This window comes from Pseudorca crassidens, chromosome 10 (assembly GCF_039906515.1).
Source record: "Pseudorca crassidens isolate mPseCra1 chromosome 10, mPseCra1.hap1, whole genome shotgun sequence".
Classification (NCBI taxonomy): domain Eukaryota; kingdom Metazoa; phylum Chordata; class Mammalia; order Artiodactyla; family Delphinidae; genus Pseudorca; species Pseudorca crassidens.
The window spans coordinates 96,171,101-96,315,279 of NC_090305.1; the positions used below are offsets into that span (position 1 = coordinate 96,171,101).

Below are 144,179 nucleotides of genomic sequence, written 5' to 3' on the forward strand. Positions count from 1 at the left end.
ATTTAATGGTTATGATGCAATAATAATTGCTGCTGGGGATCGCACCTCTACCAAGGCGACTTTTTCGAGTCCAGCACGGTCTAATGGGTTTGCCATATCCTGTCCAATTGCCTCTGAAAGCAACATTCCATGATTAGTTTCTACATCCTTCCTGGACTTCCTCTCATTGGGTGTGTTTGTGCGTGAATGAATATTGGTGTTCCTTAGTCAAGCGCTCTTATGAAAAAAAAAAAAATTCCATGGGAAAAGAAGTGGGAAATGACCCGGTTGAGTGAGCGTTTCTGCCTGTCCCCTTCTCCGTCTCAGAGGTGTCCTGATGTTTCCTGATGGCCAGCGCCTGGCTCGCCACGCTCCAGATCCCAAAGCACTTTCCAGAACCCTCTGGCTGTCTGGAGCCCATGCAGGGAAACTGCCCCCAGGGAGTTCTCAGCCAGGCAGAGACACCACCTGCCCTTCGTGTCTGTTTGCTTCAAATGTCACCTTCCCTCTCTGCTGATGAGCCAGCAGGCGACAGTGAGCATCGCCTGGCTTGTGTGAGGTGCCCGCAGGCAGCCTGGTGTCCTGGGAGGAGCCCTGGACCAGGAGTCAGGAGATGAGCTGGTGGTCTTATCAGTGGACTGGTAGTCTGGCATCGCCCCCTCCACACCTATTTGTGGTTCAATAAGAAAGGATTCTGAGCCCTCCTCCCATGTCCTACAGCAGGCAGACAGCCATGGGTAAGGCCGTCTTTCTCCCAGCAGCTTAGGGCCTGGCCCTCAGGGTCTCCTGCCTGTTAAGCTGCTGAATTCCTCCGTGAATTGCTAAGCTTTTCTGGCTAGACTTTATGGGTAAAAAACCTAAACAAGTCAAGTGTATCCTGGGGATGGAGCACTGGGTTGGAATCAAGGCCAGGCTCTTTTGGCCTGCCCCCCCTCTCCTCCCTGGGCCGTGACTCAAGGAGTAGCTGTGGAGACAGAGGGAAGTGGTACCGCACCCTGAACTGAAAAGGGTTTGGGGGTTCCACACAGCCTCAGCCCAGAATCCCACGACTGGAGCCTGTGGAGCACCCCTCAAAGCAGCAGCCCTCCCTCTGCCTCCTCTTCTGCTTCCAGTTTGCCCTTGATCTTCTTTCTAGGTCGGTTCCAGCAGGTTCCAAGTGGTTCGGAGGGAGATGTGGAGGAGGGGTTCGCACCCCGGTCTCTGGCCCCTTGGGGACAAATAGGACCTCTGTTAACCAAGGGGTGTGTGTGAGTGGGAGGGGCTGAAGCGCTGGCTTTGGGGCCGAGGAGAGGTGGCCCGAGGTAGGGGGAGCGGACACTTGGCGATCCAGCCGCCTTCAGACAGGGCGTGAGCCTCCGGCCAGCCGGGATGGTCTCACCCAGCGCTGACCTGCCTCGCCTGTTGACACAACGTCACGTTTCCGACTGCAGCCCTTTCATGTGCGGCCCGCGGCTAAATGCGGCTGCCGGTTCCTGGAAGCAGACGTGCCTGGCACCGCGTCAGCAGAAACCTGATCCCCGGGGAAGCTTGGCACGGCCGCGGGCTCGCTCGGCCCCCAGAATAGGACCTGGCATCGGGCGCCGGGCAGCCCCCCTTCGCGCCCCGCGGGAGGGAATCCGAGCGCTCTCCCGGGGTTGGGGGGGAGGGAAGGCTTGCTGGGGGGGGTGGGGTGGAGCTGGATTTAGGCAGGGCATTGGAAAAAGAGCCTAATTAACTAGAAGCTAGAAGCTTCCCACGGGTCATGGCTCATTAATGAAGCCTAACAACCTAGAAGGACCATTACGGGTACTAGTATAATTTACATTTTGGAGATAGATAAAGGCAAGCTCAGAGAGGGGAGTTAACTGGCCCAAGGTCACACAGCTTCTGAGTCACTAAACCATTAGTGGAAAGGTGAATATGTTGGTTTCTGCCTCTTCTTAATTGGATCCAAGGGGAAGGCTTTCAGAATCTGGTTGTGCATAGTAGTAGTAATACCAATACTACTATTACTAGCAGCAGTTTGTAGCACTTATTATTTGCCAGGCACTCTTCAAAGCACTCCATATACAAAAACTTCATTTTCACAGCAACTCCATGAGGTAGGTTTAATTATTATTCTCCTTATATGGTTAACAAAATGTAGGCAAGGAGAGGCTAAGTAACTTGCTAAAGCCACACAGCTCCGGTGGTGAATTGGAATTTAAACTTTGGCAATTTGGCTCCAGAGTCTACGCGCTTAACTACAAAACCCCATTGCCCTTCCCGTTAAATAATAGTAATGGTAATCATAAAAATAATAATAGTAAAAGTATAATAATTGCCTCAGTTACTACCATATTTTGAGTACTCTCCCTATGCCAGGCACCATATGAAGCAGTTTATGTGACTTATCTCTACTTCTTATAGCAACGGAGAAGGGTAGGTATTTAATAAGAGGTGAAAAAACTGGAGCTCAGAGAGGAGAAATCTGAGCCTCATCAGAGGTTACACATCGTGTGAAGGACAGAGCTAGGCCCTTTCTCTGGTACAGAACTGCTTCTAAACTGAGCTGCTGTGACGTTGGGCTTGGACATGCATTATCTCATTTAATCCTCAAAATAGCCCCATGGAATAAGTACTATGATCCCCAGTGGGCAGAGGAGATAACTGAAGCTCAGGGTAAAGTTATTCGCCCGACTCTTTATTTGCTTCCTGACAAATGTCCCCACATACCATCCTGCAGCCCAAAATGGGCCCATTCTCTAATTAAAGAACTAACCCTGACGGACTACTGGAGCTTGGGGCGGGCTGGGCACTTAGGTTGACTACGCTGAGAACCAGAATCTGGGTTTGAGGAAATTCTATGTCAAATGTTCTGGGGTGGGAGGAGGGGCCACTCCTTCCCTCACATCTCTCTTAAGGTTAGGAGAGGGGCAGGTAGAGGGGCCTGGGACAGTAGTTCCCTATGGACCACTTGGGACGAGGCACTTCTGCTGGACGGAGGGAGGGAGGCTGGGACCGAGTTCCCAGCTCTCTTGCTGGAATGGAGGCTGGAAGGCTTGGAGACCAGGTCACTGCAGCCCTTTCTGTCCCTTGCATGTTCCTGCAGCCCACGCACACCCTGGCCCATCTCTACGGCCCTTGGTCAGCTCCCCAGTACGTGGCTGGTGAGCGGTAAGCAAGAGGTCTCTTCTCTGTGTGGAAGGGGGGTCAGAATCTCAGGCTGGAGCTTGCCGGCCTGCCAGGTTTCTCCTCAGGCCTCTGGAGCCCCTTCCAGGCTCCAAGAGACAGACCGCGCTGCGTTCCCAAGTGGTTGCATATAAAGACTCTGTGTTAACGGGACCGGCATGTTCCCCAGAGACCCAGAACTCCCCAGAGTGCACATGGCATGGAGGGAGGGCAGGCTCTGGGCTTCTCACCCCCTCTTTAGCTGCAGCAGCTTCCTGTTTCTCTGTCCTAAATATCGTAAAGGTTTGTTTAAGCAAGAATTCCATTGCTAAAAAACATCACAGAATGTTTGGAAGGCACCAAACTACAGCCCGTTCCTCAGGCACGGCCTTCACCTCACCTACCTCTTCCTCCGGGTTCCAGAGGGAGGCTGAGGCCACTCAAAGCCAAATCCCCCCTTCGGCAACACCCCCCCCCCCCATTTATCCCAAGCCATCTGTCTGGCCCGACTGCCACAGCAGAACATGAGCTGGGTGAAGCCTCTCCCATTGGCTATGCAAGCCACCGACACGCTGGTCCATCCAGTCTTGTGATGTGGCTGGATTGGGGCCCAGGAGGTTTCTTCCGCTCTACACGGGGCCCTCAGGGAATGAGTCACCAGCCTGCTAGGTAGGTGGGGGCTTGGCCTCAGGCTGTGGCCAAAGTGATGGGGACAGCCAGCCTCGGCTACTCCTGAGAGCCCTGCTGTTCCACCCTGCACCTACCTGTAAGAGAGTGAAAGGGAAGACACCTGTGCTTATTTACTTGTTTGAAGAGCAAATACGGTTTTTTTGGAAACCACATTATGGTATATGGAGGTAGGGATCTCTGGGGAATTCAACTGGGGGAAAAAGGAGGGAAAACTACTACTTTTCCCGGAGGGGGGGCGGGGGCGAGGGGGGATGTGTGTTTCTTAAAGTTTTTAATAAAATGTCTAATATTTTTGTACCTTTTGGTTTTTTTTACTGTGGAGAATTTAAGACATATAAGAAAGTAGACAGAAACAACAGAAAGACAAATGACCAAATTTTAAAATGGGCAGAGGACTTGAACAGACATTTCTCCAAAGAAGATGTACAAACGGCCAAGAAGCACATGAGAAGATGCTCAACATCATTAGTCATCAGGGAAATGCAAATCACAACCACAATGAGATGCCACTTCACACCCACCACGATGGCTACAATAAAGAAAAAACATGTTAACGAGGATGTGGAGAAATTGGAGCCTTCCTACATTGCTGGTGGGAACGTAAGATGGTTCGGCTGCTGGGGAGGACAGCTGAGTGACGCGTCAAAGAGTTAAACATAGAATGACCATATAACTGCAGCTGTGCTCCTAGGTATACGCTCCAGAAAACTGAAAACAGGTACTCTGACAAGGACACGCACAAGCACGCTCCTCACAGCACTATTCACAACAGCCCAAAAGTGGAAACAGCCCAAACGTTCGTCAACGGATGAACAAATAAACATGATGCGGTATATACACGCAAAGGACTAAAAAGAAATGCAGTACTACACGCTCTACACTACAGTGTGTATACGTAGCATGACACAAACTACGACATGGACGAACCTCAAAAACATGATGCTCAGTAAAAGAAGCCAGACAAAAAAGTCACAAATACTATGAGTCCATTTATAGGAGATATCAAGAATAGATAAGTCCACAATAGATAAGTGACAGGACACAGACAGATGGCTGCCAGGAGCTGGAAGGACGGAGAAATGGGGGGGAAACTGCTTAATGGTACAGGGTTTTAATTTGAAGCGATGGAAATGTTTTGGAACTAGACAGAGGTGGTGGTTGCACAATGCTGTGAATGTAGTAAATGCCGCTGAACTGTTCACTTTAAGGTGCTTGATTTTATGTGAATTTCACCTCAATAAATTCTTTCTTTAAGTAAACAGAAGAGCATAATGAATCCTCTAGGTATCAGCTTTTCAGCTTGAACAGTCATCAATTCATGTCCAATCACTTTCATCTGTAATATATATACTATCCTGCTTCCTCCATTCAAATATTATTTTGAAGGAAATCGGGACATTATATAATTTCATTTGTAAATATTTCACTATCTCTCAAAAGCAAGTATGCCATTAAAAAATTACTACAATAGCGTTATCATACCTAAAAAAAATTTAACAATACCGGAAGGGAAATTTTAAGAGCTAGAATTTTCTGAATAGACGTACAGCATAGTTTCAGAATCTGAAAGCACAAAAAGTGATCAGTGAAAAAAACTGTTCTCCTGTCTTGTTTCGTTCTCTTTAATCTTGATCTCTCTGGCCCAGCCAAAATCACCGTAAATAGGCAGGTAGGTACTGTTTTAACTTATGTTAGAGCTTATCAGTGTTTATACATGCAACTACAAATGAGGGCTATCACTTGCCTCCTTTTTTCATACAAAAATAGCATGCTATTTACATCATTCTGCACACATTTTTTAAATTGAAGCATAGTTGATTTATAATATTATATTATTTTCAGGTGTACAGCATAGTGATTCAGCATTTTTGCAGATTATACTCCATTATAAGTTATTATAGGATAATAGCTATAATTCCCTGTGCTATACAAAATATCCTTGTTGCTTATCTATTTTATACATAGTAGTTTGTATCTGATAGACCCATACCTTTAATTTGTCTCTCCCTGCACTTTTTTTTCTAACATCTTTACTGGAGTATAATTGCTTTACATTGTTTTGTTAGTTGCTGCTGTATAAGAAAGTGAATCAGCTATACGTATACATATATCCCCATATCTCCTCCCTCTTGTGTCTCCCTCCCACCCTCCCTATCCCACCCCTCTAGGTGATCACAAAGCACTGAGCTGATCTCCCTGTGCTATGCGGCTGCTTCCCACTAGCTATTTTACATTTGGTAGTGTATGTATGTCAATGCCACTCTCTCACTTCGTCCCAGCTTACCCTTCCCCCTCCCCATGTCCTCACGTCCATTCTCTACGTCTGTGTCTTTATTCCTGTCCTGCCCCTAGGTTCTTCAGAACATTTTTTTTTTTAAAGATTCCATATATATGTGTTAGCATATGGTATTTGTTTTTCTCTTTCTGACCTACTTCATTCTGTATGACAGACTCTAGGTCCATCCACCTCACTACAAATAACTCAATTTCGTTTCTTTTTATGGCTGAGTAATATTCCATTGTATATATGTGCCCCATCTTCTTTATCCATTCATCTGTCCACGGACACTTAGGTTGCTTCCATGTCCTGGCTATTGTAAGTAGCCTGCACTTATTTTTAACCTATGATATCTTGGGGAGCTATTCCCATGAATACATAGAAGGGCTTGGAATTCTTTTTACAACTGCATATGATTTCACTGTATAGATATACTGTCATTTACTTGATCAGTTCCTTATTACGGACATTTGGGTTACTTCTGACCCTTCACTATTACCAACAGGGCTGCAATGACTAATTGTAACATATGGATGTCACTTTGTATGTGTATAATGATATTTATGGGATAAACTCCCAGAAGTGGGACTGCTGGGTCATAGCATGAGCATCTGTCATTCTGATGGGTATCACCAAAGCTGTCCTCCATGGGGCTGTGACGGTTCACATCCCTTTAGCCTCCCAGGAGTCTTACTGCTCTGGGAGAAAACTTGCAAGGGGCGCCAGAAGCCTTGGAACAGGTATGTCTCGAGACGAGGTGATTCCACTTCCAGGAGTTATCACAGGGAGGGATTCATCAAGTTTTCAAAGATTAAGCTACATGGCTTCCCTGGTGGCACAGTGGTTGAGAGTCCGCCTGCCAAGGCAGGGGACGCGGGTTCGTGCCCCGGTCCGGGAGGATCCCACATGCCGCGGAGCGGCTGGGCCCGTGATCCATGGCCTCTGGGCCTGCATGTCCAGAGCCTGTTCTCCGCAACAGGAGAGGCCGCAACAGTGAGAGGCCCATGTACCGCAAAAAAAAAAAAAGATTAAGCTACAAAGATGGACATCTCTGTGTCATTCATAGTTTTAAAAAAACCTTGAAAATCAGAAAAGTGGCCTACAGGACACTGGTTGAATAATTCATGGTGTGCATGAAGGTTGGAATGCTAAAGAGTCATGAAAAAGTACAATTGAGAAGGTAAATTTCTAATTGTTAAGGGGAGAAAAGTAGGTCACAAAACAGTGCTTTCAGAATGCTCCCATTTTAAAACAAGAGAGTAACATGTACACTTTTAAATGTTCTCTCTCTCTGCCTCAATTTCCACACCTGTAAAATGAGGGCAGTAATAATCAGCTCACTGAGCTATTGTGAGGAATAAATGAGTTAAAATTTTTAAGGTGCTTAGAACGGTATCTGGTACAGAGGAAGCTTCAAGTCAGGGTTAGTTAAAATTAGTGTTATCATTATTATCATTATCACTATTAATTATATTCTAATTGCATAAGAGAAAGGTCTGGCAGACAATACAACAAAATTTTAACCGTCTCAGCAAGACTTGGAGTTACTGTTACTTTGAAAATTTTTGCTTTATTTTATTTTCTTCTGTCTCTCTCTCTCTTTTACAATGAACATGTGTTATTTCTGTAATATATATTATTTCGTGAAGTGCAAAAGAAGGGAGAAGAACGGAATTCTGAGGTAGTCTTGGAAATCTACTCAATGGAGCCCCAGAAAATGATGTGGAAAGAAAAGGCAGGAGGCTTTCTTGATCTGGCAACTCAGCCTTGGGCAGGGCCAGTCCTACACAGTAGGAAGAAGGCAACTCCCTGTGACAGGCAATTGGAGGGAAGGGGAAGGCGCTCCCTGACCACATGCACAAGGTTTTTAGGGACTTTAACAATTAGAGTGATGACAGAAATGTGCAAATACAGCCAGTAGCCCATGAGGGTCTTAAGATGGGGGCGTGACTCACTGCCTGCTGTGCCCCTAGTCCCCATTCTGAGACAGGGCAGAAATTCAGTCAATGTTTCCTGAATGAACAAGGCTCTGCTGTCTGAGCTTGGGAACGTTCTTTCACCTCCCTGAGTCTCAGTTTCCTCCACCACCAAATGGGGATATTAGTGATCTTGCAGAGACTGTTGTGAGGATAAAAAGAAAAATCTGTACATAGAGTAGTAGCCCCTCGCTCAAATGAGGTACCAGGCAGGTACCTGGCATTTGTTGAGTAAATAAATGAAAAGAAGGAATGACACTGACAGGAGCTTATTCACACTAAAGTGTGAATGACTGACACCATTTTTTCCTAAAAAGCAGCTTGGTAGGGCATAAACGGAGAAGCTGGAAGAGATCTTGTATATAAGCCAGACTCCATGCTATGTGCCATGCTAGGCACTATGCATGCATTTATCCTGTGTACTTTCCATTTGACACGTACAGAAATTTAGTCCCTTGAGATCAAGTGACTTACCCACGGTCACACAGCAAGCAGACGGCACAGCCAGGATTTAAACCAACGCATGGCTCAAAAGTCCTTGCCGAAAAGCCCTGGATATCAACATGGACAGTGGCATGAGGAGGGAAGAGGGTCTGGGGGGCCCATCGGAGGCAAACTCCGCACTCTGCATCACGCCAAACCACCCCAAGGGCAGACTGAGCGTGTGCTCAGGGCACTAGGAAAGCAGCCCAGTTCCCTTCCATCTTCCCCCTTGCTGGAAAATAATTCTACTTTGATATTTCAAAGGAAAGCCTGGGGATGAATGCTCATGAAGCAAACCAAGACCTTATTCGTTTTCTCTACATTTAAGTTTAGTGTTGTTTTCTGTTTGCATGTCCTATGGGCAGGAAACACCATAACACGTATGTCTTAGGACATTAGGACTTAATTCCCCTGGGGTCTTAGGGCCCCTCCAGACCTTACCCAGCTCCTGCTGTGCTATGCCAGGCCCCCAAGAGTCTGAGGGGGAGGGAAAATAGGGACCCCCCACCCCCTGCTTCCCTCGGGCTCCCAGGCTGCGTGCGGGTGCTCCCCAGGGCCGCGGCCTCAGCTCCCCTGACCCGCAGCTTCTCACCACCCAGCCTTTAGACAAGGCGTTCACTGCCCAGGCATGTTCCAAGCCACCGGCTCGAGTCCCAGCCAGTCCAGGCCTGTTGCAATGAGTCAGCCTTTCACTGGGGAAAAACGTGGTGACTGGCCTGCAAGTCACTTTTTCCAGCTTGGCCCTCGTCCTGAGCTAGGTTTAGGGAGGCCTTCCTTTTTCCCTTTGGGATTCTACTGCCTACGAGGTGTTCCCCAGGGGTCCTGGGAAGCCCGGGGGCTAATTCCTTTATGGGTCAGTAGTTCGAGTTGCTTCAATTGAGCCAGATGAAGGTCTCTCGACGTATCCACCTGGTCTCTCCACCCACACAAGGGAGAGTAGAGGCCACAAAGGTTAAAGCTGCATCTCCTACACAGGTGAGTGCAGGAGAGCCCCACGGGCAGGGCTGGACCCAACAACATCCACGCTGTCAGGCAGTGGTGGGAGAGCAACCCCGGGTACCTGGAGCTTGGGCCACACTTGGCCCCTTACCAACTAGAGTGCTTTTCTGCAAGATGATGCTCCCTCGGGCCCCTTGAATTTTAAAGCAAGCGCTGTTACCTTCTGCGAACCCGCCTCCCCCAAGCTCCCTGCCAAGGGTCAGGTTTCAGAGCTGTTCACTTAACCAGCCTTTCTGACTCACCTCCAGCTTCCCCGAGGTTCCTGAGGCCTTCCCTGCAAAGCTATGCTGAGTGGATTCTCCCAGGATGGTGGGGTAGGAGGGAGAGGCCATGACCATTAGTCAAGAGGTGAGGGCAGGGTTTTGGCCCTTGGTGGATTCTGGAGCAAATTCTTTCTCTCCAGAGGAAATACTAATCTCTCTGACTCTGAGGGCCTTGCTTAGAAACTTTTCTTTGCCTTTGTGATTAGTGAAGCTTAACCTATCGTTCATTCATTCAGGCCATGGGCGTTTACTGATACCCTTTACTGACAGTCAGGTTCTGGGCTTTGGGGCTGCAGTGGTGCACAGCACAGTCATGCTCCTGCCCCCACGAAGAGGAGCATCTGAGGGAGACACAAGTACTGACCAGATCACAACACAAGCAGATACCAGCCATCCACAACAAATAGGAAGGAAGAATACACGAGGGCAGACAGCAGGGCCGGGTGAGGTCTGCGGTGTTCAGAGAAGGCTCGCCTGAGATGGGACGGATAAGGAGGATGTCTTGTTGTGTGGGAAGGGGGTGAAAAATGGTGTTTGTTATGGGTTATACTGTGTCCCCCCCAAAGAGAGGTTCGGGTTCTAACATCCCAACACCTCAGAATGTGACCTAATTTGGAAACAGGGGTCTTCACAGAAGTAATCAAGTTAACATGAGGTCATGAGGGTGGGCCCTCATCCGATGTGACTGATGTCCTTATCAAAAGGGGACATTTGGACATGGAGACAGATATGACACAGGGAGGATGCCATGTGAAGATAACGGCAGAGATCAGAGGGAGGAATCTACAGGCCAAGGAATAAAAGATGGCCAGCAAGTCACCCGAAGCTGGGGGAGAGGACTGGAACAGAAGGGACCAACCCTGCTGACACCTTGATCTCAGACTTCCAGCATCCAGAACTAGAGACCATACATTTCTGTTGTCTAAGTCACCCAGTTTGTGGTCCTTTGTTACAGCAGCCCTAGCAAGGTGTGTTCCAGGCAGAGGAAATTCCAAGTGCAAAAGCTCTGAAGGTAGGGGGTGGTGAGGCAGATTTGAGAAAGAAGTTACCCCTGGCTGGAATGCAGAGTCAGAAATTCCTTTATCTCTAATGAGAGGGAAGTGGATCAGTGTGGGTGCCTCTGGCGACGATAGGGATAGCAATAAAAATAATAACCACCTTGAAGATCTATCGAGTGTATGAGATAAGCCTGGAGAGGGAGGAAGTGACTGAGCTTGTAAGAATGAGGATTGGAGCCTTTAACCCTGAGAGAGAGAGAAAGCTATCAGAAATCGCAGGGCAGGTGACCTGGCATCTACTTTGAGCTGTGTTACCTTGGGCAAATTGCTTTCTGTCTCTGTGCCTTAGTTCTGTGATCTCTTATCTGGGACATTCCATGACCATGTGATTAGCAGTGTGCTTAAGGTTGCCATCCTATGTGTGAGAGGGAAGAGAGAAAAAGGAGTATCCAATATCATTTTTGTTCTTGTGGAGCTTATAATCTACTGGGGGAAATGACATGCATTCAGGTCAGGGCACAGTCAAAGTGCTAAGTGTGGTAAGAGGACAGCCTCAGACATTCTCAGGGGCTGAAGTGGAGGCTCCCCGACTGGGGTCCTGATAGCTGGGGAGGCCCCTAGTGTCTGTGTCTGTGCTGTGCAACTCCGTCTCCCCTTGCTGCCCTCCACCCCCTATAGCTGATTGATCCCGGGAAGAAACACATGACCCGAGGTGAGCCAATCAGAATCTTTCCATGAGATTTTTTTTTTTTTTTCATTTTTGGTTTGGATCTAGGGAAGAAAATTCAGTTTCTCTCTAAGGAAACAGGATGTTCTTGATGGCCATGTTTCCTGCCACATAGAGGGAGGTGGTTTGAGGGAACAGAGCTGACAGGCAGAGAGAGAGAAGAGATAAGATGGTAGAGACAGCCAGCAAGAGAACACATGAGTGAACCCCTTAGCTGTCCTGAGGCCTTGCCTGCACTTCTGCTTTTCCTGTGCACACACCAGTTACCCCCAGAGTCATCACCCCACGTTTCTATTTTTGCCTAAGCTGTTGGAGAGGAGCTTCTGCGGCTTACAATCATGATAGTTCTGACTCTCACTGGGTCTGCTGTGTGAACTGTTTGTTAATGAAGTGACAGAGACCCTGCACTTGGCCCTAGTGTGTGTTATCCTGTCAGGGACCAAGAAGCTGGCCCTGCCCTCCTAGGAAACTCTCACTGGGGCTGTGAGAGGCTGCCCTCACTGTTATCCTATGCAAGGCATCTGGGGCTCCGGGATGCCTCCATGAGCTTTGCCTCATTTGTTTTTGCTCTGCAAACCCTAAAAGGCAGAAGTTACCACCCACTTCCCATCTTACTGTTGAGGAAACTGAGCCTCAGGGGAGGAGAAATAACTTTGTATGTGAGTGGTAGAGCTCTTTGTAAACCCTCTGGTCCTTAAGACAGTGCACACAAGTCAAAAGTAACCCTGGGCAGTTCCAGCTCTGATCAGAGAAGGAATAATTGTCCTTCTTTCATGAATTTATCGGTAAACATTTTCCTGCCGATAAAGAAGAGAAATTACCAAAGGTTGGTGTGGAGTCTAAAGTGAGAGTTCAGGAAGGCAGGCATTATCTTTTATCTCCACGAGCCCAGTAATAGTTATACACACAGCATTGCGAGATGCTTAATAAATGTTTGCTGAAAAAGGATAAGAACGATATCTTATTTATTGAGTACTTACTATGTGCCAGACACTGTTCTGAATGCTTTGTAGGTAGTCATTTAGCTAACCATCACCCAGCCTGATGAGGTCGGTACTATTATGCCCACTTTAGAGATGAGAAGACTGAGGCAGAGAGAAAAAGTGGGTAACTTGCTGAACTCACACAGGTAGTAACTGTCAGAGCGACCTCCAGCTACCCGGTTCCCACGTGCACTCTTAACCATTGGACTATACTGCCTGTTTCTGAATGAATGAACAAAAGCACACAAGCTAGTTACAGACACACACATATACATGTGTTTAAGGAGAGCTTGCAGTGGAGCAGAGCAGAAGGGGACGAGAGCCATGTAGTAGTGAGGCTGGGAGAAATTTAAGCTCCACAAAATTCTCCAAATAAGTGGGTTGTGAATGAGCCTTAAAGATGGGTAGGAATTTTGAACGTCAAAAGAAAGATATGGACACTTCGGCCTGGAACCTCCTTCTTCTCAAACTCGCGTAATAATTGTTTTCAGGACTTGAGAGCTTTCTCTGTGCCCAGCACCCTACCTACTTCATCTTCTGCATCTTCCCACCCCCTTGGTGCCAGAGGCCTCCCTATTCACTCTTCTGAACTACTCCCTCACCCTTGCCGTCCAGAGGAAGGTCAGCCTCATTGGTCATTCTTTTCGAAGCCACAGAATCTTCCCTTGATCATGACTGAAGTTGCTAAACCAAAAATTGACCTACACTTATGGCGTCTACAGGCCCAAAGAATTAAGACCAGAAAGACCGAGAACTCTGGCCTGTGAGTGGGCCAAGACCCAGACTTGGACTGGATCCGTCGATGAGGGTTGAAGGGCTTCCGTGGGGATGGCAGAGCCCGGGGTGGTCACTTTATCTGCAGCTGTCTTTGCTGGAGGACTAGATTTCACTCCCTATCTCTGCTGGAGATCTCTCGAGCACCCATTGCACCCTGGTGCGGAACGGCCTGCTTGTGAGCTTTGAGGCCCAGCCAACCACGAGACAAGAAAAGACACAGCCCAACTTCAAAGGGCTGCAGAAGACCAGGGCAGTCGAGCAGAGCCTGGTGACCCCACGGTGAATCTGGCTGCGTCAGGATCAAGCCAGCGTAAGGCAGGATGGGGCCCTGCCCCGCGGGCTTGAGGAGCACCTAAAATGTCAATGGAGATTGATAGGAATTTATTTTCCATGCAGCCTCATCTTTCAGGAGAACAACCTCTGGGGTCTGTGGGAGGAGTCCAAGGGTTAAAAGTCCTTTTGGAGAAAAACAACCCTTAAAAAGTGCACCCTCAAAACAGACTCATGCGCTTAGCTGTGCACCTGAAACTATCACAACATTGTTAATTGGCTATACTCCAATATAAAATAAAAAGTTAAAAAAAAACCAGGCCCATAGATGCAGAGAACAAACAGGTGGTTGCCAGAAGGGAGGGGTTCAGGGGTGGGGGAAATAGGTGAAGGGGATTCAATGATAAAAACCTCCAGTTATATAATGAATAAGTCATGGGGATATAATATACAGCATAAGAAATATGGTCAATCATATTGTAATAACTTTGTATGAGGACAGATGGTTACTAGACCCCTCGTGGTGATCATTTCATGAAGTATGCAAATATCAAATCATTATGTAAAATACCTGGAACTAACAAGCTATTGTACGTCAACTACATTTCAATTTTTAAAAACTGTTTTAAATATTTTTTAAAAATGCACCCTCACTCTTAGACACGCGAGAACTTTATAACTTTGCAGCATTTTCTTTGCTCCTTAAGCTATGCTCAGAACTTTATTGGCACAACCTCACTTAATCCTCAGGACACCTGGATGTAGAGACGATGACACTCCTTAGTGTAAGCAATGGGGAAACTGAGGTTCACAGGCATCTTCCAGGTCATATAGCTAGTGAGTGGCAGAGCCAGGAGTCAAACTCAGCTCTGACTTCAAATTCCTTGCTCTTAACCCCGGTGCCACACATTCACCGAAACCTGGATATTTCACTCTCACCTGTTCACCCAGCAAATATTTCTTAAGCACCTACTACGCGACAGGCACTGTTTTAGATGCTGCGGACACAGCAGTGTGGAAGTGAAACAGACAAAATCCCCTGCCCTCATTAGCATACAATACATCAACAAAATCAAAACAGCATTAAAAGGCAGAGACTTGTCTCCATTTTACTGATAAGGCAACAGAGTCAGGTGTTCCTCATGGTCTGTTTATTCCCCAAATCCATTCTGTCCGTGTTCTGTTGTTTGACAAATAGTCCTTGAAAACTTACTAGGGGTCAGGTGCTGTTCTAGGCATGGGGGCCCTCGGGGTAAACCAAACGGATGTGGCCCCTGCCCTCGTGGAAGTGACATTCTGGTCTGATTTCTCTTTCTGTCTTTCTAAGCTGTAGCTGCTGCTCAGGGAACACGAGCTGTGCTGACTTACGCCCCTAGGAAGCTGAGGCAGAAGTTATGGGAAATAACCAAATCAGCACAAGTGTTGGGGATCACAGATGCCCTTTGCCCTCTCCCCTCCCCATGGTGACCCCTGACCCACAGTGTGTTAGAAGGAGCTCGAGGACAGAAGTTAGTAGCTGTGAGTCTTAACTAGCTGTGTGACTGAGCTAGTCATTTAAGCTCTCCCAGCTTCACCTTCCTCATCGCAAAATGAACATAGAAGCACCTGACTTGTTGGCAGATTTGCAAGATGATGATGAATTCAAATGAAATTATGGCTGTATGAGAACTTGCTGGATTTATCTCCTAAGTCCTATATTCTAATTTAACGTCTTTCGGTTCTTCACTTCCTATAACCACAATGCTTCAGAAAGGAGCTCAGAAACTCATTCACGTGAAGGTGTAAATAACAGATGAGCTTTTAAGTCCTGCCCCTCCCAGGCCTAGAGGCTTTCTCATAAGGAAAGACTTCTGATTCTGGCAAAAATGGAGTAACAGGAGCCGGATTGACTCTCCTACCTGAAACAAAAAGTACCCTAACTGTGTCCTAGACAAAACTTGATAATATTTGTAAGCGTGAAAAAATACCCAGTGCCCAAGAAGGGAAAATTCCCCAAGTCTGCCATCCAATCCAAAGAAGGCCCCGTTGGCAATATCCTGGACTAGAATATAAGCTCCCTGAGGGCAGGCATTTCTGTCTGCTTTATTCTCTGCTGTACCCCCAGTTCCTAGAAGAGTACCCGACGCATAGCAGGTACTCAGTAACTACTTGCTGAGGAATGAATGAATGACAGAGCATGTCACACACCAGTGAGGAGAGTGGGGAGTCTGGGCAGAGCCCCAGAAATCACCCAGGGCTTCAGGTCTGCCAGACTGATCAGGTCCTCAAATCAGCCTAAGCGTGGGAGACAAGACCCTCCAAACAGTGACAGCCTCGAGGGGAGGGCACCCCTAGGACAAACCCTGTCATCACGGAGGGAGGAAAAGGAAAGCTTGTACTGAGCGATAACCATCGCTGTGAACCACTGCTCCCCGCAGCGCCCCCTCCCTTCAGCCCGGCCTGTTTCCTGGAAGGTGAGACCCTGTTTTCTACATCCTGAACATGGAGAGGTTTCATCACTGGCTGAAGGCAAGGCAATGAAGGTTGGATGTCAAGGACCCGGTGATAAATCATGTCAGAGTTGGGGTCAGGGGGAGGCGGGCAGCTGTCGACGTTACCCCCATCGTTGGAAGGGATCTGCTCATCCATTTGTTAATCCCCTCAATATGGGTCACTTTGGGTGGGATCACTCCTCGTGGCTGCGTGGAGTCTCCGGAAACAAAAACAAAAATGGTGGTGACTAAAAGAGTTACAAAAAGCCACCATTTCCTGAGTGATGACTTCGAAAGGCAGTGTGCTGGAGGGGCTAGGAGCGTGGCCCTGAGACAGTCTGCTTGAGCTCCCCTTCTCAGCTCTACTCCTTACCAGCAGTGTGACGCTGGACCAGTTACCCATCCTCTCTGACCTCCATTTCCTTGTCTCTAAAATAGGCCGTTGCAATGAGTTAACACATCTAAAGCGCTTAGAACTCTGTGGCTATTTCCTTGCCTGATGTGCTGTTAAACACTTTCCAGCCTTAGGCTGGAGGGGAAATGGTACTGTGGTTAAGAGCTCTGAGTTGTAACTTGGGCACCCCCTTTTCACTGGGTGACCTTGGGCAAATAACTTACCCTCTCTGATCCAAGTAATGCAAAGTAAACTCCATGGAGGTGGGGAATTCTGTTTTGTTCACTCCTCTCTCTCCAGGGCCTTTAAGCCATGCCTGGCTCCATAAATATCTCTTGAATGTATAAATGAATACATAACAGTCAGAACTAGCTACATAATTTGCAGGGCCCAGTGCAAAATGAAAATGCAGGGTTCCTTGTCAAAAAATTGTTAAAAATTTCAAGACAGCAATGGCTGAGTTTAAAACCCACTGTAGGGCCCTTGGAAGCGTATCGTGGCCCTGCATGACCGCACGGGCCGTGTGCCCACAGAGCCGGCTCCCATAACAATCCCTACCCCATGTCGTGCACATGACAATAAGGTAAACACCGCACGCAGAGCAATGAGCACAAGCTTGGCCCAGAGCAGGCTCTCCGTGTTTGCTAATAGCACTCTCATCAGATTTAATGTCCTCCCACAGCCCTAGAGAGCAGGCAGGTGTGAGCCCATTTCACAGGTGAGGGAAGTGAGGCTCAGGGGGGCAACGAAATGACTCCTTCACTGTCCCACTGGCTCTGATGGTAGGATTTGAACCCAGGTGGGGCCGATGCCAACTCGATGGTGAGGGAACAGCAAGTGCAGGAAGGCAGAAGGCCCAGCGGTCTGGGGGCAGCCGGCAAGGCAGGGTCCTGGGTTGGAACAGCGGCTCCTTCCTTAGGGCTGATTGTCCGATGCCCCCCAGATTTGTTCCTGTTGTTCAATGGGGAACCCACAGCCCCGACAGGCTCCAAAGCTGGGAAACGGGGAGTGGCTCTGCCTGTCCTATGACACACCATGAGCAGAGGTGGGGTCCCAGGCAGCCTCCCCTCTCCCCCTCCTCCAAGCCTAGCTCAGAGTCAAGGCTGAGGCCTGGGCTAATGGGGCAGAGCCCAGGCTGGCCACGGAGGCTTGGATTTATGGGTTAAAATCCATCCTCTGCCCCTGACAGCCCCCGATGCCTCCATCCCTTCCCTGGGGTCTGGAAGGGCGCCATGACCCAGGCCCACCTGCTTTCCCACCTCCCCTCCTCCCACGTTCCCCCCTGTTCACATGAGTCCCTCCCCGGAGCTCCCGTTAACCCACCAGGCCTTTCCCACCCCAGGGCCTTTGCTCTCACTGTTGGTCCTGCTGAGATCAACCTTCCCTGGGCTCTTTCTCACCCATCCAAAGCTAGCTCAAATGTCACCTGTGAAGAAAACCTTCCCCCAGCATCCTTTCTAAAACACCACTATAGGGAATTTCCCATCAGTCCAGTGGTTAGAACTCGGCACTTTCACTGTGGGAACCCAAGTTCGATCCCTGGTTGCAGAACTAAGATCCAGCGAGCCGTGCAGCGCGGCCAAAATCAACAACAAAAAAGCACAAGTAGGGGCTTCCCTGGTGGCGCAGTGGTTGGGAGTCCGCCTGCCGACGCAGGGGACACGGGTTCGTGCCCCGGTCCGGGAAGATCCCACATGCCGCAGAGCGGCTGGGCCCGTGAGCCGTGGCCGCTGAGCCTGCGCGTCCGGAGCCTGTGCTCCGCAACGGGAGAGGCCACAGCAGTGAGAGGCCCGCGTACCGCAAAACAGAAAACAAAACAAAAAAACCCACGACTATACCCCCACTGACGGTCCACCTCCTCGCGCTGCGTGCTCCTGATACCAATCTGCAGGTACATTCCTTGTTGACGGGCTTATTTGCTCATGGCTGGAATCCTCCATTAGAATATATACGCGTACACTTGAGGCAGGGACTGTACTCTGGGCTCCCTCTGCCTCACCCAGGACAGTGGGCACAATATGGTGGGGACTCAGTAAGTAACTGATGAGTCAGTGGATGAATGAGTAGGTGTACAACACTGTGCTCAGTTTCCCCATCTGTAAAACGGGATTAATACCTGCTCCTCAAGGAGGATGTGTGGATTAAAATAAAGTTGCCATTGGTGGGGAGGGATAGATTGGGAGTGTGGGACTGACATGTACACTGCTCTATTTAAAATAGAGGGGCTGGACCCTGGGGCTTGAGATGTTCCCCAAGAGGCTCCATGAAGATCCAACGCAGGGAGACAGTCCTGGGGGCTGGAAGCAGAGGCCACTTGGGGAAGGAAAACTGGCCGGAAATTCTCTGAGGGGTTCCTCGTTTTGGGATTTCGCTGTTCTCTCCTGACCATCCCATGCCACTCCACCCCCATGCAGCCCCGCCCTTCCCAACCACACACCAAGAATAAACCTCATACCCCGCGAGCCTCACTGTCACAGTTTCCTGCCGCTACGGTCACGGTCACGGGCTGCCTGGGCGGGCTCTGAGGGATTTTCCAGCTCAGACAAATGCTTAGTGGGATCTGAAGCAATGTGACATAAGAGGGGCTGTGATGCAGACCCAGAAGCAGGAAAACCCCGAGCGGGCAGCGGCTGGGAACTGGAATGGGGCCCTCAGAGGGCACCTGGGCTGGAGGCGCTGGGAAGAGGAACCAGGCCTTCTCTCTGACCTTGCCCAGCGCCTTAAGAGCAGCCGTCTGCAGCCTGCTGACAGCAAAGTCTTTCCTGGCCATTGGCCCAGAACAAGAAATCAACTTTTTGTCTGAAAAGCCTATGGCCGGTAGGTTCTCGTGAGTTATCTATTTCACATATAATAGTGTATATACGTCCATCCCAATCTCCCAATCATCCCACCCACCCCCATAACCGATCCACTTTGTGGACAGCAGAAACTAACACAACACTGGAAAGCAGCTATACTCCAAAAAAAAAAAAAAATTTAAAAATGAAAAATTTTAAAATAGAGTCTAAAGCCAGGCTGGACCCAAATGGATTCCAGTTTAGAGACCTGCTCAGACCTTGAGGAAGTTCTCTTGTCTCTGCCTGCTCTTCCCCTTCACACCGTCACCCAGGACTCTGTTGTCCTGAGCTAACCCCGGGCCACCTCACTGATACCCATCACGGTTAGATACCATCCCTAGAGGGCGATCCCTCCCTTGGTCTTTCTCTTCTAATCTCTACTCCTGATATCTATCTTTTTCTTCCCAACCTGTCAAGGGACCTGGTTCCTGGTCCTGCTCTGGCTCTAACTTAACTCAGTGACATTGAACCATTTCCAGCCCTTCTCTGAGCCTTGGTGGCCCGTCTGTAAAATGAGGCCCCAGATGATCCCTTTCAACACTGACATTCTAAGATTCAAGGTTTAGAGACTCAACCTCAAGGATCCTTACCAGAAGGTATGCCGCCGCCTTGCTCCCCACCTTCACCCTGCCCCAAGAACTTGACAGAGTCACACACAGCATGACCTGCCTGTTAAGGATTTAGAAAGGTCCCTGTCCACCTTCCTAGTTGTGTGACCCTGGCCTAGTCTCTGTCGAATGGACAGAGGAGAAGATATTTGGAGGACTAAAGAGGCAAAGTGCCTGACACAGTGCCTCCTAACACCTAACAGGTGTGTGTGAACAGGAAGCCACTACGACTTTAGAAGAAGAGAATAACACGACAGAAAGTCAAAGGAAGAAAAAAAAATGGCCAAAGAAAAATCTACTTAGCAAACATTTGGAGCATCTCCTACCTGCACTGGAGCTGCAAACATGAATGTGGAGCTCAAGAACTCAGAAGTCAAGGTGTTTACAGTGGACTAGGCAGACTTGTCAACAAATGTTCTACAGTCTTCTGATTTCTCTGTTCCCCAATATCCATGGCTGTTATGTACAGTTGTACAGGTTGTTCACTGCACAAGGGTACTGGCTCAGAGTTAGTAGGCACTGAAAAGCAGGCCAGGCTCCATTCTGTAAGCATGGGTCTACAGAACTATGTCTTCCTTGGGGGTGGAGTGCTTTCTCCTAATTCTCACAAATGTGTCCTGCTCTGATCCACTCAGCCCCACAGTAACCAAAGTGATCATCTTAGGTTCAAAAGGATAACATCACCTCCCCCGCCCAAACACACACTCTCATGAGTACTCCATCATCCTTAACTTGGCCTTCAAGTTCCTTCCTAATCTGCCACCACCTCCTTCCCCCTTGTACTCCACACTACACAGACCACACACCGTTCCTCCACTTCCTTCAACAAGCCGTGCCTCCCTGCCCTTTGTTCCCTCTGTCTGGAACAGCCCCTTTTCCCTGTTTGGACATCGAATACCTCCACTCTCCAGATCTCAGTTTAGACATTATTCTCTCAAAAAAGCCCACACCCTAACAGACCAGGTTCTCCTTTATATGCCCTCACAGCTCCTAGGCTTCTCCAAAACACTTGTCAGAATTGTAATTAAATAATTAGTAGTATTCATAGTGGATGATTGCCTTTCTCCCCTATGAAATTAGAAGCTCCTGGAGCGTGGGGACCATGTTTCTTATTGCTGTACATGCTATCTATCTACTGACTCTATGCTGTAACCCCAGTACATATGGTTGGTGTTTAATAAATAATTATTGAATAAATGAATGTTGTTCAATATAATGAAGGCCAGTGGAGAGCTGATTCCACTTGTCTGAGGAAGGAGCAGGTGCAGACAGGAAAGGCTGTCGATAGGGGGGTCTCCTTGTTTCTAGGGGGCCTGGAAGGACAAGTGGAGCTCCCAGGGCACAGTGGGAAAAGGCACGAGGACTGAGCACGGGGCCCCCGGCAGCCTGCAGAGAGGGGTCACTTCTGGACCCGTGACCAACACACAGACATCAGAGGTCCCATCTTTTCCAATTTTCCGGGTGTCACAGAGCACAGGCAGCCACTGTGCCTTTGCTGGTAACATTTATAAGAGATTCCTCAGATCTCCTGACTGGCTGAACATGAACCACTTATGGTTCCAAATTCCATCATAAAACCGCAGTGTGGTTGCAGGAACCCTGACATGCTGTCTTCACGTGGCTGCCAATCTGGGGGCAGACTGTTCTCTCGGAGGCAAAGAGGGCCCTCGTGGTCCGGGGAGAGCAGACCCAGGAGGCCGCAATGAATGCCTTCTCAAGGCAACCTTAAAATGCTTTCAGCTGTGGGGCGGGCGACACGCCCCCCTCTCCCCCCGCCCCCATGGCACACAGCTTGTCCCAGTAGTGAATGTATCCCCAATTCACTACTTTACACATGTTAAATTTAAACGACATTTTTACATGATCATGGACATTTTCAAACCTCTTCACAGTGGGAGAGAACAGTCTAGAGAATCTCAACCCAATACCCCAGCTTCAAGAACGATCAGTTCATGGACAGTTTTGCTTGATTTATATCCCTCCCCAAACTGGATTCGTTTAAATCAAATTCCAGATGACACAGCCTGTTATCTGTAAATGCTTCCATTGGTTACCGCCTTGCTCCCTTGGTTAACGCAAGTCACTAGAGGGGGAAAATGTTTTTAATAAAAAAGAAAGAAAATGACGCATAATCCAGTCACTTGGTGTTGATGTAAATGGAACGGCTCTGTCTGAAGGAGTCACCCAGGCTGGGTCTGAATCTCTGCTTTTGCGTGACCCTGGGCAAGGTGCCTCTCTGAGCCTCAGCTTCCGTGGGTGCAAAATGGGTATGGTAAGTGTGGGTTTGCCTCACTGAGGGTTGCTGCATAGGGAGAGACGTGGTTACTGTTGGCCGGTGCCTGGCCCATGGAAGGTGCTCGTTCCAAGCTGGGACAGTAATCCCTGCTGGAGGATCCTGCCTGGTCCAAGACCTGCGATGAGCCTGGCATTGGAGCTCTGCAGAAGGCACAGCTGCTTCACCCACAGAATCAGAGCAGAATTGCTCAGGAAGGGAGGCTGCCCTATGTGGGAGGGAACACTTCTGCTTGCCTGTGGGAGTGTGGAATCTCAGATCCCTGGGCCATCTTAAATTGCTTCCAGAGGCTGACCTCAGGGCTGGGTTGTTGGCTAATCCACACCACTTGATCAGGTGACCTTCACCTTAGAATTCCACACCCTTTGCTCTGGAGGGAAGGGAAGAGGAAGGATGGAAGGGAAGACGGGGCCTGAACACCTCTGCTTTAGGAATGGGAAAACAGGCCTGGCTGGTGAACCACTAGGACCCAAGAGCTAGTAATGGCAGAGCTAGGGCCCGAGGCCTCGTTTGAACCTCAGTTTTCTCATCTGTAAAATGGGGAGGCTGAACGTGTAGAGAATGACAGCTCTCATCAGAGGCTGAAGGTACCCCGGGCAGAAGGCCAACCCCTGGGTGCTGGTTGGAAAGTCAAAAAGCTGCTGAGTTGTTTATTGTCTTGGGATGAGGGCAGTTTCTAAGAATCGGGGCCATGAGTTTTCTCCCAGGAGAGTTTTGAAAGCAAATCTTGCAGGGACCCGTCTCCTTAGAGACAGGAGGTCACAGCTGAGGTATCTAGCCAGATGCGAACAACTTCCCTCTCTGTTCTTGTCACACTATCCTCCCACCACCTCCACCCTCTCACCGACCTGGACTTGACCTTGCCCTAGACGGTCCTTCTGACAGGATTCGGGGCCACTTGCCTCTCCTCACCTCAGCTGCTTCCTTCTCCTCTTTCTTACCCTGGTGGGTTCGTGTTTCACTTCTCCCCGGGGACAGCGGGTGGAGGCAGAGCTGGCCATACGTCACCTTATTTCTGGCAGCTGTGGTGGGCCTCGGGGACAGGGGCGTCTACTTAGGGTTCCACCGTCAGGCCCGCCTCCCCACCTGGCCGGCTCTGGTTTCCTCTTTTGCACCCTGGGGGGAGTCGTGTCTGCTTCACGGGGTTGGGGGGTGGAAACTAGTGATCATGGTTTACACATGTTGGAACATCTACTCTGTGCCAGGGTCAGTCTGGGATGGATCTCCTTGAAATCTCACGACGACGCAATTTTACACACAGGAAAACAAGCTCAGAGAGACCAAGTGACTTGCCCGGGATCACACAGGAAGCGAGGGGTGGAAGCAGGATTTGAACCCAGGTATTGGGCCTCCAGAACATGAGGCCTCAACCACATCACCACACCGCCTTCCTAAAAAGTAGCATCTGTACAACGCACCTGGAACTACCACCACAGAAGCTGCAGACTTTCCGAACATGAAAGCGTCTCGTCCATCGCACCTCCCCCCATATCTGAGAGACACCTACAGAGTGGATGCCCCCAGCACCCCACTCCCGTGCCGCTATCTTATTTCACAGCAGGAGGGGGACGATGCCCCTAGTCTGTACTTTTATTGGCTGTATCCCATTATACTGATGATGGAAGTGGCACCTCAGGGAGGCTAAGGGACTTGGGCAGAGTCCCACGGCTAGTCAGGGGCAGCAGGAAGGTTTCAATGCATGCTAAGTCATTCAGTTGTTGAGCACCTCCTGTATACCAACCTTCATGTCAAGCGCTGGGTACGCAGTGGGGTCCACAACAGGACTCCTGCCCTCTCAGGGCTTACGACCGAAGGGAGGTGAGTTATAAACTGTTTGGTGACAGTCCTTTACAGCTAGGCTGATCGTGCCCTGCAAGCCTGTCTCCCTTGCACTGCTGACCTTGAAATCGCAAACACTCAGAAGATGGCCAGATCGAATGGAAGCAGCAGAGCCACAGGGCTCTGGAGCTGGACCCCGTGGCCGTGGGTCATCTGGAGGGAATCTGCATGGCCTGCCAGGCCCCTGCGGCCTTGTGGCTCCTGATAACACCCAGCAGCTGCTGCCAGGCGTGTGGGCAAGAGGCTCCCCCCCGCCCCGGGGCTGGCAAGGGCCTGGCTGGGCCCCTGACTCACCGCCACCAGACGAGCTCTGTCTGAACACTTCCCCTCCTGTGGCTGGAACACCCACTTGGAAACCAAGGTGAAAAGTAGGGGGGGCCCAGGCTGGGATTTGAGCCTGGCATCTGCATCTCTGTGGTCTCTCTTTCTCAGGGTCTCCTCTCCTTCTCCCTTCCCCAATGAGGGCACGTTCTTTTGAGCACAGCTAACCAGGTGGCTGCCTCAGCCTGAAGCTGCTGAGGTCTCGCCGTGAATTTTTAAAAATCTGCCACCTCTTGCCTTCTTGGTCTCTCCCTCAGCAGCTCCTCCTCGGGCCTCTGGGGGCCCCTGTTCCGTTTCCCTTCTCCTGTCTCTCCCCCTCTGCTGTGCCTGCCCTGTAATTCTTCACTCACTTTGCTGGGGAGCAGAATCCCTTTCTCCCACCCTCTTACTTTTCTCCTCTTTTTTTTAAGAAACAGTTGCCTTTTTCCTGGACTTCAAAAGGATATTCCCAGACTATCTCTCCCTTCAAAAAAACATTCGTTTCGTGTGCTGTGATCATATATACTGGAGGAATCGTATACTCATGGGGAAAGGAGTATCAAGAATTATAAAAGTCAAGTACAGAGGCCGTGGGCAAGGCTCCAAGGATAGGTCAGGTCTCATCAAGCACCCGAGGACACATACAAGGGAGAAGCCCTGTGTTTGCAGGGAGTGTGGGCGAGACTTCAGTTATAAGTCATGTCTCATCAGACACCCGAGTGACAGATGTGCCCTAGTTAGCCTCCTCTTGCCAAATGCAAAGACGCACCATTAACCCTACGTACTGTCCATCTTCTGTAAAGGAAGGCTGAGCCCAGAGCAGCTTCTCTTTTGCAGGCATGTCCACTGATTTAGCCAACACATAGGCTTCTAGACTCAGACCGCCTGGGTTCCCCCTTCCCACCTGTACGGTTGAGACAGGTTACTAACATATCCTGCCTCAGTGTCCCCACCTCATAGGGCTCTCGGGAGGACTGGATGAGTGAACGTGTTAAACAACGGCTCCAGATATGCTAGTTGTTGTTCTTGGCACTCACTGAGCGTTCATTTGGCAGGAAATGTGTGCTGTGAAACGCAAAGGTGCCCAGGATCCGTGCCCTAGAGTTAGGGGGAGTGCACGGCTCGTTTCCCCTGGGCTGTCTGGCTCATCTGTGGTTATAAACAACACCCCTCCTTCACTCCCCAGGGTTTCCTGATTTAGGTCATAGGCTTGTATCACCTCCTTATTTCCGGAGCAGAGGCTGAGAGTGGATCGAGGTGGGTGGCTCGAGCCTGCAGGACACTCCAAGCAGGTGCCTGCCTGAAGGCGACACTCCTGCAGGTGCAGACGATGCCCGTGGCCGTGTTAGCAGAGTTTCTGATTGTCCAATGGCAATCCCGGTTTTTATGTGAAATCATCGTATTTTTTAAAGGGGCTTTTTTCATAGGCTTAATTTTTTAGAGAATCATCCTATTTCCAAAGTTCAGCATCCTATGAAAATGTTTCCAAACTCCCCTCTAGTCCAGCTAAGGCACACCTGTGTTTTGGGCCAGCAGGTGATCCGTTTCCAACCTTTCGACTAGAGGAAATGCCATTCTATTGAGGGGAGCAGGCCAAGTAAACAGGAGTTACCACACAGGCGACAGGGTGGTGACAGAGGTGAGTCGGGTGACTCAGAAGCCCGAAGAGGGGCAGCTACCTCAGCTGGCAGGTGGGAAATCAGGGAAGGCTCCCTGAAGAGGGTGACAGCTCAGCTGATTCCAGAGACACGAGTGAGAACACGTTCCAGACATGATAAAAACAACGGCAGGGACCTTTTTCCTCGTGGCTTTCTAGGTTTGGGGCACCGTTGTTAACAACTCAACAAGCACCAGCTCATTCAATGGGCACAGTGACCGTAAATCAGGTACCACTGTTATGCTCATTGGCCAGAAGAGGCGACGGAGGCACAGAGAGGGTAAGCAACTTGTCCAAGGGCACACAGCCAGCCTGTGCCGTGGGATCCACCGGTCATGCTTTTAAGCCCGACTCTAGAACACTCCGCGGAAGGGCAGAACAGCGGGTCACAAGACCGGAACGCAAGAGAGAGACCAAGGCACACTAACAAAACTGAAGGCAGGTCACCAAGGCTGAAGCTTGGAGGCAGGAAGGTGACAGAAGTAAAGCCGGGCTGGGCTAAGGAGTTTGGGCTTTTTCTTGCAGACTAGAGGGAGACACTGAACGATCTGGAGACCAACACAACTCCTACTCCTCTTTCCCCTCCCCCCGTTTTAGAGACGGCACAACTGAGGCCCAGAGCACTTCCCTCACTTCCCCAAGGTCACACAGCCCAGCCCTGAGGCCAAGCCCAGACTCCCGACTTCCACCAGGACAGAGCCCACCCCAGGGAGTGATGAATGGGAAAGGGAGAAGGGCCAGAAGTGGCTATCAAGACTTTACCCCGAAGATTAAAGAGATATCTGAACAAGAGAAAGTAATCTGTCCCAGTCCTGTTACCTCGCATGCCCGGGGTGGACCTGAGCTTCTCCTCCGGCCTCGCCCCGCCCCCCACCCACAGGCCTCGTGCGAAGGGAGATGGCTGGGAGATGACTCTTCCTTAGAAATCCTGGGTCTGGGCTTCCGTGGGCCCAGCAACTAAGACAAGACAGCCAATCCGACGGCCTGAGTCAGGCCTTTGACACCACCACCGAGTGGTAAATAAAGTCACTGGAAACCAAAGCAGCCTGGTCTGTGAAAGGCCTTTCAGGGCGGGGCCGGGCCGCCCTGCTGAGTCAATTCCTACACCCGCCATCAATGGACTGGTGAACGTACGGGGTTGCCCCGCAAACCCGCCAAGATGTTTAGAACGTGTCCTAGCTTGATTTCAGGGCAGAGTGGTCTCACGGCCTCTGAGGCCCGGGGCCGGTGGGCCTGTGCGAATTTACACGGGTGAATTCAAACCACTTGTTCGGCTCAGGCAGCTAGAGACGCTGAACGCATGTTACGGAATGCCATACCTACCTCATGCCAGGCGCTGTTCCAGGAGCTGCGAGCAGGCGATGTCCCTGATCTCATGACACTCATACTCTAGGAGGGGGACAAAAGCAATGGATACGTCATAAAATAAATAATCTCAGAGACAGTGGGGATGATTCTAGACCAGAATTTCTCAATCTTGGCACAATGGACATTTGGGGCTGCATAAATCTTGGTTGTAAGGGGATGTGCTGCAGGGTGTGGAGCAGCGTCCCTGGCCTCTGGCCAGAGACACCAACGGCAACCCCTCCCCCTGAGGTATGACAACTAAAAATGTCTCCAGACATTGGCAAACATCCCCTGGAGGGCAACATCGCCCCTGCCTGGTGGAGAGCTCTAGACCAGAGCTCTTCACTGAAAGCAGAACACAGTCCACGTGCATAATGTAAAATTTTACCCAGAATAGCTAAAACAGTATCATTTCAACATGTAAGGAATAGAAAAAGGTATTAAAGAGATGTCTTACATCATTTTATTCTAAGTCTTCAAAACCTGGTGGATAGTTTAAACTCACAGCACAGCTCAATCCGGAGAGCCCAGCGCTAGACCTCCCACCCCTGCTGCCGGAGCGCTGTTGAAATGCACTGGGCTCCGAGCTCATCACAAAGACAGCCTAGCAACTGGCGCCTCGTTCTTCACGTGGCCCTAGACAAGCAGCAGCAGCAACACCTGGGAACAGGTCAGAACTGAGAATCTCAGAGGCTGGGTCTGAATCTGCATCTTAACGAGCCGCCCCAGGTGACGCGTGAGCGCACTGAAGTGTGAGAAGTCCGGGGCGAGGAAATCACGGCACCCAGGTGCCAGGCCCCTTGGAGGTGGGTAATGCCCAGGAAATGAAACCGCTCAGTTAGCAGGCAATGCGTCTTCCTTCTGGGAGTCCCCGTTTCCCCATCTACAACACGGGGTTCATTAGTGCTCTTCCTCTGGGGCTGGGCTGGTACTTAAGGAGCCTGAGCTTCACCACACCCTCCCCCTTTCCTCTGCCCACCGCGCCCCTCTACTCACGAGTGCCTTCCTTCCAGGTGAAATAGGAGGCAGTTTTGGCTGCCGGGATGCTGCCCCCAGAGGGAGACCCTGAACCCAACTGCAGGGCCCGCCTCGGTGGGCGCAGCCGCGGGGAGTGGCCGGAGGGCCTTGGGCAGGCTGTGAGGCCCTCACGCCAAGCGGCGCACGTGGCTATGCGCAAGGCGACTTACACGCTGTCGCACACACGCAGCGAGCTGTCAGGAGGGAGTGTGAGTGCTGGGGATGGCGGCTGCGCTTGTCAGCTCTGTCACCTCTGTGGACGTCCTGTTCCCAAGGCCAGAACATTACATGCCATGCTCATTGAGGAGCTAGAGGTTCACTGTTTTCCAAGTCCCCCCACACCCCCAGTCCCTGTCCTTCCTCAGGAAGGTGACATTCCAGCTCTCAGCTCTGCATCTGCCCCGGGGACCTGGCTCCCACCCCTGCCCAGGATCTGGGTAAAGCCCAGCTCCCTGCTCTGAATGTCAATCCCTCCTGATTTCTAGTCGGGACACGTCCAAATTAAAGGAGCTTATCTCAAAGCCCTAAGGCTGATCTAGCGTGGTGCTTACTTCCTGTCCCTGTCATCAGGCCTCTGGGCGGGCTCCCCGGGCAGGCAGGCAGCAGGGGGTGACGACGAGGTCAGGCCAGGGCCCCAGTGAGAGAGGATGCCCTGCACCTGTGCCACCTTGGTCGGGGGGGGGGATTCAGATCAAACAAATGAGTAAGACTTTCAAGCAGAGATCAGTGAGCACAGAGGCTTGAGCGGGGCGAGGGAAGGAATCCCATTTGCCTAGATTTTTGCCTCCCAAGTAAATTAGAACCTGATCTTGGGCAGGCCCGGGTGCTGCACTGGGGTTCACAGCTGTGGGTTCCTCTAGGGGCGACATAGGGAAGAGAGTGACTGCTGCAACAATGAAGAAAGGCCCAGTGTTTACCCTGCCCCTGTTGTGATTCAGAAATATCACCCTGGACCATGTGAGGACTTTAAAAAGAGGCAAAAAGGAAGGAAGAGAGAGAGAAAGAAAGAAAGAAAGAGAGAGAGAGAGAGAGAGGGAGGGAGGAAAGGAAAATCCATGACCGTAAGAAGTGACCAGAAAAAGAAAAAGAGAAAGGAAGTAAGGAAACAATAGACGGGGAGAACAGGTGCAGAGAACGAGGCTCGCTGCATACTTAATGTGATGGGCATTTTACTCTTCCTATTACTTTTCCTCTTCTTCTTACTCCTCCATCTCAGGCCAGGAGAGTGAGGCCCAAAGAGGCCACTTGGAGTCAGAGTGCCCCAGGCTGCAGCGCCCACCACTAGCTTAGTGACCACCGGTAGGAAATGGCCTCTGGTCCTCAACTTCCTCATTTCTAAGCCGGGGCAATATTAACTGCTCTGCAGAGCTGTTGAGTCGATGAGCTAATAGACCTAATGCCTACCACATGTCTCACCTTCAAAACATGGTAGTTATTAGCATGATTACTGCTAAGTGAGTTGCTGGAGACCACACAGTGAGTGAAGAGCCAGTTTCGACTCTGGTCCACTGAGTCCAGAGCACACACGTTTCACCACACAGGACTGACTCACAGACAAACCCAGGAAGGTAACACCTGAACTGTAAACCCTCTCTCCCATAGGCAGACATCTGCACACAGGGAGTGGACACCCACAGTTTTTGCCTGCCCGGCAACCATTCCATTTCATTCTAGAAATGGCTTCCACCTCTTTCGCAGACTGTGAGGTTCTCAGTCTGTGAGATATTCACGATGGGAGAGATTTCTTTCTAATGATGTTGTTATGCCGGGCGAATGTAAGCCCAGAGCTACTGGGAAGATTCTTGGGCACCTCGTGGGCCCATGAAGGCGAAGTTGAGAGATACAGAATAACATTATCATTTGGGCACCTGGATACAGCTGTGCCTGAAGCCATCCCCTGAATTTCTCCCCCTCTAGCTGACTTGAACCCAGTTCAACCAAGAGTCCCTGACTGACTAATGCAAGGCTTGTCTGATGCTAAGGCCCATGTACCTTCAACCATACCAGATTGACTCAACAGTGTACAGATGAAAGAGGAAAAAGGCAACTCAGATAAATCAAAAACTTTCTCTTTCATCTTATGTACATACATGGCACCTCTGCTAATGGTTGCTAGATGAGTGTACAAACGTGTCCAAGAAAGTCCCTTCATATTACCACTTATTAATAACTTAGTTACCTGCATAAACATCATGATTCTTTGTGTCAATACCATAGTCGTCTGCATGAAACCTGTGTCAATTCCAGGAAAATATATCAAGCCCCCTTTCCGGGCCCCCTGTGAGAAAATAGGTTGGTGGAAGCTAAGTAAGAATATATATTTTTCTGCTCGCAGTTTGGGATTGTCCTTGCAGTTGAACACCTCCAAAGTAGCATCGTTCAGCAAATATTTACTGTCCCCTTCCGTGTGCCACTCTCCTAAGTTGTCTTAATCAGGATAATCAAGATAAGTAGAACCATTCCACCATTTCTTAGATAGTTAGCATTCCACCAAACAGAAAACAAGCTCTCTCTGCTCCCTTCCCAAGGATATACGTCTTCCCTCTTTTACTTATAGACCATGACTTGGCAGTCGGGGTCTTGACCTTGGAGCTGGCTTTAATTACCAGAGGCTTTATGTGCCCATCCACTGGGGTGTTGAAGGACTGAGTCATAAAGAGGAATGTCTCCCACTGCACAGCACACGGGAGCAGCTCGACTTCCAGCCAAGCTGGCTGCTGACCTGGCCACCCATGAGGGGAGAAGATCAGAGATGTGGGAGGTGAGGGGCCCTCTTGACGCAGACCGTCACCCCATGATGACCTCACCTGCCAAGCCAGTGACTCACCCCTGCTTCTGTCCCGACCCGGCCAGACCTTGCTCATTTGGAATACCTGAGGGGAATACCAGTCTCCTGTATTTAGCGAAAACACACAATAGTGAGCTATTTTTAAAGGTGTGACGTTTTCTTACTTTCAAGCGGAGGTAGCAACCCCTGCAAAGCTAAATGGGCCTGGGTTTAAGCCACTCCTGCTTTAATAAACACGTGAGAATTCTCTTTTGAAAAGAAAAAAATCACATAAGAATGGGGAGTGCTAAGGAGGTTTCCTTTTTTTAAACAATTTTTTTCCTTGTGATAAAAAATACATAACGTGAAATTTATCATTTGAATCATTTTTAAGCATACAATTCAGGGGCATTAAGTACATTCACAATGTTGTGCAACTATCATCCATTTCTAGAACTTGTTCGCCGTCCCAAATAAAAGCTCTATACCCATGAAGCAGTAACTCCCCACTGCCTCCTCCCCTCGGCCCCTGATAACCTCCGTATCTTTGTATCTCTACTAATTTGTCTACCGTACCTCATATAAGTGGAATCATGCAAAATTTGTCCTTTGTGACTGCATTATTTCACTTAGCATAATGTCCTCAGGGTTCACCCATGTTGCCACCTGCGTCAGACGTTCATTCCTCCTTAAGGTTGAATAACAGTCCATTGTATGTATACACTACGTTTTATTTATCCATCTGTTAATGGACGTTTGGATTGCTTCCACTTTTTGTCTCTCGGGAGTGGTTTACTTTCGTGTCCTAAATTTAAAGACTACTTGTTTTCTTTAGTAGTTAAAAAGTCTTCTCAGCAAAGCCCCTCAGAGTTCACCTGTAAATTGGAGCTAAGGTAACCGGTTCTGACTACTTCTCAGAAGTGTCGTGAAGATGCAGTTTGATCCTGGGTACGCAAGTGCTTCCTAAATTCTAACATTTCCTACAAAAAGCAGCAGCCACATAGCACAGGGAGATCAGCTCGGTGCTTTGTGACCACCTAGAGGGGTGGGGTAGGGAGGGTGGGAGGGAGGGAGACTCAAGAGGGAGGGGATCTGGGGATATATGTATACCTACAGCTGATTCACTTTGTGATACAGCAGCAACTAACACAACGTTGTAAAGCAATTATCCTCCAATAAAGATGTTAAACAAAAATGTCCTCACCTTGTTTATGTTATTTGCTTAGCAATGTTCACCCCGCCCACAGGGATAAAAGGAACCCTACTCTGGCCTGCTTTCAAATTTTAATATATCTTAGATGGAAATGGTCCAAATGAATGAGGTTCTCTTGAGGTGTTTGTATATCCTGTCCTCTCTCCATTCTCTCCTAAGCAGAGTGCGATTATACTGAATGCCTACAATGGATCAGCACACGATTCTGTTAATTACTATGTGTTAATCTACCAGCTGTGGGATATGGACAAGTTACTTCACCTCTTTGTGTCTCAGTTTCCTTGACTGCAAAGTGGGGACCAAAGTAATAGAACTGACTTCGGAGAGTTGTTGTATCAAATGTGGTAACGATTGTAGAGGGGGCCTGGCATATGGCGGGTATTCAGTTTACATTATTATTATATAATTCTTATTCCTTCTTTAGGATTATTTTTGTCGTGACCTTCTCAATTATTATTTACACATAAAGATTAAATACATGGCCTCAGTGCAGTAAAAATGCATCGGTTCCAGAGACTAAAGGTCATAGCCACCATTTTAACTGATGTTTTGAGAGGCTGCTCGGTGATGGTTAAGATCTCTGGTTTAGGGCTCAGATCTGATTTCACTTCCAAGCTGGTTTCAGATTGACTGGATAATCTGAGTTCGTTTTTCTAGAATGGGACAAGACCTACCTACCCCCTAAGGGTGTAGGGAAGATTGAGTTCACCTGTGTGCACGGTTGAACGTGTTAAAGGCACGCTGGCTAGCATTATTATTACAATCACCCCCCCCCCACTCTCTTTGCCTGGCACGTTCTAAGTGCTCAATACAAACTTGCCGAGGCGAATTAAAACAAACATTCCTTCACTGAAAGTGGCTAAGGCCAGAGAATCTTTTGAAGACAATCATAAGAAAATGCTCCATGGAAAGAAAGGTAAGAAAAAAAGCAAAACCTTAGAGGATTGAAAGTCAGTTCTGCCTGGTACGTCCTGTCTTAGGGCTCTTCTTTGGGCTTCGATTCCCGCCCCCTCCCCCCTTCCCCCCCCCCCGCAAGGTTGTTTCTAAGACCCTTGGCGAGAGTTCTTTGAGATCTTGATAATCCTGCAGAATGAGGAAGGTGGCCCAACTAGGGCTCCCCCAGGGGAGAATCCGGGACACGGGGCCCCGTCTCCTCGGGCAGGCATCCTAGAGCCAGTGGTTTCCTGAGTGGGCCGAGCTCCGGGTCACTTCTCGAGGGCTGGTTGGCCTCACCAAGGCTGCCAGGATGCTGTCGTCTCCATGACAACAGAGTGCGTGCGAGGAGACGCAGCGAGCGAGTGGTGTCATCCTCGGAAACCAAAAGCCCCCGCCCCCACACGGGCCGGGCCCCTGGCCGCAGGCGGTGGAATTCTTCTGGGAAGGCAGTTGACGTCGCGGGCGGCCCCTGCCCCGGCCCTGGCAGCGCTGATGCAAGCGCTGCCCCGCGCCCGCAGGCAGGCAGCCCCGGGGGAGAGCTGGCGCAGCGCTCCGTCTTGTTCCCTTCCGGCCGCCCCGCCCGGTTTTCCCAGTGAGGAGTCAACAGCTCCTGGGTGGTTCCTCACCGACAGGCCCAGTGGGGGAAAAAAATGTGTCTTTGCCCAAACCAGTTCCTCCCCTCTGCTCTTCCCAGACTTCTCGGGAGAATCCGAGCATCCTGACCTGGGCACGTTTGGAGCGATGTGAAGGGCTCTCGCGGCTCGCAGCCCCTCCCCGGGGACGGCCCAGGTTGCCCGAGATACCTGGTGCCAGCTGGTGCCAAGGAAACCGCCCGGATCACGAGGGAACCTTATGTCTGTGTGGCGAGGCGCCGAAGGGCCTCCGGGGTGGAGGTGGTCCAGCCGGGGCTGGTCTCCATCGCCCTCTGCTGGGCAAACTAGAGGGTTGCTCTAAAGTTCACGCTGGGACCTCCCGGTTACTGGGGCGGGGCGCGGGGGCTGCAATGTTAGAGACCACCCTCCTCACGCAACACAGAGGACAAGGGACCTGTCGTTAGTTTTGCAGCTAGTCTAGGGCCAAGTCGGGACCAGAAGTCGCACTGACACCTTCACTGCACAATCTCTATGCTGTTTAAAGTGAGAAGTCTTCCTGTAAGGACTCCTTATCATTGAGATCACGCTTATACACGCCACCCCACTGGGAGGCCTTCCTCCGTCGCTAGATCACATCACATCACCAGTTCTACGTGTGGTCCGGGACCGACCCTCTGTGTGTGTGTGGGGGAGGGGTACCCCAAGTCAAAAGTATTTTTATGACAGTACTAAGGGGGTATCTGCCTTTTTCACTATTTCTCTCCCATAAGTGTGGTGGAGTTTTCCAAAGTCCCCATGACATACGATGCTGCAAAAGACTGAATGCAGGAGCCAATGTGAGAATCCAGACGTCTTCTATTAAGGCAGACATTTAAAGAGATTGGCAAACGCGTGTAACTATGTCTTCTCATTAATTCGTTTGGTTTTAGAAAATATAGCTACTTTCATAAAATATATGTTAATAGGTAACGTTTATCACTTTAAAGTGAATTAACAATATTTTTAAAATTATTAGTTTTAGTTTCTAATATGGCAAATACTGATAGATATAACCCACATAAACAAAGCTCATTAGGGTCCTCAACACTCTTTAAGGGTATATTTGGGTCCTGAGACCAAAAGTTTCGAGAACAGCTGCTCTGTGTTAAGGAGCCCCTTCGCAGTCACTGTCATGTCACCCTCTCTTTTATTTACTTCACAGTTCTTTTCACTAAAGAAATTATCTTGTTTTCTTTATTGATGAATCAGCTGGAGATCTTGTTCAAATGCAGACCTGGATTCCGAAGTTCTGGGGTGGGGCTCAGAGTGTGCGTTTCTAACAAGCTCCCAAATGCTGCTGATGCTACTGGCCCAGGGACCACACTTTGAGAAGCACTTCTCTAGGGTTTGCTCTGTCCTTTCAGGTGGTGCTTACTGGGGACTCCTTCAGTGAAAACAAGTCAGGTGGCTGTTCAATGTCAGCAGTGAGAGAGAAAGTTTACACAGTTACGACCATGTCCTCTCTGCTCGGGCCTAAAGGCGCTTGGAAGAAATTGAGGGTCAGCTAATTTGCAAATTGGGAGAGGCACAAGAAAATGGTGTCAGAGCTTAAAAGGAACTTGAGCTGCCTTTGCAAATATGCATTGAACTTCAAACAGTAAACTAAAGAGCAATTCAGTTAATGAGCATTAAATCAGATTATGCTAGGGACTTACACTGCGGAAAGCTACTCATAAAACAGAAATTACGCGTCTTCAGCTCCAGTTCTGGAATCAGCTAGAATCATCTCCAAATCTCAAAGCACATGGTAGATAGTTGAATAATGGGAATTTCAGTTGTCATGAAAAAAACCTTTACTGTGAGAGGGGGAAATATTCTAAATATGCCATGTAACATTTTTGCATTGGGGTGGAAAATATGCTGAAAACCAAACTGCATGTAACTGTTTCTGCTATCTAATTTAGGGTGGTAGTATAATTTACATCAGTGGAAAAATGAATGTCTGTAACTGGGTCTTTCCACTCAGAGAAGGGAAGAAAGAGGACTGACGTAAAACCTCTGCCAGTTGGGTGACACGGCCAGCGCAGGGATTACAGCCTCAAATTCTTCCAGAGGCCAGACGAGTCACGCAAACGTGGATTCCGGCACAGACTAACCGTCTGGCCTGGCTACAGGGGCTGCCATGACTCTACTTTGGCTTGTTGCTGCTGTGTTATCCAATCTTCTCATTTTTTTAGAGAGAACCCAGAAACCAGGGTTTTATGTGAAATGTATCTTTTTTTTTTAACGTCAGGAAGAAAATAAAATTAAGCATACCATCGAGCAAGTTTTTGTGCTAGGCAAACAGAGCAAATCTTCCCAGCAAATCTTTGCCAGAAGCAAATCTTCTCATTTATCTTCCCTGCTCTGAGATACATGAGGCAGGGGCCAGGTTTAGGGGGGCCTTTCTATGGCTGAGCACTGGTCTTTAGGTCGTACCTGACCGGGGGTGGAGGGTAAAGTGCTTTGCTTAATCAAATGAGATTTCAGTGTCATTGTGGGAAAGGAGCAGCTCAGAGAGAGGGGAGTCTTGGGAAACAGAGGAGCAGAAAATGTGAGGGGGGAGAAAAAAGGGAGAAGTTGTGTGTGTGAGCTGGGGCAGGGACAAGGGGAGGGGGGAGGGTTGTACCTCTGTTGGGTGAGGGAGTTTTTGGAGGGGCAGAGATGGGGACTTGAGGAAAGGAGGCTGGGTTCTACCTGGCAGGGACTTTCAGTCACTTTCATGTCTAAGGAGCAGGCAAGACCCCAGCAAGTACCCTTTTTACGGGGCTGAACCATTTTGGGATTGGCCCCTGGTGCCACTGTTTGCCTTATGTGCAATTTGGGTAAAATCATTTCGCTTCTCTGGGCCTCGGCTTCCTTTTTTTTTTTTTTAACATCTTTATTGGAGTATAATTGCTTTCCATTGTTGTGTTACTTTCTGCTGTATAACAAAGTGATCAGCTTTACGTATACATACGTCCCCATATCCCCTCCCTCTTGAGCCTCCCTCCCACCCTCCCTATCCCAGCCCTCTAGGTGGTCAATGGTTCTGATGAACCTAGTGGCAGGATAGGAATAAAGATGCAGACGTAGAGAGGACACGGGGTGGGGGGGTGGGCAGGGGAGGCGGAAGGGGAAGCTGGGAAGAAGTCAGCTTCCTTTAAAACGGGTAATAATAACATCTGTGTCTCTCCTCGCTGGGTTCCAGCAAGGGGCAACTAATGCTATGTGAGCAACGCTTGGTAAAAAGAAGAGAGCCGGATAAATGTGAGGTTTTGGCTGACGGTTGATACCCAACTGATCTGAATGACAATACCAGCGCAATAATCATCATCATAATGATAATAATAGTAATAGCACACCTACTGTGTGCTGGTTCCCTACTGAGCACACCCCGGGCATTACCTGATTGAAACTACCTAACAATGACCGAGTATCACTACCTCCATTACACAGAGAAGAAAGTAGAGGTTCAGAGAGAGAACGTAACCTGCTCAAGATAACTTAGCTGGCAACTGGTAGAACCGCTTCTGAATGACTCTAAATCTTATATTCTTAACCACTTCGTGACATGCTGTTTCAGTCGTCGCTCTTAACATTACGCTGGCCTGCATACTGGAGAACATTAATCGTGTGGTTTATTTCTTAATAATATGTTAGTATACAGAAGTAGTGCCTGTTTACTAGGGTTTGAAAAAATCATTCTGGTCCTTCATCCAAACACATATCTAGTGAATACCTACCGTGTACCAGGCTTGGTGCTCTGTATTAGGAACACCTCCAGGAACAGAATACAGACAGCCTCTCGCCTTCATGGAACTTACAAGGTAAGAGTAGAGAAAAAGTATTAAACGATTACAGTACCAGGTGCCAAAGGGAAGTGCTTTGGTCTGAGGAAGGAGGGGAATCTTAGGTGAGACCTGAAGGATGAAGAGGAGTCAGCCAAGGAAAGATGGGGGAGGGTGAGACAGTTTTCCACCCGGCGGAGGGAGCACAGAGCAGGTGAGAAAGACAGTGGGGTAAGAGACTGAATGAGGCCAGGGAGGAAATGAGAGTGCTACTCTTTGCCCAGGGTGGAGGGTTAAGGGTGGGTGGTGAGAAATGATGCTGAGGAAAGGGTCATGGGTCAGATCACACAGGACCTTTTGAGTCACGCTATCATATATAAATATATCTGTATACCTATGTACATAGGTATATATGTTTTATTTTTTTTTCCTCAAAAACCAAATGAGAACCATGCCCAATACTGCTTTTTAAGCTTTACTGAGATATAATTGAGGCACAGTAGACCACACACACTTAAAGTATACAGCCTGATGACTTTTGACGTTCCTATACACCTAGGGAAACATCACCACAATCGAGAGAATGAATTCCATCATCCTCCAAGGTTACTCACGCCTTTACAATCCCTCCCTCCTGCCTCACTGCCCCCGCCACCAGCCACTGGCAACCAGTGACCTGCTTCCTGTTACTGTCAGTTTGTATTTTCTAGAATTTCATCAATTCCATGTATCATGTCGGTGAAATCATACAGTGTGTACATGCTTATCTGGCTTCTTTTACTTGGCATAATTACTGTGAGGTTCGTCCATTTAACTATGCTTTGTTCCTTTTCATGGTATCCTACACTGTTTTCATATCTGCTTTTATCACTTAATATATCAGTATAGCTGGGCTCTAGGTCAGATTGCCAGAGTTCAAGTATCAACCATGCCATTTACAAATGGGTGACTTGGAGCAAGAATCCTCAGTATGTTACCCAGTTTCCTCAGACCCCAGTGACCATGTCTGTTAAACGAGGATCACAGAAGTACCTGCCTGGGAGGCACGCTGTGGGTATTGTGCAAGATGCCGTGTGCGCCTGTGCCTATAGCAACTGCTCGGTGAAAGTCGTCAGGAATATTATTACTGTTACCGTTCACAGTTGGCACATTTTGAGAAAATATCAGACGCAGCCGTGGAACACCGACCCTAAAGCTAGAAAGCAGGAAAGAGAGGCCAAGTTCCCTTTCTGGTGACACCACAGGCTCCAAGGTGGACAGATCTGGTTCTCGCACCTCTTTGCTCCCCAGACCCTCTTCCTCCAGCACAGTGACACCCAGAAGTGGGGTTCTGTTGGGAAAGAGCTTAATTAAAGAGACTTGACGGGCAAGAGAAAAGGGAAGCTGGGTTAACTGTAATCAATTTGGTCACGCAGACAGTCATGCTTCATCATCCCAGCCCCAGAGACCCACGTCTTCCTTGATTGCTCGCTCAAATAACAGATTAACTCATCTCTAACACGCAATGACTGTGCTGTGTTTAAAAAGAAGCTTCTCCGAGGCTTACCTACAAAGAGGTGTCTGCCTTGTGTCCTGACCACAGTGATATAAAGTCTACAAAAAAGTATCTGCATCGATGTCACCCTTCCTTTGCTGTATCTTATCTTCCAGGGCTAGATGGTCAGTAGCATAGAGGGCTATGCCTTCTAATAGAAATATACCTCAAGGCCCAGCTTTGGAGTCAGGTGAGATCTGAGTTCAAATCCCAGTCCCACCAAATATTAGCTCTTGACTTTGAGCCGGTTACTTTAATTCCTCTGGTCCTCTTTTTTTTTTTGGCTGTGCCACGCAGCCTGTAGAATCTTAGTTCCCCGACCAGGAGGGATCAAACCCGCACCCCCTGCAGTGGAAGCTCAGAGTCTTAACCACTGGACCTCCAGGGAAGTCCCTGGGCCTCGTATTTTAAATGGGGATAAAAATCATCCCTAAATTTATGGGTTGGTTGTGAGGGCTAAAAGAGAAAGGAGAAGAGGTGTGTATGGGCCCAAGCACAGTCCCCCAGCCTGGGCAAAATGGTACCCATAGGAAGTAGGGGGCTGTCAGAAACCTCTACGTATTTGTCTCTCTTTTTTTCTTTCTTTCTTTCTTTTTTTATTTTTTAATAAACACTTTCTCTAACTGTAAGCGTCTGTCTTTCTGTCCCTCCTTAAATCACACCTTGTACAGCAGTGTGCCTATTTTAGGCATCTCACCAGCTGGACGTGAGTTCCCATGAGGAGGAAACAGAGTGTGTAAGCTGGGAACTAAGTGGGACAGGAAAATTGTCTTCAGGAAGGGGACCCATCAGAAAGGTGTATTTATTTAGCTCCTTTTCACCCCCAAGGACTCAGACCCGTGGGTCGGGGGTGGGTGTTACCACAAGGCAGATGAGGAACTCTGTTGCTATCAGAAAAGTCTGCAAAGGAAGTGGGCCGCCTCGTGGCTTGGTCAGCTGCCTGTTGTGAATGCGTCCAACTGAGGCTTGATGACCAAGTGTCAGAGTTGTGGTCAAGGTGATTCCTGATGTAGGAAGTTGGACCAGACATTGCCTTTGAGGTGGATGCAGGGGAAGTGGACAGCATCAGGAGGTGGTGGGCAGGGCTGAGGGTTTCCCACGCTCTCACAGCCACGACGGCGCTGCCTCTTTTATCTGTGTTATGCGTTTGGGTTTCTGAAGATTTAAAAAGAAGATTTTGCTACTTCCAACCAAAGTGTGTTGTTGTATTTTTTTTTTTTTTAAGCCATTGTCCTGGATGACCTTTGAGGCCACTTTGAACTTTAGGGCTCTAAGTCGATGATTCAGAATTGCCTGTGACCCCGACAACTGCACAGTTTGTCAGAGCTCTTTTGGTTGCAAGTGTCCAAACTCCTCTCAACTTGGCTAAAGCAAGACAGGGAATGAGTGACTCGAGAAACTTGCAGGGCTATGCAGGTAGTTCGCAGAACTCTAAAAGAGAGCTGTGACAACGGTGGCCTCAGGGTCTAGGACCTGGAACTCCTTGCTGCCCAAGTGCTGGCTCTGTTCATCTGGCTCTGGGCTCTCATTCCCACCTGTCTGTTGGCCTCCATGAGCATGGCTGGCAGCAGCCTCAGCCATGGGAAAGAGAGAACGCCTTGTTCACAGCGTCTGTGTATTTGATCTCAGGCAAGGATTATAATTGACCCCTTTAAATCAATAGCCCAGGGACTTCCTTTGTGGCGCAGTGATTAAGACTCAAATGCAGGGGGCCCGGATAGGATCCCTGGTCAGGCAACTAGATCCCACATGCATGCCACAACTAAGAGTTCTCATGCCACAGCTAAGGAGTCTGTGGGCCGCAACTAAGGAGCCCACCTGCCACAACTAAGACCCAGCGCAACCAAATAAATAAATAGCCCACCCCTTGATGGAGATGGAGTGCTGGGATTGGCCAGGCCTGGGTTACGTGGTCCTCCCTATAGCCAGGGCAGGTATGAGCTTTACCAGACTAAAGGTAACAAAAAGAGGTGGCCCCTTCCGGCTTGGAAGACCTTGAGAAAATGTGTATGAAAAAAAAAAAAGAAAGAAAAGAAAACGTGCACTGACTGAAAATTTTAGCAAAAGTCTTTGGATTCCCCCATGGAGAAGGGAGTTCCAGTGAAGAGTTCCTATTTACTGGGTATTGATTTGAGGTCATAGGTCATACACAATGCATTGCATGCATTATAATGCATTACATGCATTATCTTTTAAAATGGTCACCACAGGGACTTCGCTGGCAGTCCAGTGGTTAAGACTCCGTGCTTCCAATTCAAGGGGCTCGGGTTTGATCCCAGGTCGGGGAACTAAGATCCCACGTGCCATGCAGCACGGCCAAAAAAAACAAAATCGTCACAATGATCTGAGGTGGACTTTTATTGTCATTTTGCAGATGAGAAACTTGAGGCCCAAAGATGTTCATTAACTTTCCCAAGAGCACACAGCTAGAAATAAGAGCTGGGTCTGACTCAGCATCTGTGTAGGCCTACATTGTTTTTTTTAAAAAAAAATTGACTATTTATTTATTTATTTTTTGGCTGCGTTGCGTCTTCGTTGCTGTGTGTAGGCTTTCTCTAGTTGCGGTGGGCGGGGGCTACTCTGGTTGCGGAGCATGGGCTCTAGGCATATGGGCTCAGTAGTTGGGGCATGCGGGCTCTAGAGCGCAGGCTCAGTAGTTGTGGCTCGTGGGCTCTAGGGCGCAGGCTCAGTAGTTGTGGCACACGGGCTTAGTTGCCCCGTGGCATGCGGGATCTTCCCGGACCAGGGCTCGAACCCGTGTCCCCTGCATTGGCAGGCAGATTCTTAACCACTGCACCACTGGGGAAGTCCAGGCCTGGGTTTTGAGCTCTCCTTCACCTCGGATGATGCAGAAGTTGAGGAAGTGGGTGACAGAGTTTGGATACAAATGGAACAGGGTTCTTCCAACACAAATGCTGAGAGCAGGGCTCATGTTCTGAGGCTGGTGAAAAAGAACACAGGACAGGGAGACAAGGGACCTGAATTGGAGGCCCAGCTCTGCCTCTGCTACTGATTAGCTGGAGCCAGAAGTCTTTTATTCCTTTTGTTCCCCCCTTAACAATTTAGAAGTCTTTCCAATTCAAATGGTTCATTTATTTATTTATTTTGGCCACACCGCGTGGCTTGCGGGATCTTTGTTCCCCAACCAGGAATCGAACCCGTGCCCCCTGCAGTGGAAGTCCAGAGTCCTAAACAGTGGACCGCCAGAGAACTCCACAGAAGAGTCTTTTAAAAGTGCAGATCCGACCGCGTCATTCTCCTGTTCCCTATTCTCTGGAGAACACCCAAATCTCTCACTGTGATCAACAAACTCTGGCGTGTCTGCCTTCCCCCCTGGTGCTGCTCTGTGCCTCTGGCCCCTCATGACTCTGACAGTTTCTTATAGGTTTCAGGTTTTCTTGCAAATGCATCCCCTGAATTTGTAATACCTGCTCCCTGACCCGGTTTTGAACCAGCGCCTTCTTTTTCCTTCCGGTTGCGGGTTTACCCATCACCTCTTGGATGGAGGTCTCCCTGATGGCCAATAGGTCAGAGTCCTCTGATAAACATCCTCACTTACAGCTTACACTTACTTCTTTTTTTAAAAAAATTTTAAAATTTTTTATTAAAGTATAGTTGATTTACAATGTTGTGTTTATTTACTGCTGTATGGCAAAGTGATTCAGTTATTCGTATATACATCCTTTTTTTAAAATGTTCTTTTCCGTCATGGTTTATCATAGGGTATTGAATACGGTTCTCTGTGCCATACAGTAGGATCTTGCTTCTTACCCATTCCATATATAAAAGCCTACATCTGCTAACCCCAACCTCCCACTCCATCCCTCCCCCAAGCCCCTCCCCTTTGGCAACCACCAGACTGTTCTCTATGTCTGTGATTCTGTTTCTGTTTCATAGATAAATTCATATGTGTCATATTTTAGATTCCACATGTAAGTGATATCATATGGTATTTGTCTTTCCCTTTGTGACTTACTTCACTTAGTATGAGAATCTCTAGTTGCATGTTTACCTTAACTTCTAAACACTTACACTTATCTCTCCGTCAGGGCACCTCTCTCAATGACAATGAACGATATTCCTCTGGCTGGCCCCGGGCTGTAAGCTCCACGAAGGGGCGGCCACCATCGCTGCCTCGTTCATCTGTATCCACAAACCTGGCGCGATGCTTGGTACACAGTGATAGCCCACTCAGGGTTTATTGAACGGCTCAGTGAAAGTCGGAGCACCCACTCCAGGCCTCCTCTTCCCAGTCGTAAATGTCAGATTGTGGAGGTGTCAAATTCCAAGACTTCCAGAACACCTGGGTAAAGAGGGGGCTCATGTCAGTGGGTGGAATTTGGTTGAATCTCAGAGGGTGTTGCATTCTATTTGAAGCCTGTGAAAGAAAAGGCTAGCTGGGGCCATCTGGCCTGGTAACAGGTGGACTCAGAAATGAAGAGAAGTTCGCTGAGAAAGCAGCCCTGCCTGTAAAAAACTCACACTCCTTCCCGGAAGAAAGGCTGTCACTTGGTTCCTCTCTCTGTCTCTGACATATGCTTCCAGCCCTCGCTCCTAAATGTGGTTGATATTCAGAGTTTGCTGCCATGGGAGGAGAGCTGCTGTGAGAACTGAAAACGGCTTCTAGGAGAGCAATTAGCAGAAGGGAGGATTCAGTGTTGCCTGAAGCCTGTGCACGTGTGGCAGTGGTTCGACTCTGGACCCTGGGGGCTCAGAGCAAGACAGTGGTGCCAGTTGTATGCAGAGGAATGGGGTCTCCCGAGGTTTTGACCTTAACAAAGAGCCTGGGTCTGCTGGACGGGAGTGTTTGTCTTGGCTTGCCAGGCACATGCGCTCTGGAGCTGAGCTGCGTGCGAACCCCGCCTCTGGTCCTCACTAGCTATGCCATCTTGGGCAAGTTTCTCAACCTCTTTGGGCCTCAGTTTCCTCGTCTGTGAAATGGGGATAGTGAGAGCATCTGCTTCTTAGCCTTGCAGTGAGGATTAAACGAGTTACTTTGTGTAAAGTTCTCATGGCTCCTGGCCCATAAATGTTTCTAGTATTATGTTTTGAAAAAATCTCCTCAGTGCTTAGTCTGGTATCAGGTGATGGAACTAGTGTTTCTTACAGAGTGGTCCATGGACTGCCTGCATCAGAATCACTTGGGCCAGAGATGATGTTCAAAATATTTACCCCCAGAAAAGGTGAGGACCTCCGCAAGTCAGAACTGACAGCACTTACAATTGGAGAGGCCCATCCTATGGCAGGCATCAACCCAGCGACCCTGTGGTTTCTGAACCATGCGGATCTGGGAAAGATCGGGGTAACTGAGGTGGCAGGGGACACTCAGATGTGGTCAGTGACCAGCCTGCTTTTCCCAGGATGTGGAATTTTCATTGTTGAAACTGGGACATTCCTAGGCAAACCTAGGACAGTTGGTCACCTACCCTCAGGTCCTTTGGGGGTGTTGTCTGCTTACCAAGTGGTTCAGAAATGTGTCAGTGTTTTAACAACCCGTGGGGCCACACCAGTGCCTACTTGGTGGAATGTCAGCCCTGCCTGGGGCCTTATGAAAATGCAGATTCTGGGCCCAACTCCAGACTGGTTGAACAGAATCTCCAGAGCCCAGAAATCTGCATTCTCAGTGTGCCCTCCAGGTGGGTCTGATGCTTGTGTGTGTGTTGCGTTATGTCCAGGGCTAGCACAGGTAAGTGCTCAGTAAATATTTCTTTGAAGAATGGATACGTGTCCTAGGGTCGTGAGAAGACTCCAGGGTGATAGTGCTTGGACTTCGTACCTGGACTAAACTCAAACCCTAGTTCTTTTCTTTATCAGTTGGCCGATCTTGGGTGAGTTAATTGAGCTCTCGGAGACCCAGTTTCCTTACCCAGAAAAGGACATAATGATACCTTGTACAGATGTGTGTAACCAAAATAATATACACAAGGTAATTAGCCACAGTGCCTGGAATAGAGTAGATGCTGAGCAGAAAGTGGCTATCACTCTTGCTGTTGTTACTGCTAATAATTCTCTTTTCTTTAATTCAGCAAACAATTGCTGAGCTAGGTCTCAGGCACAGTGCCGGACACTGCGGTTTCCAAGATGAATAAGGAATGGGAATTCCCTGGCAGTCCAGTAGTTAGGATTCTATGCGCTCACTGGCGAGGGCCTGGGTTCGATCCCTGATCAGGGAACTAAAACCCCATACGCTGCATGGCGCGGCCAAAAAGGAAAAGAATAGAAAAGAAAAGAAAAATGCCGTGCACCTTAGAAACACATATAAGCAAATGTGCCAGACATAGCAGTGACGTGGCACCTTGCCATACATACTGTTGACGCCCCAAGTGGCTAGCCACCCAGCCAGGAATCAGGAAAAGGGACAGATGACATTTAAGAATTGGGAATGCCTGGAATTGGAAAAATGTAAGCACTTGAAGAGAAGCTGTAGCCATGGGAAAGGGCATGCCTTATCAGGAAAGGGCTTGCAGTTCAGGATGCCTAGAAACTACAACTCATGGTGTAGGGGCAGGCGGGTGGCATGATGTTCATGGAAACGGCCAAGCCAATCCTGGACTATGGGTACCATGCTGTGGGAAAATGAAAACCAGACTACATGTCTACATGAGCATTTGGTTGTGTGACTTGGAGTCCACCCATGTCTTAGAATGCACTGCAGTTCTTAAAAATAAACCAGGGCTTCCCTGGTGGCTCAGTAGTTGAGAGTCCGACTGCCGATGCAGAGGACACGGGTTCGTGCCCCGGTCCGGGAAGATCCCACATGCCGCGGAGCGGCTGGGCCTGTGAGCCATGGCCGCTGAGTCTGCGCGTCCGGAGCCTGTGCTCCGCAACGGGAGAGGCCACAACAGTGAGAGGCCCGCGTACCGCAAAAAAAAAAAAAAAAAAGAAATGATAGGTTTATGACGGGGAAAGACCTTCAAGATATATTTTGAGCAAACAAAGCAAGATGCAAAAGAGTATGATCCTGTTTTTTTCAGTTTTAAAATAATAAAAATGACTACCTTCATTCAGTTCCAGCCCCATCATTTATTAGCTGCGTAATCGTGAGCAAGATTCTTAATTTTGATGTGTCTCAGTTTCCCAAACTAGAAAATCAGGATAATGAAAGTCACTTCTCCATTGAGTTATTGTGAGGATAAAAGAAATAATGACCTACATAGAGCATTGAGCCTAATTCTTAGCATGAATGATGCTCTCAATAGATAATAGCTGCTGTTATTATATGTGCAGAGAAAAGAGTCTGCGTCCGTATACATCAAAATGGTAATAACAGCTCTCTCTAGGTGATTGAATTATAAATGATTTTAGTTTACTTCCTGCCTGCCTGTATATTCTAAATTGCCATAGTGAACATAAATTACTTGCATAAAAAGAAGAAAGAAAATGGGCTTTGATGGTTGCCCTGTGCATAAGGTAAGCGCATATGAATGTGGACATTCATATGCCCAGGTCATACAGTTTAGGAGACTTTATTCACATCAGAATATAGTTCTTTACTTTTCAAATACTTCAAAGAGGTGGGAAAAAATGTAGGCCATAGAAGCAACAAGTTTGGCCAAATGCTGATACTTTCTGAAGCTGAGTATTGGGTACATGAGTGTTCATTTTACCATTCTGTTTTTGTGTATATTTGAAATTTTTTCATAATTCAAAATTAGAGAAAAAATATATAGTTTTTTAATTTACCAAGGTTTACCACACTTCAAGTTTTAAAAATAAACGGTTCCCTAAATCTTTTGGTATTGTTTCATAAATCACTTACTAAGAACTGAAACTTTCAAATTTATAAGCCATTTTCTATTAAAGATTCAAAGATAAAGGTCAGGCTTTACATCGTTACCAGTTGTATTGGTGAGGACTCTTAGATACAAGTTGCAGATATTCAAATGAAACTGGTTTAAGAAAAAAAAGATATATTTTGGCTCTTATAAATAAGGGTCTTTTGGCTTTTTGAGGGGCCCAGATGATTTAATCATGCTTCTCTCTTTCTATACAATAAACGAGATGGCTGCCAATGGCCCCAAGATTGCAATCTGAAAGAAAGAGATCTTTTCCAATGGTTCTGGCAAGAATCCCAGGGAAGCTTCTGATTGGTCAAGCCTGGACCATGGCGCCACCCTTGGGAGGAGGGTGCAGGCAATGGACTGAGTATGTTTACCATGGAATAGAATGAAGAGTGGAACCCAAAGGAAAAATGGCCAATCAGACCAAAAAACAAATGGTCATTATTCATGAACAGTCAGGTCCCTTATTCATAGAGGAAGGTTCTGTGTAAGATTCTTTGACTTCACATGGAGAACAGTGCTACAAAAATGCAAGAAATTATGATTTTGCTGACAGATCTGGACCGCCATCCAGGTTCCCGTCTTCCTGGATTATGCAGAGAAAAGAAGCAGAAGATAACTACTGAAATAGTGCTTAGTGATGAAACACTAAGTTTGTGTGTCATACAGTAAATCTAGCTGTTAGTTCTTGTTCTACCACTTATAATCTTCAGGTCCCAGTTAACTTTTTGGTAAAATTAGAGAGTTGGCTTTGATGATTTATAGCATCTCTTTCTCCTCAAAGATGCAATGATCCAGGACACCTCTACACCTAAACAAATTCTGCCAGAATTTTAAAGTAACTCTCATTTGCAGAGACCCATAGTTTTGCAAATAATATTGACCTACAATAAGGAGTTTCATAGAATGAGTTCTTAGGAAGCAAAGAACATTGTCTCTTTATTTTTAAGTACTTTATTTTTCTATTTTAGGGTTTTTTTTTTTTCTGAGTATACAGGTGTATGTTAAGTGGACGAAGGTTTTTTGTTTTTGGCCACACCGTGCGGCACTCGGGATCTTAGTTCTCCGACCAGGGATTGAACCCACGCCCCCTGCAGTGGAAGCGTGAAGTCTTAACCACTCGGACACCAGGGAAGTCCCGAACATTGTTTATTGATTACCCACTGTGCCAAACCCTTTACATAGATTATTTCATTTGGCTTTCACAATAATTCTGAGAGGTAGGGAAAATAATGTGCTCCCAATGATGTCCATGTCCTACTCCCTGGAACCTGTGTATATGTTGGGTTACATGAAAAAGAGGCATTAAGGTTGCAGATGGAATTAAGGTTGCTAATCAGGTGATCTCGTGATGGGAGTTTATCCTGAATTATCCCATGGTAATCACAAAGGTCTTTATATGTCAAAGAGTGAGATGGAAGAGTCAGAATCAGAGAACATGTGATAAAAGAAGCAGAGGTCAGAGTGATGCAATCGCCAGGTTGAAAGACAGAGAAGGGTCATAAACCAAGGAACGCAGGTGGCCTCTAGAAGTAAGGAATGGATTCTTCCGCAAAGCCCCTAGTAGGAGCACAGCCCTGCAGACATGCTGATTTTAGCCCAGTGAGACTGATTTTGGACTTCCGGCCTCTACCACTGTAAGATAATAACATGTGTGTTGTTTTAAGCCACTCATGTGTGGTCATTTGTTGCAGCAGTCCTGGGAAACGATTATAAGTAGGCACAATAAACCTAATACACGGAGGAGGACACAGTCCTAGAACATTTCGGTGACTTGCCCAAGGTTACCCAGCCATGAAAGAGCAGAGTCAGAATTTGAGCTTGAGCCTCTTTGTCTTTAAAGCTCACACTCTTAACCACTGCCATGTAATCTTTGAGTATCATGTTTATGATGCAACGTTGGGCTGTGCAAGCCACAAAGAAGCATAAGAACATAGGGCTTTAATCATTCCTCGGGGAATTTATGAACCTGCAAAGGGCAAAGCAACCCAACAGAATTAATAATTACCTTTTATTGGAATGACTGAGTGCCAGTCACTTCACCTATGTACTCTTTGCCCTGTTACCTTTATTGTGAAAAGGAAGGATGTCACCATCTCTTATGGGCTAAATTCTGTCGCCCCTTCCCCGCCCCCCAAATTCATATAATGAAGTCCCAAGCCCCAGTACCTGAGAATGTGTCTGCATTTGGACAAGGGCCTTGAAAGAGGTGATGAAGGGAAAATGAGGTCATATGGGTGGGCCCGAATGCAAAATGACTGATGTCTTTAGAAGATGAGGAGATGAGGGTACAGACACACACACAGAGGGAAGACCACATCCCCACAGGGAGAAGGTGGCCACTTACAAGGCAAGGAGATAGACCTCAGAAGAAATCAACCCTGCTGGCACGTTGATCTTGGACTTCCAGCCTCCAGCACCCTGAGAAAAGAAAAGTTTGTTGTTTAAGTCACCAGCCCCAGCAAACCAACACACGATTCATAAGTAAATGGGCTTACTGTACATATCATACTAGAAGGCTTGTTTACTTGGGGTTTGAGGGGCTAGTTCTAAACCAGGACAGTGGAATCCAGGAGTGACTTCTCTACTCTAGCCAATCAATTTCCAGCTACTTGAGCAGATGCAAGGTCTGAGTCTCAACACTCCAGGAGGGTACTGTGACCTTCCTTCCTGTCACCTGAACTTCTCTTTACCCCTCTCCATCTTCCAGACTCCCTGGTCCATTCAGTCTCTTTACTCCCTTCCTTTCACCAAAAGTCTGGCCTTTTCTTTCAGTGAATCTCTATTGTGGCTTCTCTGTTTAGTTCTAATGATGGATGGGGTGTGAATCTTAAAGACAGTGTGGGGAGGGGATAAGAATTCTGTACAGTAGTCTGGCCTTAGAGTGAATTATCTAGAAAGAAATCAGGCTTTTCACATCACAAGGATTAAACTTCCATTAGTATATCTCTTATACCTCCCCTTGCCTTCTCTGCCAGAGCCTCTATTCTATTATTTGAATGTATCAGTTAGATGTGTATCAGTAAGGAAAGACCAGATTGTGCTGCAGTAACAAACATCACCCCTCAATGTCATTGATTTAACACAACCAAATTTATTTCTTATGCTACGTGTATAATGTTGGCTGTAGCAACCTCTCTTTATCATAATCACTGGGGAATTCGAGTGGATGGTGGCCTTGTCTATTTCCCTGATGGCTCAGACAGGTAAAGAGGATGTGGAAAATCATACTGGCACATACAAGCCTTTGCCTGGAAATGACATACAGCACTTCTGCTCACATCTCACCAAAGCAAGCCAGATATTTACATCTTATGTCAAAGGAGGTAAAGAAGTGTGATCTTATCATGGGCCCAGAAAGAGAGAATACAAATAATTGCAAACAACCCTGATGAGGTTATCAGGGGGTCCGCATGGGGGTACTTTTGACTGCAAATAACCAAACATCTGCCAGAAAGGTCTAAAACAAGGAGGAGATTTATTATCTTATATAGCAAGGGGCCCAAATAGCCCGGAGTTGCTGGCTTGCTTCATTCACTGGCCCAACACCATCACGCAGCGCCCGGGTTCCTTCTGCTTTCTGCCCTGCCGTTCTCAGCTTATTGCCCTAACCTCATAGTCTGGCTCTCTTCATGGTCCAAAGATGGCTGCCTTCTCTCAGCTATTGCACACAGATGACAACACTCAGAGATAGAAAAGGAAATATATCTGTCTCGTATCCTTTTTCTCAAAACAGTGCAAACCTCCCCAGAGGCTCCCCAGCAGATTTTCCCCATCTCATCATCCGGAATTGTATCATGTGCTCTTGTCTAAACTACCCACTTGGCAGGAGGCCTGAGAAAGCCAGGGCTGGCTTAAATGAAGCAAGATTTATTTCCTAGGACTGCCTAGGGGGGCCAGTACTCCTTTTTTTTTTTTTTTTTTTTTTCGGCCGCACCATGTGACACACAGGATCTTAGCTTCCCGAACAGGGATCAAACCCGTCCCCCCTGCAATGGAAGCGCAGGGTCTTAACCACTGGACTGCCAGGGAAATCCAGGGGTTCAGTACTCCCGTCCCCTAAAATAAAGGGCATGGCCACTCAAAGGAGAATGAATCCAGCTGGGATCCTGTTTCTAAGACAGAGGGGGTGTGGAATCATAGTTGGGTAGAAAACTAACAGTGTCTGCTGCCCAAGGCTCCAGGAAGGCAGAGGTGAGTGCGATAAGGTGAGAGGGAAAACCATTCTGCCTTAAGTGTCTGATCTCACTGAACATTCACATCAAATTTATAACCTAGATTTTCTTGTCCTGTCTCACAGCTAAGAAATGCGGCATTAGAGAAACATAGGTTTCTCTGATTCCAAAGTCCTACTTATTCCTACTTACTTGGCCTGGCTGTTTATCCATCAAGTACAATTACAGAGTGGAAGGTCAGGATTAATTTGTTTTAAAAGTCCTTTGGGGAAAGCAGAGGAGGATGCAGTGAATCCCCACTTTCAGTTAATCAAAGATGAGCCCTGTACAAATAAGCTAACCGTAATCAAACTGGCTAATGGCCGAACTCTCTTACTGACGTCAACCCAAGATCCCTTTTTAACCCAAGGGACAAATTTTTTATTAGCTTCAGGGCCCTTAAAGTAAAAATTGACATCAGTTTAAAATTCAGCCCTGCCCTCAGCCTTTGCTGATAGACCCACTCATGAATGTCCTAAAAGCCCAAACTTAAGAATCCAGTTGGCCAGGTAGAGAAACAGGGTAGGCAGCTCTTAGGAGGCTCTGGGGAAGAACCCACCAGTGTGCTGGGCTTGCTTCCGTGTTGGACCCCCTAGCCGGCCCTGAGTTTGTTTTCTCCCTGAGTTAAGCCTGGACATTTGACTTCAAACCTCCGGCCAGATCATAAAGAAGCCCAGGCTCTGGTCCTGCCCATACCTAACAGATAACACTACTCTTTATGGAGGCCCTCCTAAATGCCAGACGCTGAGTTAAGCATACTGCTTGTACCACTGCGCGTAATTCTTACTCCGAACCCTCCAAGGTGGGTGGCTTTTCCAGGGATGCATAAATGGAAGCTCAGGGAAATTAAAAGTGATCTGTCCAAGGTTGCAAAGAGGTGGCCAAGCTGGGCTTTTATCTCAGGTCTGGTTGCAAACTTAATGCTCTGAACTGCTGCGTCCTGCTTCCTCTGCTTACCTGAGGAGGTTGATTTTATTTTAAAATCCTCCTGAGAAGTTTACCAGGTGGGTGTGGCTATGACTATCCCATAGCAGTTTGGAGAAGTTACACAAAACGTGTCCCAAGTTGCACAGATAGCTAAATGGCGGAGCCAGAATTTGAACCCAGGGCTGAATGCGTCTCCCCACCCAGGGGTCCCTCCACCCGTGAGTCGCCTGCCCCCCGTACATGAGCGGCTGATCTCAGCATCACCCACTCCGGAGTGACCTTCCACCCGCTTCTTTGTAAGAGAGCAATGGACATATTTTAAAAATCATGAGAAAAAGGATTATGCTTGACCTCGCAAGCGGCTTTTGAGCTATATACATGCATACATCGCCCCCTCTTTGAAACAGCTGCAAGTTTTCTAAAGGAGTCTTCTGCTGTTAAAAATGCCGCATCCATTTTCCCAAGGCCTCTTCAGGTTGGCATATTTAAAGAAGACGTGAACTTGTCACTCAGCCCTCACTTTGCATGAATCATAAGAGGACCCTATGTGGGGAAACAGCTTAGTTCTAGGAGCCGGTAATAGAAGCCGGGGTTTGTCACCTTCATGGGTGCATCTCAAATCCCACTTGGGTGCTTGTCTGGGGCCCATGTGATGGGGCACCCTTGACCCAGGGGGATCCGAGCAATTGGGCAACGGCCACCTCAGCTGACAGATGCCCGAGTCACACACACAGCTGCTTCTGTGACCAGACCCCGGGCAGAGGCCAAAGAGTGTGGAATCTTCAGAGGGATGGCCTCTCCTCTGCTTCAAGACAATATTTCTAAATCAGGTATCATAACATAATGACAGTAATAAAAATACCTGAACACTTACCTATGATTATTCTCATTGGTGCTGGTGCTACTGTTGTTTCATTAACTAGCTGATTGAACAATCAAAGTACCTTGTAAGTTGCAAGGATTCTTTTTTTTTAAAACATCTTTATTGGAGTATAATTGCTTTACAATGGTGTGTTAGTTTCTGCTGTATAACAAAGTGAGTCAGCTATACATATACATATATCCCCATACCTCTTCCCGCTTGCGTCTCCCTCCCTCCCACCCTCCCTATCCCACCCCTCTAGGTGGTCACAAAACACCGAGCTGATCTCCGTGTGCTTTGCGGCTGCTTCCCACAAGCTATCTATTTTACGTTTAGTAGTGTATATATGTCCATGCCACTCTCTCACTTCGTCCCAGCTTACCCTTCCCCCTCCCCGAGTTGCAAGCATTCTTGCAATAAAGTGCAGCGCTTAAGAGCTCAAGCTCTGAGGGCAAAGCGACCTGGATCTGACGCCACTGTCACCTCTTGCTGGTCCTGTGAGTCGGGAGGTTACTTCAACTTTCTAGGCCTCAGTTTTCCTCATCTGGAAAATGGAGAGGGTAATATCAATAGCACGTGTTCCATAGAGGGGCTGGAAGGATTAAGTAGGATCATTTATGTAAAGCAGTTGAGAGCATGCTGGTTGGTTCAGAATGAGGGCTCGGCAATTGGAGGTGATAATTAACTATCAGAAGAGAGATGCTGGGAAATTGCCATTTCTCTGCCTTCAGAGAAAGCTGGGCTTCTAGGACCAACTGTTCTCTGCCTGTACTCTGTAAGCCCCTAAAAGGATTTGAGCTTCCCATTAGTGATGATACAGAAAGGAAAACAAAGAATGAAGCATGAAGTGATCTCTAGAAATGAACTACAGTTTCTCGCCCACGGGCCAGAAAAGGTGCTCAGGTATCTTGTTCGGCAGATTTTAGCTGGCAGAGATCTGCACGGTGGTGGCGGGATGGTAGAGGACACAAGGAAAGAATCTGTTTTCTCAGCTTTTCTTTTTCAATTTATTTTTTATTGAAGTATATTTGAATTACAATGTGTTAATTACTGCTGTACAACAAAGTGACTCTGTTATACATACATATATATATACATTCTTTTTCATATACTTTTCCATTATGGTTTATCACAGGTTATTGAATATCGTTCCAGCTTTCATTTCTGCCTGGGACATAGTCCTGAACGTATTTTCTCACCAGCAAGATCAAAGGGATGGTACACCCGACATCACTCAGGGTGCCCTGCTGGACAGCAGGGAGAAGGGGACACAAACCCAAGTATTTTCTGCCACAGCCACTTGTGTTTGAGAGGAGAGGACGCCATTCATCTTTGCTGTGCGCTAGGCCTCGACATAGGGTGACAAGTTGCTGCAAGATGAATATTCAATCGGAAATGCCAGTGGCCTGGCTTTCTTAAGAGTTGAGTTTCTCTATGGATCTGATTATCTTTCAGGACAAACCCAGTAACCCCGCTCTGAGTTTCAGGGTCTCCTCTCTTTTCTCCTGACATCTACTGAGTACTAACCATGCACCAGGAGTAGGCTGCATACCACAGGATGTGGGGTAATGGACTTGACGTGGTGTCTGCTCTCAGGAGGGTCCAGTCCAGTGGGAGAGATGAACACTGAGAAGATTCTTGCACCCACAATAACTGTCATTGCAATAGATACTAAGAAGGAAAAGGCCAGAAGGGGCAAGGATAAATATAAAGAAGAGGGACACTGTACCTGGTCCAGGGGTTCGGGGGAAGCCTCTCCCAGGAAGTGATGTTTCAACCAAGACTTGAAGGGTGAGAAGAAATCAGCCGGGCGAAGAGTGACTGGTGGGGACGTGGGTGGGGAAGTTTAGCATTTTCGAGAAACAAGGAAATGACCAGTGTGGCTGGAGCCCAGAACGCAGAAGGGAGAGTGACGTGACCTGGAGCCGGTGCGGGGGAAGGAGCCAGGGCTGGCCTACTTTGCTCTCACTTTGCACGGCACCGTTTAGTTTTGATGTGTACAGTTCCCAGGCGGGAGGACCTGTCGTGGGGTCGCAGGTCTGCAGGCCAGCGCGCTCTTCCAGGTCTGGCTCAGGCCTCCTTCCCGTGCTTCGCAGCGCCCCGTGGCCGTCTGGTCCCATGGTGGGGCTGCAGGACTTTCTCCTGGGAGCTTGGCAGCCCCTGAGTGCCGAGACCAGGGCTGTCCTCACTCAGAGATTTTGGGAGCCCAGCTTCAGTCACCCGGGTGATCTGGTTTCCTCTTCTTGTACTGCCTGTGATCCGGTGTCCCAGTAAAGAACCAAGTCCCCACTTCCTACCCTAGCCCCAGTACCTGGTCCCTTCATAACGGTGAGAGTGGCTGCCTTTCACACGGCCTTCCGAGCCGGGTCACTCGACCAGGGCTGAAGTGTGGCTCCTGCGTGTCAGGTTCTCTGGGTATAAAGGGGAGCAAACGAGACAGAGTCCTGCTCTGCAGCAGGCCACCGGGCGGCACGCTCAGCACCTTCCCTCTGATCCCATCTGATCCCCACTGCCATTAGTGCCCATTTTACAGACGAGGAGACAGAGTCAAAGAGAAGTTAAGCAGCTGGTCCAAAGTCACACTTGGCAGCGGTGGCAAAGCTGGGACTTGAACTCGTCTGATCCCGAAGCCCAGGTTCTTAACCAGTGCTCTCTATTCCATCCATTATTCCTCTTTCTCTCTGAAATTCTGGAAGTGTCCTTAGGCTGTGATTCTCCTACAACTGGGACTTCGTCTGTGGGTGCCTTGCGGCTGCTGTATGCCCCATGCTTTCCTGTGGCTGCAGCTCACCCTCCTGTTCTCACGTGCAGGGCCTCTCTCTGTCCCCATCACCTGCTGGCCGAGTTCCCTCCTGTGGCCAGTACTGTGTGCTCTTTGGAGTGTCACCTACTGCCTGGGGTTCAGCCTCTCACTCCCCAGGAGCAGGTCTGTTCTTTCCAGAGCCGTCATCACTGTCAGCAGTTCTTCTCAGGCCCCACCACTTGCCTGCTGCTGACCCTTTGATGTCCAGCTGGGTGACAGGGGACAGAGTAACGCTGTAGTAACCCAAAGAGTGACCAAAAGACCTGGAGTTCTCCTAAGAGTTGTGACTTCAAGGAAGTGTTTCTCAAAGGGGATAGCACATCCTTAGAGGATGTTTTCCTGGTGACGGTGCTTTTGGTTTTCACAAGGATTGCAGGGGTTGCGGGGATGGAAATGAGGAAGTCTCACATCCTCCTGGCTTTGGGGGCCAGTATGAGACAGGCCCGCGGAGCAAAGAGTTGTCTTGTGTCCCTCAAGATTTGAAAAGCCCCGCCACTGGCACAGGTGAGAACTTATTTTTCATTATCTGAGCATAGGTCCTAACTCTTTTTTTCACACAAACACAAACACCAGCATGGTTTTAATAGCCACCACGCTTCCCAGGAACGCTACTACTGTGTAAATGGAAGGAAGGCTCTAGCAGTTTACCGAGAGACGTCCGCCGTCTTGGAAAATGATGTCATTAATGGCAGTATCACACTTGGGATCTGAGTCACCAGGGCCACATAGTTGCATCAGTTTTCATTTAGAGCTGTTTCATTCATGGAGATTCTGTGTATGCTTCTCTAGCCCTTATTTGGAAATAGCAAATATAAAGCAAAACAGTGAACAACGTTCAGTCGAATATGGTCTAGTTCTTCTGAAATCCAGAGATCATCATTAAAAACAGGTGCAATCATTTGACTACTCACTGGTTCTTGAATCATCTGAGCACTTTCATATTATAAAATACATATTATACTGTAAACTGTATTTTTTATTTCTCCCTTATATGAAAAAATAATATATTGATTTTTAGAAATTTTTTGTAGGTAGATTATACCCGGTGTAAATTACAATTCAGGAGAGGAAGGACGATGTTACAAAAATATTTGTGTTAAGAAAAAGGGGTTATGGTGGAACTATGGACTATAGTTTTAAGAAAATGTGAATGACTTTTTACTTTTGGTGCCAGAATTTATACAGCAAATAAATGATCGTCCCATCCAAGCTTCCTCGGCTACCAAGGACTTACTTTAGTGGCCATTTTTGCTCCAAAGACTTTCCTAGTCTTCTCTTGGAACTGTCTTCGGAGACAAGGCAGGATTTTATTTGCACTTCCCGCCCCCAGCCCCCTTGAGAATTTTCTAGATATTTGAAAAGAGCCAACAGTTTTTCAGATCAAACTGTCACGACCAAGCTGGGTGATAATAGTCTTGGTCACGGGCTGTGAGATTTGGGGGCAGGCATTGTGTTTCATCTGTCCTTGCCTCTTCACCCCACCACTGGTACACGGCAATGGTAGATGCTCAGTATTGAGATGAACCGAATTTTGTCAAATATGTGATGTGAACTAAATCGATGCCCACGTATCATACTGAATTTAAATAATACAGCAGTGTGTACTGGGGCAGTAAACAGAACCTGGGTTGTTTTCTGGGTGTCAGTGAAAACATTTAAAAGTTGGTATGTCATGGCAGTCCAGTAAGAGGGGACGGGGGCTGTGACCAGCGGGTCAGCCCGAGTTGCTGCATTCCAGCTGAAAATCAGCCCCGCGGCTCCCTATCCGCTCCCTTGGGAATCCCAGTTTCAGAGGAGTAATGGTGCGTTTTGAAAGTTCTCCTCTCCTTACTGTAAACACTGTTAACAATTTAGCGAGTCTCCTTTCAGACTTAAAATACAGTCCACGCTCCGTATCCGCGTATCTGCGGCGTCCGCGTCCACGCATTCAACCAACCACAGAGCGCGTTGAACCGAGCATGCGGACCCGCGGATATGGAGAGCCGACTGCGCTTGCGCCATTTTATAGACAGGAAGTGAGCATCCGCGAAGTTTTGTGTCTGCCCGGGGTCCTGGAACCAGTATCCCGGGGATACGGAGGGACAACTGTGTTTCCATGGAAGGAGTGCGTGTGTGAGGGAGGTGTGTTCAGGGAAAGTGAGAGAGAGTGTCATGTATTTCTTCCACTTGAAAAATGAGATTATATCACAGTACTGTTCTAAAACGTGCTCTTTGCCTCTTTCTGTATCGCAGCCCATTTCGAACCACATTCTGATCAAATGCTTGGCTCTGGAGGAAATTCCAAAGCAAGAATGCCAGAGGTGTTTTGAAGTAAGAAAGACAAGAGGACGATTTTAATTGAAAATATGCCTTCAGGTATGAGTTCTTCTGAATGCCATTGTTCCCTCCTCTTTTGAAACGTACTGGAACTTTGGAGCTGGTACCTTTGAGTTCAACCTCATTTACAATTGGGGTCAATGTTCTGAAGGATGAAATAGTGTGATGGTTTAAACACTAGAAGAAGAGGTCTCTTTAGACAGAGTAATCAGGGAAGGCGTCTTGGAGGAGGTGACTCCTGAAAGGAGACCAGAGATCATGCAAAGGCCCTGAGGGAAGAGAGAGCTTGGTGTACTTGAGGAACCACAGGAGATGTGAGAGATTAGTGACCAACCATAAAAGCCCTGGGAGGGAGGAGCCTGACCTTGTAGGGTCTTGTAGGCCTACATGAACTTCCTGATAAGAGCTTGGATTTTATTCTAAAGGGAGTGACATACTCTGATTTTTTTTGTTTTTTAAAAATAAATTATTTATTTATTTATTTATTTTTGGCTGTGTTGTCTCTTCGTTGCTGTGCATGGGCTTTCTCTAGTTGCTTTGAGCAGGGACTACTCTTCGTTGTGGTGCGCAGGCTTCTCATGGCGGTGGCTTCTCTTTGTTGCGGAGCATGGGCTGGCTCTAGGCGCAGAGGCTTCCCTAGTTGTGGCGTACAGGCTCAGTAGTTGTGGCTTGCAGGCTCTAGAGCGCAGGCTCAGTAGTTGGTGGCGCATGGCCTTAGTTGCTCCGCGGCATGTGGGATCTTCCTGGAGCAGGGCTCAAACCAGAGTCCCCTGCACTGGCAGGCGGATTCTTAACCACTGCACCGCCAGGGAAGTCCCTCTGATTTGATTTTAAACGATGTCTTTGGAGAATGTGTTGGAGAATAGCAAAGGTCAAAGCATTGGGACCTGTTAGGAACCACTGTAGTTGTCCAGGCAAGAGAGGATGACAGAGCTTGGATGAGCGAGATGTTGTGGACACAGAGAGAAGTAAATGGATTCAAGATCTCCTGAGGTGGAACCACCAGGATTTGCTGATGAAGTGATGTAATGTGTGTGTGTGCGTGCACGCAGGCTAGGATTTGGGCCTGAGTAACTTTGTGTATGGTGGTACTATTTCTAGAAATAGGGAAGATGGGGGAAGAACAACTTTGGGAGGCAGAGGGGTAAGGGAAGTGAGAGTTCCTTTTTGGTCAAATTCATATCGAAATGCCTTTTTGACACCCATGTGAGATACCAAGTAGGAAGTTGGATAAATACATTAAGAGTTTTAGGGATGGGTCTGTCTGAAGAGGCACATTTCAGAGTAATCCACATTTAGATATTATTTAAAGCCAAGGGAGCTGACATTGGAAGGTGGCTGCATTTTCCAGTTTTTTTAAACGTCTTTATTGCAAAGTTTCTGAGTGCTAAGAAAAAGAACTTAAAGAGAGGGAAGAGAGAGAACAATTCCAATTTTATCTATAGCCTTTGTCTTGCAACAGAACAAGTGTTTGGATTTTGCAGGGTCCTTTTTTAGCAGGGCCTGGGAATGGCACGCTTTTATGAGACATGGGACACACACACCACCTGCTGGTCATTTCTTGGCATTTTCCAACACGCCTTTCAGGGCAGAAAGAAGTTTTCAGTTTAAGTGTAAGGTGCCGTGGGAATACTAAAGAAATCAGGATCAAGGTTGCTGCCCTCCGTACCTAAGAGGCTCCCACTGGGAGGCCGCAGATGCCATGGGTGTGGTGAAATAGTGGGTTTGGAGCAGAGAGAGCTGGGTTTGAATCTCACCTTTGCTTAAGCAAATGGCAAGGCTCTTGCCTCTAGACTGTAGAGGAGCATGTCCAACAACACTTTCTGTGTGGTTAGAAACGTTCTACATCTGATCCGTTCAATCTGGTGGCCACTAGCCACCCCTGGCTGTTGAGTACTTGAAATGCGGCTGGTGTAACTGAGGAGCTGACTTTTAAAATTGTAATTACTTTACGTTTAAGTTTAAATAGTCAGCTGTAGGTAGTGACTACCGTATTGAACAACACAGTTTTAAAGAGTCAGTTTCCTCACCTGTACAAGTGGGGATGACAGCACCTACCTATGGGATCTTGTGCAAGTTAAATGAGATGATTTCAGAGTACATCTACCAAGATGCATGGCCGATAACAGCCCGTTATCATGTGTGTTCAGATATACACCCAGAGGCATCAGTAGAACATTCCACCTGCACACCCATCACTAAATTTTTCATTAATCTCCTGCCTTGAATTAAAAAGGAAAACAGGGAAGGTTCATTAGTACCACAGGTCTGTCTCAAAAAAAAAAAAAAACCAAACCATTCTGTTTGGAATGAATCAGTCAGTGTGGTGTTTTGTATTTTTTTCGCTCTCTCTCTCTGAGATGGGAGACTGTATCAGCTTATGGTAAGAGAGTCATGCCAGTCAATGAATAATCAAAGGCAAAGCCAAGCAGATGATACATCTTGGCCTCCGTCCTGTGAAGCCACCCACTAAGCAACGTTGAATAAATCTGTTCAGGCTTAGCATATTTTTCAGGGTAATTGGTTGCAGTTTTTTCAGACTCGTCCATTGGTTAACCTTATCTTGGGCTTATTCCAAGCTAATGAAACAGAGAATGAAGTAAGTTCTGATTTTGGTTTTAAGTTTCAGGGAGGGGAGCGGAGCACTAGACTTAGTGCTGGGAGCAAAAAGAAATGTTTGTTCAGGCTTCTCTACCCTGAATGCAGGGCAACACCTGGGTTTCTGTTATTTTCGTGGATGGTTCCCGTCTCCATGGAGAGGGCTACAGGTGACTTAGCGCGGACATCACAGAATACCATGTAATTAAACTAATTATGGCTCTGTGGAAGCAGGGTGTTAGCATTTTAAATCATGGGGTGGGAAAGCTGTGAAGATAAACGAGAGGCACTCTCTAGAAATAGTTAACTGTGGGAGCTTAGCGTCAGGAGATCTGCGTTCAAGTTTTAGCTTCTCCCCTTGGCCACCGTGTGACCTTGAGTAAGTAAGATCTCAGAGCCTCTGTCTTCTTGTCAGTAAAATGGGCCTATTGCTCCCTACCTCAACAGATGGTTGTGAGGAGAAATAAGTTAATGCCTGTAAAGCACCAGCACAGTGCCTGATTGTAAAGACTAAAAAAAAGGCTGGCTGGTGTCATGTCATCTCTTCTTTTATGTGAGACAGCAATTGTTCTGAGAGAAAAACCCCACGGCACAGCCTTTTTGTGTCCCCCCAATGTTTTCGGTTGCGTTGTTTCTCCCCAAATTTGTATGTTGAAGTCCTAACCCCCAGTACTTCAGAATGTGACTGCATTTGGAGATAGGGTCTTTAAAGAGGTAACTAAGGTAAAATGAGGCCATGAGGGTGGGCCCTAATCCAATGTGATTGGTGTCCTTCTAAGATGAAGAAATTTGGATCCACACATGTAATAAGGACAGACCATGTGAAGACAGAGGGAGAAGACAGCCATCTGCAAACCAAGGAGAGAGACCTCGAAAGAAACCAGCCCTGCCGACACTCAGACTTGTAGCCTCCAGAACTGTGAGAGAACATACTTCTGTAGTTTAAGCCACGCAGTCTGTGGTACTTAGTTATGGCAGCCCTAGCAATCCAGTACACCCACTCTGCCTGGTACTCAGTCATTCTTTTTGTTTTAAATAAGTTTATTTATTTATTTTTGGCTGCGTTGGGTCTTTGTTGCTGCACATGGGCTTCCTCTAGTTGTGGTGAGCGGGGGCTACTCTTCGTTGCGGTGCGTGGGCTTCTCATTGCGGTGGCTTCTCTTGTTGTGGAGCACAGGCTCTAGGCATGTGAGCTCAGTAGTTGTGGCATGAGGGCTCAGTAGTTGTGGCATGAGAGCTCAGTAGTCGTGGCACGCGGGCTCAGTAGTTGTGGCTCGCGGGCTGTAGAGCGCAGGCTCAGTACTTTGGCACACGGGTTTGGTTGCTCCGTGGCATGTGGGATCTTCCTGGACCAGGGCTCAAACCTGTGTCCCCTGCATTGGCAGTGGACTCCCAACCACTGCACCACCAAGGAAGTCCAGTCATTCATTTTTTTTCCAGCAAATGTTTTTATGCCTACTGTGTTCTAAGTTCTGAAGACACAAAGATGAAGAACACAGTTTCTATGCCCACGGAACATATCTTCTAGTTGAGCACACAGATGAGATAATTCTTATCGACAGTACAAAGGCCCCAAGGAAGAAATGAGCTTGGAGGGTTGATGGAGTAGATGGATGAGGGAGAATGGTTATGAGACAAGGTGGAGAGACAGGCAGGGTGCAACCAGCTCACCAACTCGTAAGTTTTCATGTGTGTTTAATTCATGAAAAGCCAGCACTGGAACTCAATCCCGCTGAGTCCCTGGCCTCCGCTGTCCTCATAAACGCCACTGTGATTCTTGTTGAGTGTTGAGCGTGATGGGCTCTGTGACGCACCACTCAGCTCCTCCTTCTGGAAAGAAGGATTATGCCCCTAGGACTTGGGAATGATGCTGGAAGAGAGCCATCTGTTGTCATTCCACTTTGGGGTTTGCATTAACTGAAGAAAACTGCCTTGCCTGGTCATGCTGCCTTCCAAGTTCATGCTTCCTTCCAGAGCAACGCATATCCAGTGACTGGGAGATGCTAGGGTGTAAAGCTGACCCTCCTGCTGCAAATTGAGACAATTCAGGAGGGCCAGCTCAGCCTCAGAGCTGCCCATGAGATTAGCTGAGACCTTTGTTGAGAGTGCCTTGCGGGTCAGCTTGTCCCTCTGTCCAATCCTGCTTCTGTCCCTTCTCTTTCACAAGTCTTGTCTCCAAGACCTAATAGTCATCCAGCTGCTAATCTCCATCTCTGAATCTGTCTCTCGGGAGCCCCACCTGTGACAATGTCCCTACTGAAAATCAAGCATGGGTGACCAGCAAATGCAGAAGATCTTCAAGGCTTCCAAATCAGAGGACGGCTGTGCGTCGGGCAACAGTGAAGCCCTGAGAGATGGAATATGGTTTTTAGAGGGGATCATGAGTCTTCTGGGAGTGCTTGCTGTACTCCCACAACCCCTTCCCAGTGGTCCCTGATGCTTGGGCCACCACATGACCCTGCATCTTGGCTCCAGCTGCCTGGACCAGGGGCAGGTGTCAGACTCAAAGGCACTCCTCTGTAGGCAGGCCAGCAGCCAATGAGATGGCATTTTGCAAGCACCGTGTCTAACAGATCCTCCTGTCTACCTCTCCAGACTCTCCTGCAATGTGGTCCCTACCTTCACTTTCCAGGGATGCTGGCTTCCTGCAGCTTCTCCTTCGCTAAGACGTATCACATGGAACTGCCTCGGCCTGGAGCCAGAGGCATTCGCCCCTCCCCATGCCTCTCCTCTACCGTCCTAGAATGACTACTTATCCTTTTATCTTTTTTTTTTTTTTTTGCGGTACGAGGGCCTCTCACTGTTGTGGCCTCTCCCGTTGCGGAGCACAGGCTCCGGACGCGCAGGCTCAGTGGCCATGGCCTCAGTGGCCACCAGGGAAGCCCCATCCTTTTATCTTTTAAAAGTCGCTTCTTTGAGGAACTTCCTTACCACTCCCTGACTTTTTGTAGTTTCCTTCACATAACTTACCCCAGTTTGTAAATCTATGTTAGGATTGATGTCTGGGAGCCACGCTCGGCTACCGGCCACGTGAGGGTAGGGTCCCGTTCCGTTCTGCTCTTCACTGTACTCCCAGCTCCCACCACGGTGCCCGGAGCATGGGGAGCACTCAGCACTGTTAGTTGAAAAACTTAATACAGAATTTCTTCTTGAAGGGTAATTGAATGAGCCAAATCAGTTCCCTTTTCTTCAGATTAGAAGTTTAAATTAGGGATTTCCCTGGCGGTCCAGTGGGTAGGACTCGGCACTCTCACTGCCTGGGCCCAGGTTCAATCCCTGGTTAGGGAACTAAGATCCCACAAGCCGCACGGCATGGCCAGAAAAAGAAAAAAGGAATAAGAAGAAGTTCAAATGAGAAAAATACACCCAGAGAGAGTCAGAGTTGATGAGGCTTAGGGTGGAGCAGTAGTTCTCAAAGTGTGGTCCAGGGACCCCTGGAGGTCCCTAAAAACCTTTCAGGGGATGCACGAGATCAAAACTATATTCCTGTTAATTCTAAGATATTATTTTGTGTTTTATCACCCTCATTTTTTATGAGTATATAGAATATGAAAAGCTCCTTTTATAGTTTCAGATTCCACATTGTAACAAACTTTTAAGAGACTACCACTTGTCAAGTTTTGGGAAAATACCAAAAAAGAATACCCACAACTCTCTGAAAAGCCTTGTAAAATCTGTCTTTTTTAACAATACATATCTCTGTGAGGCCAGGTTTTCTTCACATGCTTTAACCAAAGAACATATGGCAATGTCATTCTGCAGAAACATATATGAGAATTCAGCTATGTTGTATTGCAAGACAATTGAAAAAATGTGAAACAAGGGCATGCTTCTCACTGAATATATTCTATTGGAAAGTGTAGTTATTTTTCATAAAAATATGTTGTTTATACTAACACGAAATGAGTTCATTGTGAGTTTTATTGACAGCTATAAAATTTCTCAATTTTAATTTCTAATATGATAAATATCAATAAAAATAATTCACACAAGTAAAAGCTCTTTGGGGTCATCAATAAACTTTTAAATTGCAAAGAGATTCTGAGACCAAAAAGTTTCAGAGCCACCGGGGTCAAGTATTACTCAGAATTCTGAGTAATTTTGGACGCAAGAGACAAACTCAACTCAAACAGCCATAAGCCAAAGCCTGTGTCTCTTCACCTCTTGGTCCCTCACCCCTTAGTGTTAGCTTCATGCTCTGCAGGCCTTCCTCAAGAGCAGGTGATGATGGCTGTCTGCAGCTCCAGGTTTAAATCCTATTGGCTTAGCAATCTCAGCACATCCTTTCCAATAGTTCCAGCAAAATCCACAGTGTAGACTCTCATTGGACTGCCTCCCATCCCATTTTTGTCCCCAAGCCAATCACCATGACTCTGCTCGGTCAGGTCTTGGTCTTCCATTCGTCCCTGCAATGGTGAGTTGTGGGCAGTCAGTCGAATGAACCGCGTGGACCAAGGAGGGTGCCTCCTCAGAGGAAACTCAGAAAGCTCTGACCAGGAGGAAGGAAAAGGGTGTCGCATGGGCAAACAATATTTGTCAACTTGGGAAGATAGGAGTAGAAGGCTGAGAAAATCAGAAGAGTAAGTTATCTCTGAGGAGAATTCGGAATAGGCAGATTTTAAGGGGTTTAAATTATTATTATTATTATTTTTTTTTTTTGGCGGTACGCGGGCCTCTCACTGTTGTGCCCTCTCCTGTTGCGGAGCACAGCCTCCGGATGCGCAGGCTCAGCGGCCATGGCTCACGGGCGCAGCCGCTCTGCGGCATGTGGGATCTTCCCAGACCGGGGCACGAACCTGCATCCCCTGCATCGGCAGGCAGACTCTCAACCACTGCACCACCAGGGAAGCCCGGGTTTAAATTCTTGAATAAAAAGCCCATGCCCCCTCCTTTCTCTTCTCTCAAATCTTTCCTCTTATCTCCACCAACATCTTGAAAGATCGTTTTAGAAAAGAAGACAGAGGGGAGGGTATTAGGGAAACCTGGGCTGGTGAGACATGTTGGGACAGGATTGGTAGAGGGAGGTGTTTCTGACTTCCTGTTCCTGTCTCACCCGTGGGGCCTTGGTGATGATGAAAAATGAGTAGCTGTGGCCTGTGCTGACTGGATATAAGCATCTCCAGTATTTTGGGGTCTCTCTTTCTGCTCCCCAATACAAACTGGATAACATCTCATGCTCTGACCTCCAAACGTATCTATCCTGGTCCTGTTTCCTGCAGCCTCTGTGCCATATTAGGGGTCATTGAGGAAGAAGAGGGGGCAGTAAAAGAGTTAAGTCAAGACTGGAATTTGGAAGGATGACTTGGGGTTCAGAGTCCTTTAGCATCCCTCAAAAAAAACCCATGAAAGACTTTGCCTGTTACTGCTGCAAAGGTGAAGGCTCCCCATGGAGAGCTAATCCTCAAGAAGACTGCCCCCTCTCTCCGCTCTCATATGGACAGAGCTTCACTGTGGACTTTTACATGCAAAAGAAAATTTAGACTTGTTCCACGTGGACCCAAGACAGGAGAGAGGACCAGGGATGAGAAATAGAGGCAGAACTATTTTGTCTCAGTATAAAGGAAAGTATTCAGTCCCATCATCCGGAGCTGGAATGGGCTGCTTCCGATGTGTGTTTTGGGGGGACAGGTCACTTACGCACTGTTGCATGACTCCATTTTCTTCCAGGTCATCAGTGTTGGGGGTGCTGAAAACCAGACTACGAGGTAAGCACAAGATAAATTATGATTTACTCTGAAGGGCTGCTTCTCTTTCCTTCCCTCCCTCCCTCCTTTCTTGCTTGCCTTCATGAATATCAATACTTTATTTTGGTATAAAGACAGGAATCTGGAAAATGCATCATATTTGAAATTTTCTTGGTTCTCCCTCCTGTGGCGGAAAGCCTTCCCTCATCTGTTCAAATCCAAATACTTGAAAACTGCAGCAGCGATACAAACGCGTGACCGAAAGACACTCAGAGGGAGAAGGTAGCCTGAGCCAGTGGTGTCCCTCGGTGCAGATGCCCGGGGTGCTGCATGGGAGCTTCTCTTTCTGCTTTTCCTTGTCTGTCCTTCTTGCTCTTCAGAGAGGGCTCTTGAAGTTGTTGGTGGGTCCAGTGTCGTGAAGCCTCTTCGGTGGCTTGGCTGGAGGGATCTTGGAAGTGGGCACAGGGCAGAGTCTGAGTTATCACTCTCCCGATTGCTGTCCAGAGGGGCGGCAGGAAGCAGGCTGTTCTCATCTTTCTTTGGAGTGGTTTTGAGCCAAACATCTTGCATTGGTTTTCCAACCCTTAGCATCTGGGCAAAGGAAGGAAAGGGTGAGTCTTGTTTCAGACTCCTGTTGCCAAAGGAGGACTGCCCTGGGGCAGCGGGTGACAGAGGGGTCAGCAGGAAGTCTACAAGGCGCTCTGCACTTCTGCTAAGAGAGCAAAGGGAGAGGGTGCCCTGGCCCAAAGCGGAGCCGGCGGAGCAGGTACAGGAATCAGAGGCAGGAAACTGCTGATTCTCTTGCGGAGCACAGGCTTCTGGCCGCCCGCCCTGGCCCTTGTCTTCCATCTCCCTCATGCGCTCCCAGCAGCGTTCCTCCCAAGCCTTCTTCTGGTGCTGGGGCTCCCCCTTCTTCATGTCACCTGAGAGCATCTCTGGGGTTCCCTTAGCGACCGTGGGGGAGGGCTCCATTTCCTGAGGCCCGGTCAGCGATAGACCTACACTGGGTCTATCCACTCGCGTCTCCCACATGACTTCACGTGTACATCTGGAAAACAACAGCTCCCATCTCCTCTTTACAGAAGGACCCTGAGTGTTGGTAAGATGTGTTAGTGCCCAGAGATTTTGATGCTTATTCCTTCTGGGTTCCTGGTACCCGAGTCTCCTAGGACCTGTGTTTCTATTGGATCGCCTCACCCAATTTTCTAAGGTCCTGGTACCTAAGTAAGGAAGCTGCTTGTATGCCTAAGTTCCTCTGGCCCTCTGGAAAGTGGCAGTGCAACAAAAAGCTGCCCGTTGATCTCTTTAATAGTGTCACCAGCGTGTGTTGCATGACCACCTGTAGGGTAATGCCAGGAAGAACAAAAGCCTTCATTTCTTAAATACTTAGTGCCTTATGTGGATGGGCTCCTTTACTTCTCTCAACAATATTATGATATAAGTACTATTATTATGTGCATTTTACAGATGAGGAAACCAAGGCTCTGAGAAGTTAATTGGCTTGGTCAAGAACACATAGCTAGATTAGTATAGAAAATGGAATTAAAAACCTAGTCTGCCTGATACCAGGGTGCATAGTCTCGGCCATTGTACAAACTGCTTCTTGGTATTCCTGGTAATATCTCCATGAGGAGTTGTAAAGAGAATTAAAACACTGGATAGAGAGAGGAAGATGGAAGTTGGACTCTGTATTAATTAGGGAAATGCTAGCTACAAGAATGATTAAGCCCCTGATTTCAGAGTCTTAACACAGTAAAAATGTATTTGTTACTCACATAACAATCTGATGAAGATCGTCCTGGTGGTGATTCAGGGACCCATATGGTGATTCAGGGACCCAAGTATGTCTCATCTCATGGCTCTGCCATCCCTTGAAGGCTTAGAGACCTCTGTGTCCAGGAGGAAGGGGAGAGAGAAGACGTGACACACTCTCTTCTTAACTGCTTTGGCCAGAAGTGGCACACATCACATCTGCTCACTTTATATTGGCCAATACCAGTCACACGCCCTTGCACAAATGAAAGGCATTGAGAAAGGTATTGCCTCCCTGGGCAGCCATGTTTCAGCCACAACTCTTCTGCGTGGGAGGGGGAGCATGAAATATTTGATAAAAAGTTAGTTATTTCTGCCCTGGTCTCAATGAGTATAAGTTCCTTCTACCCCATAGGTTCTATGGTTACATGATTTAATTTGTCTGGAATACATGGGAATTTGATGAGGGTTAAGGTCCTTTCAATAGGACAGTGTTCGTGTGAGAAATGATCAAGACAGAAAATGTCTGTGGTAAGTGTATTATGTGGCCTGATGTTTTCAGCATCTGAAAAATGAGTGTCCGGATCCTTTTTCCGTACTCTAATCAGTGTGGTCCATTGCCGGATTCTAACAGGAGGGCAGCATGGACTCCAGAGGTGGCAGCCTTGCTTAGACTACATGAGTCACTGCAGAGAGAGGTACCCAAAGATGTGGTTTTTCCATACTGTTTAGAAATAAGCATCTGAGAAGTGTGGAAACATGCCGTCCTGATTTACCAGCTCTGTCGTTAAGCGCTGGCATCATCACCATCTGCCGAATGTGGAAGTTGTTTAAAAATGAGTCACCTGGCACCAAAAATCATTTCTGCACAGAGCCTCCCCCATCATCTCTTGGTATCAACAAAAAGTCTCTGCTGCTTGTAAGTTCTAAGAAGCCTGGGAGAGCGTGAGTCCCCCCGGGTGGCATTTGGTTATTTATCCTCCAGTGCAAAGGCATCAATTTCCTTGAACCTTATGGGCACACTTACTTTTCAAGGATGCTGAATTACGTTGCATGGACAAATGCAGTATTATTTCTAAGTTCCTATGAGTACTGGCTGAATTACACTCCTTCGCACCTCTTTCCCATCTCATACCCAGTACTTCTCTGATAGGTGGCAGTTTAACCAATTAGAGGCATAATACAATTTGTCTCATACATCCAGAAACATGTTGAACCTGTCCAAAGTCCATTTATTGGTGATTTCTTTTCTAGGTAAGTCAATGTCCCTTTGATATCCCGTAGCTTAAATAATGAAATATGAGGTTAACTACTATTAACACATCTTATTCTAGAGGCTAGAGCAATGAAAGAGGGGGAAAACTGGTTTGTGTATAAGCAAATATATTCATGTCAAATAAGGAAGAATGCGCACAGCTATCACGGTCCTGGTTTCTGCGACTGATCGTGTGGTCATAGTGGATATTTATGACCACTGCCTTCCTCTACCCACCCCATATTCACTTTGTCCTTAGCAAGCACATTGTTCAGGGCTCCATGCCAGAGCCCACACTTTCTTTTTTTTTTTTCTTTTTTTTTTTTTTTGACTGCGTTAGGTCTTCATTGCTGTGCACGGGCTTTCTCTAGTTGTGGCGAGCAGGGGCTATCCTTCATGGCGGTGCACTGGCTTCTCATTGTGGTGGCTTCTCTCTCGTTGTGGAGCCTGGGCTCTAGGCACGCAGACTTCAGTAATTGCAGCACTCGGGCTCAGTAGTTGTGGCTCGTGGGCCCTAGAGCGCATGGGCTTCAGTAGTTGCGGCACTCGGGCTCCAGAGCACAGGTTCAGGAGTTGTGGCGCATGGGCTTAGTTGCTCCGCAGCATGTGGGATCTTCCCGGACCAGAGATCGAACCCATGTCCCCTGCATTGGCAGGTGGATTCTTAACCACTGCGCCACCAGGGAAGTCCCAGAGCCCACACTTTTATTCCTAACCCGCTTATTGTGTAACCCCCAAATCCACCAGTTTTCTGCAGGGCCTAGAACACAAGAAGACTGTGCCGTGGGATCAGGCTGCTGCCGGGTGGTGCTTGCAGCGCCTCAGCAGAGGGAAACTGTTCCGAGCCACTGGTATGCCCCCTCCAGGTGCCTCCCAGCGGAGAACCTTAGGATTTGGAGGCAAAGCTGAGCCATCCTCAGCCAATAACTATTCTCCTTTTAAGAGGCCTTGGGCCACCAGGTTACCAGGCCACGTGAGGTGACCGTAGGGCCTAGGAGGTGTGCTGGCTTGCTCTCCATCAGTTGTGAAATATCAGAATATGTGTCCATCTTTAAGAGCCCAGACAGTTTGATCACAGGGATTTCTATAAAAGTTATTAGGAGACCTGAGCTACGATCCTAATTGGTGTTGCCAGCCAGATGGGTGACTTGAAAATCTACCTTCCTTGTCTGTAAAGTAGGGGTCCCACACTCACTGAGAAAGGACCAAGCAAACCTGGTACAGGGCAAGGTTCCATCCGGTGGATCTGTAGAGCAGTGGATTTGCTCCATAGAGGTTTTTACAAAAGGATTTTATGATCAAATCCATTTGCTAAGCCTAATCATGTCCGTTGCTCTCTTACATGGCTTTAAAAAAAAATAAATTTATTTATTTATTTTTGGCTGCATTGGGTTTTCATGGCTGTGTGCGGGCTTTCTGTAGTTGCGGCGAGCGGGAGCTACTCTTAGTTGCGGTGCACGGGCTTCTTATTGCGGTGGCTTCTCTTGTTGCGGAGCCTGGGCTATAGGCTCACGGGCTTCAGTGGTTGTGGCTCATGGGCTCTAGAGCGCAGGCTCAGTAGTTGTGGTGCACGGGCTTAGTTGCTCCGCGGCATGTGGGATCTTCCTGGACCAGGGCTTGAACCTGTGTCCCCTGCATTGGCAGGTGGATTCTTAACCACTGTGCCACAAGGGAAGTCCTTACATGACTTTTTATCATCTTTAATTTTCTAATGTGCATGTGATGTTCAGGAGAGCATGTGTATCATTTTCCAAACTTGTCAAAAAATACATGTATTTTTCATATAAATATAAAAACTGGTAAAAACCCCTTCTTATTGCAGACACCTATTAATATCATCAGGAACCAGGCTTCCATGGAATACGGGGCAGGAAGTTCTGTTATGGAGTATTCTATAAAAATGATAAACAGCTGTTTAAATTGGTAAGTCCAATGTCTGGATTTATACATGAGAATTTTTTTTTTTTTTGCGGTATGCGGCCCTCTCACTGCTGTGGCCTCTCCCGTTGTGGAGCACAGGCTCTGGACGCGCAGGCTCAGCGGCCATGGCTCACGGGCCCAGCCGCTCCGCGGCATGTGGGATCTTCCCAGACTGGAGCACGAACCCATGTCCCCTGCATCGGCAGGCGGACTCTTAAACACTGTGCCACCATGGAAGCCCCTATACATGAGAATTTTTATAGAAAATAGATTTAGGTTAAAAGAAGCCAAGGATTAAATTGCATGTACATATTGATGACAGGGAAAATTATATCTAAGTACTTTGAAGAGGAGGGAAAATAAGAGCTAGGGTGTATTTGAGAAGTATGGGACTGTTTTTCCATATATTGGGGTTGATGGTAGTCAGTTTAACCGATTAAATTATCAAGTGTTAGACTCAATGGGTATTTTTTAAACAGTGTCCCAGGTGGCCAAGGGTAAGGTCAGGGTTAAGGGGAGAATGAGGCAAGCTCTGAAAACCTACACTCTGCTTTAACTAAATCACCTCTGCCTTTATGTGGAAGCAGAGACACGGGCTGTGGAGTCAGGAATCCTGACGTCGAATCCCACCTGCTACAGCCACTGGCAATGTGCCCTTGCTTGTCTCTGACCCTTGGCATCTTTCTCTGTCAATGTACAAAAGGAAGAACCTCCCTCTTAAGGCTGTAGACAGGATGAAATGAGGTAATCCTGGCCAAGTGCAAAGCACAGTACCAGACCCTGTGAAGGAAAATTCTTCCACTTAATGGGTTTCCATGTAAGTGCCTAAGCAAGGGGCCTCACAACTAAAAAGCCTTGAAAAACACAGGACTAGATGATTTTTAAGGTCTTTTTCATTGTTAAGAGTCTGGGGGGCTTCCCTGGTGGCACAGCGATTAAGAATCCGCCTGCCAATGCAGGGGACACGGATTCGAGCCCTGGTCCGGGAAGATCCCACATGCCGCGGAGCAACCAAGCCCGTGTGCCACAACTACTGAGCCTGCGCTCTAGAGCCCGTGCTCCGCAACAAGAGAAGCCACCACAACAAGAAGCTTGCGCACCACAATGAGGAGTAGCCCCCGCTCGCTGCAACTACAGAAAGCCTGCACGCAGCAACGAAGACCCAACATAGCCAAAAATAAATAAATATATATATTTTTTAAAAAAGGAGTCTGTGATCCAACAATATAACAGGTATGTCCAGTGGCAGAAAATTCCCCCTGTTCCTGCTCCTCTGTTGTCACTTCTGGTCAAAAAGGAGAAAAAAAAAAAAGCATTCGTCCTATAGTTCCTCAATCCTCGCTTTTTGCTAACTTCATTTGGTTCTTCTTCTAAATAGAACTGGCAGAAATGTCCAAAGGGCTGCAGTTTGTCTTCATACAAAGGCACACTGAACTCTTGATTAACTGAGGAGATGAACAGGTTCACTGGCTTCTGTTTTTAATGTAAAAATTGTCCTCTTAAAAAAATACGGTTTTCTATAGAAAGTCTACATACTAGAGAGTATCTAAAAATGGACACAGTTTCTTTATAGGAATATGCTTCCTCCTTTGCCAGTGGTACTCACAAAGTGAATTAAATTTTTACTGGGGAACAGACGGTTTAAGACTTGACTGATAGTGAAGTGAAGAGAATTACCCATTGGGTGGGTGATCCTCCATTTGCCCCCAAGCCTTTTCTCCACCCTTCTAGACCCTGCTCTGCACCCTGGGAAGCGAAGCCCTATGGACTGTGTTTGTCACCTAAGTCATCTTGCCCTCTGGCTTCTGATTGGCCCATGGGAGGCACCAGCTAGAGGCTTGAGGGTGGAGGAGAGAGAAAGGTCTGGATATTTATTCCTCCTGACTTGGCTCGGTTTGGGCCATGGCTATATCCCTCTGTGACCTCATCCTCCCTTGGACAGCCCCTCTCCATGGTGCTAACTTTCAACCAGGCTCTGGTAACATCTTCAGGCCCGCAGGTAGTAATGACTTCTCAAGGCAGTAGTCCCTGGGGGCCTTGGTATCCCCATTACTTCCTTGAACCCCCGCCACCTCCAAAAATAGCTACTCAAAGTCTCTTTAAAAATCCCACCTGGGGCTTCTCTGGTGGCGCACTGGTTGAGAGTCCGCCTGCCGATGCAGGGGACACGGGTTCGTGCCCCGGTCTGGGAAGATCCCACATGCCGCAGAGCGGCTGGGCCCGTGAGCCATGGCCGCTGAGCCTGCGTGTCCAGAGCCTGTGCTCCGCAACGGGAGAGGCCACAACAGTGAGAGGCCCGCGTACCACAAAAAAAAAAAAAAAAAAAAAATTCCCACCCGGACTTCCCTGGTGGTACAGTGGTTAAGAATCTGCCTGCCAATGCAGGGGACATGGGTTCAAGCCCTGGTCCGGGAAGATCCCACATGCCACGGAGCAACTAAGCCCGTGTGCCACAACTACTGAGCCCATGTGCCACAACTACTGAAGCCCATGCACCTAGAGCCTGTGCTCTGCAACAAGAGAAGCCACTGCAATGAGAAGTCTGTGCACTGCAATGAAGAGCAGCCCCCGCTCGCCACAACTAGCGAAAGCCCATGGGCAGCAACGAAGACCCAACAGAGCCAAAAATAAATAAATAAATAAATAAATAAATAAATAAATAAATAAATAAATAAATAAAATCCCAGCCAATCATTCCAACTATATGACATGCTGGAAAGGACAAAACTATGGAGACAGTATAAAGATCAGTGATGGTCGGAGGTTGGGGGACAAGGGGATGGATGAAAAACCGGAGCACAGAGGATGTTTAGGGCAGTGACAATACTGTGTATGATATTATAATAGTGGATACATGTCATTATACATTTGTTCAAACCTATAGGATGTACAGCACGAACAGTGAACCCTGACGTAAACTGTGGATTTGGGTGATCATGATGTGTTAATATAGTTCATCAAATGTAACGCATGGACCACTCTGGGGGCGATGTTGTTCATCGGGCGGGTAGTGAGCGTGGGTGCAAAGGGGTGTTTGGGAGATCTGTACCTTCTCCTCAATTTTGCTGTCCTCTAAAGAAAAAATCTATGAATTAAATTCCCAACTGGATGTATTCTTTCCGTGACTGCCGTACAGCTGCTGTGTGTACACTAACAATGGCATTATATGAATGATGGCTGTAGGGACTTCCCTGGTGGTCCAGTGGTGAAGAATCCGCCTTCCAATGCAGGGGACATGGGTTCAATCCCTGGTCAGGAAACTAAAATCCCACATGCCACGGAGCAAATGAGCCTGCGTACCACAACTAGAGAGAAGCCCATGTGCCACAACTAAGACCCAATGCAACCAAAAACAAACAAATAAAATATACATACATAAAAAAAAAATAGTGATGGCTGTGGAGGAGGAGATAGGCCTGGGTAGCAAAACCAAGACAGCCAATGACCATACCAAACTGTATTAGATGTGAGGGTGCAGTGCAGAGACCCAAAACAATGGTGGCTTCAACAAGAGCCGTGTATCTCTCACACGTAAAACTCCATGCACTCATCTTGTGGGACTTCCTTGGTGGTCCAGTGGTTAAGACTTCGCCTTCCAATGCAGGGGGTGTGGGTTCGATCCCTGGTCGGGGAACTAAGATGCCACATGCCTCATGGCCAAAAGACCAAAACATAAAAAACAGCACTATTGTAACAAATTCAATAAAGACTTTTTTTAAAAAAAAAGTGCATTATTAAAAAAAAAACAAAACTATGCGCTCATCTTTCCAGTGAAGATGATTGTGGGGCTTCCTTGTTGGGTTGCTGTGAGGATTCACTGAGCTAATTTATGAGAACTTCATGACCAAGGGGGAAATCCTGCTTTGAACTAAGTAGCACAGGGCTGATTTCTGGTAAGAGAAGTGGGATATTTCCTTCCCCATCTGCTGTTGCTTCCCATTAAAGAAAAAAATTATGTGAGACAATATCAAAAGTAAAAAAAAATCCCATTATTAAAAAAAAGCCTCAGTACAGCAGCTAGCATGTAATAAATGTAACTTTTATTGCTATTGTCATTTTCCCCCTCTCTCCTTACCTCCCTGCACCTGCCATGCTCCACTCATTCTTTTGATTCTGTTATGTGGAAAATGAAGTCCTTTATTAATGATATGCTAATCCAGCTTTTGATTTTATTTTGTTCCAACTCTCTTGTTAGTTGGTTTTGGAGGACGGAATCCTTGGGCAGCCAGAGAGATATTAGTGGCAAAAGGAAGGTGATCAAATAGCAATTGAGAACTTAGACCTGGGAAGTGTCCCACATTGGTGAGCACTTGGCTAGAGGCTTTGCAGGACCTAGCATTTCCCTAAAATTATTTTAAAGTATCTACTGTCTATTTTAAATGATGAGAGCATTTAGCTGCTGCCATGCTAAAACACGCCTGCCTCTTTCAACGTGGTGGTAATGTATGCAGTAGAGGCTGGAGCCTGGGGTTGGGGGGTGAGTGCCAGTGTGAGGGGTGACATTGCCAGGCCCCTCAGGACAGGATTCTGATGGAACAAGGTAGATCCCCTGGATGCTGGCATGGACTGGCCACTTCCTCAGTGCACAACCTAACCCACCTCCCGATCTGGGAAGCAGAAACCACGAAAGGACCAAGCTCAACCCTGAAATAACTGAGAAAACCAGGAACTGAGATTTTATTTTCTGCCACGTGGCAGAACAAGGGTTCAACAGAGGTCCAGTTGAAAAGTGGACCGATAGAGAAAGGTTCACTTGCTGCGTGTGGGCTACTGTGGCTGTGAGAACTTATTCTCACCATGTTGTGAGAGTTGTTAGGAATGATTGTATGTAACAATAATACAAGCTGAGACTCGCTGAATACAAATGAGTGCCAGGCCCTGTGGTAAGAGACTTACATAAGGGATTTCGTCTGATCCTCCCTACAATCCTGGCAGGGAAATACGATGATTCACATTTTATAGAGCAGGGAAGCTCTAATGCAGGGGTCCCCAAGCCCCGGGACGCACAGCAGGCGGTGAGCGGCAGGTAAGCGAGTGGAGCTTTGTCCGCTGCTCCCCATTGCTGGCGTTACCTCCTGAACCACCGCCCACCCCGCCCTTGTCGGTGGAAGAGTTGTCTTCCATGAAACCCGTCCCTGGTGCCAAAAAGGTTGGGGACCGCTGCTTTAATGGGTTCCCAGGAGTGAACTCACAGCAATGAAGTGACTGGCCCAAGTTCACGAGGCTGGTTTCAAATCCAAGACCTCCTGGTGTGGAGGCCATGCCTCTACCCCTGAGCCACACTGTCCCCTAGATCCATCACTTTTAACATACCTTACCTTCTGCTGTAGTTAGTTTCAACGTACCTTATTTTTGGCGACTAGGTTGCAATGTCCTTTAAGGCATGAGCTTGCCTGATGTGTCTTTTTAAACTTCTTATTGAGGTATAACTTCCTACCACAAACACAAATAAGTGTATGCAATCACCCAAGTCAAGATTTTTTCGAACATTTCAGCAGGAAACGATTTTCCCCTGAGCTCCATCCCAATCAAAATAGTGCCAAAGATGACTGCTATTATTATTTCTATAGGTTTTTGCTGTTCTTCAATGTCATATAAATGGAATCATATATGAATGTTTTATTTCCTTACATGACTTAGCACGTACTCATTCAGGTTTAGTTAATGTGCTCAGGAAATGTTGAATAAATGTTCAAGGCAGGCATGAAGGGCCCTTACCCTTAGTGGCACACAAAAATCTTCATAAATATAAATCTGTATTCAAACCTGTGACTATATAATATATATTATATGTTAGTAATGTATTATATGTTAGTATTTATTACATATTGCATTATTGTTATATATTACTAATATATGTTACATACGTCTATACATGTAGATGTATACATAGGTGTTTGTGTATGTATACATACGTGAAAAGCTATTATCTGTGTGATAACACTCATTACACTGTATTTGATGAATCTGTTTAGTCGCCTCCCCTCCCAGCAGTGAGGCCCTCAGGAGCACAGTTGTTCTGTTCATGGAGCACATATTTAATATTCAGTGAATGTTTATAGAGTCAGTGAATAAACCATTCACTGTTTCCCTGTTCTTATTGTCTAATATCTTCTTTTATGAAGTGTCACTTCTGTCTTTTTAAAATTGGGTTAGTTGTCTTCTGTTATTGCATTGTAGGAATGCTTTGCATACCCTAGATAGAAGTCCTTTGTCAGGTAGATGTTTTGCAAATATTTTCTCCCAATCTGTAGCGTGTTTATGTATTTTCTTTTTTTTTTTAATTTTTAAAAAAGTTACTTACTTTTACTTTTGGCTGTGTTGGGTCTTTGTTGCTGCACGCAGGCTTTCTCTAGTTGCAGCAAGCAGGGGCTACTCTTCGTTGTAGTGTGTGGGCTTCTCATGGCGGTGGCTTCTCTTGTTAAGGAGCACGGGCTCTTGGCACGTGGGCTTCGGTAGCTATGGCACACGGGCTCAGTAGTTGTGGCTCACAGGCTTAGTTGCTCCATGGCATGTGAGATCTTCCCAGACCAGGGATCGAACCCGTGTCCTCTGCGTTGACAGGCAGATTCTTAACCGCTGTGCCACCAGGGAAGTCCTTGTATTTTCTTAATTGTGTCTTTGATGAGCAGAAGTTTGAAATTTTAAGGAAATCCAACTTACCTAATTTTCTTTTGTGATTTTGCTTTCTGTGACCTAAGAAACTTTTGCCTACCCTCAGGTCCTGAAAATATCGCTCTATATTTTCCTCTAAAAGCTTTATGTTTTTTCTTTCATTTACCAACGTTAATATTAAAGGTACATGGACAGATATTTTTTTAATTTAGTTGTAATGCTTAAAAAATTTTTTTATGGTTTTCTTTTTTTTTAACATCTTTATTGGAGTATAATTGCTTTACAATGGTGTGTTAGTTTCTGCTGTATGACAAAGTGAATCAGTTATACATATACATATGTTCCCATATCTCTTCCCTCTTGCGTCTCCCTCCCTCCCACCCTCCCTTTTATGGTTTTCATTTTATGACAACCTATACTAGTCTTCCACTTATGGAATCAACATACAAGTTTCTTTCTTTTTTGGGGCCACGCCCTGCAGCTTGTGAGATCTTAGTTCCCCCACCAGGGATTGAACCCGGCAGTGAAAGCATAGCCTCGTAACCACGGGACTGCCAGGAAATTCCCACAAGTTTCTTTTTCAGATAAACTTATTAAAGTCAAAAAAAGTGAGAATCAAAGTCTTAATAGAATGGATGGTAGTTGACACAAATCATGGAGATGAGATGATACCTGAATGAATGGAATTTGGAAAATGTTGAAATATACTGTGTAAAGCAGTATTTCTCGGGCTCTAGAGTGCAGGCTCAGTCGTTGTGGCGCACGGACTTAGCTGCTCCGCAGCATGTGGGCTCTTCCCAAACCACGGGTTCAAACCCGTGTCCCCTGCATTGGCAGGTGGATTCTTAACCACTGCACCACCAGGGAAGCCCCAGGAAGGCTTTATTAATTCCCTCTTCCTTGCTCCCTCCCTCCCTCCTTCCCTCCTTCCCTCCCTTTTCTTTTCTTTCTTAAAAAGGAAATATAAGTATAAGTTATAATGACTCAGTGTCTTACCTCAGTGGAAATTCTTCCATCCCATACCCTGTGAGTGAGCTCACATGTTGAAGATCAGAGGATACAGACAACCAAGAAAAAGATACTAGAGGAAGTAAATTGTTACTGTTTAAAAAAATATCCAAGCAGTATAATCCAAAGGCAAAAAGCATTTAGATTTTCTAGCTCTTTTTAATTTTAAAAAATGTCCAAGCTTTGGAATGATTTATGTCCTTGAGTAGATGATAGGGTATTGGCAGTATAGAATTTGAACATTTATCATATATACAAGATAACAGCAGCTATTCCAAAATGTTTATAAATGATGAAACAGTCTATCCCTTGTTAAGTTTGGGCATCGAGCCAGACCACTGGAGGGCAGTTTTCTTGGATTGTCTTGGTCTCTGAAGGAGACCTTTTATTAAATTCTGCTTTGGCATCATGCTCATGGCTTGTGTTGAAGAAAACCATAAGAAACAGCTGAAAGTAATTCACTGATATATTTGCTTTAGAGATGCTGTGGAGGAATAACCATTATATCAGCCAATAAGCCCTTTATGAAAACTACTGTAGAAAGTTCCCTCAGGCATCCGTGCTAGCAATTCTGATTTTGTCTTGAACAACTGACACACTGACTGGTGTATGTGTGTGTGAGTGAGTGTGTGTGTGTGTGTATGTAAAATCAATTAAAATATACTTAAATCTTATATTCAGGGGACAGAATCAGTATTGAAACTGTGTTTTCCTTTCTGCTTTGGCCACCTGAAAGTTTAGTACTTAATTTGCTGCCTATCTTTTAAAATTGTACAGGACTGTAGAGCATGCTTTATCTTGTTATTGGACCTTGATTTTCCATCCTGTGTATCTTTAAGCAAGAAAGAAAATCTTGTGCAATTGTATGCATTTTTAAAAAAGCAGCCTCGAGTCTATTTTAGCGTTAGGCTAGGTGCAGTCTTAATAATGAAAATACCATTTCAATGTCCTTTAATCCGTATGAATAACAAATTATTCTAAATGATGGGCATTTTAAAATTTAAGATCACTGAAAATTCTAAAGACTATTGGCATTTATATCCTGCACTTTTTCTCCTAAGTCTCTCAAATTTTTAAAAAAATATTGGATCAATAAATAGCATTCCTTGGGGCTTCCCTGCTGGCGCAGTGGTTGAGAGTCCGCCTGCCGATGCAGGGGACACGGGTTTGTGCCCCGGTCCGGGAAGATCCCACATGCCGCGGAGCGGCTGGGCCCGTGAGCCATGGCCGCTGAGCCTGCGCGTCTGGAGCCTGTGCTCCGCAACGCAAGAGGCCACAGCACTGAGAGGCCCGTATACCGCAGAAAAAATAAAAATTAAAATAAATAAATAGCATTCCTTGATTCCCTTCCCAGTTCAAAACAATCGGGAACTAATACACAGCAGAGAGACAAATGGACATAAAAATGTCATCTCTATTACTGACAAAGGTGACTGCAGACAGTGGCTTCAGAACTGTGTCCCAAAGGGCTTGCTAACATTCCACTAGAATTAACAGATATTCCCACCCAGGCTCTGGTATGGATGAATTCCAGGTCTTTCCAAGAAAATAGATCCCAGCAGGGCCTGAGCTACCCTCCTCATTCCTTCTCCCAAAGCCACCAATTAGAGAAGTCATTCCTTCCCTGGGTGGGGGAGGAAGGGGAACAGAGAGTTGAGAGTGTCGCTCTATTGGGATGCTGCTGAATGGTCGCCATTGCTATATCAGGCAGGACAGTTTCTGGCTGAAGTGTCCTACACGTTGTGAGATCTTTAGCATCCTTGACATGTGGCTCAGTTATTTCACAACCAAAATAATGCCCACATATTTCCAGGTGCACCTTTGCTTAAGAGGAAGTTCCTCCATGGAAACAGGAGGCGTGTGTGTGTGTGTGTGTGTGTGTGTGTGTGTGTGTGTGTAGGGGAAAGGGTGGAAGGGGGCAGAGATGGAAGTTCCTTGTTAATGTTAATGCCTTTGCTATTGTTAAACTTTCTAGTAGCCATAAATTTTTAAGCTAATTCCTTAGAATGATAGTGAGGCAAGTTGGTGTCATGCTGGCCGTACCTGGTGTCCCCAACAAGGAAATGTCAGGAGTAGCAAAGTAAGGCAGTCAGCCAGCCTTCAGGTTTGCCTCACTGGCTTCTAAGCCCTCCGGTTGGTAGTTCTCATATGAGATCTCAGGGATTGTCGTAAGGGAACCTTGGGTGGCTTGAATCCCGATAAAACATCCTGCGAAGCTAAAGCGAAAGAACAGCGCAGGCACGCAAGGTACCAAGGGAAAGCTTGTGGAGGAAGTGGGGGAGGCTTTGGCCTCTCCCGTCAGCCACCCTAAACAAACAAAACAGTAAAGGTAGTAATCTGCTCTATCACGGTCCCAATTTTAGCCGTCCGAAGGAACTAACGGTTAACATTTTCAACTTCCGTTTTCACCCTGAATCCATCACTCACTCGCAGAGATGGCCATTTTTTTTTTAAAGATTTTTTTTGATGTGGACCATTTTTACAGTCTTTTGATTGAATTTGTTACAGTATTGCTTCTGTTTTGTTTCTTTTTTGGCCACGAGGCATGTGGGATCTTAGCTCCCCTGCCAGGGATTGAACCCTCACCCCCTGCACTGGAAGGCGAAGTCTTAACCACCGGACTGCCAGGAAAGTCCAGAGATGGCCATTTTTAATGATTTTTAAGTTCCACAAGTAGTTAACATTTATTTTCAACAGTATACATATTCATGTCCTGTTTTATCGACTGTAGATGGTATCTATTGCCTTCAGGCCATGAGTTATGAAGAACTCAGTGCAGTTCCTTTACTACCTTTATACCCACCACTCTCCCTTCTCTCTTGCACAGGCTCTGGACGCACAGGCTCAGCGGCCATGGCTCACGGGCCCAGCCGCTCCGCGGCATGTGGGATCTTCCCGGACCGGGGCACGAACCCGTGTCCCCTGCATCGGCAGGCGGACTCTCAACCACTGCGCCACCAGGGAAGCCTTCACCAGTACGGTACTTTTAAAAAAAATCAGCGTGACCCTACAGTGACACATCATAATCACCCACAGTCCATAGTTTACATTATGGTTCACTCCTGGTGTCGTATATTCTATGGGTTTGGGCAAACGTATAAGGATACGTATCCATCATTGCAATATCATACAGTTATTTTCACTGCTCTAAAAATCCTCTGTGCTTTGCCTATTCATCCCTCCTTCCCTTCAAGCCCTGGTGATCACTGATCTTTTTTACTGTCTCAGTTTTGCCTTTTGCAGAATGTCATCTAGTTGGAGTCACGGTATGTAACCTTTTCAGATGGGCTTCTTTCACTTAGTAACGTGCATTTAAGGCACCTCCTTGTCTTTCCGTGGCTTAATAGCTCACTTCTTTTTAGTGTTGAATAATAACCCATTGTCTGGGTGTACCACAGTCTATTTACCCATTCACTTACTGAAGGACGTCTTGGTTGCTTCCAAGTTTTGGCAGTTGTGAATAAAGCTGCTATAAACATCTCTATGCAAGTTACTGTGTAGACATAAGTTTTCAACTCCTCTGGTTAAAGACCAGCTTTTAAAAAATAGATTTTTCACTCTTTGCTTTTTGCTCTACATCGTAGGGGATTTTTTCAAGATTATCTTCTAGGTTGCTGTCTTGGTCCTCACCGTACCTTTTCTATTATCCAGCCAGTCCATCCAGTAATTAACTTTGGTCAGATTCGTTTATTTGGCTTATGTCTTTCTCATATCAGCCTATATTATTTTATGGATGTAAAATATTCTCAAGTAATTTTGATGGTCCTAATCAGTTTTTATTAAAAAATTAAATCTGTGTTTCCTGAACTTTTTTTCTTCCTTCCTGGGTCAGTTGTGTTTGTTCATCTTGACCCTTCACTGTTTTGGTTTTCTGTAATTATCTGGTGCAGCTGGTCTAAACGTAATTTGTGGCAGTTTGTATTTTCCAAAGATGGGCACACGAAACTATCCCCTCTCATATACTCTTCTTTTTTTTTTTTTTTTTTGCGGTACGCGGACCTTTCACTGTCGTGGCCTCTCCCGCTGCGGAGCACAGGCTCCGGACACGCAGGCTCAGCGGCCATGGCTCACGGGCCCAGCCACTCCGCGGCATGTGGGATCTTCCCGGACCAGGGCACGAACCCGTGTCCCCTGCATCAGCAGGCGGACTCCCAACCACTGCGCCACCAGGGAAGCCCTAATATACTCTTCTTAAACCTGATGCTTACACTGTTCCATCAAGAAGTGGGTCTATGTTCTTTCCCCTTGAACTGTCTGCAGTGGAAGTGATGCTATACGACTTCCAAAGCTAAGTCATAAAGACAATTCAGTATCTGCCTGGCCACTTCTCGGGATATGTCCCTTTGGAGCCCTGAGCTGCCATGTAAGAAGCCAAACTGCCCTGAAGCCACCACACTGGAGAGACCATCTGTAGAAACCACACAGAGATACCAAGCAGCCCCTGGTGATCTAGCCCCCATGTTTGAACTGCTCCAGTGCTGAGAAGAGCAGACACAGCTGTCTCTAGTGAATTCTGCCTCAACTGTAGATTTGTAAGCAAATAAATATTGTCATTGTTTTAAGTTTTTGGTCGTTTGCAGCCCAGCAATACGTGGCCAGAACACTGCTGTTAATCCCGTGATGGCCTCCCAGCTGCCCTTCCCTGTGGACCCCCACCCTCAAGCTTCTCTCATCCTCGGGAAGGATTGCTCTTTATCTGAGTGATTCCTCTCTATTCTTTTCTGTCTTCACCAAATTCCATTTTGCTTCTACCTTTTAGAATTCCCGCCCCCCCCCCCCGCCCCCAGTTTTAGCTCTGCTCCTGGCTCCTTTATTTTGTTTTCCTTCATAGTTGTGGTTTCAGTGGTATAAAAAAATTTCTTTTACCTTCTCAACAGACCTTGAGTGGCCAAATTCTGTGCACCATTGACCAGAAGCCTTGAAAAAGTAACACACACACACACACACACTCACACACACACACACACACACACGTATGTTTTCAAAATGGAACAAAAACTCTGACTAGAAGTAACAAAGAAAAATTTTTGGTCATTCACACACAATGAGTTTTTAAGTATTGGGCTGAGAATTGAAGGAGGAAGTGAACGTTCAGCATGATGGAAAGCAAGGTTCCGGTATGAAAAGACTCCTTTATTTTGGTGAGAACACTTAACATGAGATCTATCCTCTTGGCAAGTTTTCAGTGTTTAGTATATTATTGTTGACTGTTGGTACAATGTTATAGTGCACATCTCTTCTTACTTAACTAATTCTTCTTAACTGAAACATCATGCCTGTTGACGAGTAACTCCCCATATCCCCCTCCTCCTGGCCCCTGGTAACTGCTATTCCAGTCACTGCTTTTATGAATTTGACTGTTTTAGAAACGTCATAGAAGTGGAATCATGCAATACGTGTCTTTCTGCGACTGGCTATTGCACTTGGTATAATGTCCTCCAGGTCCACCCATGTTGTCACACATGGTATAATCTCCTTCTTTTCAAAGGCTGAATAGTATTCTGATGTATGTATGTACCACATGCCCCCAGTCAATGGAAAACACACGGAGAAGCCAAGAGTTTTCCATGAACCTTCAAGAGCCTGCTTGCCCTTATCTCCTCTGGGGAAAATATTCCTACAAGGGGCTTTCTTCCAAGAGTTGTCGTATAATTTGAAAAATGAACTCACGTCTCAGGTCATGTGTCATTGGATCAGAAATGGCACCAAAGCTGTCTGAACATGAGAAACTCCACCCTCTGAGGCTGTGTGGGGTGTGAAACTGTTCAGAAGAGCATTCCACTCTGCTCGGTGAAGAGCTGACCAATCATAAGCCCTTTGGGAGGAAATATATATTCTAAATGAACAAACATAAAGGTGGGTACTTGACTCGGGCTATCTCCTGAGCCTCAAGTCTCCGTGAACATTGATCAAAGAAGCATTGGAATGTAGATAGATTACATGGTTGGGGAAAGGTACCATGCTACCTCAGATTCCCTTGTATCCTTGCAATAACCTCCAATCTCAAAAGGAATCTCTGGGCATGTTTGCCAGGGACAACTTAAAGGAAACAGACTAATAGGGTGAGTGTAACAACCAAATTTAGAGTTTATGATTTACTTCTCTGTTCAGCATTAGGGCTTTGGAGAGGGCAACACACCTGTCATTGTTTGCAAAACACAAAGTGATTTGTAAATGGAGCTGAAGTCCTTGTTGAGGAACAGTGGGTGTTTGTTTTCGTCTGACCATCTGCCTCAGAGCCAATTGTTGAGAGGTGTCTTGTTTAAAATACAAAAATCTGGTTGCACTGGATACCTGATTAACTAGACTCTTGAGGGAGGGAGTCCTGGAAATTTGCATTTTATGTTTCCTGCAGTTTGAGAACCCGTAAAATACAGAGAGCTTTCTTCGGAGGGTGTGTGTGTGTGTGTGTGTCTGGCATATGCACATCTGTGTGCCAAGGGTTCGTGGTAGCCATTCTTAGAAGAGATGGGGCCAATGCCATTGCCTAGAACATAAGGTGAAATCAGCATTTTATATCCAAAAGCTCAAATGACTCTTTGGGAAGCTCCCTTTGGGAATAAGAAGGAGGCAAGTGATGTCAGTTCCACCAGACTGCAGAGCCCACACAGAGGCAGACCCTTTGAGGAGGGATGACCTCATGGGAGCATGTCTGTAAGAACTGGGTTCAAATATTGTGGAGTGCAGTGAAGGGCTCCGTGGGTCAAGGAAAGGAACAGACATCATCTACCTTTCTTCAGGGATGCACTGTCTAGGGCATGGAATTGGGCAAGCAAGAATCCACTCCCACCATCAGCAACCCCACTTGACAGACCATGAGCTGGGCTATTTACCTGCCCACACAGGTGTGGCTCTATGGGTGGTCGACATATTGGAATATGTTTGTAATGGGGGCTCATTAGCCACTGCCTCAATCCTCCGCCCACTCAAGTGTCCCCTCTACCGTGATGACTCTGACCTGGCTTCCCCACCCTCCCCTCCAGTATCCATGATCTAATGAACAAAGGTTGGGTTCAGGAATGGTGGGGGTCCCAGCACCCTACACTGCAGCTTGCTTGTCTTCTGATCGGTTGATACCCACGGCATACAGATGGTTCAATATTTTGGGTCACCCCGTGTAGTGGGCGGCTCATTTCTGACAATGACATCAAGTAGTAGCTTGGAACATTAGCAGCTCTGGTCAACTCTGGCCTCAGAAGTCAGGATGCTTCCTGTTGGAAGTCGAGCAGACCCCCTTCTTGGATCCTAAGATCCCCTCTAGAATCCTGCATGCAAGGTAGAGAGAGCACCTCGACAGACAGATACCAGACTCCCTTCTAATCGTGATATATAAGGCTGTGAACGGGTCCTAATTCAATTCCAAAAATAAAGACATAAAGTTGCTGCTAACCCAGGGATCAGGAAGCAATTCATACTGGTTAAATAAGCATAAGGAATTATGATTCTTATTAAATTACCACATATGTCGCAGAAAGGTTACTGACAACAGATCATCAGGGACTGTGGTTTTCCTGGCCCATTTGAAGATCAGACCAGTAGAACAAACACTTCAAGAGGGTTTTCTTTTTTTCTGTTCTGTTCACTGAGATCCCAATGCCTAGGACCTAGGACAGTGCCTGACGCATAAGCGAGTACTTGATCCCTTTTTGCTATTATTATTATTTTTACTACCACGATTACCATTACTGACGAACACTCACCAAACTGTCTAATAATGATTATCTCTCTGGAGAGGGAGTGAAGCTGGGGTGCCAGGGAGGGGATAGTGATTCAGATTTTCTACTTTATACACATCTGGGTTGTTCAAAGTATTTACACCAATCAGAGGCTACTTCTAGTATATATATATTATGTAAATTATTTTATAAAAATACCTCTCATGTCAAAATGTATTTCCCCAAGTGCCTTTATCTTCTCTTACAAGCAACCAGTGCAATAACAATGAACCCTTTTTTAAAAAATCTGAAAGGTCGGTTCAAGTGTTTCTGTTCCACAGCATATTTTTGGCCCCAGAGCAGTATGTGGAACCCCATGTTATTAACAGAGTTTTCTTTGGATGCCCTGAGTCAGTCTTCCCTCAGCACATCCGCAGGGCAGACCACCTGCCTGGGTCTGGTCAACGCCGGGGGCGTTTTGGACGGACGTGTCTATCCTGAAAGCTTCCAGGCCGCCTTTGAACTTGTCTTGGCAGCCAATGAAAATCTCCCGGAGCATCCCAGACGATCCCGCTGCGCGTGGGAGCAGTGGTCCCTCCTCTCGCAGCCAGGAGGAGCCCTGCAGTGCGCCCGGCAGCCGCCAGCTGGAGCTCAAAGGCAGCGGCGCCTCTCCGAGACCGCGGGGAGCCTCGCAGCGGGGGGCGCGTCTGCTCCGCCCGCCCCTCTGCCTGTGTGCATCCCGCCTGCCCGAATCAGAGGCATCCTTTCCGAAGCTGGACGAAGTTCACCTCCATCTCCCTTTTCTACGCTTGTCTCTTTATTCCATTACCAAAGGTTGCTTTAGGACTTTAATAAAACCAAACTGAAACGTTGTCAGAGAAGAGGGATCCGAACGTGGAGAGGACTGGAAACTGGCGTTCATTCATTGGGAAACATTTACAGATCCCCCTACCAGGGGTCAGACCCGCAGCTGGAGGCTTGGGACGCCAAGTTGAGTAAGACAATCCCTGCCTTCAGAGGGCCTCAGGCTTGTAAATAATAGTAGGGTAAAAGACGGTTTCAGGGAAACCATCTGGTTCTGCTTTTGACTGAAGCACCAAATAATAGATGTCACATGTCAAGGAGAGGCGTCAGGTCGCCGTGCAGGACGTGCAGAAAGGGATGGCTTGGAGGTGCTGGACTCCTCCCACTGAGGGTAGGAAAGGGACCCAGAGGGGGAAATTAAAGGAAAAAGTGTTTGGAGAGAGAACCCTGGATGAGTTGAGTCCTTTCGTTCTCATTAACTTAAACCTAGGGAAAGGGGCTTTAAAGGGACCCCTTGGAGAGGCCGCCTGGGAAATCTAAAACGTGTGGCACTGGGTTGACTAGCTGTTCCGACTGAAGAGAAAAAGGTGTTACCACACTGGGGGCAATCTTATCCCCACAGTTTGTGAAGGCAAATTTCAGTGAGTGTTCTCAGGGGACCAGATGTGGATCCCCTGTGGAGAGAACCGCAGTGGGGCTGTCTTAGGTCTTGTCTGTGGCGACCTCCTGGTGGGGTGAGGAGATCTCAGCAGAAAAAAGGCTCCTGGGTGCTCTGATTCTAAAAGAAGGCAGCCTTAAGCCACCTGCTGAAATAGAGATGCACTTGCCTGAATCCAGTGAACTGCAGGTGAGATATTTCCAGTGCTCCGTGAGGGAAACCGTCAGCCTGAAATATCTACCGCACCCAGAGAGCGCCAGCACCTACTATGGCCTTGTGTGTCAGGTCAACACTTTCCAGCCCCCCACACCCGGCTCCCTGCGTCCAGAGAGGCCTGGAACAGACTCTCCCTCACATCCCTCAGGAAGAACCAGCCCAGCTGACACCTTGATCTCAGACTTCCAGCCTCCAGGCTGTAAAACAAAACATTTCTGTTGTTTAAGCCACCCAGTCTGTGATCCTTTTTCACAGCAGCCCTGGGAAGCGAATACACCGGGAAACAGAAGCAGGCAATCTTGTCCTATATCCCTTCCCAAAGGTCCAGTCTGCAGCTGGCTCAAACTAGGCAGCAGGAGAAATTTTACCGGAAATAATTTTTTTGTCAGTTTCTTAAAACTGAATATATTTGTTACTGAACCTGAAGTGTGTGCAGCCATTTAAAGTGACAGCAGGTTGTTTTTTATGGTGTAAGAATAACGGGTGCAGGGGAAGAACCACTGCACAGAGCAATGGCCTAGCAAGGGGGCGGGATGCTGGGTGCCGCAATAAAGGGGTGCATTTCCTGGTGAGAAGATAAACCCGATAACAGACCAACAGTAATTTATTTGCTTTTTAGTACTGCTGTGCTGCGGTATTGAAAATGTCAGTGATAAAATACTCCTCCTACCTGGGGGGCCACTCCTGCCACTCCCACCATTGCCCCAGATTAGATTTGAAGGACAGGACAGTGGGAAATAGGAAAAAAACAAAAGAACTAATGTCGAATCTGGTGGTTTTTCAGCTGGGGGCAATCTTGTCCCTGAGGAATATCTGGCTGTGTCTGGAGCTGTTTTTGATTGTCATAATGGGGCGAGGGTGTGCTGCCAGTGCCTAGTAGATGGAGTCCAGGGATGCCTTTAAAGATCCTACAGCACACAGAAAAGCTGCCCATGCACAGAATTACGAGGCCCCAAATGCCAGTAGTGCTGTGGTTGAGAAACCCCGGCTCCAACACTGAAACCACTCTATGTATCCTAAGTGCTCCTAAAGTGGCTGTGAGGATAGCCGAGAGAGAGGACCCCCAGGGCGTGTGGTTGTAGAATGGGAATGCTTAGGAGGGGACTGGGTCAGTCACTTACTGGGCGGTGTGCCTGTCACAGGAACACTCAAGAGGGAATTTCCACGTTAGGCTTCGGGATCCCAGATGTGAGAAGTAACGACAGTGGGATTAAAGGAGCACTTTCTGTGAGCAGAGCCCTGTGCTGAGGCGTCGTTGTGTTGTTTCATTTGACTCTCGTGACAGCCCTGAGAAGCAGGTATTATTTCCATCTAGGCTCAGAGAGGTGAAGTAATTTGCCAGGAGTCGGAAGGGAGAAAATTGGGATGCAAACCTGCTCCCGCTTGACTCCAAAGGGCAGGCTTTTGTTACCCCCAAACTGGACTCACCTCTTGGTGGGTGTTGAGCCCCAAAGCACAACTAAGCCAAAGATGGGGAGAAGGAAGGATTTATCACTTGCAACAAGTAAGGAGGACACTGGGGATCTTTTCCCATAGCAGCGTCTCCCTAAACAGCAAAGGGGGACATTTGAAATTGAGTACATGCATATTCATGAAGGGGCTTGAGCAGAAGGGAATGCAGGATAGAATTGGGGCAGAGGTGGCCAGCATCCAGTCTTCGGTTGATTAAAGTCAGGAGGGTTGGAAAAGGTCAACATCATCATTCCTTCGGTTCTGACCAGTCTGGGATCTCAGCATGTTGTTACCCTCCTCCACTGCGGTGGGGCCTTAGTTTCTGCAAAACTTGGAGATCTGTGTCAGGTTGTTAGGTATATCCCTTGAGGAGGAACTAGGACTCTGTTTTGTTGCTGAACTATTGCTTTCTTGACTGCTTTTCTTTTGTTCCTGTCTTCCCTTGTTTTCTTCAGATCATTAGTTACTGAGACCTGCTCAAAGATCAACATTGTGGCCAGGCTTAGATCACGAAATGGCTTAGACCAAAAATGGCTTCTCTTATGTCAAGAAAGCCAGGCCTAGTTCTCTTTCTCCAGGACCGCCACCCCCTTCCCTATCTGCTTACAATTTTACCCCCGAAACCATAACACTGACCGGTAATCAAATCCACCAAAAAGCACAGATGACCTGGATGGAGAGATCTATTTGAAAAAAGTTAATGCTTCTATCCAGTACCTGTATTCTTTTCTTTTTCTATTGTTTCTTCTACTTTGTTGCATTTTATTTCATTTCTTTACCTCACTTGGTTCCTTTCAGAGACAGTTGAAACTAAAGCCCAGAGGAGGGAAGTGACTTGCCCAAGGTCACTGTTTAGGTTTTAAAGCCAGAATAAGAACTTTTTATTCAAGGTAAGGCTTTTCCTTGCCAGCAGAGTGCTCTTTGCATCACCCCGAGCGTCTGTTTAGTATCTGTTTTCCACCCTTGGAATTCTCAAATCATTGACTTTTCTTACAACGGGGTGGACGAGTTCAGTTTTAGAATAATGAGGAGTGTTCCTTCTAAAGAGAATTCCCTAACTGGTTCTTGCTTCCCTTTTCCTGAGGTTGATGCTCTTTTTAAAAGACAAAGCTGGCATTCTGCCCCTTGTCAATTTTGAAGGGCTCTCTCTATGACCTGGGCTGATGTCCATGGCTAAGGAAAGATTCTGGCTCTTTGACTGACTTGGCCAAGATGCGGCCATGTCCTGTGGAGAAGGCTCAGGTGCTGTCATTTTAAAATGCTGTGAAACTGATAATTAGGCCAGTGGGAACATACGGAATGTGTCACACCCGTCTTATTCCTTGTCCAAAACTAGTATCTCATTAGACAAATATGAGGCTGACAAAACAGACAGCTAAGAGATGAGACCTTAACCACTCATTTTCTCAGAATGACTTTATTAGTTTAAGTAGAAATGGTGCCTGTTCTTAAGATTACAACTGAAAATCATGTCGCTAGCTGTGATATTTCCTCCTCCGTGCCTCCGTTTTCTTCTCTCTCTCTTTCTTTTTTTGAGATCGACACAGCACAAGCTTTATTCAGTGGCCAAAGAATGGAGGATCTGGAACTAAGTTCACAGATCAACTTCTCACCCACCTGCGGAGAGTTATTTATTTTATTGTATTTATTTATTTTCTAATTTTTTAAACTTTTTATTTTATATTAGAGTATAGTTGATTAACAATGTTGTGTTAGTTTCAAGTGTACAGCAAAGTGATTCAGCTATACATATACATGTATCTATTCTTTTTCAAATTCTTTTTCTGATAGCCAAAACTAGAATGGTCTTCAAGGATGCGTCCAGGTCTGATGCCATAGAGTTTTCCATTTCTTATACAACAGCCATGTAGCAAACAAATGGGTTATTCTGATCACTTGCCTTGTCCTCTTCATCCACATTCCCAGGACAATGGGATTCCTGACCTTTACGCATGACTTGGGAATATATCTGAGCACATGATCCTGCATTCCCATTTTTATTATTTATTTATTTACATATTTTTTAACATCTTTATTGGAGTATAATTGCCTTACATTGTTGTTTTAGTTTCTGCTGTATAACAAAGTGAATCAGCTGTACGTATACATATATCCCCATATCCCCTCCCTCTTGCATCTCCCTCCCACCCTCCCTATCCCACCCGTCTTAGGTGGTCACAAAGCACGGAGCTGATCTCCCTGTGTCATGTGGCTGCTTCCCACTAGCTATCTATTTTACATTTGGTAGTGTATATATGTCCATGCCACTCCCTCACTTCGTCCCAGCTTACCCTTCCCCCTCCCGGTGTCCTCAAGTCCATTCTCTACATCTGCGTCTTTATTCCTGTCCTGCCCCTAGGTTCTTCAGAACCTTTTTTTTTTCTCTTTTTAGATTCTGTATATATGTGTTAGCATACGGTATTTGTTTGTCTCTTTCTGACTTACTTCACTCTGTATGACAGATTCTGGGTCCATCCACCTCACTACAAATAACTCAACTTCGTTTCTTTTTATGGCTGAGTAATATTCCATTGTATATATGTGCCACATCTTTATCCATTCATCTGTCGATGGACACTTAGGTTGCTTCCATGTCCTGGGTATTGTGAATAAAGCTGCAATGAACATTGTGGTACATGACTCTTTTTGAATTATGGTTTTCTCAGGGTATATGCCCAGTAGTGGGGTTGCTGGGCCATATGGTAGTTCTACTTTTAGTTTTTTAAGGAACCTCCATACTGTTCTCCATAGTGGCTGTATCAATTTGCATTCCCACCAACAGTGTAGAAGGGTTCTTTTTTCTCCACATCCTCTCCAGCATTTATTGTTTGTAGATTTTTTTGATGATGGCCATTCTGACTGGTGTGAAGTGATACCTCATTGTAGTTTTGATTTGCATTTCTCTAATGATTAGTGATGTTGAGCATCCTTTGATGTGTCTGTTGGCAATCTGTATATCTTCTTTGGAGAAATGTCTGTTTAGGTCTTCTGCCCATTTTTGGATTGGGTTGTTTGTTTTTTTGATATTGAGCTGCATGAGCTGCTTGTATATTTTGGAGATTAATCCTTTGTCAGTTGCTTCATTGGCAAATATTTTCTCCCATTCTGAGGGTTGTCTTTTCGTCTTGTGTATGGTTTGCTTTGCTTTGCAAAAGATTTTAAGTTTCATTAGGTCCCATTTGTTTATTTTTGTTTCCATTTCTCTAGGAGGTGGGTCAAAAAGGATCTTGCTGTGATTTATGTCTTAGAGTATTCTGCCTATGTTTTCCTCTAAGAGTTTTACAGTGTCTGACCTTACATTTAGGTCTTTAATCCATTTTGAGTTTATTTTTGTGTATGGTGTTAGGGAGTGTTCTAATTTCATTCTTTTAAATGCAGCTGTCCAGTTTTCCCAGCACCACTGATTGAAGAGGCTGTCTTTTCTCCACTCTATATTCTTGCCTCCTTTATCAAAGATAAGGTGACCATAGATGTGTGGGTTTATCTCTGGGCTTTCTATCCTGTTCCATTGATCTGTCTTTCTGTTTTTGTGCCAGTACCATACTGTCTTGATTACTGTAGCTTTGTAGTATAGTCTGAAGTCAGGGAGCCTGATTCCTCCAGCTGCGTTTCTCTTTCTCAAGATTGCTTTGGCTATTCGGGGTCCTCCTTTGTGTTTCCATACAAATTGTGAAATTTTTTGTTCTAGTTCTGTGAAAAATGCCATTGGTAGTTTGATAAGGATTGCATTGAATCTGTAGATTGCTTTGGGTAGTATAGTCATTTTCACAATGTTGATTCTTCCAATCCAAGAACATGGTATATCTCTCCATCTGTTTGTATAATTTTAATTTCTTTCATCAGTGTCTTATAGTTTTCTGTGTACAGGTCTTTCTTCTCCTTAGGTATGTTTATTCCTAGGTATTTTATCCTTTTTGTTGCAGTGGTAAATGGGAGTGTTTCCTTAATTTCTCTTACAGATTTTTCAACTTTAATGTATAGGAAAAATTCCCATTTTTAAAACTTAACTCTAGATAAAGTTCAAAGGGAAGAGTACCCACAGGACTTTGTACATGATGGACTGACTCCAGAAGAAAATGCCTCTTCAGTTAAAATATCAAATAAGGGTCGTATCCTTACCCCTATTTTACAAATGAGAAACTGAGCGCCTGAATTGCTAACCAAATGTCCTGAGTCGCTATGTTCCAGAAATAATAACTAACATTTAGTGAATGTGAATGCTGCACTGGGTGCTATAATAAGAGTTTCATGTGAATTCATTTACTCTTCACAATAACCTTTTGAGGCTGATAGCAATATTACCTCCCTTTACAGTAATTAGAGGCACAGAGAGGTTAGACAGCTTGCACAGTTCACACAGCTGATAGGTAGAGGAGCTGTGATCAGAAGGTTCATTCTATACTATGAACACTATACACAAAAAGTGTATCATCTTGCCTTTCATTATCTTACTTAATATAATTTACTATTATTTTATTTAATTCTCACTTTAGTGCTATGAATTAGGTACTATCAGTAGTGTGCCAGTAAATGTCTAACAACTGGCTCTCCAGGGAAGGGTAAGTTGTAGCCTAAATTGTAGTGTTTGCCAATTTCCATGGTGCAAATACTCCCAGAGTGGTTAATTTCAAGCTACCAATGAGAATCGATGAACTCGGAGTTGGGAAGAAATGTTCTCCATTATATGGTATTTCCATCCTATGGATACACTACTTGTAAATAGCTTCAAGAATATAGCCAAGGGCTTCCCTGGTGGCACAGTGGTTAGGAATCTGCCTGCCAATGTAGGGAACACGGGTTCGAGCCCTGGTGTGGGAAGGTCCCACATGCCGCGGAGCGGCTACGCCCGTGAGCCACAACTACTGAGGCTGCGCGTCTGGAGCCTGTGCTCTGCAACGGGAGAGGCCGCGACAGTGAGAGGCCCGCGCACCGCGATGAAGCGTGGCCCCCGCTCACCACAACTGGAGAAAGCCCTCGCACAGAAACGAAGACTCAACACAGCAAAATAAATAAATAAATAAATTTATTTTAAAAAGAAAAGAATATAGCTAATAGTAAACTGTATTAAAGTGATTAGGAAACGATGTTTTGAGTATCTATTTGAATATTTATGCCTTTCTTTTTCATGAAATGTATTTAACTATAACTGAACAAAGGAAGCTCTAGAATAATACCTACAACATGTTCCCATTTTTGTGCATAAGAGAAAATTCTCTACCCCGTATATGTGTATAAATGTTTGTTTGATCAAAAAAGAGTAAACTCTTAAAATGGGTTACTTCAGAGATGGGGACTTGAGGATGCCAATAGACAGATTCCCTTTTTCTTATCATACGTCTCTACTAGTTGATGGTTTTACAACCATCATATTGTGCTTTTATGATAAAAAATAATTTATAAAGTTTTCTTTTCTTTTCTTCTTTTTTTTGGCCCTGCTGCGTGGCTTGCGGAATCTCAGTTCCCCAACCAGGGATTGAACTCGATTGAACTTGGGCAGTGGAAGTGCTGAGTCCTCACCACTGGGAACAACTGATAAAAGGGGTTTTGTGTTTTTTTACTGTGAAACTAGAATCAGGAGGTAAGAAGTGACTTTTCTATTAAATGGTTTTAGAGGTGAAGGAAATTATGATAATTGTAAAGGTTGAGGAATGTTCAACTTTTCATTTTGAAATTAGTTTGTTGACTTGTTCACTGTCTTTCTCTCTAGAACGGAAGGTCCGTGGCAGCCGACACCTAAGTGTGTCCAAAGTCTTGGGCCCAGCCACCAGCATCACTCCCTTACACTAGTATAAGAGCTTCTGAACCCATCTCACTGCTTCTGCTCTTTCCCTCTGTATTAATTTGCTAGGGCTGCCATACCAAAGGACCACAAACTGGGTGGCTCAAAACCACAGAAATGTATTGCCTCACAGTTCTGGAGGCCAGAAGTCCAAGATCAAGGTATTGGCAAGGTTGGGTCCTTCTGAGGCTGTGAGAGAGGATCTGTTCCAGTTCCTGGCGGTTTGCTGGCAATTCCTTGGTGTTCCCTGGCTTGCAGCTGCAACACTTCAGTCTCTGCTTCTGTTGTCCCATGGGTCTCTCCCCTCCTGTGTCTGTGTATCTTCTAGTCTTCTTGAGGAGAAGAAGTCATTTTGGATTAAGGGTCCACCATACTCCACTAAGACCATCTTAACTGATTACATTGGCAATGGCCCTGTTTCCAAAGAAGGCCATTATCTGAGGTACTGGGGGTTAGGACTCCAATGTATCTTTCGTGGGGACACACTTCAACCCATAATGCCTTCCTACAGTCAGTTCTGCATGGAGCTGCCAGAGAAAACTTTTAAAAATATAAACTGGTTCACTCTCCGAGTTCCCCATCATATCAAGACCTGAACTAGGGCGACCATACCCTACTTCCTCTGGTCCCTGCATCTTTCTCCATCCATATCTCTTAGTATTAGGATTCTGAGCTAACCACAATGACTGTCTTTCTATTCCTAGAGCATTCCATGTGCCTTTCCCCTTCAGAGTCTTTGCTGTTCCTTCTGTCTGAAACGTGCTTCCACCAGATGTGTGCCTGGCTCTCATTCTCATGTCCTCCAGGTCTTCCCATCCAGGGCCAACTCCTTTGAGAGGTCTACTCTAACCCTAACCCCTAGAACAGGGACCACTCCTGTGTCTTCTTGTTCAGTTTTCTTTATAATGCTCAGTACTACATGGCATTATGTCTTATATTTATTTGTTTATTATGTTACGTATCTCCCCCCTGGAATGTAAGCTCCTCAGGGGAAGGTATTTTTTAAAATTTGAAAACCTTGCAGATATTTTAGTGTACTTTTTAGTTAAATTAAACTTTTGAACAGGTGACTTATTTACATGGTTGAAAGTGAAAATGATATAAAAAGATATCCAGAGAAGGCTCGTTCCCATTTCTGGGAACTATCCAGTTTCTGACTATCCAGTTTCCCTGACCCCCATAGAAAACCATTTTTACTAGTCTCCCAGTATCTCTTTATGCAACTACAATACGTATTTGTATATATGTACATATATATTCTTGTTTTCCCATCTTATACTGAAGATGTCATTTAATACATAGTTGGCCTCTTGCATTTATGTTCCTTCAAAATATTTCCTGGACATCATTCCATATCAGTTTATATAGAACTTTCTCATTCTTTTTTAAACAGCTCTATAGTATTCCCTTTCGGGAACATACTGGAGTTATCACTTCTCTACTGATAAATACATGTGGCTTCCATCTTTTATTATATACGACAGGGATTTCCATGCTGTATCCCCAGAGTTTTGAAGTCTTTCTGCACAGAGCGGACTGTCAATAAACAATTGTAAAGAGGATGAAAGATGAATGAACCAATGTGAATAAGCCAAGGAGGGTAGTAGGAAAGGAGCCCAAGGGCGGCTCGCAGGTACGCGGTGCTGCACGGAGGCCCCAACAGGTGGCGCTGTAGGCGGCGGGCGCGCCTGGCCGGGGGGGTGGGGGTGGGGGCCCGCCGCTCTTGCCGTGGGCGCAGACGGCAGCGCGGGGACAAGCGTGCGGGGTAGTGCAAGTCATATGACCCGTTCGGCTTCCTGGCTTCGGCCGCTGCCGCCGCCAGCCCGTGCCCGCCAGCGTCGAGCCGGGGTCCCGAGGAACCGTTGGGGGGTTCGGGCCGAGGCCCACTTGTGTGGAGGTCGTCGTCACCGCTGCCTGCCCGCTCGCCCGTCCGTCCTTCTTCCCGGCCGCCATCATGCTGGCTCTCATCTCCCGCCTGCTGGACTGGTTCCGCTCGCTCTTCTGGAAGGAGGAGATGGAGCTGACGCTCGTAGGGCTGCAGTACTCGGGCAAGACCACCTTCGTCAATGTCATCGCGGTGAGTGCCCTCCCGCTCACCCGCCCGGGGCGCCGCAGCCCGCGCGTCCGGCGCGGGGTCCGCGGGCAGGCCTGGCTTGGGGGTCCCCTCTGCGCGGCGGGGCTCTTGGGAGTGTGTGTGTGTTGGGGGAGGGAGTAGCCGTGCTTGTCACCTCCCCTAGGGTCAGGACTCGGAGCTTCGCGTGTGTTGGTGGCTGAAGTGTAGCGCTGAGATCGGCAGCTGAAGGGTTAATTCCATTTAGTTGTTTTCTTCCAAGCGCCGTGTTCTTAACGCGGCCGGGGTTTGGAAAGGGTGGAATTGGGCTTATCACATTTTTAAGGCGCTTGGGGGATTGGGGTTTCCTTCGGGTTTGGACTGTGAGGGCAGCGGAAGGGTTAACTCCAGCTTGTCACTTTCCTGAAGGGTGGGATTTGGCGACTCCGTGTGTCCCGTGAGAAAGCATAAAAATTGAGATCCTCTCAACTAACCACTCGGGACGAAGAGCCCCGATGTAGGAAAGCAGGGGACCGGTGGGGACTCATTCCTGAATTCTGTGGGCAGCTTCTCCGCTGTAATTCAGTTACTGGTTTTCACCCGTTCCCCGAGGGGCCAAGATCAAGTTGATTGTGCTGCGCTCACCGGTAAAGCTGGGGAGGGACATTTCCAGCCAGTCCAGAGTAGTGCACAGCTTTTATTTTACTTTATTCTGTACTTTACATATCTAATTGAAGTATAATTGACTTATAAATGCACAGCTTTTATTAAGCCGAGCAATTAGGGGGTCTTTGCATTTCTAGAGCTAAATGTCCTCATCTAGGGGGTAAGATTTGCAGCCAGCGTAAAGTTAACTACGTTGAAAAAGCGGGGGTGGTCTTTTGTGATGGTGCTTCTTAAATGAAGGGAGGGGAAGGGTCTGGGCAGGAACGTAGCTTATTCCGCGCCCAGGGAATGGGTGTCTGGGAGGGAAATTGCCCTGGGAACCTATATATAATGTGGTGTTTATTCAGCAGTGATTGAGGGGAAGGAGGATGATTCAATATTGCTTGTTTGGTTGGCTGGGGAAGAAATAAGAGCGAAAGATTCTCGTCAATCTTTATTTACAGCCCAGGAGTTGCTGTGCCTCAGTCTTAGCTGATAGGGGCTTGTGCTTGCCCAGCTACTCCAAAGAGAGATGGCAGCAGTTCCTCCACCGTTTAGATGATGGGTGAAAAAATAGGCGACTAGCTGTCCAACTGGTTGGGTTACTGGAATTATTCAAACACGACTTCCTTGTTAGGGAACACAACTTGTGTAACTCGTGACTCTCAGTCCTTGCAGTTATAGAGCAACAGGAATGAGTAAGACTTGGAGAAATAGAGATCAGCAGAACTCCAAACTTCCTTTGAGGAATGTTGCATGGCCTACTTTTTGGGCTCTTTTTGTATAATATGATTGGGGGGGTGCTTGAGGTGACTTTTTTCAACAGTCATAGAAAAGTGGCATGTGTGTCTAGTACCACTAAAATTAGTAAGGAAAGACTTTGCGCTAAGTATCCATATTCGAACTTTTGTGTGATGTGGAAAAGCTCAGCCTGAGTGCAGCTGAGCTCATTTAACTGTACATTTTCTGATATTCCTTTCAGATAAGAATTGGTGTCTCCTCCTAAATTCTATCTTTTTGACAAGACTGAATTATTTTATAGGGTATATAGGTATATTACTACAGTCAGTCTCGTTTGTTGCAGAGAAGTAGTTATTCTTGGGAAACCTAAAAAAAGTTCAGTAAATCTTTGAGGAACTTCTAAAAATACAAGCTCTATTTTCATGCTTATGTTTCCAGTAGACAGTGTAGTTTAATATAATGAGCATGAACTTTGAAGTCAAGCATCCCTGGGTTTGCAGTCTGGCTCTGCCACTTAGCAGCCTTGTATCCTCTTTCAGTCCTTGATTTCCCATCTATTAAGAGGAGATAATAATGGGTTTCTTACAGAGTTGCTGTGAGTACATGAATTGACAGATGTTAAGTGACTCGCGTCATGCCTGCCTATAGAAGGGGTTAGATAAATGGTAACTGATGTTATTATTTGTAGTGGGTATACTCGTTTAATGCAGAAACGATATTTTGAAAAATATTCAGAAAGGAATTAGCTGGGGTCATTTCCGTCTTTGAATTTGTGTATGTATCCAAATGTGGACTGCTGTAGTGGATTCCTAGATTGTGGCAAGTAATCACATCATGTCCTCTCTGTTCCCCCCTTTTTTGCATTAGATTATTTTAACATCTGGAAAGCTGTTGAACTCAAAGTGAGCTATTATTTTAATGTTAGACTCTTCATTGCGTTTTGTTTTGGCTGCGCGGTGCGAGTTGGGGAATCTTAGTTCCCCGACCAGGGATTGAACCTGGATCTATGGCAGTGAGAGCTCTGAGTCCTAACCCCTGGACCGCCAGGGAATTCCCTATACCATTCTTTTTGAATGATATGATGTGGGTAGGTTCTGTTAAGAAAAAATCGTGACGGTAATTGCCCGTGGCCTTTAAGATGCTGGAAAAAAAGAGACCTCAGTAAATTTCATGCCTTTTTTTAAACCTCAGACTTTAATCTAATCTGTGGTTCCTATAGAATATATTGAGGGTGAGGAAAAAGTTAGTAATTAAAAGTGAATTTACAGAGTTTTAGATAGAAACAGTGTGTCCAAAATAGTAAATTTAGCTTTATCTTAAAAAAAATCAACTGCATTATTCTTTGTATAAAGTGTTTGATTTATAGACTCAGAAATTCAGACGCGTTGACTCCTACGTGTTACTTTAGAAAGTTGGCCGTTTATTTCTCAAATTCAACAAGTAACTTTCCAGGTAGGAAAAGCTTCAGGTGAAGCCAATTTTCTTAGGTAGACATCAACTTTTTGTAAACGTCAAATTAAAATGTGTCTTTATTTTCTGCCTTAAAAGTTAAGAAAACTTTGAGTGATGTCATTTAACTTACTCAAAAGGTTTGTGAAGCTGAATTACTTATATGCAGGGTTTGGTCCATTCTGAAATTAGGCAGTTTGCTTACAGAGTTTCAGTCCTCAAATTCATATTCTTATGGTTTCAAACCCCAAATGATACTTCATGTTATCTAATGTTTTATGTAGAGACACTTAATATACGTAGTGTTCTCTTTGTTTTGAATATTAAAAAACAGAAAAGAAACACATCTAGTCTTTAATTTTTTTGATTAGTGTTAGGAAATGAAATACTGCCCATTGCTAAGTATTATGGCAGTTATGACGTAATAAAGCATGTGTCTTGTATGTGTAATGTATGTTGAGTAATCTTTATTTTTAACTGAGACCCTTAGATGGGTTATAGGATACTTATGAAGAAATGTTTAATAGGATTTACCAAAATGTTATGGGATAAGTTTTATAGACATTGTGTATTTTTGAAATTAGTAGTATTATAAAAATTTGTCTACATTTTTGTGAAGTATCGAGAGCTCAAAGGTTAATCCAAGGAAAAGTTTATTACTGCTGAGAATTAGAAAAAGGAGATATTTGGAAAAATGGTAGAAATCTGCACCTAGAATAATTTTTTTAAGAGTTTGTAAAAACCTTAATTAAGTGGTCTAATTTTACCCTCGTTTTATAGTTGTAGGTAGGAGATCCAGAAAGGTTAAGTGAAATTCCTAAGGCTAATTAGTAGCAGAGATAAAATTAGAACCCATGGCCAGTGCACTTTCTGCGTCTGTAGATTTACCTGAGGTTAGAACCATAGAGCTGTGAATTGGGAGCTCTTAATCCTTTAAACATCTTTTTTGAATATAAATATACTCCTCTTACAAATCTGGATAGCTTTTTAGATCCAACCTTCTTAAGCATATTGACTAACATTTGAGGAATATACACACACACAGACACACACACACAGTGTTTGTGTATTTGAGGACATCAATTAGAGGAAAGAATGATAATCTATGGAAAGTAGCAATAGTGGAATATTATACTACTGTGTTTGGACATTTAAATAACTGGCTAACAGGCATTGTTGGGTTATTGAACTACGTTTAATATCTTTTAAGAGCAGAAATAGTTCTGTGATCACAGTGCTTCTTATTGAATTACTTTGGGGTAAGAAGGGCAAAAATAGTTTTTAAAGAAAACATGCTCACCTGTAAAGTTTAGCAAATCTGAAACTTGACTGTAGGAGCTGGCCTTCCAGTGAGGTCATCTTCAGATACAGATTCAGAGTTGTGGAACAGGAGGCATCCTGCCAAGGAGCATTTCTTCAAAGTTCTTTACCCCCTTCCCCTTTCCCATTGTGTTTTCCATGCAGGCTTAGAATCTCAAAACAAAATGTTCTCCTTAAGAAGCTGTTAAGAGTGCATTAAGGCACTTTAAATTACTAACTTAGAGGATATTTCACAACTTAAAGCACTGTGTTTCTCAGAGATAAAGTGGAATGTCAGTGAACATGGATACAAAATGCATTGCACCTATTAAAGAATAGTTATTTACATATTATTTTTAGAAGATCTTTTTTTCCCCTAATTATCAAAATAGCACAGGGTCATTAGTAGAAATTTGAAAAGAATACTATAAAATAGAAGAAACCGCTTGTTATCTCCACCATCCAAAGTTAACTACTGTCAGCATACCAGAGTATTTCCTTTTCATCTTTTTTTTTTAAAAAGTATATATCTAAACGGCTAAAAAAGTCTTGAGATAACGTTTATAATGTTTGTATCCTGGTTTGTTTTCTTTTAATTACGGTGTACACATTTTTCTGTGTCTAAAACCATCTTTAATTCCTTCATAATTTATCCTGTTATAGCATATCTTGTGGATATACCACGTATATTTGATCATTTCCTCATTATTGGACAGTTGAGTGGTTTGCAGGGTTTTGCTGTTGTACATCAGTTTGATCTGCATTTCCTGAGGATGGGTTCCAGAGTTGGCGTCACTGGGTCAAGGGTGTGAACATATTTCATGTCAAATGGCCAAATTGCTTTCCAGAAAGTATGCACTCCTACTGAGAAGGTCTTCTGAACAAAACTTGGACTTCATTTAAGCACTTTGTCCTGTGGTATTTTTAGGGCATACTTAGTTTTGTTGGTAAGGTAAAGTTAACCAGCAGTATTTTAAAACTATCCTATCAGATAATTGCTCTGTTTCTTTGTTTAATGTTTTAAGAAGTACCTATTTATGCTTCAGCAACCGCTAAGACTGAGACTATAGAGAACATAATTCCTTTTTCAATTTTCTTTTTTACTAAACTTTGCAGGCAAGCCATATAAATACAGCTCATCCCCTTTAGCTATCACAGCCTAATTTGTTTTAAACTTCCTGGTGGATTGTCTTAGGGGTTTGTATTCCAGAATTATGGCATGTTTCCGTGCAGTCCTTACCTAGTCTTGCCTATTATAGTGGGATGCTGCTCACTTTTTTTGCGGGGGGTGTATTAAAAGCAGTTTTTCCTAAACCAGAGTCTAAGAAAGTTTGCCAGGTAGACCACTTTTTGAAGCTATAGCATATGAAATTTTTAAGTTTATAACTTGAGTATCATTTATACTTGTAAAAGTTGATTTATGTCTTTTGAACTCTTGTACGAAAAAAACAAAGGAAAGAAATATTAACCTGTCTGCTGAATAGGTCAAAATCAAACGATAATTTAAGGCATTTAGTTTTTCTGAGACAGGACAAACCAAAATTGAAATCTGTAATGGAGTGATTTGAGTTAATTTCTTTCTTCAAAGTAAAAACCACAAGTCTTACATTCTATTGTGCTATTTTTTTTAAAGGTTACATTGTTTTTTGTTTTTAATAAATTTATTTATTTTATTTATTTATTTTTGATTGTGTTGGGTCTTCGTTGCTGCGTACAGGCTTTCTCTAGTTGTGGTGAGCAGGGGCTACTCTTCATTGCAGTGCAGGGGCTTCACAGTGCAGGGGCTTCTCATTGCGGTGCTTCTCTTGTTGCGGAGCGCAGGCTCTTGGCGTGCGGGCTTCAGTAGTTGTGGCTCGCAGGCTCTAGAGCACAGGCTCAGTAGTTGTGGCGCACGGACTCAGTTGCTCTGTGGCATGTGGGATCTTGCCAGACCAGGGCTCGAACCTGTGTCCCTTGCATTGGCAGGCGGATTCTTAAGCACTCTCCCACCAGGGAAGTCCCGTTATATTGTTTCCTAAATTAGATATTGGATCTTGTATTTGGATCTGATTTCATAGTTTTCCCAGTTTTATATAATAGAATAAGATTCTTATTTCATATCCGGACAAACTTTTTTAAAAAATTAAAATATTAATAAAGTTTTAGGGTTCATTTAGAAATTATCTCTAAGAATACTGTATTTTTAAAAAATTATAATACTGGCAAAATAATTTTAGGATTCAGGTACCTAAGTAGTGACACTTTTCTTGAAAATTGAGGCCTTTCCTCTTAAACTGGGCTAGAAAAGTAATCATTTGTTGTTCAAAAAAAATTGTATGATGATTGGCAAAATGCTTCTAAAAATGTCTTTTGTATCAATTTACTTGATGACAGTTACTTAAGCATCTACCAAAATAGTGTTACTATAAGAATATATTTTGAGCCTAAATTTGTTGGTATATGAATGTGGTATGGTTGAGTTTATTTGGAATATGTATAAGTGGCTACATGAATTAGAATGCATGGAGGTTGGGAGTTGAAAGCCAGATTATTTAGGTCCAGATCCTGACTCTTAACACCTGTACTATTTTTGGCAAGTTATTTAACCGCTCAGTATCTGCTTCCTTACTTGTAAAATAGGAATAATAGTAGTTTCTACCTCATGGAGTTATTACGGGTTTATACTTCTAAAACACTGAACAGTGATCAAAATAAGGCATGTGTTAGCTGCTAGGTTACTATAATATGATCTCCTGGAGAGCAGGGAATTCTCTCTTTTTTGTTCACTGATGTGTTCCAAGTGTCTTAAACAGTTTCTGGCATACACTGGGTGCTAACATGTATTTTGCAATGGACAAATATTACATTTAAAATATAAAATTAAGAACAAGTGTCTTTATGAACCCATATTCATATTTCAGTATGCAAAGTGTAGCATAATGTTAGGAATGAGAGTTTTGGAATCTGATAGATTTGGATTTGAATATTGACTTGGCTATATATCACTTGTATTAGCATCTGTGTGTTTCATTTTTTCCTCCTCTGTAAAATGTAGATGGTCAAAGAACTGCCTCCTGGAGTGGTTTTCAGAATTAAATGAATGTATGTAAAGTGCTTAGCACTGTGCCTGGCACATAGCGCTCTAAATGGTAACTGTTATGTGTCAGGGGTAACATTTGATGTAATCATCAGCCTTTATGCTCAATTATTTTTTAGATTTCTCTTAATTATATTTAAATATTTGTAGCTTTTGTTTAGGAAGTAAGGTTTGGTTTTGTTTAATTCTTGGAAAAGTTTTGAGCACGTTATATTTTATCATGTTGAATTTTTTTGATAGCTGAGATGGGCTGGTAGAAAAAATGTTTTAGCCTCCTGGATAGGCTAGTTATTTTTGATGGACCTACTCATATAATTCTTCCTTTTAGAAAATGAGGTTAATAGATCTATATACTTCTCCTTGGACTGTGTGTGTGTGTCTGTGTGTCTGTGTGTGTGTATATATAATTGTATTATTTGTTATGGAAAGAATTTACAGGGAATTGGAAATATGAGTTGTTCTTTTGTTTGTCCCACCACTGACTAATGGCAGGACTGTGGACAAGTCATTTAACTTCTCTGTTCTTCGGTTTTGATGCTTGTGAAGAGTGAATAAGCACTGACAACCTTATTGTTTGAGAATTTAGTGGTGCTTTCCTATATCTGGAATTGGAACTCTTACTCACAGATCAGAGAATAAAATAAAAGTGTAAAGGCTCCAATATAAAATGCCGGTTATAAGATCCCAGCCTCTTGCCAGAAGAAAAACTGAGATGGTTTGCTGCTTTATTTAAGAGGTGGAAAGGTAGACGGATCCCAACAGGAAGAAAAGAGTGAACCTTTTGAGTAGTACCTGCCCTCTAGAATTCAGGTGTCCTGTACAAATATATGCTTAGATGAACTTTTTAAATTTGTATTAAACCATAGTAGTGCTTTTTGTGTATGTTTGTTGTAATTTTTAAACCAGGATTTAAGATCCAAGTGGATTTTAGTCACTGTTGACAGCTGTAAATTTGCAAGCCCCAGCAGGCAGTGTGCTGTGTCTGTGTTGGCCTGTTCCCCTAGATGAGAACTGGGCTCTGCAGACTGCATGCAGGCTGGGCCAGAAAGGGCTTTTGGCAGTTTCCTTTCTTAAGGTGGCTTAAGGTCTGGTTTAGACACACATCACTAGGCTACCTTTTCTTTACTTTTTTCTTGAAAGCTCATTTTGTCTGGAGAATGGTTTAACACAAATATATAGATTTGATCATTTCTGAATAGTTTCTTTCAGAGGAAAAACTGGGAAATGGAGGAAATTCACTTTTTTCTCCCTCTATAATCTACCTGTTTCACTCCACTAGCTGTTGGTTTCCTTATTTTGATCTTATTATTTCTTCATTCAGTGGCTGAATTAAAAAACTTAAAACGTTTAAAAAAATACACAAAATCCATATTGTTTAAAAAAGTAGTGTGGATATACAGATTGGAAAAAATAATCTTTAATACCATTAATATTTAATCACTATTAACATTAAGCTGTATATCCTTCAGATTTTTTCTTCTCCCTTTATATATACAAATATCAGCTTTTAAAAAATTGATGTATTTGACATATAATATATTAATTTTAGTTGTATAATGTAACGATTCTATGTTTGTATATACTGTGAAATAATCACTACAGTAAGTCCAGTTAACATCACTACCATACATAGTTAGAATTTTTTTTCTTGTGATGATTACTCTCGTAGTAACTGCAAGTATACAATACGGTATTCTTAACTATAGTCACTTTTCTGTACATTACATCTCATGACTTCTGTATGTATTTTGTAACTGGAAGTTTGTACCTTTTGATCTCCTTTCACCTATTCCAGCCCCAATCTGTTCTCCGTCTATGAGTTGGGATATTTTGTGTTTTGTTTTAGATTCCATATATGTGTCTTTCTCTGTCTCAGTTATTTCACTTAGCATAATGCCCAGTATATGCTTTCTTGACAACATTGATGGGATCATGCTGTACATGCTGAGTGGTCTCAAGTAGTCTACTTGATTTACCTACTTTGACGGCTAATAGGCAACTCACATTCAGTCAGTTCAAGACGGAATTCCTGATCCCTTCCTCTCTCAATCCAAGGAACCAACATCTACCCTTATCTTAAAAATATTTTTTAAAAAAAGAAAAAAAGGATGTTACAGGCTTTAAATAACCCTTATGTGTACATTTTGGTTACAGGCATGATTTTCCACTGTTGAGTGATTGAAATGTTGGCGCCTAAAACTTTCATTTTGTAGTTTTCTTTGGAGTTCCAGGAAGTGGGCCAAATGATTTGACCAGCTTTAACCTTTACATTTTCCTGTCATCCTGTGTATGGTAGGTATCTTCCCCAGTCAGGATTGATCATGTCACCTCCATTGTAATTTTCACCACACTTACCACCATCAGAGATTATCTTGCTTATTGTCTTCATCTGTCTTCTGAATATAAATTCCATAGGGGCAGGGCTTTTTCCTTTTTTCATTGGTGCATCCCAGGGCAAAGAACAGTGCCTGGCACATAGTAAGCTCTCTAAATGTTGAGTGAATGAATGAATATAACAGCAAAGTAGTGTATCTATTCTTTTATACTCAAACTGTGTGCAAGGCATCATGGTAGGAGATGATTCATAAATGTATCAGGCAGGGTTATTTGTGGTAGAGTATTTGCCTCATAATAGCCATGTATAGGATAGAAATATTAAGTGCCTTAAAATTGGCACATAATGTTATGGGAATCTCCCCACCCTCACGGAAGACATAAGGGGAGTTTTAGAAAGGCAGTTTGCTGGCTTTGGGTGGGACTGTGTTGAGAATGGCCATGGAGCTGAGCTTTGAGTAGGGTGGTTTTCATTCATTCAGTGGATAGTTGAATCAGTGTTCTAGGCAACATATGCATAATGAAGAACAAAAGAGATACGGTTCCTTCTGTTGTGGAGCTTCCAGTGCCACGAAGGAACAGTAAGAGAAGCAAAGACACAATTGAGGGCAAGAACTTTTGTCAAATTGAGTGTAACCTGCATGAAGGGAAAAAAACCCAAAAGCCTAGAAAAATGGGTTGAATCAGTTAACACAAAACCTTGAGTAAATTTGAATCTGTAGGCATGGGGAGCCATTGAAGATTTTGTTCATGGGAATGAAGACCTGTGTTTCCAAAGGATTAATTTAGTAGCAATATAGAGAGCATCAAGAAGGAAATTGGTTGCAAGATTATTACAGAAGTCTAGTTAAGAGATAATTAAGTGGGGTGGGGAGTAAGAGAAAGTAGTGAGCTTTATTATGGAAGTGGAGTGGGTACAGTTGAACAGTTGAATCAGATGTACAGGGCAAAGGGGAATTTGTAGTCAAAGACCTTTTTAAGGATTTAAGTGGAAGATGGTGGAAGAGTGAGACGCGGAGATCACCTTCCTCCCCACAGATACACCAGAAATACATCTACATGTGGAACAACTCCTACAGAACACCTACTGAACGCTGGCAGAAGACCTCAGACCTCCCAAAAGGCAAGAAACTCCCCACGTACCTGGCTAGGGTGAAAGAAAAAAGAATAAACAGACAAAAGAATAGGGACGGGACTTGCACCAGTGGGAGGGAGCTGTGAGGGAGGAAAGGTTTCCACACACTAGGAAGCCCCTTCGCGGGCGGAGACTGCGGGTGGCGGAGGGGGAAGCTTCGGAGCCAGAACCGCGGAGGAGAGCGCAGCAACAGGGGTGCGGAGGGCAAAGCAGAGAGATTCCAGCACAGAGGATCGGTGCCAATTGGCACTCACCAGCCCGAGAGGCTTGTCTGCTCACCCGCCAGGGCAGGCGGGTCTGGGAGAGGGCTGGGGTTGGCGGCGTGAGCACAGCCTGCAGGGGGTTAGTGCACCACGGCTAGCCGGGAGGGAGTCCGGGGAAAAGTCTGGACCTGCAGAAGAGGCAAGAGACCTTTTCTACCCTCTTTGTTTCCTGGTGCGCGAGGAGAGGGGATTAAGAGTGCTGCTTAAAGGAGCTCCAGAGACGGGCACGAGCTGCGGCTAAAAGCGCGGACCCCAGAGACGGGCATGAGATGCTAAGGCTGCTGCTGCCGCCACTAAGAAGCCTGTGTGCGAGCACAGGTCACTATCCATACCCCCTTTCTGGAGAGCCTGTGCAGCCCCCCACTGCCAGGGTACCGGGATCTAGGGACAACTTCCCCGGGAGAACACAAGGCGCACCTGAGGCTGCTGCAATGTCCCACTGGCCTCTGCCACCGCAGGCTCACCCCGCACTCTGTGCCCCTCCCTCCCCCCAGCCTGAGTGAGCCAGAGCCCCCGAATCAGCGGCTCTTTTAACCCCGTCCTGTCTGAGCGAAGAACAGATGCCCTCCGGCGGCCTACACGCAGAGGCGGGGCCAAATCCAAAGCAGAGCCACGGGAGCTGTGAGAACAAAGAATAGAAAGGGAAATCCCTCCCAGCAGCCTCAGAAGCAGTGGATTAAAGCTCCACAATCAACTTGATGTACCCTGCATCTGTGGAATACCTGAATAGACAACGAGTCATCCCAAATTGAGGAGGTGGACTTTGGAGAGCAAGATTTATTATTTTTTCCCCTTTTCCTCTTTTTGTAAGTATGTGTATGCTTCTTTGTCAGATTTTGTCTGTATAGCTTTGCTTCCACCATTTGTCCTAGGGTTCTATCCTTCCTTTTTTTAAAAAAAATCTTTTTCTTAATAATTATTTTTTATTTTAATTTAATTTAATTTTATCTTACTTTATTTTATTTTACTTTATCTTCTTTCTTTCTTTCCTTCCTTCCCACCCTCCCTCCCTCCCTCGCTCCTTTCTTTCTTTCTCCTTCCTTCCTTCCTTCCTCCCTTCCTCCCTTCCTCCCTTCCTCTCTCCCTCTCTCCCTTCCTCCCTCCCTCCCTCCCTCCCTTCCATTCCTTCCTTCCTTCCTTCTCTCCCTTTTATTCTGAGCTGTGTGGATGAAAGGCACTTGGTGCTTCAGCCAGGAGTCAGTGCTGTGCCTCTGAGGTGGGAGAGCCAACTTCATGACACTGGTCCACAAGAGACCTCCCAGCTCCACACAATATCAAATGGCAAAAATCTCCCAGAGATCTCCATCTTAACACCAGCACCCAGCTTCACTCAACTACCAGCAAGCTACAGTGCTGGACACCCTATGCCAAACAACTAGCAAGACAGGAACATAACCCCACCCATTAGCAGAGAGGCTGCCTAAAATCATAAGTCCACAGACACCCCAAAACACACCACCAGACGTGGACCTGCCCACCAGAAAGACAAGATCCAGCCTCATCCACCAGAACACAGGCACTAGTCCCCTCCACCAGGAAGCCTACACAACCCACTGAACCAGCCTTAGCCACTGGGGACAGACACCAAAAACAATGGGAACTACGAACCTGCAGCCTGCAAAAAGGAGACCCCAAACACAGTAAGATAAGCAAAATGAGAAGACAGGAAAACACACAGCAGATGAAGGAGCAAGATAAAAACCCACCAGACCTAACAAATGAAGAGGAAATAGGCAGTCTACCTGAAAAAGAATTCAGAATAATGATAGTAAAGATGATCCAAAATCTTGGAAACAGAATAGACAAAATGCAAGAAACATTTAACAAGGACCTAGAAGAACTAAAGATGAAACAAGCAGCGATGAACAACACAATAAATGAAATTAAAAATACTCTAGATGGGATCCATAGCAAAATAACTGAGGCAGAAGAATCGATAAGTGACCTGTAAGATAAAATAGTGGAAATAACTACTGCAGAGCAGAATAAAGAAAAAAGAATGAAAAGAACTGAGGACAGCCTCAGAGGCCTCTGGGACAACATTAAATGCACCAACATTAGAATTATAGGGGTTCCAGAAGAAGAAGACAAAAATAAAGGGACTGAGAAAATATTTAAAGAGATTATAGTTGAAAACTTCCCTAATATGGGAAAGGAAATAGTTAATCAAGTCCAGGAAGCACAGAGAGTCCCGTACAGGATAAATCCAAGGAGAAACATGCCAAGACACATATTAATCAAACTGTCAAAAATTAAATACAAAGAAACCATATTAAAAGCAGCAAGGGAAAAACAACAAATAACACACAAGGGAATCCACATAAGGTTAACAGCTGATCTTTCAGCAGAAACTCTGCAAGCCAGAAGGGACTGGCAGGACATATTTAAAGTGATGGAGGAGAAAAACCTGCAACCAAGATTACTCTACCCAGCAAGGATCTCATTCAGATTTGATGGAGAAATTAAAACCTTTACAGACAAGCAAAAGCTGAGAGAGTTCAGCACCACCAAACCAGCTTTACAAGAAATGCTAAAGGAACTTCTCTAGGCAAGAAACACAGAGAAGGAAAAGACCTACAATAACGAACCCAAAACAGTTAAGCAAATGGGAATAGGAACATACATATCGATAATTACCTTAAATGTAAATGGACTAAATGATCCCACCAAAAGACACAGATTGGCTGAATGGATACAAAAACAAGACCCATATATATGCTGTCTATAAGAGACCCACTTCAAACCTAGAGACACATACAGACTAAAAGTAAGGGGATGGAAAAAGATATTCCATGGAAATGGAAACCAAAAGAAAGCTGGAGTAGCAATTCTCATATCAGACAAAATAGACTTTAAAATAAAGACTATTAGAAGAGACAAAGAAGGACACTACATAATGATCAAGGGATCGATCCAAGAAGAAGATATAACAATTGTAAATATTTATGCACCCAACATAGGAGCACCTCAATACATAAGGCAAATACTAACAGCCATAAAAGGGGAAGTCGACAGTAACACATTCATAGTAGGGGACTTTAACACCCCACTTTCACCAACGGACAGATCATCCAAAATGAAAATAAATAAACACAAGCTTTAAATGATACATTAAACAAGATGGACTTAATTGATATTTATAGGACATTCCATCCAAAAACAGAATACACATTTTTCTCAAGTGCTCATGGAACATTCTCCAGGATAGATCATATCTTGGGTCACAAATCAAGCCTTGGTAAATTTAAGAAAATTGAAATCGTATCAAGTATCTTTTCTGACCACAACTCTGTGAGACTAGGTATCAATTACATGAAAAGATCTGTAAAAAATACAAACACATGGAGACTAAACAATACTTAATAATGAAGTGATCATGGAAGAAATCAAAGAGGAAATAAAAAAATACCTAGAAACAAATGACAATGGAGACATGATGACCCAAAACCTATGGGATGCAGCAAAAGCAGTTCTAAGAGGGAAGTTTATAGCAATACAATCCTACGTTAAGAAACAGGAAACATCTCAAATACACGACCTAACCTTACACCTAAAGCAATTAGAGAAAGAAGAACAAAAAACCCCCCAAAGTTAGCAGAAGGAAAGAAATCATAAAAATCAGATCAGAAATAAATGGAAAAGAAATGAAGGAAATGATAGCAAAGATCAATAAAACTAAAAGCTGGTTCTTTGAGAAGATAAACAAAATTGATAAACCATTAGCCAGACTCATCAAGAAAAAAAGGGAGAAGACTCAAATCAATAGAATTAGAAATGAAAAAAGAGAAGTAACAACTGACACTGCAGAAATACAAAAGATCATGAGAGATTACTACAAGCAACTCTATGCCAATAAAATGGACAACCTGGAAGAAATGGACAAATTCTTAGAAATGCACAACCTACCAAGGCTGAATAAGGAAGAAATAGAAAATATGAACAGACCAATCACAAGCACTGAAATTGAAACTGTGATTAAAAATCTTAAAACAAACAAAAGCCCAGGACCAGATGGCTTCACAGGCGAATTCTATCAAACATTTAGAGAAGAGCTAACACCTATCCTTCTCAGACTCTTCCAAAATACAGCAGAGGGAGGAACACTCCCAAGCTCATTCTGTGAGGCCACCATCACCCTGATACCAAAACCAGAAAATGATGTCACAAAGAAAGAAAATTACAGGCCAATATCACTGATGAACATAGATGCAAAAATCCTCAACAAAATACTAGCAAACAGAATCCAACAGCACATTAAAAGGATCATACACCATGATCAAGTGGAGTTTATTCCAGGAATGCAAGGATTCTTCAATATATGCAAATTAATCAATGTGATACACCATATTAACAAATTGAAGGAGAAAAACCATATGATCATCTCAATAGATGCAGAGAAAGCTTTCGACAAAATTCTACACCCATTTATGATAAAAACCGTGCAGAAAGTAGGCAAAGAGGGAACTTTCCTCAACATAATAAAGGCCATATATGACAAACCCACAGCCAATTTCATCCTCAGTGGTGAAAACTGAAAGCATTTCCACTAAGATCAGGAACAAGACAAGGTTGCCCACTCTCACCTGTCTTATTCAACATAGTTTTGGAAGTTTTAGCCACAGCAATCAGAGAAGGAAAGGAAATAAAAGGAATCCAAATCGAAAAAGAAGTAAAGTTTTCACTGTTTGCAAATGACATGATACTGTACATAGAGAATCTTAAAGATGCTACCAGAAAACTACTAGAGCTAATCAATGAATTTGGTAAAGTAGCAGGATACAAAATTAATGCACAGAAATCTCTTGCATTTCTATACACTAATGATGAAGACTCTGAAAGTGAAATCAAGAAAACACTCCCATTTACATTGCAACAAAAAGAATAAAATATCTAGGAATAAGCTTACCTAAGGAGACAAAAGACCTGTATGCAGAAAGTTATAAGACACTGATGAAAGAAATTAAAGATGATGCAAATGGATGGAGAGATATACCATGTTCTTGGATTGGAAGAATCAACACTGTGAAAATGACTATACTACCCAAAGCAATCTACAGATTCAATGCAATCCCTATCAAACTACCACTGGCATTTTTCACAGAACTAGAACAAAAAATTTCACAATTTGTATGGAAACACAGAAGACCCCAAATAGTCATAGCAATCTTGAGAAAGAGAAATGGAGCTGGAGGAATCAGGCTTCCTGACTTCAGACTATATTACAAAGCTACAGTGATCAAGACAGTGTGGTACTGGCACAAAAACAGAAAGATCAATGGAACAGGACAGAAAGTCCAGACATAAACCCACACACCTATGGTCACCTTATTTTTGATAAAGGAGGCAAGAATATAGAGTGGAGAAAAGACAGCCTCTTCAATAAGTGGTGCTGGGAAAACTGGACAGCTACATGTAAAAGAATGAAATTAGAACACTCCCTAACACCATACACAAAAATAAACTCAAAATGGATTAAAGACCTAAATGTAAGGCCAGGCACTGTAAAACTCTTAGAGGAAAACATAGGCAGAACACTCTGACATAAATCACAGCAAGATCCTTTTTGACCCACCTCCTAGAGAAATGGAAATAGAAACAAAAATAAACAAATGGGACCTAATGAAACTTAAAAGCTTTTGCACTGCAAAGGAAACCATAAACAAGATGAAAAGACAGCCCTCAGAATGGGAGAAAATATTTGCAAATGAAGCAACTGACAAAGGATTAATCTCCAAAATTTGTAAGCAGCTCATGCAGCTTAATATGAAAAAAACAAACAACCCAATCCAAAAATGGGCAGAAGACCTAAATAGACATTTCTCCAAAGAAGATGTACAGATTGCCAACAAATACATGAAAGAATGCTCAACATCATTAATCATTAGAGAAATGCAAATCAAAACTACAATGAGATATTATCTCATATCAGTCAGAATTTCCATCATCAAAAAATCTAGAAACAATAAATGCTGGAGACTGTGTGGAGAAAAGGGAACACTTTTGCACTGCTGTGGGACTATGAATTGGTACAGCCACTATGGAGAACAGTATGGAGGTTCCTTAAAGAACTACAAATAGAACTACCATATGACCCAGCAACCCCACTACTGGGCATATACCCTGAGAAAACCATAATTCAAAGAGTCATGTACCAAAATGTTCATTGCAGCTCTATTTACAATAGCCAGGAGATGGAAACAACATAAGTGTCCATCATTGGATGAATGGATAAATAAGATGTGGCACATATACACAATGGAATATTACTCAGCCATAAAAAGAAACGAAATTGAGCTATTTGTAATGAGGTGGATAGACCTAGAGTCTGTCATACAGCATGAAGTAAGTCAGAGAGAGAAAGACAAATACCGTATGCTAACACATATATATGGATTTAAGGGGAAAAAAATGTCATGAAGAACCTAGGGGTAAGACAGGAATAAAGACACAGACCTACTGGAGAACGGACTTGAGGATATGGGGAGGGGGAAGGGTACGCTTTGACAAAGCCAGAGAGTGGCGTGGACATATATACACCACCAAATGTAAAATAGATAGCTAGTGGGAAGCAGCCGCATAGCACAGGGAGATCAGCTCGGTGCTTTGTGACCGCCTGGAGGGGTGGGATAGGGAGGGTGGGAGGCAAGGAGACCTAAGAGGGAAGAGATATGGGAACATATGTATATGTATAACTGATTCACTTTGTTATAAAGTAGAAACTAACACCCCATTGTAAAGCAGTTACACTCCAATAAAGATGTAAAAAACGTTTTTTTAAAAAGGATTTAAGTGAATGGTGGGAAATGTGATTGTGTGATCAACAAGTAGCACATATTGGGGTAGAGAAGGTGGAATGGGTGAAGAGAAGGGGATAAGTTGAGTATAGAATGTATTATATAATTAATGATATAAAGGGAATGCTGTTTGGGAAGGGAATTAGTACTATATTTACGTACAGTGGCACTAAAACTGAGAATTGAAATTTCCTCCAAAATCTTGCCAGTGTTTAGTATGCAAGGACCAAGCAGAATATCTCCACTTCTTCAGAATTGCAGTTGGACTATCTTTTTTTTTTTTAATAAATTTATTTATTTTAGTTTTGGCTGAGTTGGGTCTTCGTTGCTGCGCGTGGGCTTTCTCTACTTATGGCGAGTGGGGGCCACTCTTCGTTGTGGTGTGTGGGCTTCTCATTGCGGTGGCTTCTCTTTGTTGTGGAGCACAGGCTCTAGGCATGCGGGCTCGGTAGTTGTGGCTCACGGGCTCTAGAGCGCAGACTCAGTAGTTGTGATGCATGGGCTTAGTTGCTCCGCGGCATTTGGGACCTTCCTGGACCAAGGATCAAACCTGTGTTCCCTGCATTGGCAGGCGGATTCTTAACCACTACGCCACCAGGGAAGCCCCAGTTGGACTATCTTGATTTATTTTTGGTGCTTAGGTGCATTAATCTGTGCCCAGAATGAAGGCCTTCCATAACAGGTCCTTTCCGCTGCTGAATGAGGGCTGTGTGTTCAGAGTGACTCATACTCTTTTATAGTCTTGGAAGCCCTTGCTACTTTGAAGAGGAATGTTTCTATCCCTGGAACATGTCTGGTTTAGTGTCTTTCTACTGAAGAGAAAAGTTGTTATGTGTCATTTATTTTCTTTAAACATAAAGAGTATCCGATTTGTTGGGATTTTTTCTTAGGTGCTGGGTAAGCTTGTAGATAGTATTAGGCTCAGAATACCATTTTTTCTTTCTTGTCAGGTTACATTACTGATTATTTTACTGTGTGGTTGTGAAAACAAAGTGTGATCCTCAGTTCTCATGTCAGGCAGTTTGATGTCTGCTTAGAGCCTCACTTAGTGCAGTCTGTCATGGATTTATAGTGCTCAAAGTGCTCAAAGACATCAGTTCATCTTCGAATGTGGACATTACCATAAAACAAGACAGGAAGTGGCTGTGCCACCTACACTATGTCGTTCTCAAGGGTGATTAACACAAAGAATGTTCCTAGACCTCCTATTTCTTTTAATTTCTTTTATTTATTTATTTTTGGCTGCATTGGGTCTTCATTGCTGTGCGTGGGCTTTCTCTAGTTGCGGCGAGCGGGGGCCACTCTTCGTTGCGGTGGGCGGGCTTCTCATTGCGGTGGCTTCTCTTGTGGCAGAGCACGGGCTCTAGGCGCACGGGCTTCAGTAGTTGTGGCACGTGGGCTCGGTAGTTGTGGCTCGCAGGCTCTAGAGCGCAGGCTCAGTAGATGTGGTGCACGGGCTTAGTTGCTCCAAGGCATGTGGGATCTTCCTGGACCAGGGCTCAAACCCGTGTCCCCTGAATTGGCAGGCGGATTCTTAACCACTGTGCCACCAGAGAAGCCCCATCCTACTGTTTCTTAATCCTCCTTTTCCTTTATTTCCATCACACAGGGCATTCAAGAAAAATCTTTTCATTCATTTAGTTAATGAAACAGTTGACTGTTTTATGAAGTGCTTTCGCACACAATGCATTGTATGATTTTTTGTGGCTCCTTTGTTAAGTGGATATTCATTATATAGGGTAAAGAAAGGTTTAAGTGACACAGTTTTTAGATAGATCTGGAATTCAACTCCAGTGCTCAGCCTGAATGTTGTATTCCATAAAGAAGGCGAACTATGATGAATCCATGGTGACCGACAAATCCTTTAGGGTTGTACTTTGCCACCTGATAAGTACAGTTCTTCCAAGTCCTGTTACAGACTAGTTTGGAAATTGGACATGACCTTGTGTTGTTCCATATGCGATTTTAGCTTTCTTTGGCTGTTTGTTGCCAAATACTTTGTCTCCTTTACTGGTTGTTTAAATAGCCCCTATTTTATCGTTTCTAGGAGCATTTCTAAATCTTAGTGTTTTGTTGTGTTTTTGTGAGACTTAGGAGGGGGTCTTAAATTTGCCAGTGTGGGTGTGGGGAGAAGGATAGAGGAAGCAGGCCTTTGGAATCCATGTTAGAATGTGGTAATGAAGGAGAATGAGACACCCAAGATATCAACACCCCCCCCCTTTAATTTTGGCCTACAATACAGTTTTTATCTCCCAGTGTTCCTTTTCCCTTAGATGACACTGTCTTACACATTGTTTAGGTCCCAGATCTGTGAAACCTTGCCCCAGCTCTTCTCCCAGGCAAAGTTAATTGTCCCTTGCTCTGTTGTCATAATACTTTGTTCAGAATTGTATTTGAGCCAGTTATCTGTTCATCTGTCCCTACTTCCAGACTGTAAACTTACTTATTATTATTTATGCCCCCTAAGTGTAGATCTGGGCCTGACTCAGTAGGTGCTTCATAATTATTGACTTAATAGAGTGAAGCAGAGTCAGGTCATGTTTAAGTATGTTGGGTCAGACAGGCCTAAATTTGAATTCTAGATCTGTCAAAGCTCTGTGATGCCCTCAGAATTTTAGTTTGCTCATTGGTGATGTGGGAGTGAGACTAGGTACCCCAGGGACGCATGGTATGAGGTAAGGTAATCAGCACAATCCCTGGCATGTAGTGAATGCTCCATAGTTAGTAATTATCATTGTGGTTGATGTGATGTTTGGGAATTAGGGCAGGGGCATGTGCTCCATTTAGATGGTAGGTGAAATGGAAACCCCTCACTCCTCAAGTGAGCACTGAGTAGGGATTCAGTTTCAGCGGGGGATGAAAGGCTCCTGAGAGTCAGGGTAGAGGTGTAATGGGTGCTAGGGACCAATTTCTGATTCTTGGTGAAGGTTTTCCATTATTGTGAGAGAGAAACTAAAATAACAGACTGTCCTTTGCCATAGTCCACTGTAGATGTGCTAGGATGTTTAGAGCAACCGTTTGAAAATTTTGCTGGTTTATTTGGTTTGTCTTCCTGTTTGTACATTTAGTTGTGGTTACTGGTTTTGGCTTGGTGGGAGAGATTCTGATTGCTCTAAGTTGGTATTTTACTGCACATGCTAGTAGAATACTAGCATAGTATCTATTTACAGCCTCTCAATTGACCATTGAGTGTGTATTTTGTTGTTGTTGCTTTTGAGCATCCTAACGTTGCCTTCAAGCTTCTGGACAGATGATGACCCTTGCTTATTTATCAACAAATAACCCTCAAATGCCTGAAGTAGTATATTCAAGTAGTGAATAACATTAGGGCTTTGAAGTTTAGACTTGGATTCAAATCCCCGTTTTGCCACTATTTATAGCTGAGTGTGTGACCTTGACACCTTGACCTCTAACTTCCATTTCTGTAAAGTGAGGCCAATAAATCAAATGGTGTTGTGTTGCTATTGTTATTTTTATTGTTATTAATAGGGTAAGCCAGCAACATGTATCCTAGCTAATAACTAATGTATTCTTGATGCAGTAATCACATATAACTGGAAAATATTCTTGTTACTTCAGCCTCTTTCTGCACTTTCAGTTCCCTGCCAAGCTCCCCACCCGGATGGTAGTAAGTGGGGTTGTAGACAGCTACTGAATTAATAATGATGTTAGCATCTTAGAAGGCTCTGCAGTTTGGAACCTGAGCAGTGTACAGTGACTCAGTGTTTCATGACTGTCCATCATTTAAGAGCTGAGTTTCAGTATGAAGCAATTCTGATAACACTGATTGGGCTAATGGAGTAACTTTACAGTGTTTAATGTTTCTTTGGGGACACCCAGAGAGCCAGAGAGTGAAAAATAGCCACTGACAGAGAACGTATTCAGATCATTTTGTGCAGCCATGCCACTGTACTGCCAAACTGATAAACATTGAATAAGAGATGCCTCCGCTGATACACAAATAAATAGATAGCTAAAAGAATTGATGTGTTTTAGTTTAATATGTTTTTAGGGAATTATTAACTTTAATATTTAAAAAAGTAAACAGCGCTACTAAACATTTTACAGTGGGGAAGACAAAGCAACCCACATGACGTTATTAGTGGAGGAGATAAGTTTGTAAATCCACAAGGCCAGAAAGTGTTACAAGTAGGCAGTAAAGGACTAATAAATTAAAATCCATGTTTTAATGTATCCTAATGATAGGTCCCACAGTTTGCTTTCTCCAGAGTCTGACATCAGAATTGTGTTTATAAACATTTTCTTGCCTCCACTACTTCTGTCAAGAATGCCTAGGCTAGGGCTTCCCTGCTGGCGCAGTGGTTAAGGATCCGCCTGCCAATGCAGGGGACGTGGGTTCAAGCCCTGGTCCAGGAAGATCCCACATGCTGCGGAGCAACTAAACCCTTGCGCCACAACTACTGAGCCTGCACTCTAGAGCCCATGAGCCACAACTGCTGAGCCCGTGTGCCACAGCTACTGAGCCTGTGCTCTAGAGCCCATGCTCCGCAACAAGAGAAACACTGCAATGAGAAGCCCGCGCACTGCAACAGAAAGTAGCCCCCGCTCTCCGCAACTAGAGAAAGCACATGTACAGCAACGGAGACCCAATGCAGCCAAAAATAAATAAATAAAATAAGTTAAAAAAAAAAAAGAATGCCTAGGCTAGTCTTTAAAAGATAAGGGAGGATTGCCTATCGGTTTTATGAAATAATTGTGGAGCATGGTTTTAGTAGCTTCATTTATCTTCCAGATGGAAACGAGAACTGATAAGAGATCACGCATATACTGTCATCAGGCAAGATATGGTGTAATCCTAGGTTACATTTAGAGGATTTTTCATTCTAACATTTAAGGGTTTCAAGTAGCAATAGTAGTCATGGATTCAGTTCTAAACTAGGAGATGGTTTCTTGGTACCTTCTAAGTAATGTCTTTGACATTTGTTTGATTGCAGATCTAAAAAGCCACTAATGGATATTACAGTTTCAGTGAGCAGTGAAATTTGTTTGCCTGGAAATAGATTGAGGCATACTCAGACAATTGTGTAAAACGTTGCCAACAGTTAGATTTCTTCATGGCCTAGAAAAACTCCTGTATAACTTCCCTTAAAGAAGTGGAGCTGGGCTTCCCTGGTGGCGCAGTGGTTGAGAGTCCGCTTGCCGATGCAGGGGACACGGGTTCGTGCCCCGGTCCGGGAGGATCCCACATGCCGCGGAGTGGCTGGGCCCGTGAGCCATGGCCGCTGAGCCTGCGCGTCCAGAGCCTGTGCTCCGCAATGGGAGAGGCCACAACAGTGAGAGGCCAGCATACCGCAAAAAAAAAAAAAAAAAGAAATGGAGCTGAACAGGAAGCAAAAGTAGTTAATGGATGATATTGGACCTGGGAGTTCTGAATGTGTCAGTTCAGTTCCTACAGGGTGTCCTGTCTAAGAGAAGTTAGGGGAATATGCGATACAGAGCTTGCGGGGCTCCTAGTGACCTTCTTACTCATATTCTTTCAGAGGTGGCAATGGTCATGGCATCATCTTCCTATACAGGATATGATAGCTTGTTTTCTTCACTTTGGGGACCATGTGTGGCAGTTTTAAATTTGATGCTCTTTTGGTGCCTCAGGAACTAAGCTTCATGGATAAATTCCAACACAGATTAATCTTGTCTTTATTTCTCTATTTAGAGAATATTGGAGCAGGTTTTCACACTGCTTAAAACTGAAATGTGGGTACAGTCAGAAGAGAAAAGACACCCTCGGGGAAGCAGCTGTATGTGTGGAACTGATTTGTTGTATTCTGAAAATTAGAATAAATGGTTCCTGGGATACCAGGAACCATCGAGGAGTTATCACCAGTAACCTCCTGGCAGGGGAGCTTGGCATGCTCCCACTCCGCTACCCTTCCCCACCAATCTCTGTCTGGGCCTAGAGATTTCTATTTAAGAAGATTTAAAATTACTTATTCCATTTCTTTAATAAATAGAGGACTGTTAAAGTTTTTCTTCCTTGGTAAGTTTTGATAGATTGTAACTTTTAAGGAATTGGTCCATTGCACTGGAGTTGTTGAATTTGTGTGCATAGAGTTCATAGTATTTCCTTATTATCCGTTTAATGTCTGTAGAGTTTAGTGATATCTCTTCCTTCATTGTTGGTATCCATAATTTTTGTCTCCTCTTTTTTCATTTGTTAGTTTATCAGTTTTATCTATCTTTAGAGAACCGGCTCTTGGTTCCATTGATTTACTTCTATGGATTTTCTGTTCAGTGTTATTAATTACTGCTCTTACTATTTTCTTCTGCTTATTTTGGATGTATTTTGCTCTCCCTCCCCCCCTCCCCAGTTTTATTGAGATATAATTGACATAAGCACTGGGTAAGTTTAAGGTATACAGCATAATGATTTGACTTTCATATATTGTGATGAAATGATTGTCGCAAGTTTAGTTAATACTCATCACCTCTAGATACAAAAAAAGAGGAAAAATTTTTTTTTCTTGTGATGATAACTCTTCGTATTTTCCTCTCTTAACAACCTGCAAATATACCGTACAGTAGTGTTAACTATAGTCATCATGTTGTACATATCTTTTCTTTTTCTAATTTAAGTCGTTAATTTGATACCCTTCTTCTTAAATATAAACATTTGAGTCTTTGAATTTCCTTCTAAGCATTGCTTTAGCTGCATCCCACAAATTTGGATGTGTTTTTGATTTAGTTCCTTGAGACTTCCTCCTTGCCCCATAGATTATATATAATCAAGTATTTGGTTATTTGCAGATACTTTTGTAGTAATTATTTCTAGTTTAATTCCATTGCAATCAGAGAACATATTTTGTATGACTTGAACCTTTTAAAATTGCTTAAGTGTTGTTTGATGGCCAGCATATGGTTTATCTTGAATGTTCCATGTTTACTTGAAAATAGTGTATATTCTGCCCTTTTTGAGTGGAGTGTTCTATAAATGTCAATTAGACCTAGTTGGTTGTTGGTGATGTTAACTTCTGCACCCTTGCTTGTTTTCTTGCTATTTGTTCTATCAATTAAGAGAGGAATCCTGAAGTCTCTATAATTGTGGGTTTATTTCTCCTTTTAGTTCCATCAGTTTTAAATTTATTTTGAAGCTTTGTTGTTAGGTGCATACATGTTTAGGATGTTATATGCTCTTGGTGAATTGATTTATCATTATTTAGGGTCCCTCTTTATCCTTGGTAATTTTTCTTGCTCTGAAGTCTGTTTTGATATTAATATAGCTATTCCAGCTTTCTTTTGGTTAGTCGTTGCATGGTGATACTCTTTCTAGCTTTTTCCTTTTAACCTACCTCTGTCATTATATTTGAAGTGGATTTCTTTTTTTTTTTTTTTTTTTTTTTGCATTACGCAAGCCTCTCACTGTTGTGGCCTCTCCCGTTGCGGAGCACAGGCTCCGGACGCGCAGGCTCAGTGGCCATGGCTCACGGGCCCAGCCGCTCCGCGGCATGTGGGATCTTCCCGAACTGGGGCACGAACCCGTGTCCCCTGCATCGGCAGGCAGACTCTCAACCACAGTGCCACCAGGGAAGCCCTGGATTTCTTGAAGATAGCATATAGTTGGGTCTTTTTAAAAATATATATATTCCAACAGTCTGTCTTTTAGTTGGTGTGTTTAGACTACTTACTTTTACTGTAATTATTGGTATGTTTAGATTTAGTTCTACCATTTTGTTTTGTTTGTCTCCTTTGATTTTTGTTCCCTTTTTCCTCTTCTGTTTTCTATTCATTCTTCAGTATTTTAATTTATTGAGGTTTTGACTGTTATCTTTGTATGGCTCCTTTAGTGGTTATTCTTGGGATTAAAATAGACATACTTTACCTAGTTTACCTGAAATTAGTACATTATCACTTCATGTGGAATGTAGAAACCTTACCACCATATAGGTTCGTTTACCTTTTTCCCTTTATGTTGTGCTTGTCATATCATATCTACATACATTGAAAACCATACCAGACAATGTTGTAATTTTTACTTTCAACCATCAAACATTTTATAGTAAAGAGAAAGTAAATACTTTATTACATTTACCCAGATATTATCATTTCTTTTGCTTTCCTTTAATTACTGAAGCTCTAGGTTAGTTTCTTTTATGGCTGAAGAATTTCATTTAGTATTTCTTTTAGAGCATATCTGCCAGTTGCAAATTCTTTTAGTCTTCTTTCCTTTGAGGATGTCTTTATTATCTTCATTCCTAAAGGATGTTTTCCCTGGATATAGTGTTCTAGGTTGACAGTCCTTTTTTTTCACCCAGCACTTTTGAATAAGCATTTATTATTTATGATGAGAAATTCATAATCATTCAAATTGTTATTCTCATGTCATATATCATTTCTCTCTGGCTACTTTCAAGATGTTTTTCTTCGTCTTTGGTCTCAGCAGTTCAATTTTGATGTATCTGGGTGTGGATTTCTCTGAGCTTACCCCGCTTTGGGTTTGTTGCATTTCTTGAATCTGTAAGTTTGTCTTTCGGCAAATTTTGAACATTTTCAGCCATTTGCTCTCTTTTTCTTTATTGTATAATTGACATCGAACATTATGTTAGTTTCAGGTGTGAAGTAAAATGATTCAATATTTGTATACATTGCAAAATGATTACCACAATAAGTGTAGTTAACCTCTGTTACCTTACATAGTTGCCAAGGAACTTTTTTTCTTGTGATGAGAACTTGAAAGATTTACTCTTAGCAACTTTCAGATATTTAATACAGTATTATTAACTTTTGTCACCATGCTGTACATTATATCCCCATGACTTACTTATTTTATAACTGGAAGTTTGTAACTTTTGACTCTTTCACTCATTTCTCTTACCCCCCATCACGCATTTCTGGCAACCAGCTGTTTGTTCTCTATCTATAAGCTTAGTTTTTTTGCTGTTTTGTTTTGTTTTTAGATTCCACATATAAGTGAGAGCTTTTAATATTTGTCTTTCTTTGTCTGACTTTTTTCACTTAGCATAATACCCTTGAGGTCCATCTGTGTTGTTCCAAACGGCAAGATCTCATTCTTTTTAAAGACTGAATAATGTTCCATTGTGCGTGTGTTTGTATGGGTGTGCACATGTGTATATGTCTATTAATCTGTCACATTTAAAAAATCTTTTCATTCGACACTGGACACTTAGGTTGTTTCCATATTTTGGCTGTTGTAAATAATGTTGCACTGAACATAAGGATGCATATATCTTCTTGGGTTAGAGTCTTCATTTGCTTCAGATAAATACCCAGAAGTGGAATTACTCGATCATATGGTAGTTCTGTTTTTAATTTTTTGAGGAACCTCCAGACTATTTTCCAAAGTGGCCAAAAGTGCCAATTTACATTACCACCAAGAGTGCACAGGGGTTTCCTTTTCTCCACATGCTTGCCAAAACTTGTTATTTCTTTTTTTTTTTTGATAATAGCCATTCTAACAGGTGTGAGGTGATATTTTCTTGTAGTTTTAATTTGCATTTCCGTGATGATTAGTGATGCTGAGCACTGTTTCATGTACCTGTTGGCTATCTGTATGTCTTCTTTGGAAAAATGTGTTTTCAGATCTTCTGACCAGATTTTAACCAATTGCTTGTTTTGCTAGCTTTTGAGTTGTATGAGTTCTTACATTTTGGATATGGGCCCTTTATCAGATACATGATTTACACATATTTTTCCTATTTGGTAAGTTGCTTTTTCATTTTGTTGATGGTTTCCTTTGCTGTGCAGAAGCTTTTTAGTTTGATGTAGTTTCACTTGTTCATTTTTGCTTTTGTTGCTTTTGGTGTTAGATTCAAAAAATTGTCACCAAGACCTGTGGCAAGGAGCTTAGTGCCTATGTCTTCTTCCAGGAGCGTTATGGTTTGAGGTCTTTTATGTTCAAGTCCTTAATTCACTTTGAGTTAATTTTTTTTAATATGGTGTAAGATAGTGAGTGGTACAGTTTCATTCTTTGGTCAGTGAACCTGGACCACTATCCAGTTTTTTGGTTGTCCAATTTTCCCAATGCCATTGATTGGAGTGATGTCTTTTCCTTATTGTATATTCTTAGCTCCTTTGTCATAAATCAGTTTATTTCTGAGTTCTCTATTCTGTTCCATTGATCTTTGTGGGTTTTTTAGGCTCATACAATACTGTTTTGATTGCTACAGCTTTGTAATAGAGTATGAAATCAGGTAGCATCGTGCCTCTAAATTTGTTCTTTATTCTCAAGATTGTTTTGACTCTTTGAAGTCTTTTGTGGTATCATTCTTTTTCTCTTATTCTTGGATTTCAATGACATGAATGTTAGACGTTTTTATAGTCTTATGGATCCTTGAGGCTCTGTTCATTTTTTCCCCCAGTCTTTTTTTCTGTTTCTTTCAGCTTGGAATAATTTCTCTTGATCTGTCTTCAACTTCATTGAGTTTTTTTCTGTCACCTCCATTCTTCTGTTAGCCCATCCATTGAGGTGGTTTTTGTTTGTTTTAGATTTTGGTTATTGTATTTTTCAGTTCTAAGATTTCCACTTGGTTCTATTTTATGGCTTTTATTTACCCTCTGAAACTTTCTTTCCATTCATTTCAACAGTGTTTGCCCTTCTTGGAGTATGGTTATGGTAGCTAGTCTTTGATATTTCCGTTATTTGTGTTATCTTGATGTTGGCATCTGTTCAGTGTCTTTTTGCCTTGCTACTTGAAATTTTCTTAATTCTTCACATATTCAGTTATTTTGGACAGTTTGAATATTATGAGACTCTGGGTTTTGTTTAAATTCTTTGGAGAATGTTGATTTGTTGTTTTGTTTTAGCAGGCATTTGGCCCAGTTAGGTTCAGGCCACAAGCTCCAATCAACCTTCTTTGGTCTTTGGTCTTTGGTTCTTATGTCAGTCTAGTTTGCAGTAGTACTGTTTGGATCATTCCTGCCTGTACACTACTGAGAGGATTAACCAGAAATCTGGCTAGTGGTCTACCTCTCAAGGCCTTTGTTTAGGGTCAGACCCACATACCACAGTTTGAGGATGAGCCCAGGAGTTCAGATACAACTTATGGGGTTCATTTCCCTAGTCCCTTTCTTTATGAATCTCCCTGATACTGACTCATAGGGCTCTCCCCCTCCCCGCTTCCTGATCCTCTGGCTATAAAGTTGTGGGTGGTTGGATGGAGTCAGTCTCCTTGCTTTGCTGTGCCCTTCCCTCAACTGAATCTCTCAGGAGCTAAGTGGTAGGAGAGAGAATAAAGACCAAAAAAAAGAAAAAACAAATCAACAGGGATTTCTCCCTCTACCACCCCCAGTGCTCTTCTCATCCACCCCACCCCCAAGTACTTTCCACAGTTGCTATGGTTAGAGAAGATTCCTCTTCTCAAGGTACTTGCTTGGCCATAGCTGCTGTTAGGTGCTCACAGCTTCAAGACTTGGTTTGTCTGGGGGCTATGGCAGGAGAAAGGATAAAACCCAGGGCATTTCTCCCACTTTCTCTGTCCTATTACCCACCTCCCTGCCGGCCCCCCCCACACAAACACCCATACACAGTCCTCCTACCAAAAAGAGAAGACTCCTCTCTAAGCTTTTTCTGTTCATGCTTGGTATACATTTCTGGCAATTGGGCTGCCTTTGATCCAGGCTCTGGGAGATTGAGAGGGAAGAAAAAAAAGCAAAGAAGCAACTAGGAAATAGCATCAGATTGCTTATGTTGTGTTTTTTTTTTTTTTTTTTTGAGGATATATTTATTAAAAAAATTTTTTAATAGATCTTTATTGGAGTATAATTGCTTCACAATACTGTGTTTCTGTTGCACAACAAAGCGAATCAGCCATATGCATACACATGTCCCCATATCCCCTCCCTCTTGAGCCTCCCTCCCATCCTCCCTATCCCACCCCTCTAGGTCATCCCAAAGCACCGAGCTGACCTCCCTGTGCTATGGTGCTGCTTCCCACCAGCCAACTATTTTACATTCGGTAGTGTGTATATGTCGATGCTACCCCAGTTTCGCCCTCCCACCCCATGTCCTCAAGTCCATTCTCTGTGTCTACCTCTTTATTCCTGCCCTACAACTAGGTTCATCAGTACTTTTTTTTTTTTTTAGATTTTATATATATGCCTTCGCATACGGTATTTGTTTTTCTCTTTCTGACTTCACTCTGTATGACAGACTCTGGGTCCATCCGCCTCACTACAAATAACTCAGTTTCGTTTCTTTTTATGGCTGAGTAATATTCCATTGTATATATGTGCCACATTTTCTTTATCTATTCATCTGTCCACGGACACTTAAGTTGCTTCCGTGTCCTGGCTATTGTAAATAGTGCTGCATTGAACACTGTGGTACATGACTCTTTTTGAATTATGGTTTTCTTAGGGTATATGTCCAGTAGTGGGATTGCTGTGTCGTATGACAGTTCTATTTTTACTTTTTTAAGGAACCTCCATGCTGTTCTCCATAGTGGTTGTATCAATTTACATTTCCACCAACAGTGCAGGAGGGTTCCCTTTTCACCACATCCTTTCCAGCATTTATTGTTTCTAGATTTTTTGATGATGGCCATTCTGACCAGCGTGAGGTGATACCTCATTGTAGTTTTGATTTGCATTTCTCTAATAATTAGTGATGTTGAGCATCTTTTCATGTGCCTCTTGGCCATCTGTTTGTCTTCCTTGGTGAAATGTCTATTTAGGTCTTCTGCCCATTTTTTAACTGGATTGTTTGTTTTTTTGATATTGAGCTCCATGAGCTATTTGTATATTTTGGAGATTAATCCTTTGTCTGTTGTTTCATTTGTAAATATTTTCTCCCATTCTGAGGGTTGTCTTTTTGTCTTGTTTATGGTTTCCTTTGCTGTGCAAAAGCCTTTAATTAAGTCCAGTTTATTTGTGTTTTTATTTCTCTTACTGTAGGAGGTGGGTTAAAAAAGATCTTGCTGTGATTTATGTCAAAGAGTGTTCTTCCTATGTTTTCCTCTAAGAGATTTATAGAGTCCAGTCTTAACATTTAGGTGTTTAATCCATTTTGAGTTTATTTTTGTATATGGTGTTAGGGAGTGTTCTAATTTCATTCTTTTACATGTAGCTATCCAGTTTTCCCAGCACCACTTATTGAAGAGGCTGTCTTTTTTCCATTGTATGTTCTTGCCTCCTTTGTCGTAAATTAAGAGATTGCTTGTGTTTTGAGTTCTGATTTCATTGTCTAATCTATCTGCTACACTTACTTTTAGAGTTCTCAGTTAGCTGCTGCGTGCATTCTGTCCATGGTGTTTAGTTACATTCAGTGGAAGGGACAGGGTGGAGTGTGTTTACCTAATCTTAACCAGAACACTGTGAACTACTTTTTAACATCACATTTCATGGACTCTATGTGATGATGATGATAGCAAATATTCAATGCTTCCCCTGTACCTGTAACCAGTGCCCAAAACAGGCATTGTTCTAAATGGTGTATGTATTTTAAATCATTTAACTTGAGGTAGAGACTTGGTTATATTCATTTTACATTTGGAGAAAGTGAATTTCAATAAAGACTAGGCTTTTGGTTTTTTTTTGGCTGCATTGGGTCTTCGTTGCTGCGCACGGGCTTTCTCTAGTTGCGGCGAGCAGGGGCTACTCTTTGTTGCGGTGCACGGGCTTCTCATGCTGGTGGCTTCTCTTGTTGCGGAGCATGGGCTCTAGGCGCACAGGCTTCAGTAGTTGTGGCACACGGGCTTAGCTGCTCTGTGGCATGTGGGATCTTCCCGGACTAGGGCTCAAATCTGTGTCCCCTGCAATGGCAGGGGGATTCTTAACCACTGTGCCACCAGGGAAGTCCCCTCTTATTTTGTTTTAAAAGAGTTCAAGATTCATTTTACCATTTGTAGGTTACAAGTTGTGATTTCCATCACAGTGTTTTTCTTAAGACTGAAGGGCTTTTGTTACGTATGTAACTCATTGAGGTGTACCATTTGGTTGGCTTTAGGAATCCCCTTTTTAAATTTAATAATAGAAGCCTATTTTAGGATTTGAAGGAAAGTTTTTCTTTTTATAATCCTTTTTTTTTGAACAAGCTGTACATGCACACACAGAAGGGCATACAGTGAAAAATAAGTCTCTTTCTCATTTTAGTTCCATCAATACCCAGTTCTTCCCAGAAAGAGGGAAAGAAACTTTTAAATATAGAAAATCACTTATTTTGTTCAGTATAACTGACATATAGCACTGTATAAACTTAAGGTGTACCACATAATGATTTGACTTATGTACATCATGAGATGATTACCATAATAAATTTCGTGACATCTATCATCTCATATAAAATTAAAAGGAAAAAAATTCCCTTAGAACGCTTAGGATTTACTCTTTTAATAGTTTTCATATGTAACATTCAGCATTATAATTAATTATATTAATCATGTTGTACATTACATCTCTAGTACTTATTTATCTCATAACTGGAAGTTTGTACCTTTTGACCACCTTTATCCAATTCCCCCTCCCCCCACCCCTCACCTCTGGTAGCCACAAATCTGACCTCTAAAAAGAGTGTTTGTTTTTGAAGTATAATTGACCTGTAATACTATGTTAGTTCCTGATGCACAGTATAGTGACTTGATATTTCAGTACGTTACAGAATGATCATACTGTAAGTCATCATCTGTTACCATATATAGTTATTACATTATTATTAACTGTATTCCCCCACTCTTGTACATTTCATCTCCATGAGTCATTTATTTTGTAACTGGAAGATTGTACCTCTTAATTTTCCTCAGCTGTTTCACTCATCCCCTCCACCCTCCTCCTCTCTGTTTTCTCTGTATCTGTGGCTCTGTTTCTGTTTTGCTACGTTTGTTCATTTGTTTTGTTTTTTACGTTCCACATATAAGTGAAATCATACTGTATTTGTCTTTCTCTGTCTGACTTATTTTGCTTAGCATGATATCCTCTAGGTCCATCCATGTTGTCACAAATGGCAAGATTTCATTCTTTTTTATACCTAGTATTCCATTGAATGTATATATATCTATACACACGCATGCACATATCACACCCCACATCTTTTTTATCCATTCATCTATGGGTGGGCACTTAAGGTTGCTTCCTTATCTTGGCTATTGTCAATAATGCTGCAGTGAACATGAGGTGCATATATCTTTTCAAATTAGTGTTTTTGTTTTCTTTGGAAAAAACCCAGAAATGGAATTGCTGGATTGTATGGTAATTCAATTTTTGATTTTTTAAGGAACCTCCATACTATTCCATAGTGGCTATATCAATTTATATTCTCACTGACAGCACACAACAAGGGTTCCTTTTTCTCCACATCCTTGCCAGCACTTGTTATTTGATGTTTTTTGATAATAGCCATTTTGACAGGTGTGAGGTGATATCCTATTGTGGTTTTGATTTGCATTTCCCTGATGATTAGTGATGTTGAGCATCCTTTCATGTGTGTGTTGGCCATCTGTATGTGTTCTTTGAAAAAATGTTTATTCATGTCCTCTGCCCATTTTTTAAAAAAATATTTATCTCTGCTGTTGAGGTCTTAAGATTAGCGTCTTTCAACATTTTTATTTATTTATTTATTTTTACATTTATTTTTGGCTGTGTTGGGTCTTCATTTCTGTGCGAGGGCTTTCTCTAGTTGCGGCAGGCGGGGGCCACTCTTCATCGTGGTGTGCGGGCCTCTCACTATCGCGGCCTCTTATGTTGTGTAACACAGGCTTCAGACGCACAGGCTCAGTAGTTGTGGCTCACGGGCTTAGTTGCTCTGCGGCATGTGGGATCTTCCCAGACCAGGGCTCGAACCCATGTCCCCTGCAGTGGCAGGCAGATTCTCAATCACGGCGCCACCAGTGAAGCCCTGCCCATTTTTAATTGGATTGTTTTTTGATGTTGAGTTTTAAGAGTTCTTTGTATATTTTGGATATTAAATCCATATCATGTTATCTTCTCCCATTCAGTAGGCAGCTTGTTTCCTTTGTTGATAGTTTCCTTTGCTGTGCAAAAGCTTTTTAGTTTGACGTAGTCACATTTGTTCAGTTTTGCTTTTGTTTCCTTTCCCTGAGGAGACATACCCAAAAAAATACTGCTAAAGATTGATGTCAGGGGACTTCCCTGGTGGTCCAGTGGTTAAGACTCAACTCTCCCAATGCAGGGCGCCCAGGTTTGATCCCTGATTGGGGAACTAGATCCCATATGCCCCAACTAAAAGAGTCCTCATGCCGCAACTAAAGATCCTGCATGCCTCGACGAAGATCCCGCGTGCTGCAACTAAGACCCAGGACAGCCAAATAGAAAAATAAATATTAAAAAAAAAAAAAAGACTAATGTGAAAGACCATATGGCCTATGTTTTCTTGGAGGTGTTTTATGACTTTAGTTTTTACACTTAATGTAGCTGTACAGTTTTCCCATCACAATTTATTGAAGAGGCTATCTTTTTCCCATCATGTATTCTTGCCTCCTTTGTCATAGATTAATTAATCTAGTGTGAAATCCAGCAAAGGGCATGTGTGCCCATGGTGCCGAAAGCCAAACTCTGATAGTGGTAGTTTGCAGCAAAGTAAGGATATGTTGCAGGACGCCAACAAGGGAGTAGGAGGCAAGCCTCAGATCCACTCCAACTTGGTCTTTGAGTTAGTTTTTTGTTTTTGTTTTTTTAAAGGGGGGAGAACAAAGAGGCTGGGATTAATCATTGTCATGGGACATTTCTTACTTGAAGTTTTGGGAGTCTGGTTTATGAGTATCTGCCAAGTGGTCCATGGGTTGGGGGTCTGTTAGCTCATCTTGCCCTGGAGGACAACCTGAGTTTGTACGTTAATGTTGATATGATGATATCTATGATAGCAGTTTTAGTACATTATCGATGGCATCGACAACAGCAGTTTCAGTCATCCAACTGGTTGATTAGTATTAAGTTAGCACAGCATTGAGGTCAGAGGAGACAAGAAAGGGAATAAAGTATAGGACAGAGAGATTAATGATAAACTTGGTAAGGGAACTTAGTTTTAGGGAGACTCAGTTTCAAGTGTGGGTTCATTTCTGGGCTCTCTGTTCTGTCCGTTGATCTATGTGTCTGTTTTTCTGCCAGCACCATACTGTTTTGGTTATTGTAGCTCTGTAGAATAGCTTGAAATCAGGTAGTGTGATATCTTCAGCTTTGTTCTTCAAGATTGTTTTGGTTATTCAGAGTCTTTTGTGTTCTTATACAAATTTTAGAATTATTTGTTCTACTTCTGTGAAAAGTGCCATTGGTATTTTGATAGGAATTGCATTGAATCTGTAGATTATCTTGGGTAATATGGTTATTTTAACAATATTTATTCTTCCAATACATGACCATGGTATATTATCTTACATCTTGTGTCATCTTCCATTTATTTAATCAGTGTCTTACAGTTTTCTGAGTACAGGTCTTTTACCTCCTTAGGTAGGTTTATTCCTAGATATTTTATTCTTTTTGATGCAGTTGTAAATGGGATTTTTTTTCTTGCTTTCTCTTTCTGATAGTTTACTGTTAGTGTGTACAGACACAATAGATTTCTATATATTAACTTTGTATTCTGCAATTTTACTGAATTCATTGATGATTTTTTTTTTTTTTTTTTTTGGTGGTACGTGGGCCTCTCACTGTTGTGGCCTCTCCCGTTGCGGAGCACAGGCTCCGGATGCGCAGGCTCAGCGGCCATGGCTCACGGGCCCAGCCACTCCGCGGCACGTGGGATCTTCCTAGACCGGGGCACGAACCCGTGTCCCCTGCATCGGCAGGTGGACTCTCAACCACTGCACCACCAGGGAAGCCTGATGAATTTTTTTGATGGTGTCTAGAATTTTTTATATGTACTATCGTATTATCTGCCAACAATGGCAGTTTTACTTTCTTTCCAGTTTGGATTCCTTTAATTTCTTTCTCTTGTCACTTTCTTTATGAAAAGGTATTTGTTACAAAGGAAAGTAAAATTTAAAAAAGTAGTAGAATTGTCTAGAGGCCAATCAGTAGTAATAGTATCAATGCCTGAAAATGTGACTTGTATGCTAATTCCCCTGACCCTCATGCTTCGGACTTCAGAGCATGCTTCATCCTACATGTGAAGATTAGTAGACTTTTTTCATATAAAGATACAAGTATTTATTACAGATTTATAGTGGGCTCTTGATGTTCATGGGAAATACATCCAGACATATTAATGACTTGACAAGTTAGCAAATACTGTATTTGCTAAAGCTCTCCAGCGCTGATTTCTTTTGGGGCCCTTTTTTACATTGTTATTGCATCATCAGAATTTCTGACTGAGTGAAGATGCTGCACTGTGGTGTGGTTGCCCAGTGATTGACTAGGGATGCTTACTAGCAAATTGTTCTATAGACTAGCAAATTAATTTTCTTCAGCAGTTCTTTGGATGTAGATTTAGTAAAACCGTTACTAATGTGCTGTTAGTGAAAGTCGTAGTGAACGTAGGAAGTAGTCATTAGAGACCTTTTGAAGTGAATTTTCTTCAGGAATAGAGGTTAGCAGGAATGAGAGTTTTCAGGCTCCTAATTGAAATTGTGGGTTTGAGAACATTTTAATCCTCAAGATTTGTCTTTGTAAAGGAGATTGCTGCATAGTAGCTCTATTGGTATTAGCAGGCAGTAGGGATTAATTAGTTGTTTGAAATGAGTTGAATTACAGTGACAGGCATTTAATTAGTTCCCTATGTCATTATGCTTAGTAAAAAGTTTTTTTTTAAAAATTCGGCTGTGATTTTCAGTTAATTTATTTTATTTATTTTTGGCTGTGTTGGGTCTTCGTTTCTGTGTGAGGGCTTTCTCCAGTTGCGGCAAGCGGGGGTCACTCTTCATCGCGGTGCGTGGGCCTCTCACTATCATGGCCTCTCTTGCAGAGCTCAGGCTCCAGACGCGCAGGCTCAGTAGTTGTGGCTCACGGGCCTAGTTGCTCCGTGGCATGTGGGATCTTCCCAGACCAGGGATTGAACCCGTGTCCCCTGCATTGGCAGGCAGATTCTCAACCATGGTGCCACCGGGGAAGCCCGCTTAGTAAAAAGTTTTTATCTAAAGAATTCTCATCTGTTATATTCAGATTTCATAGTTTCATATCAAAGAAAACATAGTGTCTTTCACCTAGTTTTAATGTTGCTACCTAAAAATAACTTTTAATTCATGTTGCTACTATTTGGGGTGTATAGATAAAACCTAACCAATAGTTAACTTTAAAAATAAACTATTCACCTGAAGTCCCTCCCAAGGCAAAACTGATTGCTTGCCAAATTACCATAAATTTACCATCAAAAAAGAACAAAACAAAAAAACCTGGCAATTTCAATCCTAAAACCTGGAGACTTGCCTAACTGGACCCTTTAAAGGAGTGGTCTTCAGTCCACAAGTATATCAAGAGTGCCTCTGACAGCAGAGAGACAATTCTTGAGTGGTTTATGAGGATCAGGATAGCAGTTAAGGGTTAAATATTACATATTATGCATCCGAGTGGGTCTGGAGCCTTAAATATCACTCCTTCAGAGAGGCTTTCCTTGGGTACCCAGTCATCCTGTATTATCTCCTCTGTAGGATATATTTGTTGTGTGATGTTTTTATATTTGTTTCCTAGTTACTTTTGTTTTCCTTTTCTCTGTTGTTGAATAAGTGAGTGAATAAATGAATGAATAAAGGCAGAGGCACAGTAGCTTTGTGGGTTGATAAAACCATAAAGGAGGGGGTGAACAATAATAGTTGTTTGTGAATCATTACAATACAGATTCATTATCTGTGTCTGCTGTTGATGATTGGATCATCTGCAAAGCAGGCTTTTATAATTGGCCTGCCGACATTAGAACATCTAGACCAGAGTTTGTAAATGCCTAGCATGAGAGCCACAAGCACTTCTCCCTCATCTGTGTGGATAACACAGATGAAAGAAGAGCACAGCACTCACTGTGCCCAGGTGGAAGCCGCTGCCAGTCAGTTTGAGTTGGCAGACCAGATGGAAAACATTGGCATCTAGACCACAGTCTACACGGGGGCCTGTCCATGCCAGAATCTAGGGATGCCTTTATCTTTTTGGCTAGTGTTTTTTGAAGAGTTAGAAGTTTTTTTTGAGTCAGTATTGTTGCAAATTACGCCACTTTTTGAAGGGTAATCCTGGAACTTTATGATTCTGCAGAAAGTTTTTATTACTTAATTTGCTTCAGAAAAATAGCTCTTCAGTTTGGTTTATTTGGAATGATGGCCCATTTTCAGAATCTGGGCCATTTGGAGATGAGAGGCCTTAATTGATTATGCCCCTAAGAAACCTAACATTTAAAAATTTTGCATGCTACTTAATTTTTTCTGGTAAGGACTGAAGAGAATCCCTCCCTCTCAGAACAAATAAAAAACACAAACAAACCCACTGGGATTTTGAGAGACATTATTCCTTGGTTACTAATATTTAAATCTCAAATGAATCTTAACATGTGCTTTTAAACTGACATCCTGTGGGAAGCAATTTTGTCTGTAGTTGGAAGTAACTCTGGCACATAAAACTGAGAACAAATTACTGTCTTTTGGGAAATTATTTAAGGAAATGTCCAAAATGTTCTAAAATAGAAAATGAACATTGTATGATCCTTGAAATACTGCTGTAGTGAATGGTCTTTTCTAGCCCCTTAAAAAGAGGTTGTAGGGAGATATCCTTAGATACGATGTATGTGTTCACAGTGGTAACTACTGTATGAAATGTTCAGAAAGAAAAGAAGAATATGTGTTAAGTGGGACAGTTTTCCCCAAAACTAAGAGGAATTTAGACTTGGAAGAGCACACTATGTTTAATTCATTTCCCAGCTTATAAATAAATATTAAAACATTGGAGTAGATTTTAAAATGCCAATTTTAAAGCCCAGAGGCATTTTCCTTACACTGAAACTATAAAACATGGATTTTTCTATTAGAAGACATTTGTAAGTTAGTATTCTTTTAGAATATTAAAGGACAAAACAAGATTAGCAATGACTTGTTCCTGAACTAGTTGTCATAATTCCTTGTGATTGAATGTATTCATGAATTTCACTACTATTGTAGTAGGTAATTTATCTTCTAATTCTAGTTGTGTCCTAGATATGATATACAAGAAGATGGTATTTGATTATTCCATTTAAGAAATCTTTTATTTGGAAACAATTTCAAATTTACAGAAATTTTGCGGGAATAAAAGCATTCCAAAAAACATTTATATACCCTTTACTGAGGTCAAACATTTTACCTCATTTGCTTTATCGTTCATGCACTGCGTGTGTCACCTTAGGTAAGTAAGGTCTATGTACCATGGCCCTTATTCCTAAATACTTAAGTTTGTGTTTTCTAAGCTTAGGAATATTCCCTTGCATAACTAATTTAGTTGCCAACTTCATTATGTTAGAAAATGATACCTCACATTTTACCTCTTCCTATTTTGTCACTTGACCCGATAATGTTGTTTATATTGTTTTTGTTCTCCAGTGCAGGATCCAGTCTAGGGTCAGGTACTGCATTTAGTTGTCATGTCTTTTTAGTCCCCTCTATCTAGTCTGAAACAGTTTTACAGCCTTGATCTTTTATGACATTGACGTCTTTGAAAAATTACCCTCCCTCCCCCGCCTTTTTAAGAGAATGTTCCTCTGTTTTGGATCTTTCTTCATGATTAGATTTAGTTTATGCATTCTCAGCTGAAATACTATATGGGGGATATTGTGTCCTCGTAGTAATACTTCTGTAGGCACATGAAGTCCATCTGAGAAGCCCATGTGAAGTCAAGATGTTGTCTGATTTCTCCATTGTAGAATTGCTTGTTTTTCCGTCTGCAACTGATGCGTAGTTTGTGGGGTACACTTTAAGATCATGGAAATACCCTACTCCTCATCAAAAGTTCCCCTAGATCTACCTTTCATTTTAAACAACTTCAGTAAAAAATAGGTTGCCATTTTTTTTAACTTTTGTAAATTGAAATAAAAGAGCAATATTATCAGTAATTCTACTTATTAGTGAAATATAAGAAGCGTAATAATGCTACAAACTAGGAAAATGGGTATTGATAATAACAGTTTTCCATTTGAATTAAAAGTTCTTGGAAAGAAAAATGACTAACTTGTGTATTTATTGGCCATATCTTCTCACTTGTCAAGTGTGTAAATTTTGGCGATTAAACAATTGAGTCATAGTGTGAGATGACCACTCTGCTTAACATGCGAAAGTAGTTTCTTTGGCTGAAAGGAGAAATTTAGTATGAGTATTTTGTTGTGCTCTTTATTTCATTCTTTAGCTTGATAACTAAAGCCTTAAAAAATAAAAAGATTCTTAGAGAAAGAGACTGTGAGACATTTGTCGAAGCAGGTATTTTTCCACTTGTGTTTAAAGTTTGTTGAATTGGATTGGACTGCTACTACAGAGGAACAGATTAAGCGAAGAGAAACTTCTACTACCATGTTGTTAATAGCTTGATTTCTGCATTTGTTCATTTAAAAGAGCAATGGTAAAGTCTAATCTGTTCCATTTGGAGTCTCTACTTTAAAGCCCTGAAATGTATGAGTATTTCACTGTGTTCTCACTAGTGTCAGATATCATGTATATAAGCAGCCAGTGCTGCATGGTACATCTCTGTACATTAACCTGTTTACAAAGAATAGACCCCTCCCCCATTCTTATTGTCTTAGAGTACACTCAATGAAGTGTCCTTTCACTAATACAGGTCCACTGCCTCCTGTTTTCTGCCTTCGTGGTGTTAACTTTTGCCTTGGTTGTTCTCTTTCCTTCCCCTTTTCTATTTGCCTCATTCCTACGATCTGCAGTAATAAATTTAGGTCAGCTCTGTTTGCTGAAGTTGACACTAACAAAACTTTATGGGACAAGGTCTGCTTTTAGCCTTTGGTATACTAATGAATTTTTGGAAAAAAAAAAAAAAGAGCCACATTTTTCCTACTGCTGTAGGCATTCATTTCTTAACTATATTTTAAATGAGAGGCCTATGAATAAAACATAAAACCATAAATGTTAGAGCTCGAAGTGATTTTGGAAATACTCTTCCAAGTACCTTTTTCTCTAGTAAGAAAGCTTAATCCTGAGGGTAAGATGACTTGCATGTGGTTAGTAAGTAGTGTAATTGGTGATAAGATTCCTGGACCTTGAGATAGTCTTTTTTTTTACCGTTTTATTTTGCTTCAATTTTATCTTGTCCGAAGCCAGATTCCAAAGATACTACCTTGTGACTTTGGGTACACATTGATAACTGCAGTTCTGTCCACTGTCACAAAATCACAGTGAGTGTCACTTGTGGTCTTGAATTTGTGTTATTAAGAGAATGTCAGTTTATGTTTCATATCCTATTTAGGAAGACAGGTATGAAAGCATATTTTTACTTCTCTTCACAGATCTTAAAAATGATGGGACTTTGAGCAAATGACTTAACCTATCTTTGCCTTGGTTTTCTCATCTGAAAAATGGGGATAATGCTACTTACTTCATAGGGTTGTTAAAAGGATTAAGTAAGTTAATACTGATTAATATTTACTAAGTACTTAAAACAGTGCTTCACATTATTTAAGTGTTTGTTAAAATAAATAGCATGATACACAATTAAGTAGTACTTTTAAAGCATCTACTTGTTTCCTGAATTGCTAGTCTCAGCCTAGTGGCATTTTGACAGCATAGAAATAAATTCTGTTATTTAGAGCACAACTGCCAGCTTAGTGGTTTAGTCATTCAGCACAAACTTTGAAAAGTGACGATTAAGATTTGATACGAAGAAAGAAGTTGAAAATGCTTCCAAGTCTGTAAAGTTGTTATACCACAGAATCCATTCATAAAAGCTAATGAATGATTTTTGAACATTTTGCTGTACTCAAGACATTTGGGGATTAAAAACCCGAAGATTTGATTACCTAATTTTCAGCCATTGCAGATTAGCAGTGCCAGGTGAATTAGGGAAAGTTATTGTTAACATCTGCCAGCAGTGAGAAGTAATGGTGAAGAGAGAGATGAACATTTATGAAAGTTCAGGGGCAGCCGTGTATACTACAGCCCCCTACATCATTTCATCATGGGCTGGTACTATAATTGATGGTCGTAATCATAAAATTTTACTACCAGAAGGGCCCTTAAAGGTTATCAAATTTAGTTTTCTTGTTTTTTTTAAAAAAAATATTTTAAGTATTTCCACTTTTTTTTTTGGGCCGCACTGCATGGCATGTGGGATCTTAGTTCCCCAACCAGGGATAGAACCTGAGCCCCCTGCAATGGAAGCACAGATTTTTTTTTTTTTTTTAACATCTTTATTGGAGTATAATTGCTTTACATTGTTGTTTTAGTTTCTGCTTTATAACAAAGTGAATCAGCTATACATATACATATATCCCCATATCCCCTCTCTCTTGTGTCTCCCTCCCCCCATCCCTATCCACCTCCTCTAGGTGGTCACAAAGCACTGAGCTGATCTCCCTGTGCTATGTGGCTGCTTCCCACTAGCTATCTGTTTTACATTTGGTAGTGTATATATGTCAGTGCTACTCTCTCACTTCGTCCCAGCTTACCCTTCCCCGCTCCCCTTGTCCTCATATCCATTCTCTACGTCTGCGTCTTTATTCCTGTCCTTCCTCTAGGTTCTTCAGAACCTTTTTTTTTTTTAGATTCCATATATATGTGTTAACATACGGTATTTGTTTTTCTCTTTCTGACTTACTTCACTTTGTATGACAGACTCAAGGTCCATCTACCTCACTACAAATAACTCGATTTCCTTTCTTTTTATGGCTGAGTAATATTCCATTGTATATATGTGCCACATCTTCTTTATCCATTCATCTGTCGATGGACACTTAGGTTGCTTCCATGTCCTGGCTGTTGTAAATAGTGCTGCAGTGAACATTGTGGTACATGACTCTTTTTGAATTATGGTTTTCTCAGGGTATATGCCCAGTAGTGGGATTGCTGGGTCGTATGGTACTTCTATTTTTAGTTTTTTAAGGAACCTCCACACTGTTCTCCATAGTGGCTGTACAAATTACATTCCCACCAACAGTGTAGGAGCGTTCCCTTTTCTCCACACCCTCTCCAGCATTTATTGTTTGTAGATTTTTGGATGATGGCCAATCTGACTGGTGTGAGGTGATACCTTATTGTAGTTTTGATTTGCATTTCTCTGGTGATTAGTGATGTTGAGCATCCTTTCATGTGTTTGTTGGCAATCTGTATATCTTTGGAGAAATGTCTAATTAGGTATTCTGTCCATTTTTGGATTGGGTTGTTTGTTTTTTTGATATTGAGCTGCTTGTATATTTTGGAGATTAATCCTTTGTCAGTTGCTTTGTTTTCAAATATTTTCTCCCAATTTGAGGGTTGTCTTTTCATCTTGTTTATGGTTTCCTTTGCTGTGCAAAAGCTTTGAAGTTTCATTAGGTCCCATTTGTTTATTTTTGTTTTTATTTCCATTTCTCTAGGAGGGGGGTCAAAAAGAATCTTGCTGTGATTTATGTCTTAGAGTGTTCTGCCTATGTTTTCCTCTAAGAGTTTTACAGTGTCTGGCCTTACATTTAGGTCTTTAATCCATTTTGAGTTTATTTTTGTGTATGGTGTTAGGGAGTGTTCTAATTTCATTCTTTTAAATGCAGCTGTCCAGTTTTCCCACCACCACTGATTGAAGAGGCTGTCTTTTCTCCACTCTATATTCTTGCTTCCTTTATCAAAGATAAGGTGACCATATGTGCATGGGTTTATGTCTGGGCTTTTTATCCTGTTCCATTGATCTATATTTCTGTTTTTGTGCCAGTACCACACGTCTCGATTACTGTAGCTTTGTAGTATAGTCTGAAGTCAGGGAGTCTGTTTCCTCCAGCTCTGTTTTTCTTTCTCAAGATTGCTTTGACTATTCGGGGTCTTTTGTGTTTCCATACAAATTGTGAAATTGTTTGTCCTAGTTCTGTGAAAAATGCCATTGGTAGTTTGATAGGGATTGCATTGAATCTGTAGATTATTTTGGATAGTATAGTCATTTTTCAATGTTGATTCTTCCAATCCAAGAACATGGTATATCTCTCCATCTATTTGTATCATCATTAATTTCTTTCATCAGTGTCTTAGAATTTTCTGCATATAGGTCTTTTGTCTCCTTAGGTAGGTTTATTCCTAGGTATTTTATTCTTTTTGTTGCAGTGGTAAATGGGAGTGTTTTCTTAATTTCTCTTTCAGATTTTTCATCATTAGTGTATAGGAATGCAAGAGATTTCTGGGAAGCGCAGATTCTTAACCATGGGACCGCCAGGAAAGTCCCTAGTTTTCTCTTTTTACAATTTATAAAATAACCCTGAAACACCAAGAACACATTAAATCATGTTCCATAGACTGTGAGAAGTTAACCAAGTATGTATTTCATTTTAGAAAGCTTTCTGTGCAAGCTTTTTTAAAAGTTTTGTTATCTAGAAACTTTAGCTACAATTTCTGGCTGCTTTATTATGTATAGCACCTTTTCCTAATATACCAAATAAATGAAGCATTATCTCATACACACCTCTCCTCAGATATTAATTAAAGCCTATTACAGTTCACAATGGCGATCTGTAAGACATGTAATCAGCAACTATTGAGCTATGTGACCTTGGGAATTTCTTTCTTGTTCTGTAAAGTAGTAGGGATAATTGCCTCCCTTTACATCATACATTTCTAAAAAATGTAAAACACACAAAACGTTAAAATTACCATCTTAACTATTTTTGGGTGTACAGTGCTATTAAATACATTCACATTTTTGTGTAACCATCACTGCTGTCCATCTATAGGACCTTTGATCTTCCCAACCTGAAATTCTGTACTCAGTAAGCATTAACTCCTTGTTTCCCCCTTCTCTAGCCTTTGGCAACTACCATTCTATTTTCTGTCTTAATGAATTTAACTACTCTAGGCTCCTTATTTAAATAGAATCATGAAGTATTTGTCTTTTTTGGGACTGCCTTACCCTTAGCATAATGTCTTCAAGGTTCATCCACGGTGTAGCATGAATAAGGTTGGGTTTTTTTAATGTCTTTATTGGAGTATAATTGTTTTACATTGTTGTGTTAGTTTCTGCTGTATAACAAAGTGAATCAGCAGTACGTATACATATATCTCCATATCCCCTCCCTCTTATGCCTCCCTCCCACCCTCCCTATCCCACCCCTCTAGGTGGTCACAGAGCACCGAGCTGATCTCCCTGTGCTATGCGGCTGCTTTCCCCTAGCTGTCTGTTTTACATTTGGTAGTGTATATGTGTCAGTGCCACTCTTCCACTTTGTCCCAGCTTACCCTTCCCCCTCCCCGTGTGCTCAAGTCCATGAATAAGGTTTTTAAGGCTGAAAAATACTGCATCGTAGGACTAGACCACACTTTATCTGCTCATCTGCAGGTGGACACTCAGGTTGCTTCCACTTTGTGGCTATTATGAATAATTCAGCTGTGAACGTGGTTATACAAATATTTCTTCAAGTTCCTGCTTTCATTTGGGTATATACCCAAATGAACTGGAATTGCTGGATCATGTGGTAATTCTATTTTTAATTTTTTGAGGAACTGCCATATTGTTTTTCATTCTCCAGCCCCTGACAACCACTGATATCTTTACTGTTTTCATAGTTTTGACTTTTTCATAATGTGATATTGTTGGAATCATACAGCATGTAGTCTTTCCACATTGGGTCTTTCATTAAATATGCATTTGAGGCTTCTCCATGTCTTTTGTCGCTTAATAGCTAATTTCTTTTAGTACTGAATAATACTGCATTGTCTGGATATACCAGTCTATCCATTCACTTATTGAAGGACATCTTGGTTGCTTTCAGGTTTTAACAATTATAAATAACGATGCTGTAAGCATTTAATGTGTGAGTTTTTGTGTGGACTTAACTTTGCAAGTTCTTTGGGTAAATACCAAGGAGTGTCATTGTTGGATTGTATGGTAAGAGTATGTTTGGTTTTGTAAGAAACTGTCAAAGTGTCTTCCAAAGTGGCTGTACCATTTTGCAAACCTATCAGCAATGACTGAGAGTTCCTCTTGCTCTACATCCTCATCAGCATTTGGTGTTACCAAAGAATACCAGATTTGGGCCACTCTTATTGCTTTGTGGTGGTATCTCATTGTTTTAATTTGCATTTCTGTGGTGACACATGATGTGGTGCATCTTTTCATATGCTTATATGCCATCTGTATATCTTCGTTGATGAGATGTCTGTTAAGATCTTTGGCTCATACTTTAATTGGATTGTTTGTTTTTGTACTGCTGAGTTTTAAAAGTTCTTTGTATATTTCCCATAACAGTCCTTTATAGAGTATCTTTTGCACATATTTTTCTCTTACTCTGTGGCTTGTTTTCCGAGTCTCTTGGCATTGTCTTTTGCAGAGCAGAAGTTTTTAATGAAGTTATCTTATTATTTCTTTCATAGATTATGCCTTTGGTTTTGCCTTTGCCCATTTTCAGGTTATATTTTTTGTTCTTGTGTTATGGCTAGTTATGATATATGTAGTTTTGATATCATGACTAGATCTTCACACATATAAATCGTATATGTGAAAGTTCTGAAAATTATAATGTCTGTATGTATAAATAAAGTAGTGATTATGGTTGTGTTAACTTTCTTCCTTTCTCTCTCTCTTTCTTTCTCTTTCTTCTTTCTGTCCTTTCTTTTCTTTTTCTTTCTTTCTTTCTTTTTCTTTCTTTCTTTTCTTCCTTCCTTCCTTTCTTTCTTTCTCTCTCTCTCTCTCTGTCTCTCTCCCTCTGTCTCTCTCTCTCTCTTTCTCCTCTCTCTCTCTCTCTCTCTCTTTCACATTTTTTTGAGATTAGCCCAAACTCCACTGAACAGGAGGGGAAAAATTTTTAAAGTAGAACACTTTTGGGGTTATGTAGAAGAAATTAATTTGTAAAATTGGAACTCATTGTGCTTGGTACAATTGGTACTTGTAGACAGTTTTGGAATGAATGTGTGGCAAACAATTGGCCAGTGTTAGGGCCTTGAAAATAGTTCCATTTGTTTAATTACTCCCA

General features: G+C 44.2%; 1 protein-coding gene and 4 long non-coding RNA genes across 5 annotated transcripts in view; 3 read left to right on the forward strand and 2 right to left on the reverse strand.

Moving 5' to 3' along the window:
• Positions 1 to 4,193: 4,193 nt before the first annotated feature.
• Positions 4,194 to 28,078, reverse strand: LOC137232684 (uncharacterized). The gene is made up of 3 exons (XR_010947140.1): positions 27,756 to 28,078; positions 27,275 to 27,340; positions 4,194 to 4,327 (listed from the first exon to the last, which is right to left on the reverse strand). It is a non-coding gene; the product is annotated as an uncharacterized lncRNA (long non-coding RNA).
• Positions 28,079 to 33,092: 5,014 nt separating this feature from the next.
• On the forward strand, positions 33,093 to 61,566 carry LOC137232683 (uncharacterized). The gene is made up of 3 exons (XR_010947139.1): positions 33,093 to 33,211; positions 57,966 to 58,088; positions 61,427 to 61,566. It is a non-coding gene; the product is annotated as an uncharacterized lncRNA (long non-coding RNA).
• Positions 61,567 to 66,435: 4,869 nt separating this feature from the next.
• Positions 66,436 to 68,274, reverse strand: LOC137233142 (uncharacterized). Its single transcript, XR_010947318.1, has 2 exons — positions 68,107 to 68,274; positions 66,436 to 66,922 (listed from the first exon to the last, which is right to left on the reverse strand). It is a non-coding gene; the product is annotated as an uncharacterized lncRNA (long non-coding RNA).
• Positions 68,275 to 97,189: 28,915 nt separating this feature from the next.
• The window catches only part of ARL8B (ADP ribosylation factor like GTPase 8B), a 65,573-nt gene continuing 18,583 nt past the window's right edge, over positions 97,190 to 144,179 (forward strand). Inside the window, 2 exon segments of the mRNA XM_067755279.1 lie at positions 97,190 to 97,347; positions 97,349 to 97,522. Coding sequence (XP_067611380.1) covers positions 97,225 to 97,347; positions 97,349 to 97,522 — 297 coding nt within the window. The 5' untranslated portion in view covers positions 97,190 to 97,224.
• On the forward strand, positions 97,652 to 109,458 carry LOC137232687 (uncharacterized). Its single transcript, XR_010947141.1, has 3 exons — positions 97,652 to 98,142; positions 108,078 to 108,162; positions 108,932 to 109,458. It is a non-coding gene; the product is annotated as an uncharacterized lncRNA (long non-coding RNA).